Source organism: Coregonus clupeaformis, chromosome 16, assembly GCF_020615455.1.
Source record: "Coregonus clupeaformis isolate EN_2021a chromosome 16, ASM2061545v1, whole genome shotgun sequence".
NCBI lineage: Eukaryota > Metazoa > Chordata > Actinopteri > Salmoniformes > Salmonidae > Coregonus > Coregonus clupeaformis.
In genome coordinates, this window is record NC_059207.1 from 24,361,624 (window position 1) to 24,483,519 (window position 121,896).

A 121,896-nucleotide genomic window follows, 5' to 3' on the forward strand; every position below is an offset into this window, starting at 1 on the left:
TGCTACCAAAAACTAATTGAGTGTATGTAAACTTCTGACCCACTGGTGTGATGAAAGAAATAAAAGCTGAAATTAATCATTCTCTATTATTATTCTGACATTTCACATTATTAAAATATAGTGGTGATCCTAACTGACCTAAAACAGGGAAGTTATTCTAGGATTAAATGTCAGGAATTGTGAAAATCTGAGTTTAAATGTATTTGGCTAAGGTGTATGTAAACCTCCGACTTCAACTTTACTTGGATGTGTTGTGTCATAATTGTTGCTGGCATGTCATGCCTAAGTTTGCTAATCTTGCCAATTAAAAAATAATTAAAGTAGTTGGCAATATCAGTGGGTTTTGTGATGAATGAGCCATCTGATTCAATGAATGATGGAGCTGAGTTGGACTTTTTTCCCAACATCTCATTTAAGGTGCTCCAAATCTTTTCACTATCATTCTTTATGTCATTTAGCTTTGTTTTATTGTGTAGTTTCTTCTTCTTTTTATTCAGTTTAGTCACAATTTGCAATATGTTTGCCAATCGGTTGTGCAGCCAGACCTATTTGCCATCTCTTTTGCCTCATCCCTCTCAACCATACAATTTTTCAATTCCTCATCAATCCACAAGGATTTAACAGTTTTTACAGTTATTTTCTTAATGGATGCATGCTTATTAGTAACTGGAATAAGCAATTTCATAAATGTGTCAAGTGCAGTGTATGTTTGCTCCTCATTACACACAACGGACCAACATATATTCTTTACATCAACAACATAGGAATCACTACAAAACTTTTTTGACCTCTTATACACAATATTAGGCCCAGCCTTTGGAACTTTGGTTTTCCTAGATATGGCTACTATATTGTGATCACTACGTCCAATGGATTTGGATACTTCTTTCAAACAAATCTCTGCAGCATTAGTAAAGATATGATCAATACATGTTGATGATTTCATTCCTGTACTGTTTGTAACTACCCTGGTAGGTTGACTGATAACCTGAACCAGGTTGCAGGCACTGGTTACAGTTTGAAGCTTTCTCTTGACTGGGCAGCGTGATGAAAGCCAGTCAATATTTAAATCACCTAGAAAGTGTACCTCTCTATTGATATCACATACATTATCAAGCATTTCACACATGTTATCCAAATACTGACTGTTAGCACTTGGTGGTCTATAGCAGCTTCCTTTATTAGGACCATCATGTCATAATGTCAATCTGTAACTTTATGAGACCATTGTAGGAATATTCCCTGCTTGCTGTTATGTGTTTGAATAACATATCCATCAACATTAGTAGAATGTTCCTGTAATGTTTCCTCAGAACCACTTCTATTGCTCCTAAATTTTATTGCGGCAGTATGTTCTAAGAACATTAACGGATCATTTTGTTATTACATTCCCTGGCAACCTAATGAGATCCTTAGTGTAATGTTCTGTGATAGTTGTTAGAACATTCCAAGGATTCTTATATTTTATTCGTAGAAAATTATATTTGATGATCAAAAACATGCTTTGAATGTTTGTGGGACTTTATCATTCTAATGTTTTCAAACTCTAACTAGAACTTAATAAGAATGTTAGCTAATGTTCTGGGAATGCTCCCGGTTTGCTGGACTGTTTGTTGTTATAAATACACATCATTGGTTGTTAGACCTATACAGGATCTTAATTTGACCACCCTGTTGTAGGATAATTTTTCTTCCACCATAGGAAATTAAAACTTGTATTGTATTTAAGGTTAAAAAAAATGCTTTTAAAGTTCATAATTTCCACTTTAAAATGTCAGACTTGATTTGCCCTAATGAAAATGTATCAACCTATACAAAATGTACCATTAATTATAATCCACATAGTAATTCACCTTTCCTGTTGCTGCAGGATTATTTTACTGTTGTGAGAAACTGGTCAAATTAAGATCCTATACCTAGGTAGGTGTCTCGGATGACATCTCAATTAACGTTCTATTAATGTTCTAGTAATGTTCTCTCATAACCAATTTAATTGAATCCAGACATGACCGCTGAAGAATGTTTAGGGAGCGTTATTGGAACAATCATATCATAACGTCACACTATAACATTATGACAGCATTGTGGGAATATTCCCTTCTTGTTGTTATGGGTGTTTTTAATAACATATCCATCAACATTAAGAGAACATTCCTGTAATGTTTCCTCAGAACAATTTTCTATTGCTCTCACATTTTGTTGCTGCAGTATGTTCTAAAAATATTACTGGTACATTGTGTTCTTATATTACCTGGAAACCTAATGAGAACGTTTGGAGAATGTTCTGTGGTAGTAGTTAAAGGTGTTATGCACAACATTTTAACATTAGGAGAACATTCCAAGGACATTTCATTGAAAATATTTACAACCTTTTTTTCATTTTAATCAAAAACATTATTTGAATGTTTTTGGGATGTTATCATCCTAATGTTAGTTAATGGGAATCTTAGCTAATGTTCTGAAAATGTTCCCGGTTTGCTGGGCAGTTTTTTGTATTTTTAAAATTAATTAATTATATTGGGGGAAATTCTAAGATCAATTTCAGTTCAAACCCTTTATTTTCCTATGATTGGATTCAGGTCAATGCTGTGTCTGATTTAGCGCCTAGTTTTATTCTTCTAAACATTGACAGTCACTCATATGTAAACAGTTAAACTGCTAGTAGACAATCTACTCTCACCTAGACGTGAGTATAGCTACTTTTATTGGTAATATTTTGTTTAAGTTGTTCCTAGTGACTTTTTGTATATTTTGTACTGAACACACTTTTAAATGGTTTTTAAGGGATGAGAAAAATACTGAAGATGATGATTTGTGTCCCTGCGTATTTCATTAGAATGAAATGTTAACCCATTGTGACTGAGGCTGATACCTCTTGGTTCCCAGACCCTTCTGGCAGCGCACACATTGTTAGTTTTTCTCTCTGTGTTTTTGATTCCTAATTACGTTAGTTTTACGACCACTGCATAGTGTTGGCATGAGGAGGGATATGGTGTCAGTCAGACATAGCTTTGTGTGTGTGTATGTTTGTTCACGCCTGTGCTACAGGGGGTACAGTGCCTATATTTAACCCAGCCCCGAAGAATCTAGTCTTAAAGGGATAGTGCAAGATTTTGTCAATTAGCCCTTTACACTCGAAAATGGCAGATTTGGGCTCTGCGCTTCACAGCGCTGTCTGGGTTTTGACTGACAGCCGCTTTGAACTTCATCACCACACGCGACAAGAAGTAGCCCCATCCTTCCCGCTAATTGGGCAACTATTAAAATGTTTGTGTTGTCCGAGTGAGGGAAATGCTGTAAATTAGGAGGACTCGATGTACACTGAACAAAAATATAAACGCAACATTTTACATTTTAGTCATTTAGCAGACGCGCTTATCCAGAGCGACTTACAGTTAGTGAGTGCATACATTTTCATACTGAACATGCAACAATTTTAAAGATTTTACTGACTTACAGTTCATATAAGGAAATCGGTCAATTGAAATAAAATCATTAGGCCGTAATCTATGGATTTCCAATGACTGCGAATACAGATATGCATCTGTTGGTCACAGATACCTTAAAAAATATATAGGGGCGTGGATCAGAAAACCAGTCAGTATCTGGTGTGACCACCATTTGTCTCATGCAGCACGACACATCTCCTTCGCATAGAGTTGATCAGGCTGTTGATTGTGGCCTGTGGAATGTTGACCCAATCCTCTTCAATCGCTGTACAAAGTTGATGGATATTGGCGGGAACTGGAACAAGCAGTCATTCACAGCAACCCAGAGCATCCCAAACATGCTCAATGGATGACATGTCTGGTGAGTATGCAGGCCATTGAAGAACTGGGACATTTTCAGCTTCTAGGAATTGTGTACAGATCCTTGCGACATGGGGCCGTGCATTATCATGCTGAAACATGAGGTGATGGTGGCGGATGAATGACACGACAATGGGCCTCCTGTTCTCGTCACGGTGTCTCTGCATTCAAATGGCCATCGATAAAATGTGTTCGTTGTCCATAGCTTATGCCTGCCCATACCATAACCCCACTGCCACCATGGGGCACTCTGTTCACAACGTTGACATCAGCAAACCGCTCGCCCACACAACTCCATACATGCTGTCTGTCATCTGCACAGTACAGTTGAAACCGGGATTCATCCATGAAGAGCACACTTCTCTAGCGTGCCAGTGGCCATCGAAGGTGAGCATTTTCCCACTGAAGTTGGTTAATACGCCAAACTGCAGTCAGGTCAAGACCCTGGTGAGGATGACTAGCACCAGATGAGCTTCCCTGAGACGGTTTCTGACAGTTTGTGCAAAAATTCTTCAGTTGTGCAAAACCACAGTTTCATCAGCTGTCAGGGTGGCTGGTTTCAGATGATCCCGCAGGTGAAGAAGCCAGATGTGAAGGTCCTGGGCTGGTGTGGTTACACGTGGTCTGCGGTTGTGAGGCGGGTTGATGGACTGCCAAATTCTCTAAAACGACGTTGGAGGTGGCTTATGGTAGAGAAATTAACATTACATTCTCTGGAAACAGCTCTGGTGGACATTCCTGCAGTCAGCATGCCAAATGTACGCTCCCTAAAAACTTGAGACATCTGTGGCATTGTGTTTTGTGACACATTTTAGAGTGGCCTTGTCAAGGCGTGCTGAAGGTGGGTGTGGTGTATGAATCATGCGCAGGACGCTCAGTCCAAAGGCTTTAGTGCAATATATATAAAAGACAGAAGCACAATAAGCCCGAAGGCGAATACACGGCGCACACAGGCGACAAAACAAACGGCGCACAAACATGTGCAAAATAACCTCTCCAAAACACTGGAGGGAAAATGTAGCTCCAAACACGAAACAGAAGCGCAATCACACACAACGACAAGCACACACAACGAGAACTAAATAGGACACTAACGAGGACTAACAAGACACAGGTGTACAACATCCAGACAAAACCAAACGAACATGAAACATAGATCGGTGGCAGCTAGTACTCCGGGGATGACGACCGCCGAAGCCTGCCCGAACCAGGAGGAGGAGCAGCCTCGGCCGATACCGTGACAGGCCTTTTATTGTCCCCAGCACAAGGTACACCTGTATAATGTTTATGCTGTTTAATCAGCTTCTTGATATCATAAAACTCATGTCATATGCAGTCAACATTTATGATCACTATGTTTGATGTACAGTTACTAGATGACATGGCGTCATAGCCTGGGTTGTTCTGAACAGAATGTCTATGTTTCTCTTGTGAAGAAAATGTGCCTCGGAACACGCACCTGAATGCATGCATGACCCCTTTCTATGCACACCAAAATGATGATCTGTTTCTCGGAATTGCCCTGTGATAGTCTAACATTGTATTTTATAGCTTAGATAGTCATGTTGGTAATAGAACAAGCTTTCAAATGTGTATTTATTATGGATCCCAAGGCAGCAGCTACTCTTCCTGGGGTCCAGCAAAATTAAGGCAGTTATACAATTTTAAAAACATTACAATACATTCACAACAGATTTCACAACACATTAAGTGTGTGCCCTCAGGCCCCTACTCTACCAACACAAAATCCATGTGTACGTGTGTATATAGTGCGTATGTTATCGTGTGTGTGTGTGTGTATGTATGATTCTCAACACTATACTAGCTTATTTTGTCACATAAACTGAAATTAGGCGAACTATTAAAGTTTTAGCAACCAGGAAATGGCGGAGTGATTTCTACAGACAAAAAAAAGTCACCTAATTTCACCTTATTATTTTCGGCCGGGAAGGCTAACACGTTTTGGCACTTATTTCTTCATCAGAGATACCATTTGTACGTCTCTGAGTGCAGTTTGAAGGAAGTTAAAAGATAGTTTCGCGCGCCGTTGCTCACAAGCGTTAGCGCAATGCCTGGAAGTCTAGCAGAACAGCTAGCATGCTTGCACTACCCCTTTAAACTCATACTGACCATGATCCATGTTGCCACTAGAACACTGTGGCACTGTGACCCACCTAAAGTTATTTTAGTGTTATGACCATGTCATGTTTCTAACCAGGACCCACCATTTGGTGGACATTGATTTATAATTCCCAGCACAGCTTTAGATACTGTAGGCGCTGTATCTTAGGGAACAGTTGTTGTATTGAGTGACATGTCTCTGTCTGAGGGTGTTGTTGTAGGCCCACAGACTGAAACGCAGGGGGCAGAAAGACACAGTGCCGTGTCTCACACTCCTCACCCCTCTGTCCCTCTCTTTCAGCTTCTCTCTATCTCTCTCTCCCCTCCCCTCTCTCTCCCTTTCCCTTAGCCCTCTCCCGTCTCGCTCTGTCCCTCTCTGTCAGTCTATTTCCAGTGCTAGCTGTGTCAGGCGAATAGCTCCCAGCTTGGAATGACACAAATAGGAAGACAGACTCCAATGCTCTAAGAGGGTCAGACACCAACAGACAAAGAACAAGACACTTCAGAAAACATCAGGAACTACGGAAAAATACTGAAAACTGCTAAAGGAACCTGCTATTAACTACAAAAATGGACTCTGACATGGTGTTGACGGAGTTACAGGAGCTTCAGCATGAGTCGCCAGAGGCCGTCGCTCAGGAGGATGACGACGAGGTGGAGGAACTCAGAAACAGGTGCTTGAATTTCAGCTAAGTGCTTCACTGTCTTACTGTGCTCTGGAGCGCGCACACACACACACACAGACACACTCTACAACACTAGGACAATTAGTGCTCTATTAAATCAGATCCGCTTTAGCCGACATCCGCATAGCTGTTGTTTTGGTTGTTTTTCCGGTGTCGGAGGTGGAACTGTGTTAGAGCTGTCAAATCCACAAGCGACTCCTGTCAGTATACCTAAAGCGGACATTGCCAGTGGCTGCACGGAGTCACATTACGAGAAGGCTTGTTTACAAGTTCGAACACTGGAAAGCGATTAGGCTGATAGAAAACCTTAATTATTTTGTTTAATGATTTTCAATTTAAGCATCATTATTTCTATATAGCCTACACTTTCTCGTTCTGAACTTGGGACGGGTGTGGCTTCGTGACAATGATCAAGAGCAGCTGCTCACCAGTTTGACAGCTCCCACGCAGTTACAACTCAGACACCGCCAAAACATCAGTATGCGGGTGTCGGCTATCACCGGTTAACGCTTGATCTGATTGAATCTAGGACTTACATTATCACACAGTTTAGTGCTTTACTCTGTAATTAGGTTACCCTAACACAATTTGAACACAATACACACTCTCTTAATGCATAGTCCACCCCATAGCTCTGTACTCTATAAGTCTAACTCTACCACAGCTCATTGGTTTACTTTCGCACACTGTTTCCCATAACCTGAAATTGCTAGTCTCCACCATACCAGGATTCCCACCATACCATGGAGGCTAGCTAGCCTATATCAGGGGTACGGATTTCCGAAATGGAGTCAGGTTCACTAATACAGCTCAGTGCAACACAGTTGTCTTATACATCTCAGTGCCAAAGAGGAGTACAGGTACACCAACTACACATTTCAGTGGGGCTGAATATTGCTACTGTAGCAAAACAGATAGTTGTCCCTCAGCCCCAGACACCTCCTCTCTAATATTAACCCCATGACATTCAGGGATACTAGCCTTCCCAGTTTTTTATGCCTTGGGCATATCTACCATTGGGTAGAGCGAGTGCTCAGTGCATGTTTAATTTTTATTTTATTTCACCTTTATTTAACCAGGTAAGCCAGTTGAGAACAAGTTCTTATTTACAACTGCGACCTGGCCAAGATAAAGCAAAGCATATGGGGTAAAACAAAACATAAAGTCAAAAATACAACAGAAAATATATATACAGTGTGTGCAAATGAAGCAAGTTATGGAGGTAAGGCAATAAATAGGCCATAGTGCAAAATAATTACAATTAGTGTTAACACTGGAATGATAGATGTGCAAGAGATGATGGGCAAATAGAGATACTGGGGTGCAAATGAGCAAAATAAATAACAATATGGGGATGAGGTAGTTGGGTGGGCTAATTTCAGATGGGCTGTGTACAGGTGCAGTGATCGGTAAGGTGCTCTGACAACTGATGCTTAAAGTCAGTGAGAGAGATAAGAGTCTCCAGCTTCAGAGATTTTTGCAGTTCGTTCCAGTCATTGGCAGCAGAGAACTGGAAGGAATGGCGGCCAAAGGAGGTGTTGGCTTTGGGGATGACCAGTGAGATATTCCTGCTGGAGCGCATACTACAGGTGGGTGTTGCTATGGTGACCAATGAGCTAAGATAAGGCGAGGATTTGCCTAGCAGTGATTTATAGATGGCCTGGAGCCAGTGGGTTTGGCGACGAATATGTAGTGAGGACCAGCCAACAAGAGCGTACAGGTCACAGTGGTGGGTAGTATATGGGGCTTTGGTGACAAAACGGATGGCACTGTGATAGACTACATCCAATTTGCTGAGTAGAGTGTTGGAGGCCATTTTGTAAATTACATCGCCGAAGTAAAGGATCGGTAGGATAGTTAGTTTTACAAGGGCATTTTTGGCAGCATGAGTGAAGGAGGCTTTGTTGCGAAATAGGAAGCCGATTCTAGATTTAACTTTGGATTGGAGATGCTTAATGTGAGTCTGGAAGGAGAGTTTACAGTCTAACCAGACACCTAGGTATTTGTAGTTGTCCACGTACTCTAGGTCAGACCCGTCGAGAGTAGTGATTCTAGTCGGGTGGGCGGGTGCCAGCAGCGTTCGATTGAAGAGCATGCATTTAGTTTTACATATGTTCAAGAGCAGTTGGAGGCTACGGAAGGAGTGTTGTATGGCATTGAAGCTCGTTTGGAGGTTTGTTAACACAGTGTCCAATGAAGGGCCAGATGTATACAAAATGGTGTTGTCTGCGTAGAGGTGGACCTGAGAATCACCAGCAGCAAGAGCGACATCATTGATATACACTGAGAAAAGAGTCAGCCCAAGAATTGAACCCTGTGGCACCCCCATAGAGACTGCCATAGGTCCAGACAACAGGGTAGCAACATGTATTGCAATTGTGTTCACTGTTTCTGGCTATCAGTAAATACTACTTCATGAAATTATAAATCATTCCATCAGTGTCATACCATTTGAGTCGTTTCATGTCATTTCAGCAAGCCATGACACCCACCATTGTTCTGAAATCGTTTCTGTGATTAGAAACTGGTAAGATTGGCATTCCCGAAATCTTATTTTGTTGAAATTGTATTTGATCTCAGAAAAATTAAGCAAATTGATTGCACCCAAATTGGCCATTTTAGTTTAAAGGATATATTCAATAGATATAGTACACAACATCCGATTTGGACCAAACTTCTTCCTACCAATGAGTAAGATATGAGGAATCCAATAATATAATCAAAAGCCACCCACGAACCCCCCACACCAATCCCACCCCAACAACCAGTATACAATGTAAGTTCTCTATGTCTGACAAGTAGTATGAATATGCGGTTTGGAGTATTGTTTTGTTCATACTATGTAATGTATTCCTTGTGAATTTGGTGATGGTTATTTTCCCCTTTGCTGAGAAATATGTAATGAAGTCTCTTGCATTATTTACCATAAATTAGTGTAAAAATACCAGGTTTTGACTACTAGATGCTGCTGTTCCTGTTATACTGCCAGACTCTTTTATCGATTTTGCTGGTCTCTTGTTTTTATTAAATAGATCACAACATTTCCTTTGCAACTTCAGCTACAAAACCAATCGATTTTGTTCATGATAAATAAATTGTGTGGTCATCCTCACAATTCAAGCCAGTCCTTCATGAAAGCGATTCAGTTTGTCCTTCTCTTAGCAAACTAATGCTTCAACCCAACTGTCCTTGAATAGACCAACAAGGCAGCCTTCTGAGAGGGCTATCCCTATGGTGAAATGAATACTTTTTCTAGAAGACTAAAACTTTGTTGGAGAAATGGGCTAGGGACTAAAAGGTTCTAACAACCCTAATAAAATATTACAATTGTAAACCATTGCATGGCAGTCTTATATTTCCAATAACGTTATTAGAAAACAGCTCTATATGTAGTGTGATTAGTGACATTTACCATTAAACTCAACTCAATACCATTACCATTGCAAAAGACTATACAGTGTGTGTTTGGGGACTTTCACCATTGAAGACCACTAGCACCCTCTACCGAAGAACATTTGAATGATGCTTGACAAGGCCAATTAACACTGTGCCTCACCGGAAGCCCTGCCTTCCACAGGTGATAAACCTGAGGCACAGATTCATTACCTTGAGTTGAGCAGAACAATTTGGAACGTGAAAACTATCAGGCTTTACTCCAACTTAACTATCCCACTTAAGGTTTCTACTCACAATGTGCTTAGATCTATGTGTGTGCGTGCACTGGGTGGAGTCCGATTTTTTGGGTAACATCATAACCCACTGATTCAGACTCCCAAATAGCAACATTCACAAGGGCATGACAGAGGTTTTCTTGTTGTCTTCTCATTTGTTGTGAAAGGAAAAGAAGAGTCTCTCTTGTCTTGTTGTCTTCCCTTGCTAGCAAGTTGGCTAAACACTGCAAGCTAGCTAGCCTTTTAGCTTCCCACATCGCTATGTGAAATAATCAGATTCATAATAAAATAATATGCTCTGGCATATATTCTTATACTTGCCAGTGTAACCTACAACATTATCCCAACTTGATATGCTGCTTCAATGTATTCGCTCCCATATCAGCTAAAAATAGAATGTCATCATGTTTTGGTCACAGAGAAAAAACACATAACTCGCAGCTGTTTTTACCAATAGCCTGGAATCAATAGTTATTACTTCTAAACAAAATACATTTTGTGGGGATTCTAATAAAGCTACAATGTTGTTTGGTTTATTGTTTGAACAGATTATATTTACTTATCAATGCAAAATAGGTTACTTTGATGCATAGCCTTTAGATCAGGGCCCGGTTTTCATTTCAAGCATGTTTTTATACGTCGCTTGTTTGTATCAATTGCAAAGACATTGGCAACTTTGTATTGTAGTCAACCTTTTTTCTGAAGTTATCGGTGGTCACAAAGAAACTGCTAAACCATGTGATTCTATGTTTAGGTGAGATCTTCTGAGGTTAAAAAAGCATCTAACGATGCACCTCTGGTCTGGAGGAGGTGTAAGATTACGAGCGTTTTCAAGGTCAACGTTAATAATGATGGTTTTGGGAAACAGCTTGTAAATTTAACGATGCTCTTACAAAAGTTCTAACGATGAACTTAGCCTTAAAATTATTTTTGGAAACTGGGCCCTGATCAAGGAACCAAGTGAGCTTCATTGCCTACACAACACTGCCCCCAAGGCTACACAAGGATTGATATGGTGCATTAAAATTTTCATGTGGCATGGGAGTACGTAGAATGACGGAGCACACTACAAGGAGCTGGCCCTTTTGTGACTAAAGATGTCATTGCGACGCTGTGCTACGCTCTGTAGGGTCCATAGTATAATATGCCATTTAGCAGACGCTTTTATCCAAAGCGACTTACAGTCATGCGTGCATACATATTTTCTTTGTGTGTGTATGGGTGGTCCCGGGGATCGAACCCACTACCTTGGCGTTACATGCGCCATGCTCTACCAGCTGAGCTACAGAGGACAAATAATAATTTGGCATCTCCGTAGGGTATAAATAGCCCTTTAAGGAGGGCGTGCTCATCCTTCTGGACGTTGTTTGTTAAAGCTTGGTAACTGGTTTTGTGAGTTTCCTGCTGAATCTGTTAGTTATTCTTCTGCCTGTTTAGCCTGGCTAACTGACTGAGTAAGATGGCTAACATGACCAAAACGACGAAGACTAACAAGTCGGGTTCAGATTCAAGACCATGCCCAAATAAATTAAAAGATACTCATGTTTTGTTGTCTGGTATGTCTCGGCACGTTGCATGTTCCGGCTGCCCCCGCTCGGGTCAGCTTGTGTGCAGGATGAAGGGACCGTGTAAGTAACAGTGGCTGGCACTGTTCCCCTAGTCCATGGTGCTCGCCGGTTCTCGTGGGAAACGTGTAACATTTGTATGGCTTCCTCTCACAGGTGCCCGCACCTCGGCTGGGTCTGAGTTACGGGACCCGGGGATAAATTTGAGCATTGGTCAGATCAAATATCTTGTCTGCCTGGGCTGAGGCATGCTAAAGCTGCACTAGCTCAACCCGGTTGCTGTGCACCCTTTTGCAGGCTAATGGAGGCGACTTGTAGGGAGAGGGCGGCCTGGTGGCTGGGTACTCCCTGCCACCTGTGCCTGCCTCAGTCAAGCACCGTTTACCTCTCTTCCCAGACTTGGTCGATACTCCGGTCTTATGTGGACAGGATCAGGCTAGCTAAACAGTGCTGCATAGTGTGCTAGCCAGGTTAGCTGACTCGTCAAGACAAGCTAGCTAGCGTACTGCCACTGGAGATTGCTGCCTCCCATGGTCGATGTTTGTGTAGGTCTCTTGTTTAGCATATGTAGCGTTCAGTCGCTTGGTTATTCTAAACGGACCGTGCTGCGGTCAGAGAGATCTTGGAGAATAAAGGAAGACCGCATGCGGTTTCTTTTGCTAGTTCTGTGCTGGCAGAGGGCTTGGAAAGTGCTAGCCCGCGGGGATAATGCCAGGTAGCTGGCTACTGGCTTAGCAAGACTGAGAAGTTGCATGGCTGACATCAGCTAGCATACGGTAACAGTGCCTCTGTGTTTGGCTACGTTGGCCATTGCTGGAGATCCTGTGCCCATAAAAGGGCCGGGCTACAGTGAATAGCGATACAGGTTATGGACTCTGTAGTCGATTGGCAATCATGCTATTATCCCACAAACAGTCTCTGTGGTTCATATGAACTCCAAGATGAGCTGTCTGTCTCTTGCTCATCGCGTTTCATTCCTGGGAATTTGATTAAATTACGAATCGCCCTGTCTGTTATCACAGATGGGGTCTGTTTTTCAGAGTTATCTGTCCTTTTATTCAATTGTTTTATCGCTTGAGCCAGGGGAGGCGTAGCTCTGCACATTTTGTTCGCATGGAACCTATTATTTGGCAGGGAATACTATTTGTAGATCAGTGATTCTACATCTCACTTTGCTCAAGCTGATCCTCTCCAAATAACTTGAAGGTTGTAGCTAAAGATTGGTAATTTAACAGTTAAAAGGGAGAGTCAGTGAAACCAACCATGGAAGTATATAGCAAATAATAGGAAATCTAAGATCTGAATATAACTTGAAAGATTAGTGTGTCAATACCCCGCTGGGACGCTTGCTGCAATGATAATAATAATATTGTAGCGAATTCAGGGGCAACTAAATTTTATTCAGTAGAGTCGACTACAGTAGAGTACAGTACAGTACAGGAAGACGTCTATGTTTGGGCCAAATAAAGGCCAGTCTGGACCAGACCATATCTGAACCAAACATAGATGGTGAAATCAAGGCTGGTCCGGATTGCACCAATAAAAGGCATCACTGTCGTTAAATGCTTAGGGATGGATCGAAATTTACAGAATGGTTACCTGGAGGAAAATGGGGGAGGGTAATGCTTTTTCAATTTCAGTCAAGGGGAGCGTTTAGTATTTATAAATCTAGTCCATGGGAGGGTCATGTAATTTGTAAATGATGAAATGGCAATGTATCTAAGTGTTTAAGAATTAGTTGCTTTTTAGGATATTTACCGATGTCTGCCCGATGCCGCCCCTCATCTCTGATTCTCCACTGGGCGCAATATCAAGTGCTCCTATAGGCTATTTACAGTAGTGTGGTCTCAATCAAATTAAGTGCATGCTCGGAAAAGCACAGAGCAAAGTTATTTTTCAAAGATACCTGCTGGGATGGTGTAAATAAAACTAGGCTACATTCCACACTGCAATGGATATTCCAACCCTAAGCCCCGGCCTGTTCTGCTCTTGCTGACCCCCCCCAAAAAAAATGCTGTGCTGCCTAACCAATGGCTGTACAGGCCTACGGTGGTAGTTCAGGAGGAGAGTCAAAGGCTTCTTCCAACAACAAAAAAAGTATTGCGTGCCGGACTAGCCTATATCTGTTCAGTTTGAGAAGGAGAGCGCAAAGATGAGGACCGGAGGTCAACTTTGATAGCTTTCTACTACTATAATTTATTCTTGAGTTGCTCATGATGTATTTATCAGTGTTATTGACCTCACAATAAGCCAGATTCTAGTAACTTACATTGTGGTGCTGAAACCTGAAGCAGTAGCCGCTGCGGAAATGGACAGCTCATAGTGCTGAAAGTAGGCAAATTCAAGATCTTTCCACCCCTACTCTTGTCCACGGTGGTCTGCAAAGCCACAACCTTCTGGCCCGCAACCCTATCAAAATTCCTACATTGCCATGTAATTCTTACAAGACGAAGAACAGTTCCTAAAACTTCATGCAGTGCATTCGGAAAGAATTCAGACCCCTTTACTTTTTCCACATTTTGTTACGTTACAGCCTTATTCTAAAATGGATTAAATAGTTTTTTCCCCTCATCAATCTATACACAATACCCCATAATGACAAAGCAAAAACAGGTTTTAAGAAAATATTTTTTTCTGATCTTGGATTTCCTATTCTTTTCTATATACTTCCATGGCTGGCTTCATTAACTATGTTTCCATCAGACGCTATGTTTTCCATCTGATCTGAAATCCTGCAGCTGTATTGATTCATGCCAGAAGTTTGATTTTGAAAATAGATTTTATTATAACTCTGGTTTCTCAAACCAACACTGACTTCTGACTATTAATGAATCTTCGTTAATAAAGTCTATATCGAATACTGATGTGTCTCTGACTGGTTATAATGTATATAGATTTGGCAGAGGTGGGCGTGTTGTCATATTCGTAAAGAGCAGTTTAAATGTTTCCCTACGCAATTTGAATGTCTAATCTTGAATGTAGGCCTTGGTAATAAAGCCCAGCTGACACTAGTAGGAATTTATCTCCCTCCCTCGGCTCCGCCTTGTGCTCTAAGGGGGGAATTACGACCATAGTTAAGCACACATAAGTGGAACGTAATTCCCTTTTTATGCACTTTTCTCTCTTTCTGATCTTGAAGTATGGCGGCAGTTTTGTCATAAGTATATTGCCAATGGAATCTCTGCTAATGAGCCCAGTGAACATTGTCCCATTGCCTGCATAAGAGATGAAAAGCTACCTAATATCCCACCCACGCATTATTACAAAGAGACATTTGGGGAATTTCAATTAGCAACATTTCATGTCTGATCTGGGGTTGTGTGACTGGGGGACTCGGATCATGCCCTAAATTGGTTTGCTTCTCTGTTTAACACTGTTGCAGATACAGTGAGGGAAAAAAGTATTTGATCCCCTGCTGATTTTGTACGTTTGCCCACTGACAAAGAAATGATTAGTCTATAATTTTAATGGTAGGTTTATTTGAACAGTGAGATACAGAATACCAACAAAAAAATCCAGAAAAACAGATGTCAAAAATGTTATAAATTGATTTGCATTTTAATAAGGGAAATAGGTATTTGACCCCCTCTCAATCAGAAAGAGATCTGGCTCCCAGGTGTCTTTTATACAGGTAACGAGCTGAGATTAGGAGCACACTCTTAAAGGGAGTGCTCCTAATCTCAGCTTGTTACCTGTAAAAAGGACACCTGTCCACAGAAGCAATCAATCAATCAGATTCCAGACTCTCCACCATGGCCAAGACCAAAGAGCTCTCCAAGGATCTCAGGGACAAGATTGTAGACCTACACAAGGCTGGAATGGGCTACAAGACCATCGCCAAGCAGCTTGGTGAGAAGGTGACAACAGTTGGTGCGATTATTCGCAAATGGTAGAAACATAAAATAACTGTCAATCTCCCTCGACCTGGGGCTCCATGCAAGATCTCACCTCGTGGAGTTGCAATGATCATGAGAATGGTGAGGAATCAGCCCAGAACTACACGGGAGGATCTTGTCAATGATTTCAAGGCAGCTGGGACCATAGTCACCAAGAAAACAATTGGTAACACACTACGCCGTGAAGGACTGAAATCCTGCAGCGCCCGCAAGGTCCCCCTGCTCAAGAAAGCACATATACATAACTGTCTGAAGTTTGCCGATTAACATCTGAATGATTCAGAGGAGAACTGTGTGAAAGTGTTGTGGTCAGATGAGACCAAAATGAAGCTCTTTGGCATCAACTCAACTCGCCGTGTTTGGAGGAGGAGGAATGCTGCCTATGACCCCAAGAACACCATCCCCACCGTCAAACATGGAGGTGGAAACATTATGCTTTGGGGGTGTTTTTCTGCTAAGGAGACAGGAAAACTTCACCACATCAAAGGGACGATGGATAGGCCATGTACCGTCATATCTTGGGTGAGAACCTCCTTCCCTCAGCCATGGCATTGAAAATGGGTCGTGGATGGGTATTCCAGCATGACAATGACCCAAAACACACAGCCAAGGCAACAAAGGAGTGGCTCAAGAAGAAGCACATTAAGGTCCTGGAGTGGCCTAGCCAGTCTCCAGACCTTAATCCCATAAAAAATCTGTGGAGGGAGTTGAAGGTTTGAGTTGCCAAACGTCAGCCTCTAAACCCTAATGACTTGGAGAAGATCTGCAAAGAGGAGTGGAACAAAATCCTTCCTGAGATGTGTGCAAACCTGGTGGCCAACTACAAGAAACGTCTGACCTCTGTGATTGCCAACAAGGGTTTTGCCACCAAGTACTAAGTCATTTTTGGAGAGGGGTCAAATACTTATTTCACTCATTAAAATGCAAATCAATTTATAACATTTTTTACATGCGTTTTTCTGGATGTTGTTATTCTGTCTCTCACTGTTCAAATAAACCTACCATTAAAATTATAGACTGATCATGTCTTTGTCAGTGGGCAAACGTACAAAATCAGCAGGGGATCAAATACTTTTTTCCCTCACTGTAGGTACGCATAAATTGTCCGAAAAAATTACAGGAAATACATTTTGCTTGGGCTAATGCTAAATTGACTAATACCATGTCTGACTGGCAGTCCTATAGACATTTGAGAAATAAAGTGCCTTCAGATAGTATTCATACCGCTTGACTTGTTCCTGAATTCAAAATGGATTAAATATTTTTCACCCGTCTACACACAATACCCCATAATGACCAAAATTAAAGCATGTTTTTAGAAAAGTTTGCAAATTGATGAAAAATGAAATACAAAAATATGTAATTTACATAAGTATTCACACCCCTGAGTCAAAACTTTGTAGAAGCACCTTTGGCAGCGATTACAGCTATGAGTCTTTCTGGGTAAGTCTCTAAGAGTTTTCCCCACCTGGATTGTGCAACATTTACCCATTTATTCTTTAACAAATTCTTCAAGCTCTGTCAAATTGATTGTTGATCATTGCTAGACAACCATAGATTTTCAAGCAGATTTAAGTCAAAACTGTAACTCGGCCACTCAGGAACATTCACTGTCTTCTTGGTAAGCAACCAGTGTAGATTTGGCCTTGTGTTTTCGGTTATTTATCCTAAAAAAACCTTAACGATTACGATTACAAGCATACCAATAACATGGAGCAGCCACCACTATGCTTGAAAATATGGAGAGTGGTACTCAGTAATATGTATTCAGGACAAAAAGTTAATTGCTTTGCCACATTTATTGCAGTATTACTTTAGTGCCTTGTTGCAAACTGGATGCATGTTTTGGAAAAATTGTTATTCTGTACAAGCTTTCTTCTTTTCACTCTGTCAATTAGGTTAGTATTGTGGAGTAACTACAATGTTGTTGATCCATCCTCAGTTTTCTCCTATCACAGCCATTAAACTCTGTAACTGTTTTAAAGTCACTATTGGCCTCATGGTAAAATCCCTGAGCGGTTTCCTTCCTCTCTGGCAACTGAGTTAGGAAGGACGCCTGTATCTTTGTAGTGACTGGGTGTATTGAGGCGGCAGGTAGCTTAGTGGGTAAGAGCGTTGTGCCAGTAACCGAAAGGTCGCTGGTTCTAATCCCTGAGCCGACTAGGTGAAAAATCTGTCGATGTGCCCTTAAGCAAGGCACTTAACCCTAATTGCTCCTGTAAGTCGCTCTGGATAAGAGCGTCTGCTAAATGACTAAAATGTAAATGTATTGATACACCATCCAAAGTGTAATTAATAATGTCACCATGCTCAAAGGGATATTCAATGTCTGCTTTTTTATTTTTACCAATCTACTAATAGGTGCTGTTCTTTGTGAGGCATTGAAAAACCTCCCTGGTCTTTGTGGTTGAATCTGTGTTTGAAATTCACTGCTTGATTGAGGGCTTACAGATAATTGTACGTGTGGGGTACAAAGATGAGGTAGTCATTAAAAAAACATGTTAAACACAATTATTGCAGACTGAGTGAGTCTATGCAACTTATTATGTGACTTGTTAAGCACAGTTTTACTCCTAAACTTATTTAGGCTTGCCATAACAAAGGGGTTGAATACTTATTGGCTCAAGACATTTCAGCTTTTTATTAATTTGTAAAACTTTTGAAAAACATAATTCCACTTTGACATTTTGGGTTATTGTGTGTAGGCCAGTGACAAAATATATCAATGTAATCAATTTTAAGTTCAGACTAACACAACAGAAAAAGTCATGGGGTGTGAATACTTTCTGAAGGCACTGTAGCAGGGGCGGCCTGTTCAATAGGGCGATATGGGCGACGCACTGCCAAACGGGAAAAGGAAGGGATTTTTTTTCTAATCAATTATATCACGGCAACAGTAGTTATCAGTGTTGTAATCTATACGTCTGATCTGCCACAGTGCCACACTGCCACTAAATGTCGAATCAGGCTAAAGTCGTGCTTCAAATGGCTCCCCCCCCTTTTGGGGCGATTTCAGTCAGGTTGAAAATCGCCCAGAAGTCTGTCATAGACTCCCATGTAAAATCTATTTTTTCAAATTTCAGAGCCTTCAATACAATCTCAATGGGTGTCTGTGGGCTTGCACTTACGGCGCTTTCATCATACGTTACGTAACCATGAACGTAACTGAGAAAAGAGTGGATTGTTTGAAAGAAGTTCCTTTTTGTCGGCGAACAAATGAAGATAAATTGGCAACGAAACAATTAGGACCTCCCAGACCAAATTTAATAATTCAACAGGTTTCTACTAAAGGCGGAAAGTCCTACACCCGAGGATTTTCCAAAAATTGGTACGAACGAAAAAAAGACATTGCCACTCACTCAACTGGATGACGAGGGATACAGGCTAGCTGTCCGCCGCCACAACGATGAGGTTAGTGTTGATAATCACAAGTTTACTGGATGTGGATATGGTGTAATAAAGGCAGTTTATTCAGAGGTAAATATATCTGGAATCGCGTTCACGGACCCGTTCGTCAAACTCTTAGGGAGCTATAAATTAAGCCCCATTACTTACCATATCAGATAAGAGAAATTGCTGCAGCTACATATATTTTACATCCTGGCCCTACATAGTTCACTATTTGCATCACTTACCAAAATATTACATGTGGTCATATATGCTTGGAAAGTGGAGATGCCATAGAACGTCAAAAAAGTAAACATTGCTGGAGACACATTGCCGTTTTGGAGAAGACATCGCGTTTGCTAGCGAAGAGATTTGTTGTGGCAAATGAACTTGGGCTGGGAATTGCCAGGAACCTCACGATAAGATATATGCATCAGCATTGCGAGTCTCATGATTCTATACGTATTGCGATTCGATACTGTGATTTTATTGCGCACCATATGTCTGTTGCAGAGGGATCAGAAAGCCATGAGAACGAGTTTTGATCAGTCATGGAAATAAAAGTGCTGAAAACAAATTGGCTCCCAATGTGAAAAGATTGAGAACAAGCTATGAAGGAACAATAATGGTGTTTTGGTGCAGGTACAGCCAACTAGCGCTAAAATATTGCGATATTGTCAATACAGTATATCGTAAAGTATCACTATGTAACTCGATTTCTTTCACCCCAATCCCTCAAATTAACGGTAAATAACTGAATTGTTTGCCCCACATTTAGCTAAGATGATTAGCTAGCCAGCTAAAATGTTTTAGTTAGTTAGCAGTCGCATCTACAATAGTTTACTGTCAATAACATGTCTCCAAAAATGACGTGGTGTCTCCAATTGTGTTGACATTTTACAATTGCAATGCGCATCCATGAGTATCCACTTTCTGTAGCTCAGCTGGTAGAGCATGGTGCTTGTAACGCCAAGGTAGTGGGTTCGATCCCCGGGACCACCCATACACAAAAATGTATGCACGCATGACTGTAAGTCGCTTTGGATAAAAGCGTCTGCTAAATGGCATATTATTATTATTATTATTATTATTATCTGAAGAGAGCCCCGAAACATTGTGTGCAGACATTTTATGCAATAAATGAAGTAGGTTCAATCTAGTAGTTCTGATCTTCTGATTGGTCCTGATGAGTTGGGCGAGGTCCCCTGCAGGCTACTGTCACTGTTGCATTGGCTCTGAGTCGGGTTCTCTGTCTTCAAATGTTCAGCCTAAGAGAGGGGATTTGTGTGTGTGTGTGTGTGTTTAACAGTGATGATGTGTATGTGTGTGTGTGTGTGTTTAACAGTGATGATGTGTGTGTGTGTGTGTTTGTGTGTGTGTGTGTCCTCAGAGCAAGAACTCGTGAGTTGGAAGAACTGAGAGGCCTATGGCGTGGGTGTTGTCCTTGGCCACCTGCTGACAAGGCTGACAAGATAGGACCCTTTTGTCCATTGTTATTGGATAGGAACAGAACGTATAACCAGCTCCTGACCTAAATAGATCTTAGCACAACATTTTACTCAACATATCATATTCCATATTCACTATAACAAATATATTTACTACGACATTAGCAAGAACCGCCACATCCTCAGCCGGCTAATCCAGTGTGTGAAGTTTTGCGGAGTGTTTGAGTTAGCTTTGCGAGGCAAAGATGAAACTGAGGGCTCCACCAACCCTGGTAAGCCAACACTTTTGAGATCAGTCAATAAATGCTTCTGGTATTGACTTATATGCTGCCCCTGTCTTCATGTTGTTGCTGGACATATCTTTTTTTAAATGTGTGTAGGTCACCTAAATCATCAGAAAAATTGCCCCTCCTGAGAATTTTTTCAGGAGCCGCCACTGCACTGTAGATGTCTATCTTTGGTTTGAAAATCTAAGTCAACTTACTGTACTTCTTGAACTGTGCATCTGAGAATAGTAGGAATCCAGCAAACTTCTGGAAAGTACTTAAATCTCTGAAAACCTAGCTAAAAAACATTAGCTGACATGGGCTAGTTGATCTGGACATTTCTGACAAGTTATAAATAGCTCTCTAAGGTATGCAATGACTGACATGACAAGAGGAAAACTGATGACCAATTTCTAAATTGCATCTTGTGCATTCTACTATTACAACTTTCAAGAGTAAGTTGAAAGCCCAACTGAGTTCAGCTCAGAGAACATATCGTCTGATGGAAACATAGTTAATGAACCTCGTGCCCCACTTCCTGCCCCACGGGCATGCCCCACAGTTTGGGAACCACTGCCTTAATAGACTAAATTGACATTTGTGGTTCTTTTAATAACCATTTTGCCTCAGCTGGCCATCTATTTGAAAGAATAGTTTCTAGAAATTCTTCTAATTCCTAATTAGAGGGAGTCCTTTATTCCCCTCGAAACAGACTTTAGAGAATGATGCACTCCCAAATACACATTCTATATTTTCATTTCATTTTATACATATGATGTACTAAGTGCCTTGCTAAAAAATCCACAGGGGCTGATTTTCTTGATCCCTTCTTACTGCAGCTCTCTGCCCCACACCTCCCGAGTGGCGCAGTGGTCTAAGGCACTGCATCGCAGTGCTAGCTGTGCCACTAGAGATCCTGGTTCGAATCCAGGCTCTGTCGTAGCTGGCCGTGACCGGGAGACCCATGGGGCGGCGCACAATTGGCCCAGTGTTGTCCAGGGTAGGGGAGGGAATGGCCGGCAGGGATGTAGCTCAGTTGGTAGAGCATGGCGTTTGCAACGCCAGGGTTGTGGGTTTGATTCCCACGGGGGGCCAGTATAAAAAAATAATGTATGCACTCACTAACTGTAAGTCGCTCTGGATAAGAGCGTCTGCTAAATGACGTAAATGTAAATTGCAGAATCATTAGCCTATATGTTTTACATGACAATTGTTTCTGGTGTTATCCCTAAGATCTGGAAAGCGGCACATGTCCTCCCCCTACACAACGGAGGAGATCATTTTGACTTAGATAAGTTATCGTGCATTTCCAAAGTTTTAGAATCTGGCCAACTCTCAGCTAAGAACATTTTTAACTTCTCATTCAATTCTAAATGTGCATCAGTCTGGTTTTAGACCCGGACATAGCACCGCTTCAGCTGCTACGCTTGTTCTATATTATGTGTTAAATTGCTTAGATCATAAAAAACATTGTGCTGCCTTATTTATAGACCTTTCCAAGGCCGTCGACACTGTTAACCATTACGTTCTCATTCAAAGACTGACTTGACTGAAATAGGCCTGTGTAACCCTCTCACCAGGCTCGAATTTGACACTCACGATATTACCTTACTTAGAATATCTGAACTGCATGGGATTTTAAGTGAGATGGACATCTCCAATAAGAATCCCTATTGTAAACTCACTAGGGTGAATGACAAATAGGGTATTAACTTCAGATAAAATGATTATAGACTTGGTTATTATTATAAGGATATGCTTTCCCATGCATTCAATGAAACTGAAACAGTAAATGACTCCACCAATACAACAGACATAATGTTCAAGATCTATATTATCACATTTTCAATGTACCACATCAAAATAAATACAAATAATAAACACCAATGATTTTTCCACAAACCATGTCCAAATTATTTGCAAGCTTGCTTAAACCCTGGGTGCGAGTTGGAGCTAAGAAAAATTACGACATACATAAAGTCCCGAAGTCCACCCCACATTTGTAGTTACTCACTACTTGTAGATAATACCTCAGCAAAGTATAGCAGTTCCGTGCAGGTGTCCTCACAAAAGATCCACAACTCCGTAGAAGCAACAGACATCCCGTGGAAACCCGAACTCGTTGATCGTCACAAGCAATTCTCTACAAGTCTCACACGATGCTAGGCTAACCTCTAGGATGTCGAATGTCTCCACAATGCAACGGCAGCTTCAGTCTCCACTAAGTCTTTCTTAATGAAATAATAACACTCTCTTATAGAAATAAAATCAGGATTTCCCTTCAAAACTCTGTAGGTATGGTTATATGCAGACACTTATGTATGCCATTGCTCCATCTCCTGACCAGGCTATGTTAGAGCTGCACTATGTTAGAGCTGCAATCTGACCTTGTTTCCTTACAGAAAGCTGGTTGGTTTAAAACTTGTACTTAATGCGGACAAGACTAAATTCATGCTACTCCCATCAATCCGGTTCCCGCATATACATATCTTGTAATTTGGATTGACAAAGATTGAATGACAAAACATATGGATGAGCTAGTTAGTTAGTTATTTAAAGTGGGCTTCTCTTTTCTTAAATATATATTGCTTCTCCCTAAATAGCAGAAAGCAGATTGTACAGTCAACTTTCCTGCCAGTTCTTGACTATGGTGACACCATTTACCAGATTGCAGCAGCCACTACTCTTAAAGCTTCGGATGCCGTCTACCATAGTACCCTTCTCTTTATCACAGGTGACAGTTTTAATACATCTTCGCTGTTAAAATATAAAAACATGAGATACCAAACCCGTTCACAAGGTTGGTTAACGTTTGACGTTCCTCGGCTCTCCACCGAACTAGGTAAAATCCACTTTTAGCTTTAAAGCACCTCATTGCTGGAACCATATGCAAAATAAATTACAATTGGATGTTCTGGTCCAGCTCGGGAAAATTTAAATATTGATTAGGGACTTCTTACTGAGGAATATAATTGTCTTTCTTGAATATTTGTGTTGTGCTGTATTTTACTTGTTTTATATTGTATTTGATTTTTAAGTTTGTCTTATAAATTTGTACATGCAGGGCTCCCTTGTGAAAGAGACCCTGGTCTTAATGGTGACTCCCTGCTTAAATAAAGGTCAAATATATAAAATTAACTTGTCCAGTGATCTTTTTATTGTCATTTAGAAAGTTCGCATAGAAAATAGATGTGACAATTGTCTGCTACGGTGCGATTCCATTGAACTGTTTTGTGTCAATAAAAACAGCTGGATGTAATGACGTCCCACCAAAAAAAAAAAAAAAAAAAAAGAATGTCTAATAACAACGAAATGGTTGAAGTGTTTCCATTATCCATTTAGGCACACTGCACATTAATACATTTGTGACAGCCTGTATGCCCTTCCACCTATCTGTTTAATGTCTGAGGTAGCCCACAAAAGTCAACATGGATAGAATGCAAGAAGTGACTAATATTTTAATAATTATCCTGTGCCAATGTATCGCCACGGTCCGTGCCATGGTTAAACGTGCACTCCTGTAGACTTGAAATAATTGGATGGTGAAACTTGATTCCAGCCAACCAGAGAAGCAATTCAGACATCTTGAAAGTCAAGATAATCCTTGTACTGCAAATAAATATTATTTTTATAGTTGAAAAAATAGATATATTTTTTTCCTTTTTATTATTGTTATTATTATTAATATATAGATATTTTTTGTTACCCCCTTTTTCTCCCCAATTTAGTGGTATCCAATTGGTAGTTACAGTCTTGTCCCATCGCTGCATTAAGCATTTATAAAGTGGAGGGGAGCTTTATAGTTAGATCCGTTATGACATCACGTACCTTAAAAATTATTCGGCAATCATCATTTATTTGAAAAACAGTTTCCATCATCATTTGTCACAATAAAGGGTAACACTTTATTTGGATACATCTGTAGATGCTCTACATAATATCTACAGACTATCAGTAACATTTCAACTAACTATCTACTAACCCTTACCTTAACCCTTACCCTAACCCTAAACTTAACCCTTACCCTTATTCTAAACCTTACCCTAATCCTAATCATAACCTTAGCAAGCATTTACCTATCAACAGATAGTCAGTTTCTTATCAACAGATAGTTTATTGATAGTATGTAGAGCATCTACTATCCAAGTGTGACCCAATAAAGAAAGTTTGACAAAAGAAAAATCAAACCCTGTTGAACAGATAAAAATGTTGTTGATCTTTAGAACATTTATCCTATAGCTGCCATTTCCATTACACATCCAACTGGGCACAGACATCAATTCAACGTATATTCTACGTTGGTTCAACAATGTGGAAACAACGTTGATTCAACCAGTGTGTGCCCAGTGGGATGTTGCTTTTGTTGAATAAACCTGGGTCAATGGAAACCTGCCTATTGACTCTCCCCTTTGCATGTGCCTAATTTACCAATTTTTAGCTACAACTTCTGAGTCTGTTGGAGAGGATCAGCTTGAGCAAAGTGAGGTGTAGAATCATAGATCTAGAAATATTATTCCCTACCAAATAATAGGTTTTGTGTAATCAAGATTCGCAGAGCTACGCCTCCTTTGGGTCAGGCGATACCCCCGCCAAACACACGCACACAACCAGACATTAATTGATTTATTGGAGTCAGCTTGTGTCAATTACAGAACATTTCTTAAGATTTTCTACCTGCAGCGCCACTAGCAGGATAAAGCTGGAAATACTGGTAAAAGCACAGTGCCTCATTATATGGACCAAAAAGCAGGGCCCTAGTTATAAACTGATCACCTATCTGCGCAAATGACACACACACACCCATGCGCTCATTGACTTTATACACACTTCTCAAGTTCTCAATCTTCCTCAGTTCTAAACTCATTACTCCCACACTCATCACTCATCACACACACATACATGCACGCACACACACTACAGGTTGATGCACACTTCTCCAGTTATCAAGCTGTGAAGCGGTTGAGGTAATCAATGTGAGTTTTTTTTTCTCACAGTTTGCTCTGCCCGGAGTACCCCTGAAGTACCCCCACATGTGCATTTCACTTGTAGGCCTATGTTATTATGTGTTCCCAAGTACCCCCTGTGAGAACCACTGATCTAATTCATCTCACTGCCTGTTCCTTTCTTCAGTCTGCTGGAGGTGGTCCAGGACCAGTCTGTGAAGCCCAAGCTGCAGTGTCTGATAGTGGACCCGTCCTTCTCCATGGTGACAGTTCAGCGTGAGGACAGCGGCATAGTCTGGGAGACGGCCTCCAGCCGATGCTCCACCCCCTGGGCGTCGGAGGCCAGCTACAGCTCTGACACCTACAGTTTGGACGGCTCTGCTACTGGCGGTGGCGGTGCGCAGGGCAAAATCACCATTGTCTTCGATGAGGACAAGATAGTTCGGAGGAGGAAGAGGACGAGAGGGAAGGGCAGGCTGGGGGAGAGGCTAAGGAGACCCGGGAGCTCCAGGTCTGGCTCGACACTGGGGGTGGAGAGGCCCGAGATGGCTGAGGTGTCTGTGCCCAACATCCGAGTGGAGAGTGTAGAGTCAGACACCGAGTCAGGGGAAGTGAAAGACAAAGAGCAGGAGCTGTTTAGTCTGATCTCAGAGGGTTATGAGATCCTCAACATCAAAGTCCCGTCCAAACTGCCCACGGTGGACGAGGAGGAGAGCACTGAGCTGCAGGATAACCTGTCCTACTTGGAGGAGACACCCAGGATCAGGTCCAAATCCAGACGGGGCTCTGAGGCCTTGCCTGCCCAGGACCACCCAGAAATGGAGGAGGTACAGGAGGGCACAGAAGGAGAAGAAGTAGGAGAGTCTAAGCCCTCAGAACCCACAGAGCAACAGGGGCCTCGCAGCCGCAAGGACGGCACCAGCGACATGGACTACTTTGAGGCGTTTACCCTGCTGGATGAGGAGGTGCCTGGGCAGCAGGCTCCGGAGCCAGTGGGAGACGAGGCACACACAAAGCCACAACGAGAGGAGCCTAATCTGGGGCAGAAGACAGCCACAGACAGCCTCTCTGCAGCTCCGGACGATGACTTTGTGTTTGTCACAGACATGGAGATTGCCAGCGAGCGTCTGGATGAGGTGTTCTACGGGAACAAACACCATGCACCCCCAGAGGACCTGACGAAACGGGGAGAAGAGGATGACGAGGAGAGAGGGAAGGAAGGTAGAAGGGAGAGTCTGAGGTCTCTGAAGGAGAGTGGGTCAGCACTGTTCAGCAGAGAGGAGAGCATCCTCACCCCCATCTTCCTCTCCCCGGGACCCCCTAAGATCATTGATCCCATCCTGCTAGAGGAACCCACAGCCATGTCCTTCCTCTACTCCGACCTGTACGAGGATGCCATGGGGGAGAAGGGGAGGAGCGACGAGGAAGGCTCAGAGGCAGAGTGCGTAGCGTCGGACAGATCGTTCCAGAGGCGACTGTCTGATTCAGAGGAAACAGACGGATATCTGGAGAAGTTTATCCTGAAAGATGAGACTCCCAATGTGGAGGACCAATCAGCAGAAGCGGATCGTCAAGGGGAGGGGCTAATGATGTGGTCGCAGAGTAAGTTTGAGCTGACCGGATTCCTAACGAGAGTGGTGGAAGAAGAAGAAGAGGAGAAGGAGGAGGTCAAAGCTGCAGAGATTAATGGGTACCTGCAACCAGCAGGATATAAAGAGATGGACGAATCAACAGAGATGGAGGAATCAACAGAGATGGAGGAATCAACAGAGATGGAAGAATCAACAGAGAAATCTTTGCTGCAGATCAAGGGAACTGGTCCTGTTAAAGACTCTGAGTCTGTAAATACAGACAGCAAAGTGTCTCAGGTTGAGAAGGACCATCTAGTCACAGGAAAGAAACCTGAGAAGGTTGATGTGGTAGAGGAAGCTAAAAGTGAGACAACACCTGGGGCACATGAGTCAGAGGTTGACAGACAGGAGGAGGTAGTGTCAGATAATGTATCCCATGAAACAGAGCTACTAGCTCAGGCACAGGAGGTGGAAAATTTAGAGGAAGTAGAAGAGTCTAGAGTGGTGAAACCAGCTGTAATTCAGGAGCCTGTGGTTGTACAGGTGAACCAGGTTACAACTGAAAGTAAAACAGAGACTGTAGTTAAAGCATCTGAACCTGTAAGAGCAGAGGATGCTATTAAATATCCAACTGAAGCCATAGCAGGAGCACAGGAGCTACACAGGGTGTCTCAAAAGGCACTTACTGATTCATCAAAAGTAGTTATGGCGAAAGTATCAGATGATACTAAAACGGCATCTGAAATTGCAGCTGAAGCAATCAATAGAATGGAAATGCTAGCTCAAGCACACAAAGTTGAAAAAGTAGAGAATAGATCTGAGGAGCCTGTGAGTGTAGCGGAGGAGGCCTTCCCCAGTGTCACACACAATCTTGAAGCAGAAGTAGTTCCAACTGCCCCTCCTGCAGAAGCTGCGGAGCGGTGGTCATCACCTCTAGCCCCTGCTGAGGGAGATGAGGGACAGGAGGAAGAGCCAATGAGGAAGCAGGACTTGGAAGGTGAGGATGAGTGGGTGTTCACTCCCCTCAGGAGCTTCGCTCCACAGGAAGACCTCTCTGAGCTGCACAGAGAAACTGTGGTTTCAGAGATGGAGCTGCACACTGAGGCTGGGGTCCCAGAGAGAGAGCTGCACAGGGAGACTGCAGTGGAGCTGGAATATGAGATGATCTCGCAGCAGGAGGCAAGAGAGATGCTGGTGTCTGAGACAGAGAGAAAACAGCTGTGCCCAGGCCCTTACTCTGATCTAGAGAGAGAGAGGGAGCTGGAGCAAGAAAAGGAGAGAGAGATGGAGTTGGAGAGGGAGAGAAAGAAGCAGAGGCTGAAGGAGGAGGAGAGACAGGAGAGGGAGGAGAAGGAGAGACAGGAGAAAGAGAAACAGATGGGGTTGGAGAGAGAAAGAGAAATGGAGAGGCTAAGGCTGAAGGAGGCAAAGGAGAGACAGGAGATGGAGAGGAAGGAAAAGGAGAGACAGGAGAAGGAGAGACAGATGGAGTTGGAGAGGGAGAGAGAAAGGGAGAGGCAGAGGCTGAAGGAAGAGAAAGAAAGACAGGAGATGGAGAGACAGATGGAGTTGGAGAGGGAAAGAGAAAGAGAAAAGGAGAGGCAGAGGCTGAAGGAGGAGAGGGAGAGACAGATAGAAAAGGAGAGGCAGAGACTGAAGGAAGAGAAAGAGAGGGAGGAGAGGGAGGAGAAGAAGAGACAGGAGAATGAGAGACTGGAGAGGGAAGAGAAGGAGAGACAGGGGAGAGAAAGGAAGAGGGAGAAGGAGAGAGAAAGACAGATAGAATTAGAAAGGGAGAGAGAAAGGGAGAGGCAGAGGCTGATGGAGGAGAAGGAGACACAGGAGAAGGAGAGGAAGGAAAATGAAAGACAGGAGAAGGAGAGGAAGGAAAATGAGAGACAGGAGAAGGAGAGGAAGGAAAAGGAGAGACAGGAGAGGGAGAGACAGATAGAATTGGAAAGGGAGAGAGAAAGGGAGAGGCAGAGGCTGAATGAGGAGAAGGAGAGACAGGTGAGGGAGAGACAGGAGAGGGAGAGACAGATGGAGTTGGAGAGGGAGAGAGAAAGGGAGAGGCAGAGGCTGAAGGAGGAGAGGGAGAGACAGATAGAAAAGGAGAGGCAGAGACTGAAGGAAGAGAAAGAGAGACAGGAGAGGGCGGAGAAGGAGAGGAAGGAGAGAGATGAGAAGGAGAGACAGGAGAGAGAGAGACAGATAGAATTGGAAAGGGAGAGAGAAAGGGAGAGGCAGAGCCTGAAGGAGGAGACGGAGGAGAGGGAGAGACAGATAGAAAAGGAGAGGCAGAGACTGAAGGAAGAGAAAGAGAGACAGGAGAGGGTGGAGAAGGAGAGACAGGAGAATGAGAGAGAAAGGGAGAAAGAAATGGAGAGGCTGAGGTTGAATGAAGTGAAGGAGAGACAGGAGAGGGAGAGACAGGTGAGGGAAGAGAAGGAGAGACAGGAGAGAGAAGAGAATGAGAGAGAAAGACAGATAGAATTAGTAAGGGAGAGAGAAAGGGAGAGGCAGAGGCTGATGGAGGAGAAGGAGACACGGGAGAAGGAGAGGAAGGAAAAGGAAAGACAGGAGAAGGAGAGGAAGGAAAAGGAGAGACAGGAGAAGGAGAGGAAGGAAAGGGAGAGACAGGAGATGGAGAGACAGATTGAATTGGAAAGGGAGATAGAAAGGGAGAGGCAGAGGCTGAATGAGGAGAAGGAGAGACAGGAGAGGGAGAGACAGATTGAATTGGAAAGGGAGAGAGAAAGGGAGAGGCAGAGGCTGAAGGAGGAGAGGGAGGAGAGGGAGAGACAGAAAGAAAAGGAGACGCAGAGACTGAAGGAAGAGAAAGAGAGACAGGAGAGGGCGGAGAAGGAGAGGGAGGAGAGAGAGGAGAAGGAGAGACAGGAGAGAGAGAGACAGATAGAATTGGAAAGGGAGAGAGAAAAGGAGAGGCAGAGGCTGAAGGAGGAGACGGAGGAGAGGGAGAGACAGATAGAAAAGGAGAGGCAGAGACTGAAGGAAGAGAAAGAGAGACAGGAGAGGGCGGAGAAGGAGAGGGAGGAGAGAGAGGAGAAGGAAAGACAGGAGAGAGAGAGACAGATAGAATTGGAAAGGGAGAGAGAAAAGGAGAGGCAGAGGCTGAAGGAGGAGACGGAGGAGAGGGAGAGACAGATAGAAAAGGAGAGGCAGAGACTGAAGGAAGAGAAAGAGAGACAGGAGAGGGCGGAGAAGGAGAGGGAGGAGAGAGAGGAGAAGGAAAGACAGGAGAGAGAGAGACAGATAGAATTGGAAAGGGAGAGAGAAAAGGAGAGGCAGAGGCTGAAGGAGGAGACGGAGGAGAGGGAGAGACAGATAGAAAAGGAGAGGCAGAGACTGAAGGAAGAGAAAGAGAGACAGGAGAGGGCGGAGAAGGAAAGGAAGGAGAGACAGGAGACAGAGAGACAGATAGAATTGGAAAGGGAGAGAGAAAAGGAGAGGCAGAGGCTGAAGGAGGAGAGGGAGGAGAGGGAGAGACAGATAGAAAAGGAGCGGCAGAGACTGAAGGAAGAGAAAGAGAGACAGGAGAGGGCGGAGAAGGAGAGGGAGGAGAGAGATGAGAAGGAGAGACAGGAGAGAGAGAGACAGATAGAATTGGAGAGGGAGAAAGAAAGGGAGATGCAGAGGCTGAAGAAGAAGACGGAGGAGAGGGAGAGACAGGATATGGAGAGACAGATGGAGAGGGAGAGAGAAAAGGACAGGCAGAGGCTGAAGGAAGAGAAAGAAAAACAGGAGAGGGAGAAGGAGAGACTGGAGAGGGAGGAGAGGGAGGAGAGAGAGAGAGAAAGGGAGAAAGAGATTGAGAGGCTGAAGGAAGTGAAGGAGAGGGAGGAGAAGGAGAGGGTGGAGAGGGAGAGGGAGGAGAGGGAGGAGAATGAGAGAGCGAGAGAAAGGGAAAGGGAGAGGCAGATGCTGAAGGAGGTGAAGGAGAGACAGGAGAGGGAGGAAAAGGAGAGAGTGAGGGAGAGGCAGGAGGAGAAGGAGAGGCATGAGAGGGAGAGGCAGAAGGAGGAGAAGGAGAGGCATGAGCAGGAGCGACAGATGGAGTTGGAGAGGGAAAGAGAAAGGAAGAGGCTGAAGGATGAGAAGGAGAGGGAGGAGAAGGAGAGTCAGAAGAGAGAATGGAAGGAAATACAGGAGAACGAGAGAGAAAGAGACATGCAGGGGGGTGAGAAGGAAAGACAGGCGAGGGAGATGGAGTTGGAGAGGGAGGGAGAACATCAGAAGGAAGGGGTGAGAGAAAACATCTTGAGGGATATGGAGAGGCAGAAGGAGCGAGAGATGGAGGACAGGGTAAGAGAAGAGAGAGGGCTGGATCTGCCCGCTTACGAGGAGCCCATTGAGGCTGACTATGAGATATTTGATGCGGAGGAGGAGAGCCAGGCCAGAGCAGCTGCTGCCCTACAGGGGATGGATTGCTTCTGTCTGGGCTGTGGTTGTCTGCTCTCTAAGACTGACATACTGTCTGGAGGACATCAGGATCATGAGGTCACCAGCGTGGAAACAGCCTACGAAGACATGAGGGTGAGTGACAAAGTTAGATGTTAGTGGATAGTATACACTATTCATACCACCCCATGTCACAATTCAGGTAATTCTTTATTGTGTGTCCCTTCCTGGACATTTTTCTTGCATCTTAAACTCAACAGCACAGCATCACCACATATAGTGCATTAATACATAAATGCATACAACAGTGTAAATCACGAGCAATATACAACTAGAAACAACACTTGTGGATCAGACCTGGGTTCAAATACTATTTCAGGTATTTCATTACTTTTCAATAAAATAAAGTATTAACATAACCTTTATTTGAAAGAACAAGTACAGTGGGTATCACAAGTATTCACCCCCTTGGATTTTTTCACATTTTGTTGTGTGACAAAGTGGGACTGAAATGGATTTAGTTGTGATTTTTTTTTGTCAACTACAAAGACCAGGGAGCTTTTCGAAAGCTTCATAAAGAAGGGCAGTGATTGATAAATGGGTAACAATAACAAATCAGACATTGATTAATCGTGGAGGGGTACGGTCCTGAAGAGCGGTGCTGGGTTCCGGCGCGGAACGTCCTGGATCGTTCTCTCATTCAGGACATCCACAGGCATCGTCCCCCACCGAGGCGCTGCTCCAGCAGTGGGCGCCACCGACCTTGGGGATGACCCCGGAGATGCGGTGCGGGTCGGTCGGGACGATGCCTGTGGATGTCCTGAATGAGAGAACGATCCAGGACATTCCGCGCCGGAACCCAGCACCGCTCTTCAGGACCGTACCCCTCCCAGTCGACCAGGTACTGGAGAAGCCCCCCACGATTCCGTGAGTCCAACAGCCTGCGAACGGAGTACGCCAGGGCCCTCTCAACGTCCAAGGGAGGGGGAGGTGCATCGTGGGATCCAGCACTAGCCAAGGGACCAGCTGCCACCGGCCTGAGGAGAGATACATGAATTGAGGGTGAGATACAGTAATTGACAGGGAGCTGTAATCTTTACGTCACCTCATTGACTCTCATCAGGACTTTGAACGGTCCCACAAACGGCAAGCTCAGCTTCCGGCAGGGCAGGCGGAGGGGCAGGTCCTGATTTACCCTTTCCACCTGCCCATTAGATTGGGGACGGTACCCGGAGGTGAGGCTGACCGTGACTCCCAGTCGTTCCAAGAAGGCCTTCCAGACACGGGAGGTGAATTGAGGACCACGGTCAGACACGATGTCTTCCGGCATCCCGTAGTGCCGGAAGACGTGAGAGAAGAGAGCCTCCGCATTCTGCAGGGCCATAGGGACACCAGGCAGATTAATCAAACGACAGGCTTTGGAAAACCGGTCCACAACGACCAGCATGGTGGTGTGCCCCTCCGAGGGGGAAGGTCTGTGACAAAGACTGCGGAGAGATGGGACCAGGGTCATTGTGGAACCGACAGCGGGTGGAGTTTGCCATAGGGGACGTGTCTAGGTTTCTTGCTCTGTGCGCAGGAGGAGCAGTAGGAAACGTAAACTAAGACGTCCCGGGCCAAGGTGGGTCACCAGACAGTCGATAGTACGAGCTATAACTGTGTGCACCGACACAGGTGCTGTGTGTTCCTAGGCGAGGAGACGGTCCCGCACATCAGAGGGCACATAGATACGTCCCTCTGGACAGTGGGCAGGTGAGGGCTTGTCACGAATTCTGCCGAGACTGCTCCTCCTCCTTGCTCGGGCAGGCTTCGGCGTTCGTCGTCCCAGGAGTACTAGCTGCCACCGTTGAATGTTTCGATGTTCGTTTGGTTTGGTCTGTCTGTTACACCTGTGTCTGTTTGTGTCTGATTATGTGCCCTATAAGTTTCCTGTGTTGTTTTCGTTAGTTTGTGTGTTATTGTCCGCCTGTCCGTTGGTGTCACCTGTGCTGTACTCTGGACTTTGTTTATTGTGACGCACTGTGTTGCGTTGTCGTTCGCCTCCTAGTTTTGAGGTCCTTTATTTTCTATTGTCAATACAGTTAGTAAAGTCTTGTTTGACTCAGCCTATGCGTCCTGCGTCTGACTCCTCAACCGCATCCACATCAACACTGACAGGGCTCCTGTCATAGGGCTCGACGGATGTCCGCGTCCACATTCCTCCAGCCAGTGTCACTATGCTTTCAGTACCTTCTTGACAGCCAATAACTCACGATTCCCCACGTCGTAGTTCCGCTCCGCGGGAGACAGCTTCCGTAAGTAGAAGGATGGAGTGCATTGGGAGAGAACAGCCCCTACTCCAACCTCGGAGGCGTCCACCTCCACGATGAAGGGCAGAGACGGGTCAGGGTGAGCCAGAACTGGTGCGTTCGTAAACCGTTCCTTGAGCACACGAAAGGCTTCATTGGCCTCCCCAGTCCAGTGCAGCTGCCGAGGACCTCCCTTCAGGAGGTGAATGAGTAGGTGTGTCCAAACTTTTGACTGGTACTGTATGTTAAATTACTATCATAGTTGGTTTAGCCACAGAAAAAGACAGGAACCTTCCCATCAGCCATGATTGGCTGAGATAATGGGTGGGCTGGACATGCCGGGAGATGAGTTTAGATTGGTCTGCCATGTAGCATGCTTCTGTCTATAATGTGAGCTGCTCAGTATGTGTTGATAGTCCTTTCTACCATGCCATTTTTGAAAGATATAACGTTAGCCATCGAGAACTACAAAGGTTTTGCTACTTTTCTCAACAACATTGATGTTGGAAAATGTGATGGGCTACTTTCTGCACCTGCCACGGTCAGTGTGAACCGGAGTGACTTGACACAACGCTGGCCAAACAAGATGTAGATACAAACAAAACGTTAAATGGTTCCAGTCTGCTGTGAAGCGTTCATCCATGTATATGGGTAAGAATCTAGCTACATTTTCAGATATTATATGTTTCTAATTTTGTCAGAAAGTTGTTTTCATTGCAAGTTAAAGTGTACTGTTAGCTAGCTAGCGAACGTTATCTAGCTTGCTGGCTCGCTAGCTAACATTACGTGTATGATCTGTGTAGTAATATTATTCGAAACAGCAATCCATTTGCATTAATAGTTATAGCCTAATGTTAGCTAGCTAACTTTTAACCAAGATGGTTAGCTTTAGCTACCTGCAGATTCATACTGTTTGTATTGGTAGTAGTATGAGTTGGGATTATGCCAGTTCATTGTTTAGCTAGCTAGCTAGCTACATGTCAATCAATTCAATCAATTTTATTTTATATAGCCCTTCGTACATCAGCTAATATCTCGAAGTGCTGTACAGAAACCCAGCCTAAAACCCCAAACAGCTAGTAATGCAGGTGTAGAAGCACGGTGGCTAGGAAAAACTCCCTAGAAAGGCCAAAACCTAGGAAGAAACCTAGAGAGGAACCAGGCTATGAGGGGTGGCCAGTCCTCTTCTGGCTGTGCCGGGTGGAGATTATAACAGAACCATGCCAAGATGTTCAAAAATGTTCATAAGTGACAAGCATGGTCAAATAATAATCAGGAATAAATCTCAGTTGGCTTTTCATAGCCGATCATTAAGAGTTGAAAACAGCAGGTCTGGGACAGGTAGGGGTTTCGTAACCGCAGGCAGAACAGTTGAAACTGGAATAGCAGCAAGGCCAGGCGGACTGGGGACAGCAAGGTGTCAGCATGCCCGGTAGTCCTGACGTATGGTCCTAGGGCTCAGGTTCTCAGAGAGAAAGAGAGAACGAGAGAATTAGAGAGAGCATACTTAAATTCACACAGGACACTGGATAAGACAGGAGAAGTACTCCAGGTATAACCAACTAACCCCAGCCCCCCGACACATAAACTACTGCAGCATAAATACTGGAGGCTGAGACAGGAGCGGTCCGGAGACACTGTGGCCCCATCCGAAGAAACCCCCGGACAGGGCCAAACAGGAAGGATATAACCCCACCCACTCTGCCAAAGCACAGCCCCCGCACCACTAGAGGGATATCCTCAACCACCAACTTACAATCCTGAGACAAGGCCGAGTATAGCCCACAGAGGTCTCCACCACAGCACAAACCAAGGGGGGCGCCAACCCAGACAGGAAGATCACGTCAGTAACTCAACCCACTCAAGTGACGCACCCCTCCTAGGGACGGCATGAAAGAGCACCAGCAAGCCAGTGACTCAGCCCCTGTAACAGGGTTAGAGGCAGAGAACCCCAGTGGAGAGAGGGGAACCGGCCTGGCAGAGACAGCAAGGGCTGTTCGTTGCTCCAGAGCCTTTCCGTTCACCTTCACACTCCTGGGCCAGACTACACTCAATCATATGACCTACTGAAGAGATACGTCTTCATTAAAGACTTAAAGGTTGAGACCGAGTCTGCGTCTCTCACATGGGTAGGCAGACTGTTCCATAAAAATGGAGATCTATAGGAGAAAGCCCTGCCTCCCGCTGTTTGCTTAGAAATTCTAGGGACAATTAGGAGGCCTGCGTCTTGTGACCGTAGCGTACGTATTGGTATGTACGGCAGGACCAACTCGGAAAGATAGGTAGGAGCAAGCCCATGTAACGCTTTATAGGTTAACAGTAAAACCTTGAAATCAGCCCTTGCCTTAACAGGAAGCCAGTGTAGGGAAGCTAGCACTGGAGTAATATGATCAAATTTCTTGGTTCTAGTCAGGATTCTAGCAGCCGTATTTAGCACTAACTGAAGTTTATTTAGTGCTTTATCCGGGTAGCCGGAAAGTAGAGCATTGCAGTAGTCTAACCTAGAAGTAACAAATGCATGGATTAATTTTTCTGCATCATTTTTGGACAGAAAATTTCTGATTTTTGCAATGTTACGTAGATGGAAAAAAGCTGTCCTTGAAACAGTCTTGATATGTTCGTCAAAAGAGAGATCAGGGTCAATGTCAGCTTCCTGCCTCCTGTTTGTCTCCGGGCCTCTAGAGGTCATCTGTGTTCCCCTCTGCCTTAGTTCTTCCTCGTGTGTCCTAATTAGCTTGATCCAGGTCACCTGTGCCTTGTTTCCCCTTGTGTATTTTAGCTGTGTGTTTTCCCCTTGTTTCTCACTTGGTTATTGAGTCCTGGCTATGTGTCTCCTGCTTTGTTCCACCGTGTCTTTCCAAGTAAGGTTTTCTAAGTTATCTTTAGTTTGTTTTTCTCCCCTCGTGGAGTTATTTTGTTTTGCCTCCTGTTTTGTTAACATTCCTCTTTCTGAGAAGAACTTTTGTTGGACTATTTGTGAATGGCGAAGAACCTTTGTTTTTACATTAAATCTACTGGCCTGGAGTATTGCCTTGGGTGTTTCATTTGGGTCCTACTACACCTCCTCTGTGGCTAAGGGGTATTACCCCCAGCTCTCCACATCTGAGACCGGAGTTCTAGCACGGCTTGTGAAAGAATAACCAAGTCAATCATGGACCCAGAAACACTCAGTTCCCAGGACCTGTTGGCGGTGATCACTCGACATGAGGCTTCTTTCCAGCGCCATGAAGCCGTTCTCAGCCGACAAGAGGAGCTGATGGCTAGACATTCTCAACTCCTGGCCGAAATGATGAGTTCCCTTCACCAGCTCTTTGAACGCCTCCTTGGTCCTCTCCCTTCCCCCAGGTCACCTCCCAGTGACGACAGGCCTTCTCGGTTGGCGGAGCCCCGACTACCACCTCCCAAAGCCCTTTTCTGGGGATCCAAGCTCTTGCCAGGGTTTCCTCACCTTCGAGCTCCAATCCTCAAGTTTTCCCACAGACCGTTCCAAGATTGCCTACATCATTACCCTTCTTTCAGACAAGGCGCTCGCCTGGGCCTCTGCGGTGTGGCAGTCCCAGGAGGCCTGTTGTGATTCCCACGCTGCATTTGTAGAAGAGTTCAAGCGGGTGTTCGATCATCCTGTCAGTGGGCGGGAGGCTTCCAAGCGCCTACTGTCTCTCCGTCAGGGCTCCCGAAGCACGGCAGATTTCGCCATTGATTTTCGGACCATAGCAGCAAGGAGCGGATGGAATGATGAAGCGCTGAGGGTCTGCTTTCAGGGAGGGTTATCTGAGCCCCTTCAAGGTGAGTTAGCCACCCGAGAACCAGCTGGAGATCTCGAGTCCCTCATAGCCTTGGCCATCCGCCTGGACAATCGTCTAAGAGAGCGGAGAACGGCTCGCCGCCAGGTGTCTCAGTCCCAAGTTCCTCGGAGCAGCTCTGTTTCTCCTGTTTGGACTCCGTCATTCAGAGCTTCCCCGGCTCCTGAACTGCTCCAGGATTCCCCGGAGAGCATGCAGTTAGGCCGTTCCAGGCTTTCTCCCAATGAAAGGGAACGTCGCATGAGGGAGCGTCGGTGCCTCTACTGCGGGGTTGCCGGCCACTTCCGATCCACTTGCCCCGAGCTGGGAAACGCCAGTCCCCGCCCAGCTACAGGAGGGCTGTGATGGGGAGAATTAGAGCTCCTCCTACTAACGCTGTCCTGGCTATTCCAGCCACTCTGTCCTGGGAGGGCCACCAGCATCGGGTCCAGGCTATGATCGATTCCGGTGCCGCAGGTGATTTCCTGGATGTAACCTTGGCTAAGGAACTTAAGATCCCTACCCAACTACTTCCTCATCCCCAGGCAGTTACAGCCTTAGATGGCAGACCTCTGGAACCAGGAAAGGTTACCGAGGCGACTCAGTCCCTGCGACTTACCATCTCTCAACACCAGCAGGAGGAAACCTTCTATCTCATTGACTCTCCCGAGTATCCTATTATCCTGGGTCACCCTTGGCTATGCAGACATAATCCCCAGATCGACTGGCCTACTGGCACCATTCTAAGCTGGGGTCCCACTTGCCAACTCACCTGCATGCTTCAGAGTCCCTCAGCCCCTAGTACCCAGTTTCAAGAGTCTGTTGACGTCTCCCTAGTCCCCAGTGTTTACCATCGGTTCAAGGCTGTGTTCAGCAAGGCCCGGGCTACTTCCTTACCGCCTCATCGCACGTATGACTGTGCCATTGATCTACTCCCTGGGTGCTGCCCTCCTAGAGGTCGGATCTTTTCCTTGTCCTCCCCCGAGCACGCAGCTATGGACACCTACATTAAGGAGTCCTTGGCAGCCGGCCTCATCCATGCCTCTACTTCCCCGGCTGGGGCGGGCTTCTTTTTGTTGAAAAGAAGGACGGGGGTCTTAGGCCTTGTATTGATTACCGGGGACTCAACAAGATCACGGTTCGGAATCGATATCCTCTTCCTCTCATGGCCACTGCTTTTGAGCTGCTTCAAGGGGCTTCCATTTTTTCTAAACTGGATCTCCGCAATGCTTACCATCTCGTGCGGATCCGGCAAGGTGACGAATGGAAGACGGCGTTCAACACGCCCACGGGGCACTATGAATACCGGGTGATGCCGTTCGGGCTCACCAATGCCCCCGCAGTATTCCAAGCCCTGATTAATGATGTTCTCCGGGATATGCTTAATCTGTTCGTCTTCGTGTACCTGGACGATATCCTCATCTTCTCGAGGTCACTGAAGGAGCATGAGGGGCATGTTAGCCGGGTTCTCCAGAGGCTCCTTGACAATCACCTCTATGTTAAACCTGAGAAGTGTGAATTTCATGTTTCTCAGACTCAGTTTCTCGGGGTTTATTGTCACTCCCGGGCACCTAGAGATGGATCCCAAGAAGGTCGAAGCGGTCCGCAGCTGGCCCACACCTGCCACGGTCAAGGAGGTTCAATGGTTCATTGGCTTTTCTAACTTCTATCGGAAGTTCATCAAGAATTTCAGCTCAGTGGTAGCCCCCTTGACGACGCTTACCAAGGGAGGAGGGACCAAGGTTCACTGGGGTCCGGAAGCAGCAGGGGCCTTCGAGGATCTCAAGCGCCGCTTCACGTCTGCTCCGATTCTGGTGACTCCTGACCCAGAAAGACCTTTCGTGGTGGAGGTGGACGCCTCAGAGGTGGGGGTGGGAGCCGTCCTGTCACAGAGGGGTGAGGATGGGAGATTACACCCTTGTGCCTTCATGTCTCGCCGCCTGTCTGAGGCCGAGCGCAACTACCACGTGGGGGATCTAGAGTTGCTTGCAGTAAAACTGGCCTTGGAAGAGTGGCGCCATTGGCTTGAGGGGGCTCAGCACCCGTTCCAGGTTCTCACAGACCACAAGAACCTGGAATATCTCCAACAGGCTAAGCGGATGAACCCTCGGCAAGCACGATGGTCCCTTTTCTTTAATCGATTCCAGTTCCTCCTGTCTTACCGACCTGGCACCAAGAACGTCAAGCCGGATGCCCTGTCTCGAGCCTATTCTCCCGAGGTACAAGAGAAGCCCTTGGCATCGATTATTCCGAGGTCTAGGATCGTCGCACCTCTTCAGTGGGAACTAGAAAGAGGGGTACGAGAAGCCCTTGTCCATGAGCCCGATCCAGGCGGTGGTCCTGCCGGTCGCCTGTACGTTCCTCTCTCTGTTCGGGCCCGCGTCTTGCAGTGGGGTCATGAGTCGCCCTTGACATGCCATCCAGGCAGTGCTCGCACACTGGAATTCCTCCGACGGGCGGTTTTGGTGGCCGTCCATCAAGAAGGACGTGCAGGTCTATGTTGAGGCCTGCCCGGTGTGCAACCAGGGGAAAGTCGACGCGCCAGCGACCCCAGGGACTGCTCCATCCCTTACCTATTCCTCGAAGGCCATGGTCACACCTTTCTCTGGACTTTGTTACGGGACTTCCTCCATCCCAGGGCAACACCGTCATCCTAGTGATCGTTGACCGGTTCTCTAAGGCTGCCCGGTTTATTCCCCTGCCCAAGCTGCCCTCGGCTAAGGAGACTGCTGAGCTCCTCATGAACCATGTCTTCCGGATATTTGGCATTCCCCTGGACGTGGTCTCTGACCGAGGTCCCCAATTCTCGTCCCGGTTTTGGGGGCCTTCTGCAGGCTTATTGGGGCCACAGCCAGCCTATCGTCAGGGTTCCATCCAGAGTCTAATGGCCAAACGGAACGGATTAATCAGGATCTGGAGACCACCCTGCGGTGTATGGCGGCCAGTAATCCCACGTCTTGGGCCACCTATATCATTTGGGCTGAATATGCCCACAACACCCTCCAGTCTTCAGCCACCGGATTGTCCCCCTTCGAATGCCAGTTCGGTTACAACCCCTCCATTATTTCCAGAGGAAGAGGCGCAAGTTGGTGTTCCCTCGGCCCAGCGCTTTGTCCAACGCTGTAGGCGGACCTGGAAGAAGGCCAGGTGTATCCTCCTTCGGACCTCCCAGAGATACCAAAGTCAGGCTAATCGACACCGCCGGACGGCCCTAGTTTCCGAGCTGGTCAGAGAGTTTGGTTGGCCACTAAGAACCTGCCCCTCCGGGTCGAATCCAAGAAGCTTTCCCAGAGATACATCGGCTCTTTCCGCATTGCTAGAAAGGTTAACCCTGTTTCGTATCGTTTGGTTCTGCCTCGCTCCCTTAGAGTTAACCCCACTTTCCATGTTTCACTCCTTAAACCTGTCTTGTCTTCTCCTTTTGCCCCCCCACGCAGACCCCCGCCACCTCCCAGGATCATTGACGGCCAGCCAGCCTACACAGTCCGCCGGATACTGGACTCCCGGAGGGTCCAGAACTCTCTGCAGTATCTGGTGGACTGGGAGGGCTACGGGCCAGAGGAGCGCTCCTGGGTTCCAGCCAGGGACATCCTGGACCCAGGTTTGATCCGAGATTTTCGCACCCTGGGGCCGGGGTGTTCTGGAAGGAACGTCAGGAGTCGTTCCTAGAGGAGGGGGTCCTGTCAGCTTCCTGCCTCCTGTTTGTCTCCGGGCCTCTAGAGGTCATCTGTGTTCCCCTCTGCCTTAGTTCTTCCTCGTGTGTCCTAATTAGCTTGATCCAGGTCACCTGTGCCTTGTTTCCCCTTGTGTATTTTAGCTGTGTGTTTTCCCCTTGTTTCTCACTTGGTTATTGAGTCCTGGCTATGTGTCTCCTGCTTTGTTCCACCGTGTCTTTCCAAGTAAGGTTTTCTAAGTTATCTTTAGTTTGTTTTTCTCCCCTCGTGGAGTTATTTTGTTTTGCCTCCTGTTTTGTTAACATACCTCTTTCTGAGAAGAACTTTTGTTGGACTATTTGTGAATGGCGAAGAACCTTTGTTTTTACATTAAATCTACTGGCCTGGAGTATTGCCTTGGGTGTTTCATTTGGGTCCTACTACACCTCCTCTGTGGCTAAGGGGTATTACCCCCAGCTCTCCACATCTGAGACCGGAGTTCTAGCACGGCTTGTGACAGTCAAGAGTAACGCCGAGGTCCTTCACAGTTTTATTTGAGACGACTTTACAACCATCAAGATGAATTGTCAGATTTAACAGAAGATCTCTTTGTTTCTTGGGACCTAGAACAAGCATCTCTGTTTTGTCCGAGTTTAAAAGTAGAACGTTTTCAGCCATCCACTTCCTTATGTCTGAAACACAGGCTTCTAGCGAGGGCAATTTTGGGGCTTCACCATGTTTCATTGAAATGTACAGCTGTGTGTCATCCGCATAGCAGTGAAAGTTAACATTATGTTTTCGAATAACATCCCCAAGAGGTAAAATATATAGTGAAAACAATAGTGGTCCTAAAACGGAACCTTGAGGAACACCGAAATGTACAGTTGATTTGTCGGAGGACAGACCATTCACAGAGACAAACTGATATCTTTCCATGTCTAAACAAAAGACACTTCGCCAGATGAATAGATGACCCATCAAGTTAGCCAGGTGTGTCTGGGGTTGATTACAGCCATCTATTGTATTCATGAACATGTGTATATGTCTAGACAATAGTGACCCATCCACTTAGCTAAATGTGGCTGGGAGGTGGTTATACCATTTCCTTCACATGACCCATCAATTTAGACAAGTGTGTCGGGTAAGCGTAATTTAATAATTATAAAATATTTATAAAGTATTTTTATCTGGACACTTTCTATTTTTGATATTACTACTACGCAAGTAACCATTTCACTGTACTATTTACACCTTCTGTATTCTGTGCATGTGACAAATAAACGTAGATTTTATTTGATATAGTGTCTGTTTACCAGAGATGGTAATGTGAAGAACAACATGACCTGCACCAAAGTCAGACTACGATATAGGCCAAGGACTAGATAGTGTATTTTTACCTGAAGTTTTTCCTTATTGTAGGCCACTTCTTTTACTACTTTTAGTCTTGAAATCATTGGTTGTTTACTAAACTATTCACTCTGTTTAGCACATGGTGTCACATCCTGGCCTTAGTTATCTTTGTTTCATTTATATTTTAGTTAGGTCAGGGTGTGACATGGTGAAGTATGTGTTTTGGTTTGTCTAGGGGTTTGTAGGTTTAATGGGGTTATGTCTTGTCTAGGTGTTTGCATGTTGATGGCTGCCTGGATTGGTTCTCAATTGGAGACAGCTGTGGTTTATTGTCTCTAATTGGGAGCCATATTTAAGGCAGCCATGGGCATCATGTGTTTGTGGGTAATTGTCTATGTTGAACGTTTGTTGCTTGTCAGTGCACTTACGTTGTTTAGCTTCACGGTCGTTTGTTGTTTTGTAAAGTTTTGGATAGTGTTTCTGTTTAGTGTTTTTCTCTCTTCCTAATAAAGAGATGTATTTTGCAAACGCTGCGCCTTGGTCCGCTATGCTTGACGATCGTGACAGAATTACCCACCAATCTAGGACCAAGCGGCGTGTCAAGCGGCAACAGGACCCACCTACACAGGATTCATGGACATGGGAGGAGATACTGGATGGAAAGGGTCCTTGGGCACAACCGGGAGAAGTTCGCCTCCCTCGTGAAGAGCTGGAGGCAGCTAAAGCCGAGAGGAGGCGATATAAGGAGCAGCGTCGGAGGGACGAGAGGCACCCCCAAGAATTTTTTAGGGGGGGGCACAGGGCATGGACGACGGGGCTGACGGAGGCAGAAAAGGGGCGAATACAAAAGGCCACCAGGTTACGGGGGCTACTGGTTAAAGAAGGGAAAGGAGGTTTGGAGGCACGGCGAGAGGTACTGGGGAGTGTTGCCAGTCCGGTCCGGCCCGTTCCAGTTCCCGGGGTAGAGCCAGTGGTGTGTGTCCCCAGTACGGTCCGGCCTGTTACGGCCCCTCGCACCAAATGGACGGTGCGCGTCTCCAGCCCGGTCCGACCTGTTCCTGCCTCTCGCACAAGGCCTACGGTGTGCTTCGCCAGCTCAGCCCAGCCTGTTCCTGCGCCACGTAAGAAGCCTACGGTGTGCGTCGCCAGCCCAGCCCGGCCTGTTCCTGCGCCACGTACGAAGCCTACGGTGTGCGTCGCCAGCCCAGCCCGGCCTGTTGCTGCTCCCCGCACTAGCCCTGAGATGCGTGTCCTCAGCCCGGGACCACCAGTTCCGGCACCACGCACTAGGCCTTATGTGCGTCCCCAGGGTCCAGCATGCCCTGTTCCTTCTCCCCGCACTAGACCTGAGATGCGTGTCCTCAGCCCGGTACCTCCAGTTCCGGCACCACGCACTAGGCCTTATGTGCGTCCCCAGGGTCCAGCATGCCCTGTTCCTTCTCCCCGCACTAGACCTGAGATGCGTGTCCTCAGCCCGGTACCTCCAGTTCCGGCACCACGCACTAGGCCTTATGTGCGTCCCCAGGGTCCAGCATGCCCTGTTCCTTCTCCCCGCACTAGACCTGAGATGCGTGTCCTCAGCCCGGTACCTCCAGTTCCGGCACCACGCACTAGGCCTTATGTGCGTCTCGGCCGGCCAGAGTCTGCCGTCTGCCTAACGGCGCCTGCACTGCCCGTCTGCCATGAGCCTTTAGAGCCGTCCGCCAGACAGGAGCCGCTAGAGCCTTCCGCCAGACAGGATCAGCCAGAGCCTTCCGCCAGACAGGATCAGCCAGAGCCTTCCGCCAGACAGGATCAGCCAGAGCCTTCCGCCAGACAGGATCAGCCAGAGCCTTCCGCCAGACAGGATCAGCCAGAGCCTTCCGCCAGCCATGAGCAGCCAGATCCGTCAGCCAGCCATGAGCAGCCAGATCCGTCAGCCAGCCATGAGCAGCCAGATCCTTCAGCCAGCCATGAGCAGCCAGATCCGTCGGCCAGCCATGAGCAGCCAGATCCGTCAGCCAGCCATGAGCAGCCAGATCCGTCAGCCAGCCATGAGCAGCCAGATCCGTCAGCCAGCCATGAGCCGTCCAGCCAGGATCCGCCAGAGCCGTCCAGCCAGGATCCGCCATTGAGTCCGGTGCTGCCCCTTAGTCCGGTGCTGCCCCTTAGTCCGGTGCTGCCCCTTCGCCCGGTGCTGCCCCTTATCCTGGTGCTGCCCCTTAGTCCGGTGCTGCCCCTTAGTCCGGTGCTGCCTCTTAGTCCGGTGCTGCCCCTTAATCCAGGTGGGTTAAGTTGGAGGGTGGTCATTTGGAGGAGGCTACGTAAGCGGGTAGTGACTATGGTGGGGTGGGGACCACGACCAGTGCCAGAGCCGCCACCGTGGACAGACGCCCACCCAGACCCTCCCCTAGACTTTATGCTGGTGCGCCCGGAGTTCGCACCTTAAGGGGGGGGTTATGTCACATCCTGGCCTTAGTTATCTTTGTTTCATTTATATTTTAGTTAGGTCAGGGTGTGACATGGTGAAGTATGTGTTTTGGTTTGTCTAGGGGTTTGTAGGTTTAATGGGGTTATGTCTTGTCTAGGTGTTTGCATGTTGATGGCTGCCTGGATTGGTTCTCAATTGGAGACAGCTGTGGTTTATTGTCTCTAATTGGGAGCCATATTTAAGGCAGCCATGGGCATCATGTGTTTGTGGGTAATTGTCTATGTTGAACGTTTGTTGCTTGTCAGTGCACTTACGTTGTTTAGCTTCACGGTCGTTTGTTGTTTTGTAAAGTTTTGGATAGTGTTTCGGTTTAGTGTTTTTCTCTCTTCCTAATAAAGAGATGTATTTTGCAAACGCTGCGCCTTGGTCCGCTATGCTTGACGATCGTGACACATGGCCTCACATGGGAATCCTTAAAGAGATGGGTGGGGATAGGCTTAAGAGGGTGTGAACAATGCTGAGGTGTACCAAAACATTCAAGGGCCATTTTCTCAAAAGTACGGTTACAAGGTCTATTTTCTAGGTGATTTAAATATTGACTGGCTTTCATCAAGCTGCCCACTCAAGAAAAAGTTTCAAACTGTAACTTGTGCCTGCAACCTGGTTCAGGTTATCAGTCAACCTACCACGGTAGTTACAAACAGCACAGGAATGACATCATCAACATGTATTGATCACATCTTTCCTAATGCTGCAGAAATTAGCTTTTTAGCAGTACCCAAATCCATCAGATGTAGTGATCACAATATATTAGCCATATCTAGGAAAACCAAAGTTCCAAAAGCTGGGCCTAATATAGTTTATAAGAGGTCATACAATACGTTCTGTAATGATTCCTATGTTGTTGATGTAAATAATATTTGTTGGTCTGTGGTGTGAAATGTGGAGCAACCAGACACTGCACTTGACACATTTATGAAATTGCTTATTCCACTTACTAATAAGCATGCACCCATTAAGAAAATGAAAGTAAAAACTGAAATCCCTTTGGATTGATGAGGAATTGAAAAATTGTAGAGTTGAGAGGTACAGTGGGGAAAAAAAGTATTTAGTCAGCCACCAATTGTGCAAGTTCTCCCACTTAAAAAGATGAGAGAGGCCTGTAATTGTCATCATAGGTACACGTCAACTATGACAGACAAATTGAGAAAAAAAAATCCAGAGAATCACATTGTAGGATCTTTAATGAATTTATTTGCAAATTATGGTGGAAAATAAGTATTTGGTCACCTACAAACAAGCAAGATTTCTGGCTCTCACAGACATGTAACTTCTTCTTTAAGAGGCTCCTCTGTCCTCCACTCGTTACCTGTATTAATGGCACCTGTTTGAACTTGTTATCAGTATAAAAGACACCTGTCCACAACCTCAAACAGTCACACTCCAAACAAAATTGTAGACCTGCACCAGGCTGGGAAAACTGAATCTGCAATAGGTAAGCTGTAACGATCCCGGCAGTCTGAGTCGGGTCCTGTCTGGTGACTAGTTTTTCTGTTCGTGATCTCCAGTTTCCCGAGGGTTCGGGAACGCTCCGGGGAGCTCTCTTGATTTCCGCACCTGCATCCCATCAGCAATCTGCACACCTGGTCCTGATCATCACCCTTCTTAGGCTCTGGCCTAACATCCAGTCCCTGCCGGATCGTTAGCCATGAACAGTAGGTTTACCAGAGTATCAGTCTTAGAGCCTAGCGTTAGTTTTGTTGTTTTTGCACCTTGTTGGTTGGTTGCTTACTTACCCCCGTTTTGTTCCATCTGCAGTCACCCGTCCGGAACCTTCATCCAACCTCTGCCTGGTGGTCGGGCGGCTGCCGACCCAGGATGGGATCAACCACTGCACCCCCAACAACTAATCAACGCCGCCCGCTCTGTTCCCTGGATTATTCAGCATCACTCTTGAATTTGTAATAAACACTCACCTTCGTTTCAACTTACCTTGTCCTGGTCTGCTTCTGGGTTCTGGCTTAGCAACTCGTGACAGAACGATCCGGCCAGTAATGAACCCAGCGGACCTGGACTCTGTTCGCCATGCCATTACCCATCAGGAGAAGATGTTGGGCCATCATAGCACGGTACTACAGGAGATCGCGTTGTCAGTTCGGAACCTTTCTACCGGTCTGACGGAGGTCCAGAACCAACGCAAGTTTCCGGTGGAGGATCCACTACCGGTTTCACCCATCTCGCCTGCCGCTTCTGGAGCTGTGTCCTTCCGTGAGCCCAAGGTTCCGACGCCGGATAGATATGAGGGGGAGCTGGGAAGATGCCGTTCCTTCCTTATGCAGTGTGGATTAGTGTTCGATCTACAGCCCTACTCTTATGCCACAGACAAGGCTAGGATAGCCTTTGTGATTGCGTTGCTGCGTGGTCGAGCGCTGGAGTGGGCTTCAGCCGTTTGGGAACGACAAGACCCCTGCATGGCTTCATACCAGGGGTTCACGGCCGAGATGAGGAAGCTCTTCGACCATTCCGTCCGAGGGAGGGACGCAGCTAGGCGCCTGTTTTCGCTTCACCAAGGAACTCGCAGCGTGGCCGACTTCGTGATCGAGTTCAAGACGTTGGCTGTGGAGAGTGGGTGGAACGAGGAGTCTCTGCAAGCGGCCTTTTACCAGGGTCTGTCGGAGCAGCTCAAGGATGAGTTGATCTCCTATCCGGAGCCTAGTGACCTGGACAGCTTGGTAGCCTTGTCTATTCGGGTGGATAATCGAGTCCGAGAGCCGAAGGAGGGAGAAGCAATGGGGTCCGTCCAATCGATCAGCTTCTCAGTTCCCAGTCGGGTCGGGTGGTGGACCAGAACACGTCGATCATTCTCCACCACAAAGGATTAGTGGAGAGGTCCTCTCTCCCGATTCTGAACCCATGCAAGTGGGGCGGCACGGGTTAACCAAGGAGGAGCGTCAACATAGACGTAAGACCAACTGCTGCCTCTACTGTGGTAGCTCGGGACATTACATCTCCACTTGTTCCCGGCGGTCGTCAAACTGCCCGGCTCGCTAAAGTTGGGAGGACTTTTAGCGAGCCAGTTTCAACCTCTCAGTACCTCTGTCAGACCCCGTTTCCGGCTACCCTTGTGAACAGGAATCAGAGCTTAGCGATTAACGCTTTTATCGATTCAGGTGCCGATGGAAGCTTTCTTGATGCCGAGTTGGTGGAACAGCTGGGGCTTTCCAAGGAGCAATTGCCGGAAGCCATTGAAGCGACCACTCTGAACGGCAGTAGTCTGGCACGTATCACGATGAGGACTGAACCGGTTAAGATGCGGTTGTCGGGGAATCATTCTGAGATGATTTCATTCTTCATTCTGCCGTCTTCCCATGTTCCTCTGGTCCTTGGATACCCCTGGCTGAAGGAACACAATCCCACGTTCGATTGGGTGACGGGCAAGGTAACGAGTTGGAGCCTTGATTGTCATGCTAACTGTCTCAAGACTGCCTGCCCCCATTCGGTTCCCAGTCAGGTGATTGAGGCTAAACCCCCCAGATTTGTCCCTGGTTCCCGAGACATATCACGATTTGGGGGAAGTTTTCAGTAAGCAGAAGGCTCTGTCACTCCCTCCCACCGACCATATGATTGTGCCATCAACCTGTTCCCTGGAGCTGTCTACCCCAAGGGAAGGTTATACAGTATCTCCCGACCTGAACGTGAGGCTTTGGAGACCTACATCAAGGAGTCCCTAGCTGCTGGTCTCGTTCGTCCCTCGTCATCACCCCTGGGGGCAGGATTCTTCTTTGTGGGTAAGAAGGATGGCTCTCTTCGACCGTGTATTGATTATCGGGGGTTGAATGACATCACGGTCAAGAACAAGTATCCCCTGCCCTTGATGAGTTCTGCCTTCGACTCCTTACAGGGTGCTACGGTGTTCACCAAGCTAGACCTACGCAATGCGTATCACATGGTCCGGATCAGAGAGGGGGACGAGTGGTTGACGGGTTTCAATACACCGATGGGTCACTTCGAGTATCAGGTGATGCCGTTTGGACTGACCAATGCTCCAGCGGTATTCCAGAGTATGGTGAACGACGTCCTGAGAGATATGATCGGTCTCTTTGTGTTTGTTTACCTGGATGACATTCTGATCTTCTCGAAGGAACCTTCCGACCACGTCCAGCATGTCCGGCAGGTTCTGCAGCGATTGTTGGAGAATCGCCTGTTCGTGAAGGCCGAGAAGTGCGAGTTTCACGCCCACACGACATCCTTTCTCGGGTACATCATCTCCAGGGGAGAGATTAGGATGGACCAGGAGAAGGTTAGAGCGGTTCTGGAATGGGCCCAGCCCGGTACGAGATTGCAGCTCCAGAGATTTTTGGGGTTTGCGAATTTCTACCGCAGATTCATCCGGGATTACAGCCGTGTGGCCGCTCCGTTAACTGCCTTGACTTCCAGTATCAGGACCTTCAAGTGGAATCCGGAGGCGGATCGAGCGTTTCTGGATTTGAAGAGGCGATTCACCAACGCACCGATTCTCTCTCAACCGGACACGGCCCGTCAGTTCGTCGTTGAAGTGGACGCGTCTGATGTGGGAGTTGGCGCCATCCTGTCGCAGCGATGCTCCACGGACAGTAAACTCCATCCCTGCGCCTACTACTCGTCGCCTTTCGCCTGCGGAGAGGAATTACGATGTGGGTAACCGGGAGCTTCTCGCGGTGAAACTTGCCTTGGAGGAGTGGCGCCACTGGTTGGAGGGGGCGGAGCAACCGTTTATTGTCTGGACGGACCACAAGAATCTTGCTTACGTGCAATCGGCTAAACGTCTCAACTCCCGTCAGGCCAGGTGGGCGTTGTTTTTCGGACGATTCAAGTTTTCCCTGACGTTCCGACCTGGATCTAAGAACGGCAAGGCGGACGCCTTGTCCCGGATGTTCTCCAAGACGGAGGAGAGTGGGTCCAAGACCGAGACAATTCTCCCCCGGAACTGCGTCGTGGGAGCAGTTATGTGGAAGATTGAGGAGGAGGTGCTGGCGGCCCTTCGGACTCAGCCCGGTCCCGGTAACGGTCCACCCGGTCGGTTGTTTGTGCCTGAGTCGGTTCGTCCCTGCTGTCCTCAAATGGTCCCACGCCAGCAAGATGGCTTGTCACCCTGGCGTGGCTCGGACAATGGCGTTTCTTCGCAGACGTTTTTGGTGGCCTGCCATGGCCGAGGATACTCGGGGTTTTGTTGCTGCCTGTCCAGTGTGTGCACAGAATAAGAGTACCAATCGGCCCAGCTCTGGACTACTTCACCCCCTTCCTATTCCCCGGCGACCATGGTCGCATCTGGCCCTGGACTTCGTCACTGGGTTGCCCGCTTCTGAGGGGAACACGGTCGTTCTGACTATCGTGGACAGATTCAGCAAGTTCGCCCACTTTGTGCCAATTGCCAAGCTTCCCTCTGCCTCGGAGACGTCCGAGATCCTGGTTAGGAGGTTTTCAGGGTCCACGGTTTGCCCAGTGATATCGTTTCCGACCGTGGCCCTCAGTTTACCTCTGCTGTCTGGAAGTCCTTCTGTTTGGCCATTGGAGCTACAGTCAGTCTCACATCTGGTTTTCACCCCCAATCCAATGGTCAGGCGGAGAGAGCCAACCAGAAGATGGAATCCACGCTACGCTGTCTGGTCTCTTCCAACCCCACCTCCTGGGTCTCTCAGTTGCCTTGGGTTGAGTATGCCCACAATACTCTCCCTACATCTGCCACTGGGATGTCTCCCTTCCAGTGCCTGTATGGCTACCAACCTCCCCTGTTCCCTTCTCAGGAGAGGGAGCTCTCAGTGCCTTCTGTTCAGGCCCATATTCGTGTTGCCACCGGACCTGGCATCGGGCCAGAAAGGCACTCCTTAGAGTTTCGGACCGGTATCAGCTCCAGGCGAATCGTCGCCGGATCCCCGCTCCCACCTATACCATCGGAGATAGGGTTTGGTTGGCCACACGGGATCTTCCGTTACGGACTGAGTCTAGGAAGTTGTTACCGAAGTTCATTGGTCCGTTTGTGGTGGAGAAGGTGATCAATCCAGTGGCAGTTCGACTCAAACTACCGAGGACGCTCAGAGTCCATCCCACCTTTCATGTCTCCTGCCTCAAGCCTGTCTTCCTCAGTCCTCTGTTGCCTCCTCCGCCTCCTCCTCCTCCTCCTCGGATGATCGGAGGTGGTCCTGCCTACACGGTGCGTCGCATCATGGATTCCAGACGGCGGGGCCGGGGTTTCCAGTATCTCGTGGACTGGGAGGGGTATGGTCCTGAAGAGAGGAGTTGGATTCCGCGGCGACAGGTCCTAGATGCTGACCTCATCAGTGACTTCTACCGCCTCCATCCTGGCGCTCCGGGGAGTCCGCCCGGTGGCGTTCGTCCGGAGGGGGGTACTGTAACGATCCCGGCAGTCTGAGTCGGGTCCTGTCTGGTGACTAGTTTTTCTGTTCGTGATCTCCAGTTTCCCGAGGGTTCGGGAACGCTCCGGGAGCTCTCTTGATTTCCGCACCTGCATCCCATCAGCAATCTGCACACCTGGTCCTGATCATCACCCTTCTTAGGCTCTGGCCTAACATCCAGTCCCTGCCGGATCGTTAGCCATGAACAGTAGGTTTACCAGAGTATCAGTCTTAGAGCCTAGCGTTAGTTTTGTTGTTTTTGCACCTTGTTGGTTGGTTGCTTACTTACCCCCCGTTTTGTTCCATCTGCAGTCACCCGTCCGGAACCTTCATCCAACCTCTGCCTGGTGGTCGGCGGCTGCCGACCCAGGATGGGATCAACCACTGCACCCCCAACAACTAATCAACGCCGCCCGCTCTGTTCCCTGGATTATTCAGCATCACTCTTGAATTTGTAATAAACACTCACCTTCGTTTCAACTTACCTTGTCCTGGTCTGCTTCTGGGTTCTGGCTTAGCAACTCGTGACATAAGCAGCTTGGATTGAAGAAATCAACTGTGGGAGCAATTATTAGGAAATGGAAGACATACAAGACCACTGATAATATCCCTCAATCTGGGGCTCTACGCAAGATCTCACCCTGTGGGGTCAAAATGATCACAAGAACGGTGAGCAAAAATCCCAGAACCACACGGGGGGACCTAGTGAATGACCTGCAGAGAGCTGGGACCAAAGTAACAAAGCCTACCATCAGTAACACACTACGCCACCAGGGACTCAAATCCTGCAGTGCAAGATGTGTCCCCCTGCTTAAGCCAGTACATGTCCAGGCCTGTCTGAAGATTGCTAGAGTGCATTTGGATGATCCAGAAGAGGATTGGGAGAATGTCATATGGTCAGATGAAACCAAAATATAACTTTTTGGTAAAAACTCAACTCGTCGTGTTTGGAGGACAAAGAATGCCGAGTTGCATCCAAAGAACACCATACCTACAGTGAAGCATGGGGGTGGAAACATCATGCTTTGGGGCTGTTTTTCTGCAAAGGGACCAGGACGACTGATCCGTGTAAAGGAAAGAATGAATGGGGCCATGTATCGTGAGATTTTGAGTGAAAACCTCCTTCCATCAGCAAGGGCATTGAAGATGAAACGTGGCTAGGTCTTTCAGCATGACAATGATCCCAAACACACCGCCCGGGCAACGAAGGAGTGGCTTCGTAAGAAGCATTTTAAGGTCCTGGAGTGGCCTAGCCAGTCTCCAGATCTCAACCCCATAGAAAATCTTTGGAGGGAGTTGAATGTCTGTGTTGCCCAGCGACAGCCCCAAAACATCACTGCTCTAGAGGAGATTTGCATGGAGGAATGGGCCAAAATACCAGCAACAGTGTGTGAAAACCTTGTGAAGCCTTACAGAAAACGTTTGACCTGTGTCATTGCCAACAAAGGGTATATAACAAAGTATTGAGAAACATTTGTTATTGACCAAATACTTATTTTCCACCATAATTTGCAAATAAATTCATTAAAAATCCTACAATGTGACTTTCTGGAATTTTTTTTCTCATTTTCTCTGTCATAGTTGAAGATGAAAATTACAGGCGTCTCTCATCTTTTTAAGTGGGAGAACTTGCACAATTGGTGGCTGACTAAATACTTTTTTCCCCCACTGTATATGTATTTCTTGCACATTGACATTACAGAGTATTTTGTGTAGATCAAAGACAGAAAAAAAATCACATTAAATTAATTTAAATCCCACTTTGTAATGCAACAACATGTGAAGAAATCCAGGAGGGGGTGAATTCTTGTGATACCCACTGTAGTTGAATATTGGAATGTATTTGAAAATGCTATTTGGAAAGTTCTGACCTGTATTTACAATGACTTCAAGTATTTGAAAGACCAGAGTTTTCAAATAAACATTAAAATTATTTGGTATGTATTTACAAATAGTTGTGAATGTTCTATACTTAGTAGTTACGTTTGAATTAACAAACAATTTAACATTAAAAAGAGCAACCCGTATACGTATTTGCTGACCTGTGAGCCACTGACACTGCCCCTGGTTAGAGGGTAATAAAGCAGCCCAAGAGTTAACACACTAAGGGAACTTTATTGACACACACAAAGATGACAATGACAAAGATGAGCATGGGGATGGTTCTGTAATACAGAAATTAAAGGAATAATGAAGATACACATGGAATGCAATGAATAGAGCAGGATGAATGTACGCATATCAAATGCGCTACAACAGTGAAAAGAAAAGGAACAGAACTGCAATAGCACAATAGATAAGGACTATCTAATAACCAGGTATTACATAGTAACAAAGAATAACAACTAGCATGATTGCTAAGAATAATAACGTCAGCAGCGTTTCTGTAAACATGTTACCTAATACCATACATCTTCATTCCAAGATAGCGTAGCAGTGCGGTCGTGTTCTCTTGTGTGTCCATGTAAATAGCCAGTTCTTTGCATTTTTTTTTGTATTTTACGTATATATTTCCCTATCACACTTTTCATCCAACCCGCCTCACTCAATGTGGAACGGATTCTATTATTTACTCACCTTTATCTAGAATCTCCAGTTGAAACTAGCCAGCCAGCTAACTAGCTAACTAGCTACTTGCTATTAGCCACCGTTAGCGGTTTTCACCCAGAACATCGGATTTTCTGCCGGAATAACTAAATCACTGGACCTTAACACCGGATCAAGCTAGCCGCAACCGAATAGATGTCGAATGGATGTTGCTGTAGGCTAATCACCACTGTCCCCGTATCACCAGCTAGCCTTGAGCTAGCCCCGGCTATCTACCTCTCTGTCTACCGGACGGGAGTAGCAAGTTAACCAGCTAACTAGCTACTTGCTATTAGCCACTGTTAGCGGCTTTTCTCCATTGTCTGTGGCCTGCACTACCTACCAGCCAGCTCTAGCCTGGACTATTATTGGACAGTCTGCACTGTCTGCACAGCGAGTTATCGACAAAGAACCTATCGGATTTTCTGCCAGAATCACTGAATCACTGGACCTTTAACACTGGATAATTGCAACTAGCTAGCTGCAACCAAATGAATGTTGCTGTTGGCTAATCAGCCTTGAGTCAGGCACATCTCCCAGCCATCTACCTCTCTGTCAACCGGATGGGACCTCCTAGAGTCGACACGGAGCCCTGCCGATCCATCACATTTTACATTTACATTTTAGTCATTTAGCAGACGCTCTTATCCAGAGCGACTTACAGTTAGTGAGTGCATTCATAATTGTATTTTATTTTATTTTTTTCATACTGGCCCCCCGTGGGAATCGAACCCACAACCCTGGCGTTGCAAACGCCATGCTCTACCAACTGAGCTACATCCCTGCCGGCCATTCCCTCCCCTACCCTGGACGACGCTGGGCCAATTGAGCGCCGTCGCATGGGTCTCACCGTCGCGGCCAGCTACGACAGAGCCTGGATACGAACCAGGATCTCTAGTGGCACAGCTAGCACTGCGATGCAGTGCCTTAGACCACTGCGCCACTCGGGAGACTCCTCACGACTGGTCTGCCGATATAATCGTCTGTGGTTTCAACAGGCTTCCCGTTGCGACGACCACGAAGATCCATCTGCTAGCCCCGGCCCGCTAACACACGCAAACTACAACCGTGCTTCCTGCTCGCTGTGCTGAAGCACCAATTTGAACTGCTTTCGGACTCACATATTGCTGTTCACTGGACCTTATGATCACTCAGCTGCACAGCTGATGCCTGCTGGACTGTTCCTTTACACGGTACCCTGTCCTGTTTATTCTGTTTAGCCTCAGCCCAAACTTTATCGCAATGACCAGTTGTTGTCTTAGCTCTCACTAATAACACCTGTGATTGCTTTATGCCTCTCTCCCATGTCAATATGCCTTGCCTATTGCTGTTCCAGTTAGTTCTTATTATACAATTTCACTGTAGAACCCCAAGTCCCTCTCAAACTGCCTCAAATTGTTCCTTTGTTCCACCCCCCATACACGCCGGGACCGGCTCAATCGGTGCCTCGGTTAAGAGCGTTGTGCCAGTAACCGAAAGGTTGCTGGTTCTAATCCCCGAGCCGACTAGGTGAAAAATCTGTCGATGTGCCCTTGAGCAAGGCACTTAACCCTAATTGCTCCTGTAAGTCGCTCTGGATAAAAGCGTCTGCTAAATGACTAAAATGTAAATGTAAATGCCTCCAGTGATGCTATCTCTTACATTGTTACCCAACGCTTAGGTTTACCTCCACTGTACTCATATCCTTCCATATCCTTGTCTGTACATAATGCCCTGAATCTTTTCTACAACGCCCGGAAATCTGCCCCCTTTATTCTCTGTACCCAACGCACTAGAAGACCAGTTCTTAAAGCCTTTAGCCGTATCCTTATTCTAGTCCTCCTCTGTTCCTCTGGTGATGTAGAGGCTAACCCAGGCCCTGCAGCCCCCAGTATCACTCCTTCTCCCCAGGAGCTATCATTTGTTGACTTCTGAAACCGTAAAAGCCTTAGTTTTCTGCACGTTAACATCAGAAGCCTCCTTCCTAAGTTTGAGGTATTCACTGCGTTAGCACACTCCGCCAACCCTGATGTTCTAGCAGTGTCTGAATCCTGGCTTAGGAAGGCCATCCAAAATTCAGAAATTTCCATCCCCAACTACAACATTTTCCGTCTAGATAGAACTGCCAAAGGGGGTGGAGTCGCAATCTACTGTAGAGATAGCCTGCAGAGCTCTATCATACTATCCAGGTCTGTGCCCAAACAGTTTGAGCTTCTACTTCTAAAAATCCACCTTTCCAGAAATAAGTCTCTCACTGTTGCCGCTTGCTACAGACCCCCCTCAGCCCCCAGCTGTGCCCTGGTCACCATATGTGAATTGATTGCCCCCCATTTATCCTCAGAGTTTGTACTGCTTGGTGACCTAAATTGGGATATGCTTAACACCTTGACAGACTTGACTGCCCTTGACCAGCACAAAAACATCCTGTGGCGTACTGCATTAGCATCAAATAGCCCCAGCGATATGCAACTTTTCAGGGAAGTTAGGAACCAATATACACAAGCAGTTAGGAAAGCAAAGGCTAACTTTTTCAAACAGAGATGTGCATCCTGTAGCACTAACTCCAAAAAGTTTTGGGACACTGTAAAGTCCATGGAGAATAAGAGCACCTCCTCCCAGCTGCCCACTGCACTGAGGCTAGGAAACACTATCACCATCGATAAATCTACAATCATCGAGAATTTCAACAAGCATTTTGCTACGGCTGGCCATGCTTTCCACCTGGCTACCACTACCCCGCCACCAGCTCTGCACCCTCCACTGCAACTTGCCCATGCCCCCCCCCCACATCTCATTCACACAAATTCAGACAGCTGATGTTCTGAAAGAGATGCATAATCTCAACCCCTACAAATCATCTGGGCTAGACAATCTGGACCCTTTCTTTCTACAACTAGCCGCCGAAATTGTAGCAACCCCAATTACTAGCCTGTTCAACCTCTCTTTCGTAACGTCTGAGATCCCCAGAGATTGGAAAGCTGCCGCGGTCATCCCCCTCTTCAAAGAGGGTGACACTCTAGATCCAAACTGTTACAGACCTATATCCATCCTGCCCTGCCTTTCGAAAGTTTCTGAAAGCCAAGTTAACCCACCGTACCTTCTCCGCTATGCAATCCGGTTTCCGAGCTGGTCATGGGTGCACCTCAGCCACGCTCAAGGTCCTAAACGATATTATAACCGCGATCGATAATAGACAGTACTGTGCAGCCGTCTTCATCGACCTGGCCAAGGCTTTCGAACACCGCATTCTTATTGGCAGACTAAATAGCCTGGTTCACCAACTACTTCTCAGATAGAGTTCAATGTGTCAAATCGGAGGGCCTGTTGTCTGGACCTATGGCAGTCTATATGGTGGTGGCACAGGGTTCAATTCTTGGGCCGACTCTTTTCTCCGTGTATATCAATGATGTCGCTCTTGCTGCTGGTGACTCTCAGATCCACCTCTACGCAGATGACACCATTTTGTATACATCTGGCCTTTCATTGGACACTGTGTTAACAAACCTCCAAACGAGCTTCAATGCCATACAACTCTCCTTCAGTAGCCTCCAACTGCTCTTAAACACTAGTAAAACTAAATGCATGCTCTTCAATCGAACGCTGCTGGCACCCGCCCACCCGACTAGAATCACTACTCTCGACGGGTCTGACCTAGAGTATGTGGACAACTACAAATACCTAGGTGTCTGGTTAGACTGTAAACTCTCCTTCCAGACTCACATTAAGAATCTCCAATCCAAAATTAAATCTAGAATCGGCTTCCTATTTTGCAACAAAGCCTCCTTCACTCATGCTGCCAAACATGCCCTCGTAAAACTGACTATCCTACCGATCCTTGACTTCGGCGATGTCATTTACAAAATAGCCTCCAACACTCTACTCAGCAAATTGGATGTAGTCTATCACAGTGCCATCCATTTTGTCACCAAAGCCCCATATACTACCCACCATTGTGACCTGTACGCTCTTGTTGGCTGGTCCTCACTACATATTCGTCGCCAAACCCACTGGCTCCAGGTCATCTATAAATCACTGCTAGACAAATCCCCGCATTATCTTAGCTCATTGGTCACCATAGCAACACCCACCCACAGTATGCGCTCCAGCAGGTATATCTCACTGGTCATCCCCAAAGCCAACACCTCCTTTGGCCGCCATTCCTTCCAGTTCTCTGCTGCCAATGACTGGAACGAATTGCAAAAATCTCTGAAGCTGGAGACTCATCTCCCTCATTAACTTTAAGCATCAGTTGTCAAAGCACCTTACCGATCACTGCACCTGTACACAGCCCATCTGAAATTAGCCCATCCAACGACCTCATCCCCATTTTGCTCATTTGCACCCCAGTATCTCTATTTGCACATCATCTCTTGCACATTTATCATTCCAGTGTTAATACTAATTGTAATTATTTTGCACTATAGCCTATTTATTGCCTTACCTCCATAACTTGCTACATTTGCACACACTGTATATATATTTTCTGTTGTATTTTTGACTTTATGTTTTGTTTTACCCCATATGTAACTCTGTGTTGTTGTTTTTTATCGCATTGCTTTGCTTTATCTTGGCCAGGTCACAGTTGTAAATGAGAACTTGTTCTCAACTGGCTTACCTGCTTAAATAAAGGTAAAAAAAACTAAAAAATTAAAAAAAACTATGAGGCTATACAAATGGGCAAGTATTTGAGGGTATTTAAAAGATGTTTAATGAAAATATATTTGAAAAGGGTTTCAAATAGTGTTCCAGGAAAGTATTTGAAAATACTTTGAAATACAATTTGGTAGACTATTTTTTAAACATTTTTATAAATAACCATCAAAATACTCAAATAAAAGTAATTGTTTTGTGTTGTGTATTTGGAAAAAAAGTATTATAAATAAATAACAGATGCTCAATGTATTTGAACTCAGGTGTGATATGGATAAAGTTCATGGGATAAGGTACAGTTCAGATTCATGGTGGCTGATGGTAGGAGCTGGTACTCCTGGTTGAGTGGCAATCCTTACTCTCACCCGCGCCACTCTCTCCAAGAACAGTGCTTTCATGCTCACTAAACTAACACCACTAGTTTTACTATTTTGTGTAATTGTTTTTTCTTTGAGATGGAAAGTTAATTGTACCAGGCTTGGAAACAGAACGTAAGAACACTCTGCATGAAGGATGTGTGTCCCGTTATATATTGATAGAAGACAGGCGCAAGAATACGTAATCGTTTTTTTATTACTCAACCCAACATAAGGTACAGTGGGGGAAAAAAAGTATTTAGTCAGCCACCAATTGTGCAAGTTCTCCCACTTAAAAAGATGAGAGAGGCCTGTAATTTTCATCATAGGTAAACGTAAACTATGACAGACAAATTGAGAAAAGAAAATCCAGATAATCACATTGTAGGATTTTTTATGAATTTATTTGCAAATTATGGTGGAAAACAAGTATTTGGTCACCTACAAACAAGCAAGATTTCTGGCTCTCACAGACCTGTAACTTCTTCTTTAAGAGGCTCCTCTGTCCTCCACTCGTTATCTGTATTAATGGCACCTGTTTGAACTTGTTATCAGTATAAAAGACACCTGTCCACAACCTCAAACAGTCACACTCCAAACTCCACTATGGCCAAGACCAAAGAGCTGTCAAAGGACACCAGAAACAAAATTGTAGACCTGCACCAGGCTGGGAAGACTGAATCTGCAATAGGTAAGCAGCTTGGTTTGAAGAAATCAACTGTGGGAGCAATTATTAGGAAATGGAAGACATACAAGACCACTGATAATCTCCCTCGCAAGATCTCACCCCGTGGGGTCAAAATGATCACAAGAACGGTGAGCAAAAATCCCAGAACCACATGGGGGGACCTAGTGAATGACCTGCAGAGAGCTGGGACCAAAGTAACAAAGCCTACCATCAGTAACACACTACGCCGCCAGGGACTCAAATCCTGCAGTGCCAGACGTGTCCCCCTGCTTAAGCCAGTACATGTCCAGGCCCGTCTGAAGTTTGCTAGAATGCATTTGGATGATCCAGAAGAGGATTGGGAGAATGTCATATGGTCAGATGAAACCAAAATAGAACTTTTTTGGTAAAAACTCAACTCGTCGTGTTTGGAGGACAAAGAATGCTGAGTTGCATCCAAAGAACACCATACCTACTGTGAAGCATGGGGGTGGAAACATCATGCTTTGGGGCTGTTTTTCTGCAAAGGGACAGGACGACTGATCCGTGTAAAGGAAAGAATGAATGGGGCCATGTATCGTGAGATTTTGAGTGAAAACCTCCTTCCATCAGCAAGGGCATTGAAGATGAAACGTGGCTAGGTCTTTCAGCATGACAATGATCCCAAACACACCGCCTGGGCAATGAAGGAGTGGCTTCGTAAGAAGCATTTCAAGGTCCTGGAGTGGCCTAGCCAGTCTCCAGATCTCAACCCCATAGAAAATCTTTGGAGGGAGTTGAAAGTCTGTGTTGCCCAGCGACAGCCCCAAAACATCACTGCTCTAGAGGAGATCTGCATGGAGGAATGGGCCAAAATACCAGCAAGACTTACAGAAAACGTTTGACCTGTGTCAATGCCAACAAAGTGTATATAACAAAGTATTGAGAAACTTTTGTTATTGACCAAATAATTATTTTCCACCATAATTTGCAAATAAATTCATTAAAAATCGTACAATGTGATTTTCTGGAATTTATTTCTCATTTTGTCTGTCATAGTTGACGTGTACCTATGATGAAAATTACAGGCCTCTCTCATCTTTTTAAGTGAGAGAACTTGCACAATTGGTGGCTGACTAAATACTTTTTTCCCCCACTGTATGTCATGGAAAACGACGTGGACGAAGCCCAAAACAAACACGCATATATATATATAACACAGGGCTGTAACCCGAACAAAAGAGTGAGGTGTAAACCTCTAAATAATACACGGGATGAGACCAGTAAAACAAGTGCACAATTATTCGGCATGTAAACTGTAATACAATGTACTCACGAGACCAACGGACATGCGACAATAATCGACAAGGACAATGGGGAACAGAAGGCACATATACAGTATACACATACTAATCAGGGGGATTTGGGAACCAAGTGTGCATAATGAGACAAGACAGTCCGGGGTTGGTGGTAATGAACCAGGTCAGTGACGCCTAGAAGGCCGGTGACGTAGACCTCCAGAGTTGGTGAACGGAATTTTTTATTTTATTTTATTTAACCTTTATTTAACCAGGTAAGCCAGTTGAGAGCACAAGTTCTCATTTACAACTGCGACCTTGGCAAGATAAGCAAAGCAGTGCGATAAAAACAACAACTACACAGAGTTACACATGGGATAAAACAAAACATACAGTCAATAACACAATAGAAAATCTATATACAGTGTGTGCAAATGTAGTAAGTTATGGAGGTAAGGCAATAAATACGCCATAGTGCAAAATAATTACAATTTAGTATTAACACTGGAGTGATAGATGTGCTGAAGAAGATGTGCACATAGAGATACTGGGGTGCAAAATAGCAAAATAAATAACAATATGGGGATGAGGTAGTTGGGTGGGCTAATTACAGATGGGCTGTTTACAGGTGCAGTGATCGGTAAGCTTCTCTGACAACTGATGCTTAAAGTTAGTGAGGGAGATAAGAGTCTCCAGCTTCAGAGATTTTTGCAGTTCGTTCCAGTCATTAGCAGCAGAGAACTGGAAGGAATGGCGGCCAAAGGAGGTGTTGACTTTGGGGATGACCAGTGAGATATACCTGCTGGAGCGCATACTATGGGTGGGTGTTGCTATGGTGACCAATGAGCTAAGATAAGGCGGGGATTTGTCTAGCAGTGATTTATAGATGACCTGGAGCCAGTGGGTTTGGCGATGAATATGTAGTGAGGACCAGCCAACAAGAGCGTACAGGTCACAATGGTGGGTAGTACAAAACGGATGGCACTGTGATAGACTACATCCAATTTGCTGAGTAGAGTGTTGGAGGCTATTTTGTAAATGACATCGCCGAAGTCAAGGATCGGTAGGATAGTCAGTTTTACGAGGGCATGTTTGGCAGCATGAGTGAAGGAGGCTTTGTTGCGAAATAGGAAGCCGATTCTAGATTTTACTTTGGATTGGAGATGCTTAATGTGAGTCTGGAAGGAGAGTTTACGGTCTAACCAGACACCTAGGTATTTGTAGTTGTCCACATATTCTAAGTCAGACCCACAGAGAGGTTTGTTAACACAGTGTCCAATGAAGGGCCAGATGTATACAAAATGGTGTCGTCTGCATAGAGCTGGATCTGAGAGTCACCAGCAGCAAGAGCGACATCATTGAAATACACAGAGAATAGAGTCGGCCCGAGAATTGAACCATGTGGCACCGCCATAGAGACTGCCATAGGTCCAGACAACAGCCCCCCCGATTTGACACATTGAACTCTATCTGAGAAGTAGTTGGTGAACCAGGTGAGGCAGTCATTTGAGAAACCAAGGCTATTTAGTCTGCCAATAAGAATGCGGTGATTGACAGAGTCGAAGGCCTTGGCCAGGTTGATGAAGACAGCTGCACAGTACTGTCTTTTATCGATCACGGTTATAATATCGTTTATGACCTTTAGCGTGGCTGAGGTGTACCCATGACCAGCTCGGAAACCAGATTGCATAGCGGAGAAGGTAAGGTGGGATTCGAAATGGACAGTGATCTGTTTGTTAACTTGGCTTTCAAATACTTTCGAAAGGCAGGGCAGGATAGATATAGGTCTGTAACAGTTTGGATCTAGAGTGTCACCCCCTTTGAAGAGGGGGATGACCGCGGCTGCTCTCCAATCTCTGGGGATCTCAGATGATACGAAAGAGAGGTTGAACAGGCTAGTATTAGGGGTTGCTACAATTTTGGCTGCTAATTTTAGAAAGAAAGGGTCCAGATTGTCTAGCCCAGCTGATTTGTAGGGGTCCAGATTTTGCAGCTCTTTCATAAGAGTGTTTCCTAGCCTCAGTGCAGTGGGCAGCTGGGAGGAAGTGTTCTTATTCTCCATGGACATTACAGTGTCCCAAAACTTTTTTAAATTTTTATTTCACCTTTATTTAACCAGGTAAGCCAGTTGAGAACAAGTTCTCAAAACGTTTTGGAGTTAGTGCTACAGGATGCAGATTTCTGTTTGAAAAAGCTAGCCTTTGCTTTCCTAACTGATTGTGTATATTGGTTCCTGACTTCCCTGAAAAGTTGCATATCGCGGGGGCAGTTCAATGCTAATGCAGTACGCCACAGGATGTTTTTGTGCTGGTCAAGGGCAGTCAAGTCTGGGGTGAACCAGGAGCTATATCTGTTCTTAGTTCAGCATTTTTTGAATAGGGCATGCTTATTTAAGATGGAGAGGAAAGCACATTTAAAGAACAACCAGGCATCCTCTACTGACGGAATGAGGTCAATATCCATCCAGGATATCTGGGCCAGGTCAATTAGAAAGGCCTGCTTGCTGAAGTGTTTTAGGGAGCGTTTGACATTGATATGGGGTGGTCGTTTGACGGCGGACCCATTACGGACGCAGGCAATGAGGCAGTGATCGCTGAGATCCTGGTTGAAGACAGCAGAGGTGTTTTTAGAGGGAAAATTAGTCAGGATGATATCTATGAGGGTGCCCATGTTTATGGATTTAGGGTTGTACCTGGTAGGTTCCTTGATAATTTGTGTAAGATTGAGGGCATCTAGTTTAAATTGTAGGATGGCCGGGGTGTTAAACATATCCCAGTTTAGGTCACCAAGCAGTACGAACTCTGAGGATAGATGGGGGGGCAATCAATTCACATATGGTGTCCAGGGCACAGCTGGGGGCTGTGGGAGGTCTGTAGCAAGAGGCAACAGTGATAGACTTATTTCTGGAGAGGTGGATTTTTAGAAGTAGAAGATCAAACTGTTTGGGCACAGACCTGGATAGTATGATAGAGCTCTGCAGGCTATCTCTACAGTAGATTGCAACTCCGTCCCTTTGGCAGTTCTATCTAGACGGAAAATGTTGTAGTTGGGGATGGAAATGTCAGAGTTTTTGGTGGTCTTCCTAAGCCAGGATTCAGACAATGCTAGAACATCAGGGTTGGCGGAGTGTGCTAACGCAGTGAGTAACTCAAACTTAGGGAAGAGGCTTCTGATGTTAACATGCAAAAAAACAAGGCTTTTACGGTTACAGAAGTCAACAAATGATACCGCCTGGGGAGAAGGAGTGATACTGGGGGCTACAGAGCCTGGGTTAACCTCTACATCACCAGAGGAACAGAGGAAGAGTAGAATAAGGATACGGCTAAAGGCTTTAAGAACTGGTCTTCTAGTGCGTTGGGTACAGAGAATAAAAGGGGCAGATTTCCAGGCGTTGTAGAAAAGATTCAGGGCATTATGTACAGACAAGGATATGGAAGGATATGATTACATTGGAGGTAAACCTAAGCGTTGGGTAATGATGAAAGAGATAGCATCACATGTATGGGGGGGACAAAGGGAGCTCTCTGAGGCTGGTTGAGCAGGACTGGGGCTCTACAGTGAAATTGTATAATAAGAACTTACCGGAACAGCAATAGGCAAGGCATATTGACATGGGAGAGAGGCATAAAGCAATCACAGGTGTTATTCGAGAGAGCTAAGACAACAACTGGTAATGGCGACGAAGGTTTGGGCTTAGGCTAAACAGATAAACAGGACAGATAAACAGGATGGGGGTACCGTGTAAAGGAACAGTCCAGCAGGCATCAGCTCTGCAGCTGAGTGATCATAAGGTCCAGTGAACAGTAATAGGTGAGTCCGGGAGCAGATCGAATGGCTGCTACAGCACAGGCGAGCAGGAAGCACGGCTGTTGATTGCGTGTACTAGGGTGCTGGGGCTAGCAGATGGATCTTCGTGGTCGTCGCAACGGGAAGCCTGTTGAAACCACATCAGACGATTACGTCGGCAGACCAGTCGTGATGGATCGGCGGGGCTCCGTGTCGACACTAGGAGGTCCCGTCCGGTTGACAGAGAGGTAGATAGCCGGTAGATGGGCCTGGCTCGAGGCTAGCTCAAGGCTAACTGGTGCTTGCTTCAGGGGGGCGGTGGTGATTAGCCAACAACATCCATTCGGTTGCAGCTAGCTAGTTGCGATGATCCGGTGTTAAGGTCCAGTGATTCAGTGATTCCGGGAAGAACATCCGATATGTTCTTGGTCGATAGCGCGCTGTGCAGACAGTGCAGACTGGCCGATAATAGTCCAGGCTAGAGCTGGCTGGTAGCATACCTGCCAACTTTTCAAAAAACCTTGGAGTGAGATTTTGTCCTGGGTCCTGCAGTCGGTAAAAAGCAATTGCACTGCCTGCGTCTCAGAACATTTTTACATTTTTAGTCATTTAGCAGACGCTCTTATCCAGAGCGACTTACAGTTAGTGAATACATATATATATATATATATATTTATACTGGCCCCCCGTGGGAATCGAACCCACAACCCTGGCGTTGCAAACGCCATGCTCTATCAACTGAGCTACATCCCTGCCGGCCATTCCCTCCCCTACCCTGGACGACGCTGGGCCAATTGTGCACCGCCCATGAGTCTCCCGGTCGCGGCCGGCTGCGACAGAGCCTGGATTCGAACCAGGATCTCTAGTGGCACAGTTAGCACTGCGATGCGGCGCCTTAGACCACTGCGCCACTCAGGAGCTGCGGCCGCCTTGATCTCATGAGGTTATCGTTGCCCACGTGTGCATGACGTCAGAGAAAGTCGGGATCAAGTCGGACACAAATCTAACCAGCATGCATTGGGCGGTGATCGCCGGTGATCGATTCTGCGCAGACCTGGCTCATCTCAAATTAGCCTCTTGTCTATGATCTGTCGGCATGGTTATACTGGCCTGTGGCCTTCTTGGAGGCCTTGATGATATCGGAGGGGGGCTCCCATTTGAAGCAGGGCTCCAGATTGGCCATCTTTATGGTCATTATTGAGGACAGGGTGCCATCCAATGCTAGGCTGTTTCTTCTCTTGGTTTTGTTCAGTCCCACAACTGAAAACACCCTCTCAGCATCTGCGTTTGCATGGGGCAACACCAGGACAAGCTTGGCGATGGCAGCAAGCCTCTCGAATTCTTTGGCTCCTGTCACCTATGGAAAATGCACCAAAACACAATGGAAAAACATACCTTGATTTTTGATTGATTAATACTGTAAGTATACTGTAGGTTGATCCATTAACAGAGTTCAGATAAAAACATGCATAATTTGCAACATGCATGACACATATATGCATGCAACAATTTTAAGCAACAGATGTAGCCAAGCCACACCTGCCAAAAGGAAAGACAAAAAATGTTTACCTTATGCTTCCGGGTTGCCATTTCAGCCCAGAAGCTTTCCATTTCAGTTTCGTCCTGCAGGGATATCATTGGCATGGTCTGATCATTTAGAAACTCCTCACCCAGAAGGTCATGCTCCTCTGGCCCATGGTATGGGAGGAGATGGGGAAACCTATTTATGAAAGTAGAGTTACAAGTTGTTACGTTTTAGGTATATAGTCATCAACCAGCAGCAGTTCATACACATCTTTGAGGAGAAGCCACATAAGAATATCTCATGTGCAGTTTAGGAGTGAACACACTTCATCATAAAACACAGGGTATTTTAGCTAAGATAACAGACAATAATTAGAGAAAAAAATGTCACTTTCAGCCCTCTGCCGTACATCTACAAATTGTGCGTGCTTGATCAGTGGCTCTTCCAGTGGCAGCTTCTTAAGTGCATAGTCCACAGCACTTGTCAGGAAACACAACACAGCTTCATGGAATGAATCCACCTGCTGTGGTGTGATGTCACCCTCGTCGAGTAATCTGTTAAGTTTAGCCTGGTTGTGAAACTAATGTTCAACTTTCTTCCTGTCACAGATACAGCATATCGGTATAAGGTACAAGGCTAAATATCACATATCACAGTGTTTGATCATAATAATAGTCAAATACTAACCTGGTAAATGGTTTGCCTTTTCTTTCAAGGCAATTTCACAAGGCTCCTCATGGCACTGCAGAGCTGCTGGAACCATAAACTTGGAACATAGCTTGCGTACGAATTTCACCATCTATAACAGACATTTACAAAAATAGTAGGTGAAACCTGTTTTAGAGGATCCCTGCAGATATCAGCAAGAAACACAGAATGGAAAAAAACAGCAAAATCCAATCCCACCTCATCATGTAACAAAAATATTGATGACTGCTCTCTCTGAAGCAGCAAGTTGAAAGAAGTGAAAGTTGGTACGGTGGCTTGGAAAAACAGCAGGTACACTTCTGTCATGGGGTCAGTGAATGTCTGCACATGTCTACTTCTATTGCACACATTTCCTGTATTTATGTTAAATTCTTTGGAATACATCTTACCTGTTCGAAATCAGCTGAGTTTACATTCACCACACTAAATCATGTTCACACGCACGAACAAATAATTTATTTCAAGATTTAAAGAGAGTGAGTACTCAATTGGACGACATTTCATTGTTACATACCTAGTCTCAGCTCAGCTTCCTATCAGACTTCTTGAGGTAGTGACCGTTTCTTCTCCTGTTGTCTTTAGCGGCAATAGTATCTCTTCTTCTGTCGCTAACTTCGGGGTGCAGCGCATATGGTTCAGTGGCGTTCATCAGCGCCATCTACCGTCGGGGAGTTTGAATAAAGGAACGAACGAGTCTCGGCCAATAGGCCCTTTTCACGATGACGTCATCTAACTTCCGCCTTTCCGCGTAGCAGGTTAACTTCACTTCCGTTCGCCCGTAACCTGAGACTTCTCAACGAAAATACAACTGTTGACCACTAACTAGCAAGCTAGCTACTTGAAGAAATTCCAAAAGGTACGTTTAAGTTAAATTAGTAAAGTTAAGAGTAATAATGTTTACGTATATGCAATGGTTTGTAACTTGCTAACGTTATTGTTAATTCATAATTGTTCACTGCCTTAGTTACTTAAAAGTGGGCTAACGTTAGCTAACAACAACTTAGTACCAGATACCGATAACGTTAAAGGTAGCGTTACATTGCTGCCTGGCTGTAATGTAACAAGTTTACTTAGCTAGCTATCTAACCCTTTGTTAGGCAGTTAGTTTATTCATGAATGTATAGTAACTCACCTATTCAAATACTGTTGTGCATGATAGCTAGATAAATATTGATTCCTGGTCAAAGCTGAATGTTCATTTAGCTGTTTCTTTTCTCTCGGTGTCTGTATCGCAACAGTATCCCATCCAACACCGAAGCATGGCACAATCTTCGAGAAGATGCTATTGCAGTGTACCATTTTGTTCAAACAACAAACAGAAATTCCCGTATCTGAGTTTTCACGATTTCCCTGTTGATGGAGAAATACGTGCCCGTTGGGTGAGGGCGATCAGGAGAGATGAGGGACCAAGTTTTAAGATTCTTCGTGGGAGCACCTTTGTTTGCAGTCAGCACTTTCCCCCTGAGGATAGATACACATCGGCCAGTGGACGGATCCGTATTAAACAGGGATCAGTGCCGTCTAGATTCCACTGGAATGATTGGGGTAAGGATAGGTAGACAGCGTTAAACGTAATACTACTGTAATCCAATAATATATTACTTGTACAAAATGTTTAATAATTTAATCCTGATGCAATATAGCTGCTACATTTTGTCATTTTAGGGACTGAAAAGTGATTACCAAAATGTATCATGACAAGCATATGGTTAATTTCACACATATAGGAGGCGGCTCACAAGCTCGGGAGTCAGTTTACCAGCGAGCAAGAAAGCGTCTTGGTGTTGCTGTCCTGGATGATTCTGATCATGAGATGCCTGACAGCACAGAGGGTGCTTTGCCTGCAGTGACAAACGATCACGACTATGCCTGCCGTCCTTCTCCTGGTTAGTATTACAAATAAGAGTAACCATGTATCTGTTTGGCAAAAAAAGTAAAAGTATATGGCAGTTAAGTAAAAATACTATTTTATACTACGATTTGGAGTAACTGGTCTCTCTGTGAAAAGACTTGGCGTTTTAAACCTCATCCATCTTAGAAGCTTCTTCAGTTTTATTTATTGAAAATGGGATGGGATAGATGAGTAATAACTAACCTACCAACATGTATGCTTTTTCTTCCCCTTAAGGTAAACTGGACAGTGCTACTCAAAGAATTCGAGAGTTGGAGCTGCAAGTGTTGTCCCTAGAAATTGAGATCCAGCACCTGACAGTTAAGAAGCAGCATCCACTCCTTTTTAATTTTTGTGTCACAGATGAGGACTATCGCTACTACACACGATTCAGCTCAAAGGAGGTCTTCACTGTGTTTTGGGATTCTGTTTATCCCTCTGCTTCACGGCTTGTATACTGGTCTAAGGCACAGCAAACGGCACATGTGACACCTAGCCCTCACCGAAAACTTCCACTTATTGATGAACTATTTATGTTTCTGTGTCGTGTTGCAGCTGGGCTTCAGGAGAAAACCTTGTCTACCATCTTTGAGGTCAGCCTGTCCACAGTTAGCCGCATCATTTTAACATGGACTAGCTACCTTTACCAGGTTCTTGGCTCACTGCCGGTGTGGATGACAAGAGAGCAGGTGCAGGCCACAATGCCTGATAAGTTCAAGCTCTACTGCCCTCAGGTGAGAGTTATAGTAGACTGCACCGAGATCCGCTGTGAAACACCATCCTCCCTCTCACTACAGTCAGAAACCTTTTCGAGCTACAAAAATCACACCACCTTTAAAGGGCTGATTGGTGTAGCTCCATGTGGTGTTATCACATTTGTATCAAAGCTCTACACAGGCTCCATCTCCGACATGGAAATAACACGGAAATGTCAGATCTTGCATTTACTTCAGCCCGGAGATGAATTAATGGCGGACAAGGGTTTCCTGATCGAGAGGATGTTGTCAGAAGTGGGGGCAACACTCGTTATCCCTCCACTGAAAAAAATCTCCTCAGCTCAGCAGGGAGGACACTCTTAAGACCCAGGCCATCGCCCCGGCTGAGGATTTTAGTCGAGAGGGCCATACGGAGGGTGAAGGAGTACCATATCTGGGATGGGCTTGTTCCTCTTTCCACAGTGGGTTCAGTGAATCAGCTGTGGGCCATCTGCTGCCTCATGTCGAACTATCAGGGACCTCTTGACATTAAAGGAGACAAACCAGTCTGATGTTTTTGTCAACTGGAAGTTGTATATTTCCTGAGTAAGCTAGATGGGCTGTAAATAGAAGTACTTTTATATTACTGTATTGTATGTACAAAAAAATGTAAATATGAATTAACTTTGTTGGTAATTTAATTGATCTAATGTTATACTGTATGTTTTTGTTAAGGGTAATAACTTTTTCATAGCTATTAATGAACCTAATGTGATATATTGTAAAAATATCCAACTATTAACCATGTTATGTGCTTATGTGTCATGGCACTGATGGAACTATTAAATATATGTTTGCAAGCAACTGCTTCCAATCCTTTTTGATTTTGGTAAGAGCATTTACAACATCGCAATCCTTTTCAAAATTTGTATTTCAATACATAGATATACAGTATATAACACAATTAAGTTCATTTGCAGTTAAAGAAAAACATGTCGACATTTACATCACAATCCTTTTCAAAATGTGTGTTTCAGTACATAGGAGATATACAGTATATGACAAGTTAATTTGCAGTTAAAGAAAAAAATGTCAAAGGTTCACCTTCCACATTTACCTTAACACTATTTACACATAAAATTCTGCCTTATGTTTTATAACTTAAGAAGACATCCATGTAGATGTTATAATAGAAATGATCAAGCTTCTGTCGCATTGAGTGGATAATCTCCTCATCCCTAAAGATTCTCTCAACTGTGAAGTCAGTGCGGGTATCTGTAATGAAGTCACACCACTGAAGTCCGCTTAAGGCGAGTTGGCCTTGAACCTGATAGTAGTATTTGTGGCTCTTCTTAAGGCAGGCCTGGCCTTTAACTGTGATCAGGTGTTTAACTTGGGTAACATTTTCAACATCGCAACTCTTAACCTCAGCAAGACCAAATGGTGGTGCTTCTGTTGGGCAGAAGACTTTAGCATCCGGGCTGGCTGCAAGGTGAGGTGAATCAGGGTGGATGATGACCCCGCATTGTTTCAGAGAGACATCACAAAAATCAGAATATTGCCTCAGTATCTCAGGTTCCAGATCCAACCCTCTTCTCATAGCAGCTGTCTGAGGAGTTCCTCTCAGAATGCGGGTTGCCAAAGCCTTGGCAGACAACTCCCCCACGAACATGGCATATTTCACGGAATCTGCTGGCTGTCAGTCGGGGGTTTGTGTACCTGGCTCCACAGCTGGCATTCTGACTGCATTCTTGTTTCTGCTTCAATAGCAGCAGACATCTCCTCTGACACAATCAGGCTGTCCAAATGACATTGTTGTATGTAGTTGGGCTCAAAATCAATGGGAAATTTAAAGTTGTAACCTTCAATAGGCAACTGAGGAAACTCACTGGCACCAGGGTGTTTAATAATATCTCTACTTAATTCTAGAGGGCACTGGTAAGAAAGCACAGACCCAAATGGCACAGGGCCAAATTTAGAGTCCACCAAATTAAGGCCCTCAAGCCCGTGCAGCAATTTGCAAATCCCTGGTTGTGGACGGATGTCTTTCAGTTTCTCAGCACTGGCCATGACGTGAGGATCCGGAATAGGCCCTGGCATGAAAGTGAGATATGTCAAGTTTAGATTTCATTAAATGCCACCTTATCTTTTTCACTAAAAAAGACAACCACACTCATCCAGTCCCGTACATGCTTCTAATACAAATAAAAAAATATCCACTGAAAGTCTATATAAAAAGTAACAAATAATAATCACTTTTATGTTTGTATTATTTTAGAAATGCACTAAAGTCTTTGTGCTCTAGTACAGGCGGGGGCTCATTCAGACTCACCATCATAGGCTCGGTACAGTGTGCACTTCACACCAGCTCTGACACTTGTTTTTTTCTTAGCCGCTGGTTTACACACCGCCATATCATTGGTGGCCTCTGGTACAATTCCCTGTGATATAATAATGATGCACAATACATTGTCAAAAGTCAATACAAACTGCAAAGTTCTGCATCAGTGTAACAAATAATGTCTGACCTGTGTCCTAGGCCGGTGCCAGGTCTGCAGTGCGCTGGTGCATGACAGAGGCAATGGCACTGTCTTAAAGCCCATGGTAACATAGTGAGCACTTTGAAAAAGAAGTGCTACTATGTGATTACATAGTGCTTTCCCAGCAGAGCAGGAACATGACATGTGATTGAGTACCACAGGAACCTCTGCAGAGTCTAGTGTAACCTGTTCATAGAGACATAACAATTAGTGCTGTACTTACAAAACATTTTTTCTGCGTTTCATTATAAACTACTGTACACAATTTTCAAAACCCAATTTCTTTTTTTAATTAAGAAAAATTGGCTGTTCTGAAACCTTTGACAAGTAGTGCCAACACTTATCGAAAATTTGAACATTTTGAGTTATCACAGAATCTTTCCCAGTCTTTATTGCCGTCAACAACCCACATCGGTTTGTAAGAATTTCGTTGTGTATTAAGTTTAATGATACAAAATCAGAGCTCAGACTGAGAAACAAACTGATCCACAGTGGAACTTTGTGGAATCATTCTTATTAAATCTGCAACCGCAGCAAAACACAACAAAAAGAAAACTTATCTATCTTAACCTATCTTATCATAATGTTAGAGAACTGTTTATCTGAGAAACCTGAAGCCGATGAGCCTCCTCATTTTTCTTCATGGACCTGTAACATCGCCCTCTCACTGTCACCTCACCGTTAACTACACTTGAGACTGTTTCAATACAGTGATTGGGAGAAAGGGCGCAGCATTAGCCATTAATACATTACTGACTCTTATCTTACGGTCGATACAAACAGCAGTAATATTAAAAAGAGGCTGCAAAACAGAAACTCGTCAGCTCATAACCTTCGCTAGCATAGGGCTAATTTAAGCTAAATAAAGATAAACACGTACCTTCATAATCAAACAGGTAACCTTCAACGAAGAACTTGTAGCCTTTATCAAGCTTCGATCTTGAAGTAAGGGACCACTTGTCAGCAAGTCGTTCTACGTCGTTAAGTCGTATTGGTGGCAGATGTGAAAGGGACTGGGTGAACTCCATAATGATGTGCTACTAGCTAAGCGTTCCTAAGCGACACCGGATGTAAACATAACCTGCATCGCGGCAGAACGGAAGTTGTCTGACGTCACGTGAAAAGGGCCTATTATTTTTGCGTGAGTAATTGGATGTGTGGCGTGAGTGCGTGTGAAAACAGGCAAAAACGTGTGTCACACGGCGAAAGCGTGAGAGTTGGCAGCTCTGTGGTAGGTAGTGCAGGCCACAGACAATGGTGAAAACCGCTAATGGTGGCTAATAGCAAGTAGCTAGTTAGCTAGTTAGCTGGCTAGCTGGCTAGTTTCAAACGGAGGTTCTGGATAAAAAGGTAAAATAAATAATAGAATCCGTTCCACATTGGGTGAGGAGGGTTGCAGGAAAGTATATTTAGTTAAAAGATGAAAAGTGTGATTGAGAAATATATACGAAAGAGACAAAAAACAAAAACCAGGCTATTTACACAGACACACTACAGAGTACACGACCGCACTGCTATGCCATCTTGGTATTTAATTTAGTCTCCTCATGAAATATAGTCGTTAGTGAGTAGCCAGCTAATATTTATATTTCAAGTTTAGCCAACTTGGATCTAGGTATAATTTCACAAGCTCTGAATTTAGCTAACAAGGCAAAACAGTTGAATTGTTATGAACACAAGCTTCTGTTCGTCTCCAACTGTTTGAACAGCATGCTAGCCTGTCCACGTTGTTCAGATGTTGAAATCAAGTGGCCTACCTTATTTCTCAGAATGAGAATGAGTTGCCAATTCCTAATAGAATTGTTTTATGCTTATTGCACATTTATAAAACAGAGACTAAACAGCTAGTATAACAATCTTTATTTGACTGAAATGCTGCTAGGGATACGTGGTACCGTAATGCATGCGCAATAAACTTAATTATTGCCCAGAATGAATGTGCATTGATACATCCATTTTAGTAGTGTCTGCTCTGCTCGAAATTTGAGGAGTTGAAACATAAACTGGGTATGGTTCGAAAGCTTAACTTCTCCGCTATTACAGTAAAATAATGTCTCCATGTGTTTTTGTGTCCATTTGAGCGATTCTGTTGGACCAAACCTCAAATGCAAATAGCGAGTTGAAACCGTTTGTAAGACAGGAAGAAGTGATCTCTCATCTGTGTTGTTGTTAGTGGTAGGGGGAGGGGCTTGGGAGAAAGAGGCAAAGTGAGAGGAATCACTCTCGCCAAAATCTGTACAAAATAAGCCCAAACATTGCTATGCGCTTATTTTGAACGTAAGCTTTGTCGCCTGCCTTCCCGCCTTTGGGACAACGACTTCCATTGTCAGAGCGGAGACATGAGCATCTCGTCATTATATACAGATCTCTGGTGTAAATGGGAAGGTACACAGCACAGAAGGAGCGAACGAGATGAGATCAAAAAGACAAGAACATGAGCACAAGCGGACATACAGTTGAAGTCAGAAGTTTACATACACTTAGGTTGGAGTCATTAAAACTCGTTTTTCAACCACTCCACACATTTCTTGTTTTGGCAAGTCGGTTAGGACATCTACTTTCTGCATGACACAAGTAATTTTTCTAACAATTGTTTACAAACAGATGATTTCACTTATAATTCACTGTATCACAACTCCAGTGGGTCAGAAGTTTATAGAGTTTACTGTGCCTTTAAACAGCTTGGAAAATTCCAGCAAATTATGTCATGGCTTTAGAAGCTTCTGATAGGCTAATTGACACAATTTGAGTCAATTGGAGGTGTACCTGTGGATGTATTTCAAGGCCTACCTTCAAACTCAGTGCCTCTTTGCTTGACATCATGGGAAAATCAAAAGAAATCAGCCAAGACCTCAGAAAAAAAATTGTAGACCTCCACAAGTCTGGTTCATCCTTGGTAGCAATTTCCAAACACCTGAAGTTACCACGTTCATCTGTACAAACAATAGTACGCAAGTATAAACACCATGGGACCACGCAGCCATCATATCGCTCAGGAAGGAGACGCATTCTGTCTCCTAGAGATGAACGTACTTTGGTGCGAAAAGTGCAAATCAATCCCAGAACAACAGCAAAGGGCCTTGTGAAGATGCTGGAGGAAACAGGTACAAAAGTATCTATATCCACAGTAAAACAAGTCCTATGTCGACATAACCTGAAAGGCTGCTCAGCAAGGAAGAAGCCACTGCTCCAAAACCACCATAAAAAAGCCAGACTACGGTTTGCAACTGCACATGGGGACAAAGATCATACTTTTTGGAGATATGTCCTCTGGTCTGATGAAACAAAAATAGAACTGTTTGGCCATAATGACCATTGTTATGTTTGGAGGAAGGGGGGGGGCAGAATCATGCTGTGGGGGTGCTTTGCTGCAAGATGGACTGGTGCACTTCACAAAATAGATGGCATCATGAGGAAGGAAAATTATGTGGATATATTGAAGCAACATCTCAAGACATCAGTCAGGAAGTTAAAGCTTGGTCACAAATGGGTCTTCCAAATGGACAATGACCCCAAGCATACTTCCAAAGTTAGGGCAAAATGGCTTAAGGACAACAAAGTCAAGGTATTGGAGTGGCCATCACAAAGCCCTGACCTCAAACGTATAGATAATGTGTGAGCAGAACTGAAAAAGCATGTGCGAGCATGGAGGCCTACAAACTTGACTCAGTTACACCAGCTCTGTCAGGAGGAATGGGCCAAAATTCAGCCAACTTATTGTGGGAAGCTTGCGGTAGGGTACCCGAAACGTTTGACCCAAGTTAAACAATTTAAAGGCAATGCTACCAAATACTAATTGAGTGTATGTAAACTTCTGACCCACTGGGAATGCGATGAAAGCTGAATTAAATAATTCTCTCTACTATTATTCTGACATTTCACATTCTTAAAATAAAGTGGTGATCCTAACTGACCTAAGACAGGGAATTTTTACTAGGATTAAATGTCAGGAATTAAAAAAAAAACGGAGTTTAAATGTCTTTGGCTAAGGTGTATGTAAACTTCCGACTTCAACTGTAAACGCTCATAAGAACGAAAAATAAAATAAAAACTTGATTCTGCGATACAGATATATCACCCAGCCCTAAGCAGGTGGTCTGTTTCAGTGGGAGCAGAAGAGGGATAGAGGGACCATAACATGATCTACATCAGTGTCACGATCGTCATAAGGAGTGGACCAATGCGCAGCGTGATAAGCGAACATACTTTTATTTAGATTCACCACACGAACAAAAACAACAAAACGATACGTGAAGTCCTTGGGTACATACACAAACCATACACGGAACAAGATACCACACCACACAAATGCCATACGACTACCTAAGTATGGTTCCCAATCAGAGACAACAAGCAACAGCTGATTCACGTTGCCTTTGATTGAGAACCACCCCGGCCAACATAGAAACACAAAACATAGAAACTAACACCCTGGCTCAACATTAAGAGTCCCCAGAGCCAGGGCGTGACAGTACCCCCCCCCCCCCAAAGGCGCGGACTGCGACATCGCCAACCAAACACCACAGGGGAGGGACCGGGTGGGCATTCCACCTCGGCGGCGGATCCGGCTCCAGGCGTGACCCTCACCCTCTAACAACCCCCCCGTAGTGCCCCTGGTCAAGTCTGGCCCCGCTGGCTGGAGCTGGACTGGACATCGGTGGAGTGGATTGCTTAGGCTCTGGTGTTGAGCAGCTGACCGGTACCTGACCAGGCACCTGTGAAACGGGCACAGGCTGTGCCGGACTGACGACGCGCACCACAGGCTTGGTGCGGGAAGCAGGGACGGGCCGGACCGGGCTGACGACGCGCACCATTGGCTTGGTGCAGGGAGCAGGGACGGGCCGAACCGGGCTGACGAAGCGCACCACTGGCTTGGTGCGGGGAGCAGGAACAGGCCGGACCGGGCTGACGAGGCGCACCACAGGCTTGGTGCGGGGAGCAGGAACAGGCCGGGCCGGGCTGGCGACGCGCACCATAGGCTTGGTGCGGGGAGCAGGAACAGGCCGGGCCGGGCTGGCGACGCGCACCATAGGCTTGGTGCGGGGAGCAGGAACAGGCCGGGCCGGGCTGGCGACGCGCAACATAGGCTTGGTGCGGGGAGCAGGAACAGGCCGGGCCGGGCTGGCGACGCGCACCATAGGCTTGGTGCGGGGAGCAGGAACAGGTTGGGCCGGGCTGGCGACGCGCACCATAGGCTTGGTGCGTGGAGCAGGAACAGGCCGGGCCGGGCTGGCGACATGCATCACAGGCTTGTTGCGAGGGACAGGAACAGGCCGGACCGCACTGGGAAACACACCACTGGCCTTATACGGGGATCAGGAACGGGCCGGACCGGACTGGCAACACACTTCAGTACCTCTCGCCGTGCCTCTACACTTTCCTTCCCTCTAATCACCAATGGCTCCCGTAACCCGGTGGCCTTCTCTCCTTGTCCACAAACTCGCCCCTTATCTGCCTCCAGCAGCCCCGTCGTCCACGGTGTGAGCCCCCCTAAAAATGTATTGGGCTTGTCTCTCCCCCGTGGATATGGCCTCCATGGCTCTCGCCAGACTCTCCATCCTCTGCTCCCAAGTCCCTCTCTCCTCTTCACGCTGCTTGACCCAGTCGAGGTGGGATCTTCTGTCACGATCGTCAAAAGGAGTGGACCAATGCGCAGCGTGATAAGCGAACATACTTTTATTTAGATTCACCACACGAACAAAAACAACAAAACGATACGTGAAGTCCTTGGGTACATACACAAACCATACCAAGATACCACACCACACCACACAAATGCCAAACGACTACCTAAGTATGGTTCCCAATCAGAGACAACAAGCAACAGCTGATTCACGTTACCTTTGATTGAGAACCACCCCGGCCAACATAGAAACACAAAACATAGAAACTAACACCCTGGCTCAAAATTAAAGAGTCCCCAGAGCCAGGGCGTGACAATCAGTCTCTGTCCAGTGCCGTCCAATAATCACACAGGATTTGTACTCATCATACAACATCAAAGGTCATTCTGTTTGTCATCCAACAAGATTGCCATCAAATAAGCATGTGAGAGTGTTCATCCAATGAGCATTTGGGATTTCTTCCTGAAGGCATGGATCATCAGTGATTTATGTTCATGCTGGTCCAGTGTAGACCGATGAGCCAGCTGCCCAAGCTACGCCAACCTAATGTAGAGACTAAAGGAGAGCAGTCTTTCAGCAGGGGCTTGAACCAGCAACTACTGTTTTGTGTCCCAAGTACACTTACATAGTCCTTACATATGGAGAGTTGAGTGAAAAAATGGTTGACTGAGATGTTTTTTTGTTTGTTTTTTACAGAAGAGCAAAACCAACACTTTTATTGTGTTCACTGCATCTAAAACAGTTCATCCTTACAGTAGCCTGTTTTGTATTTTCCTAGTTCAAGTTTTCATTCATTGTGTTTCTGTGCTCTGTTCGTATTCCAGGAGAGGCTGAGTGAGTGGATCTCAGAGCTGCAGGAGAGATCAGAGAACGTTGAGGTTCTGGTGTCAGAACTAGAGCTGGGATACAACACTGTAGAGGTAGGAGGAAAGAGAGAATTTGCTATCTTCTCAAACTGAAGTAACTGTCTACTTGTGTGTTATTGAATGCGTAGAATAATGCATGTTCTAATGCAAGGTGTTTTTCTGGCCTAACCCTTCTCTTTCAGTTCCTCTTCACATGGACCAGTTTAGACTCCGTATATCTATGGCCCTTCTTTAGTTTGACTTGTCCTCCCTGTCCCTCTCTGTCTTTTGTCCCTCTGTCTTTCTCTATCACTCTGTTCCTTGTCCCTCTCTCTGTCCCCTGTCCCTCTCTCTGTCCCCTGTCCTTCCCTCTGTCTCCTGTCCCTCTCTCTTTCCCCTTTAACTCTCTCTGTCCCCTGTACCTCCTCATCTCTATGTTCCCAGGACCGTTGCAGGGACAGTGAGGAGGTGATGGAGGCTCAGAATGAGGAGATGATGGCTCTGGTGATGGAGCAGTACAACACCATGTCTCTGAGCATGGAGGAGGAGAAGAAGGCAAAGCTGGAGCAGCTTTACGACCAAATCGTTTCCTTCCAGGAGAGTATAGACCAGGCCAAGGTCACACTGGACACCACCGCTAGAGAGGCAGAGATAGACCCAGACACACAGGTGACACACACACACACACACAAAAAAATACAGTGTACTGCTAAATAGACTGCTAAATAGCTAAATAAATAGCTTACTGCTAAATAGACTGCTAAATTGCTAACTAAATAGCTAACAAAATGGCTACACAGACTATCTGAGTTTAACCTTTGTATATTATTTTGAATTTTTGCACTGTCTCTATGCACACTCACAGGGCCCTACACACTACACACACTGATACTCCAACACACATACAAACACCGCTCCATCATTTGCTCACACACACATTATATGCACATACATTTATACTGACTACACACACCCACTCACATACAATCATCATATACGCTGCTGCTACTCTGTTTATCATATATCCTGATGCCTAGTCACCTTAGCCTTATACATACTGTATCTACTGTACCTCTATCAATCCTGTATCCCTGCACATTGTAAATATGGTACTGGAAGTGACGCTGTATATATTATGCTTACTTACTTTATCATGTCCTTTTTATTTCTTATTTCTATATCTCATGTGTTTTTGTTCTACCTTGTTATTTTTAGTATTACATTGTTATTGATTACTGTATTGTTGGGGTTAGAGCTTGCAAGAAAGGCATTTCACTGTACTTGTGTATGTGACATAGAAACTTGAAACTTGAAACTACTGACAAATGCATCCTTCGTTAAGATAATCAGTTCTCAGATGGTTGGATTAGATTTCTCAGCCCGGACCAGGCTCCAGTGTGTATTGCGCTGTCCGGGGTGCTGAAGCTACTTTCAAATTACAGTAATTAACTTGTTTCTAATGTGTTGTTTCTCTGACTGAAAAGTCATGTTACCAAAATCCCTCATTTGTTGAGACTGCAAAAAACATTCCTTCCCTGCCTGCCATGCTCTTTTCACGTGACAGATTCATACACCTGTGACTGACCAATAGGGTAGGGTCTGAATGTATGATAGCCAATCATATATCACATCAATACATTACAACAACTCTGCTATACCGTTATAATACATTTTACAGCGAAATGGATGCCAATCAGACGGTTGGAAGTCATTTGACTTGGTTGTTGAAACAGCGGGAGAATCAACTGGCCATGACAAGCGCAGAGGATGCGAGGCCGTTCTACGTTATGACAGCAAGACGACAGGTACTTCTTCCCTGCAGCGCCATTTTGCACAATGCCGTGGCACGACAGAATCCTCAGGCCAAGCTTTTATGTCAGCTTCCGTCAAACAAAACGGTAACTCTCAAAGAAAACAAAACAGGCAGTGACTGACACATTTTTCAGTTTTTCTTTCAAAGATGCCAGGAGCTTATATATGTGGGAGCCACTTATGGGAGAGGCTGTTCTACCCAGCCACAATACCGTCTCTGCCAGGTGCCAGAGTATGACAGAGGACAAAAGAGAAGAACTTACAGGATATCCTGAAAGAGGGCACAGTGGGGATGATGACAGACATGTGAACTGATGACTATCGGAAGCTTAGTTATCTGACAATAACATGGCATTTCATAACTGAAGAGTTCCAGTTAATCGGAAGAAACCTGACCACAGCGGTTCCCAGCTGAAGACTAAAAAACGATGGAGAATATATGGTGGGAAGCTGCTCATGACAAAGTTTGGCCTCAACGTTACGCCACTCAGTAGAATTGTTTGGGTGACTGGCCAGGACCCCAACATTGTTCTTGCCCTTCAGCCACATCAGAGGCTGGACTGTCATGACCACGTTGTAAACACGGTGCTACGTCATGGCCTTGACGGAGCAGCACTGGACATTGAGGATATCACTGAAACCCTCACTGCAGCAAAGTCCCTGTTCAGGTAGGCTATATGATATGATAAGTATATTTTTTTAAATCCTAATTATTGTGCTCAACCATGTCATACCAACAATGCATTTAGGAATATAATTAAGATCATAGAGCCTTACTATGTGGGCATTTCCATGTGGGCAATCTTATTTAGCCTTGCACCAGTTTTGAAAGTTTGTGTTTATTGTGCCTCTACCAGGTATGTCATGTAGTCTGGACTGGCTACCCAACTCTCGAAGACCCTGCTTCAGATGGGGGACACAAGATTTAGCACAGTCTACAAGACCCTGCACTCTGTCCAGGACGTGTACAACGAAGTACACGAAAAGCTGGAGGCCTGTAGAGAAAGTGAGAGTGGAGAAAATCGCAGCTGATGACCTGCAGTTTCTTCTGGAGTCCTCAAGCCATTTTACGATGCACTGAAGGAACTGGAGGGGGACAAATACCCCACACTGAATCTTGTGTGTCTATTGACGGGTTGTAAGCAACAAAACCGACGCATGAGCAACTAGACAGGGTTGACAGACAGGGTTGGCTTAAATTGTTGATAACATGTAAACTATATTTAGCTTCCAATGGTTATTGAAAACATAAATAAAGTTGCACAATGAGCAGTTGTTTCTCAAATACATCATTACAGTTGTTGGTTAGATTTTAGCCATATTAGCAAAACACATCAAAACAAGAACAAGATCAAATGAGCTGAAACAAGCCACTTACGATTCACCACATAGCATTCCTTGTAACTGTTGCTAGCTATCTGGCCTTCCAGAACCATAACAAGACATGGCCTTCTGCCCCATTTGAAGCGCGTGCATCGTTTTCGTGATGTTGTCAGCTAACCCGTCTATGGTCAGAGAGACTCAAGCGTCACTGCCAGCCCAATGCACAGTGAATGGTTGGAGAGGAAGGTGGAACAAGGTGGCAACGTTTCTCTGGCCCAAGTTTAACCATCTGAGGATGCTTCCCCCCCAAGACAGGCAAGATGTGATCATATGAGCACACTTCCACAGGCCACAGAGGACGACGTTTCAGTCCCCCCGCCAAGAGAGCAGAGCTTGACGTTTCAGAGTGGGAAAATGTCACAGCAGGGAATGAAGAAGAGGATGACGAGGTGACAAGATACACCGTAAAGAGGCCTGTGATGACGGATGACAGAGACATGTTGGGCTGGTGGAAGTCCAACAGCACAACATATCCATCCACTGCTAGCCAAGTTAGCGAGATGGGTGCTTTGCGTCCCAGCCAGCAGCAGCGAAAGGGTATTTAGCGTGGCAGGCTGGACCATCGACCCGAGGAGAACAATACTGTAACACTCCGCTGTGGACGCGATGCTATTTGTAGCAGATAATATGCAGAAAATCCTGCTTTAGGTAAGTAAACAATTAAATTGAAGTTAAATTAAATGTATAGGCCTACATGTCCTATATTAGTAGCCTAATTCTTCTGACAATTGTAATGTTTTCAATAAGTTGGTTAATGTAGTTTTATATAAAAATAATACTATCAGTTATTCAATTTCTATTTGATTTCAGCTTGCCAGCAGCAAGAGATGACCACCAGCTATCCTCGGGGCACGGGGCATGGGCCTCCTTGCTGGACCTCTCCTAAAATACATGTTCTTCTGTTGTGTTCTGTTGTCTTAATATTTAGGCCATAGGTCTATAGCTAATAATATCCAGAACATTTATTTATTATTTAATTATTGAAGACTACATTTAAATTTTTTATTGATGCGTTCTTCTGTTGTGTTGTGTTCTGTTGCCTTAATACTTAGACCATAGTATCCTCACGGAATCAAACAAACACTTAAAAACAGGCAACAGAAGCAGCATCTGTCTAATTTCTGAAGATACTGTATATATGGATGTTTTACACACCTCGAGTCCACATATAACAGTTGTTGATTATACTCAAGTTGGGTTTTCTCCCTCTCCTCACTTTACTTAGACAAGGCAAGGGCTTTTCCCTCTCCTCTCCTCACTCTGCTCGCTGCCGTCTCTGCCGCGTTGTTGTCAACACCAGTATAAATTGATAGCCTACTGGTTAACTTTCGCAAAATAGCAACATGGTCTAGGGAAAGGTGCGGCTGTTTTCTAGAAATCAGGCTTTTTTTTCGAGTTCGGGCTCATTACATTTTTGTGATGTAGGACCGGATCTCGGGCTTCAGCTCATCGTTCTTGGGTCGGACCGGGCTCGAAGTTTCAGGCCCGATGAGAACTCTAGGTTGAATTGTTGGAAGCAGTTGGATGGAAACCTTGCATAGTTATTATTGTAGGTAATGTACCTAATGAATCCTCCTCTCCTATCCACAGACATCCAAAGACATCTATATGAGGTAACTGCACTGTGTCAGCTGTACTTACCATATTAGATGAAAGCTATACCAGCATGATTATACTGAGCATAGGGAAAAATTGTTTAGGTGTGTGTCGTCGTTGTGTTGACTGATGGGGTTGGTCACATTTAGAGTGTAGTGACCACAAGGGTTGGGATCAATTCCATTTAAATTGCAGTCAATTTAGGAAGTACACTGAAATTCCAATACTCGTCAATGCTTTTCAATGAGGAAAATGTGGAATTGGAATTTGGTTTACTTTCTGAATTGACTGGATTTTAAATGGAATTGACCTCAACCCTAGTGACCATGTTGAATGATTTAACATTCCAACCAGCTGGTTCTGTTGATGGCATGTGACTGTGAGGTTTTGTTGCTAAGCTAACATCAAGCGCTGCAGGCAGGTACAGGTAACTGCCAAAATAATGGAAACACTTGAGTAAATGAGGGATACAAATTATATTGAAAGCAGGTGCTTCCACACAGGTGTGGTTCCGGAGTTAATTAAGTAATTAACATCCCATCATGCTTAGGGTCATGTATATATTGAAGCTGTTCTGGTGGCTCGTGGTGGCCCAACGCCCTATTAGGATACTTTATGTTGGTGTTTACTTTATTTTGGCAGTTACCTGTATGTCTCTGGCAATGGGTCTCTCACACATACACACACACACACACACACACACACACACACACACACTAGCAATGTGCATGCCCTGCCCACCTGAGGTCTTTGGCAGCCATCTATTTGCTGTGTTTGAGGGGTGCAAAATCCATTTGTCACTTAAATCTCGCTGGATTGATTGCTTTCATTTTACTCCTGTGACTCTTTCAAACTCTTGCTTGTGCCTGTCTTATTTTCCTGTTAATGTTACGACCGCGGAAATGTTTGTAATGACCTGTCAATCACCTTAACAACAATGCATTTCTTTTTAAATAAAAAAGTAAAATGAAACAACAACAACAAAAAAGTGTTGAGAAAAAAAGAGCAGAAGTAAAATAAAATAACAGTAGGGAGGCTATATATACAGGGGGGTACCGGTGCAGAGTCAATGTGCGGTAGCACCAGCCAGTTGAGGTAATTGTGGTAATATGTACATGTAGATAGAGTTAAAGTGACCATGCATCAATAATTAACAGAGTAGCAGCAGGGTAAAAAGATGGGGTGGGGGTGGGGGGGCAGTGCAAATAGTCCGGGTAGCCATGATTAGCTGTTGTATGTGCTATAATTCAGTCAATATCTGATGGAATATAAAAATGCAAAAAGTTTTGAGTATCTTCATCCATTGTCCAACTGTTGCATTTATTATAATTGTTTTTAAAAAAATTTAAGAACAACAACACATAATTGTTGTTTGCCTCTCCCAGGTTAACAGAAGCACTACAGTCAACCATGTCTCTGGAGCTGGGTCCTCGGGGACTACTGGTGTTTGAAGACTACGCCAAGGGCAATGCAGCCAATACACACACACGACGCAAGGGAATCCCAGGTGGGTCTCTCTCGCATTCACACACAAACACTCTATCTCACTCTTTCTCCCTAACTCTGTCTATCTCTCTGCACCCCTCTCTCTCTCCCTCTCTGTGTCTCTCTGTGTGTCTCAGTTCCTCAGAAGCCATCTCTGCAGCCTCAGGAGTGTGCTTCAGCCAGCAGCACTAGTGTGACTGTATACTGGAGGGTCAACCCTGGAGACATCATAGACTGCTTCCAGGTCTACTGTATGGAGGACCCACAAGGAGGTAGCCTACACACACACACACAGGCTGCATTTAGGCAGGCAGCCCAATTCTGATATTTTCTTTCACAAATGTGTCTTTTTTTACCAATCCGATCTGAAAAAAGATCTAATGTGAAAAGATCTGATGTGATTGGTCAAAAGACCAATGAATAGAAAAAACATCAGAATTGAACTGTCAAAACGCAGCCTAACAAAACTGTGTGTGTTCTCTGCCCAGCGGTGTCTGAGGAGTACCGCGTGACAGTGAAGGAGAGTTACTGTGTTCTAGAGGAGCTGGAGCCTGACAAGGTTTATAAAGTGTGGGTGATGGCTGTCAACTACACTGGCTGCTCCCTGCCCAGTGAGAGACTACCCTTCAGAACTGGTGAGTCTAGTCGGTAAAGCAGAAGCGTTGTCTGAGGTAATTCTGTGGTCATATGGACCAATGCATGGTTCTCTTGAAGTGATTTATTGATTCATTGATTAATTGGTTGACAGCCCCGTCGGTGCCAGTGATTGATACGGGGCGGTGTACGATACTGTGGGACTCGGCCACGTTGCGTTGGAGTGCGGACAACCAAACACCCACACAGAGTTACACCCTGGAGTACTGCAGACAGTACGCCCTTGAGGGAGAAGGGCTTAGGTGGGTCTCACACAGGCACAAATGCATGGCATGCACACCCCCCCCACACACACACACACACACACACACACACACACACACACACACAACAAACTACACCTATATCCTCCATCACCTCAAGCATACACACAAAAATGCCACTGAAAACAAGATTTGTGTCTTGGAGGCGTGGTTTGATGTGGGTGTTTCCAAGTTGCCAAGAGTAAATTAACTTTGGCAGTGTGGAATAATTAATAAATTTACAGACGACCTACACCCGGTTGTTACGACAGTTTTCAGAAATATTTTTTTTGTGGAAATTCTTGCCATTAACAGTAACATTTACTATCTTTCTTGATAACATGAAAACAGTCTAACAAGCTCTGTTAGGGTGAGTGAAATAGATGCCACATAGGCCGTTTTCAACCGGAAAAGTTCTTTTTTCGTGACAGCTCTTCTTTAATGACGGTTTCCATTTACAAACTGCTATCATGTCGTCATTCAAAGATCATGTCAAGCAATCATATAATAATAATAATATGCCATTTAGCAGACGCTTTTATCCAAAGCGACTTACAGTCATGTGTGCATAAATTTTTACGGATGGGTGGTCCCGGGGATCGAACCCACTACCCTGGCGTTACAAGCGCCATGCTCTACCAATTGAGCTACAGAGGACCTCAATCATTATCCCTCTTGTGTGTGTGGTGGGTGCATGGATGTGTGTAGGTCTATCTCAGGTATCCAGGGCAGACAACAGAGGGTACTACTGCATCCCAATGAGAACTACCTGTTCTACATCAAAGCTGTCAACAAGGCTGGAGCCAGCGAGCAAAGGGAGGCTGCTCTCATATCTACCAGGGGTGAGAGTGAGACACGCACACATACACAAACACATACACATACACATACACATACACATACACATACACATACACACACACACACACACACACACACATTGACCTCTGTACTCTGTATCCAGGAACTAGGTTCCACCTGTTGAAGGCTTCGGCTCACCCTGTCCTGAAACTGTCCGAGGACCAGACCACCCTGTACTACCCCCAGGACACATACACAGAGAGAGAGGATGTGGCTAACGAGTGAGTTTTGTCTTGCTCAGGTATCTTCTGTGTGTGTATGTGCGTGTGATGTGTGTGCTGCTCCGTAATATAATGTTCGATGCACATTTTTTATGCTTTTACTTGGCTGATATCTTCCCAGGTCTCTGGATAAATGAGATGGTAATATTTTTTTTTTACATTTTAGTCATTACATTTTAGTCATCATAATATGGTACGGTGTGTTGTGTTTTACCCCTAGATGTCCATCTGTCCTGGGTGAGTTGTTACCCATGAGGGGGCATCACTACTGGGAGACCAATGTTACCAGAAGTCCTGCATACCGGGTGGGAGTGGCATATGAGACAACCAATAGGGACAGCCTACTGGGGGAGAACAGCACGTCCTGGTGTCTGCACTGTGTCCCTACACCCTACAGGTAATCTATTCCTTTATCTATATCCTCTTTCTTATCTATCCTCTTTCCCAACAGCGAAGCTGCGAGAAATCCTATTGTATTTGTTGGCGTTAATTCTTCTTCTTCCGTAAGGGCACATTCAAATGCAAATTCCTGTGAGATGGTAAGACCGACAAGGTTAAGACTTTGCAAGACGGTAAAGGGCCCAGGGCTACACCCTCTCAAGCGATGCCGTGTCGATTGGCCACATGGTGGCGCTATAACAAGCAATTGAAGATGCAAAGTTTGAAAGCTCACCCAAGTGCTATGTTTACATTCAGATCTTTTTTTCCGCTAATTGGCCTAATCACATCAGATCTTTTGCAGACAGTGTGTTCCCACCAATATCCAGCAACTTCGCACAGCTGTTGAAGATAAAGTGGGACAGCGTTCCACAGGCCACAGCCTGATCAACTCTATGAGAAGGAGATGTGTCACACTGCATGACGCAAATGGTGGTCACACCAGACACTGCCTGGTTTTCTGATCCACACCCCTACCTCTTTTGTTAAGGTATCTGTGACCAACAGATGCATATCTGCATTCCCAGTCATGTGAAATCCATAGATTAGGGACTAATTGACTGATTTCCTTATATGAACTGTAACTCAGTCAAATCTTTGAAATTGCTGCATGTTGCGTTTATATTTTTGTTCAGTATAGATTAGGGTTGGAGAAAACCTACAAGACGGTAACTCTCCAGAAGAGCCCTGTATCAGATCATGCTAGATCTTGCATAGAGTGTTGATTCCATCTCGATCTGGTCATTCTCATCGTGTTACTTCAGCCCTCAGAGGCCTGATTGGTGTCACACTTTTTCCCCAGCCCCAGCTACACCTGATTAAACTAATTGCATTCTGAGGTCTAGAGTTGCCCATCTCTATGATAAACAGCAACCATGATCACCTGAAAACATCAATAGTGTCACACGTTTTTAATAACCGGCATGCTTGTGGTCTGCAAAGAAAGCAAACAGGTAAACATAAAACATTCATTGAAGTATAGTCAATGTGTTCACAGAGTTGGGTCATGTCTGCATACGGAAGCCATGGAGAGATGAGGTGGGGAATGTGATTAGTGTGTTTAGTCTAGATAGAACAGAATTTCTTAATCCTGGTCTTGGGGATCCAAACGGGTGCATTTAAGTTTTGCCCTAGCATTACTCAGCCGATTCAAATGATCAACTTATCATCGAGTGTTGATGATTTGAATCAGGTGTGTAGTGCTAATGCAAAAACAGTATCTTCCACAATCCCTGTCCCACACTGGGCTCAAATCAGTGATCCTCTGCTCGCAAACACACGAGACCATCCTCCTTAACAACGTACCAACGGTTTGAGCCACCTAAAAAGGTACCACATGGATGGCTCCATCCGCAACATTTCAATCTAGCTGTGGAGTGAGCTTGCGGCATGTTTTTAACTCTGTTACAAGTTTGTATGTGATCATGTATTAGTGTATGTCTGTGATTCCTCTCGTGACCCACCTGCCCTCGGCACTACTCATTCATGTCACCTCTCTCTCTTAGCCCTTGGTACTGTACTTGTACTCCTCAGTCTTGCCTTCATTGTTCTTCAGTGAGACGAGGTGGTGGTGTTGGGGTGTGGCCCTCGGTCTCATTCATCTGAGGCAGGCCGACGGTGGATATTGCTCACCTGCCTGCCACTAACTCTAACAGGCTTGTAACTGCGCGTGCATGTTACACATGGTTAGTCGAACGCCAAACTTTTCATTGAGACAATGCTGAAATATCAATCCATGGGCGAGTCAGTGCCACATTTTCATTTCTGCCGAAATCAAAATCAAAGAAATGATATCTTGCAAATTCAGCAGGCTATGGTGTGAAATAGGCTTTTAGAAGTGCCGTATTTATCTTAACGTTAATGCCGTCTTTGGTGTGGTTATTAATGCACAAGCACCTTTTTCCAACTCCTATTTCTCCTTCTATCTGTGGAACAGCCTGTTGCGTTGTGGCCATAGACATACAGTATAACCCATAGAAATGTTTTGGAACCTCTAACCCTGACAATTTGACTGTTAAACTCATGGGTATACTAATGGGGACTTCCATCTATGGATTATATGTCTATGGTTGGTTGCGGCTGTCAGTTTGCCTTTCGCAAATTTCTAAATACAATCATGCGAAAAACGTACAGTTTGGAAAGCAAACGCTGTCCTTACTAAATGTGTAATGTGATTAAAAAAAAACATTTGATAAAAATATTGAATCAGTCGTCTTACTCAAATGAAGGGTATGATGACACAATCTTTGCGAGAGGGAGGGAATCTGATTTAATTGGTCCTCAACTCGTGGCTCAGTCACTTCATTTAGGATAAATTGAGTTAGCCCTGAGTTAGCCTGCCCTGGAGCAGTTAGTTCTGAGGGATTCGTTGCCATAGAAATGTACCTGGCTAAAAGGTGAGCCCCTTTCATGGTACCAGGTATTCCGAGTTGAACTCAGAGTTGACCAAAGTTACCTTGCTAACTCCTCAAACCTGATTTGTAGTATAGGGCTCAGGACGAAGCCCTCTCGGATCCCGTCTCCTCTGTCCCACCGCTACAGCACTGTGCTCCCAGTTCACCCGCAACAAGCTGATCACTGTGTCTGTCATTTTATTTATTTATTGTTCTTTATTTATTCAGGGAAAACCCCATTGAGACCATGGTCTCTTTCCTAAGGGTGCCATGATCACAACAGTACAACAACCAATACAATGTAAAACAAAACAGCAATCAACGCACAACACAAAATGTATGAAAAACAGTTACAGTCATCAGCAACTAGGTCCTCAATTAATGCCCTAAACTGCCAGAGTGGCACCAGAATATCTAATTTTAATGAGTTCTGCAAATTGTTCCAGCAGTGAGGCGCACTAAAATTAAAAGTGGATTTACCTAATTCGCGAGGAACCTCAAGCGTTAACCAACCCTGTGAACGGGTTTGGTAACTCGTGTTTTTAGACTTCAACAACAAAGTTAGGTAAGTTGGAAGCTTGTCTAGTAGAGCTTTGTAAAAAAAAAAGGAATAGTGAAGTGATCTACGGGACTTTAATCAGGACCAGCCAAGCTTTTGATACAGGATGCAGTGATGAGAATTAAAACTGTCACCTGTGGTAAAGGGAAGGGTTCTGTGGTAGACGGCACCCAAAGGTTTAAGAGTAGTGGAGGTTTAAGGTTTAAGTTGTCCGTAGAGCTCCGAGACAGGATTGTGTCGAGGCACAGATCTGGGGAAGGGTACCAATAAATGTCTGCAGCATTGAAGGTCCCTAAGAACACAGCGGCCTCCATCATTCTTAAATGGAAGACGTTTGGAACCCCCAAGACTCCTCCTAGAGCTGGCCACCCGGCCAAACTGAGCAATCGGGGGAGAAGGGCCTTGGGTCAGGGACGTGACCAAGAACCTGATGGTCACTCTGACAGAGCTCCAGAGTTCCTCTGTGGAGATGGGAGACCCATTCAGAAGGACAACCATCTCTGCAGCACTCCACCAATCAGGCCTTTATGGTAAAAGGCACATGACAGCCCGCTTGGAGTTTGCCAACAGCACATAAAGGACTCTCAGACCATGAGAAACAAGATTCTCTGATCTGATGAAACCAAGATTTAACTCTTTGGCCTGAATGCCAGGTGTCACGTCTGGAGGAAACCTGGCACCATCCCTACGGTGAAGCATGGTGGTGGCAGCATCATGCTGTGGGGATGTTTTTCAGCGGCAGGGACTGGGAGACTAGTCAGGGTCGAGGGAAATATGAAATGATCAAAGTACAGAGAGATCCTTGATGAAAACCTGCTCCAGATTACTCAGGACCTGACTAGGGCAAAGGTTCACCTTCCAACAGAACAACGACCCTAAACACACAGCCAACACAATGCAGGAGTGGCTTTGGGACAAGTCTCTGAATGTTCTTGAGTGACCCAGCCAGAGCCCAGACTTGAACCCGATCAAACATCTCTGGAGAGACCTGAAAATAGCTGTGCAGCGATGCTCCCTATCCATCCTGACAGAGCTTGAGAGGATCTACAGATAAGAATGGGAGAAACGGATCTCCCGAGTGGCGCAGCGGTCTAAGGCACTGCATCGCAGTGCTTGAGGCGTCACTACAGACCCTGGTTTGTGTCACAGCCGGCCGTGACCAGGAGACCCATGAGGCGGCGCACAATTGGCCCAGCTTCGTCTGGGTTAGGGGAGGGTTTGGCCGGCCGGGATTTCCTTATCCCATCGCGCTCTAGCGACTCCTTGTGGTGGGCCGGGTGCCTGCAAGCTGACCTCGGTCGTCAGTTGAACTGTGTTTCCTCCGACACATTGGTGCTTCCGGGTTAAGCGGGCAAGTGTTAAGAAGCGCTGTCTGGTGGGTCATGATTCGGAGGACGTATGATTTGACCTTCACCTCCCAAGCCCGTTGGGGAGTTTCAGTGATGAGACAAGATCGAAATTGGGGAGGAAAAGGAGGTAAAATACCAAAAGAAAAATAATACAGTATTTGTTGATTTAAAAATAGAAATGCACTGATTTTTGTTTATATAAAAAACAAACATAATATCAGGTAAGGTATGACCGGCAGAAACAAATAACGCTTTGTAAATGATAGACATTTAATCATACGACTGGATGGTTTCAAATACTAACGGTAATTAGCTACCTAGTTATTCTACTCATCAAGGCCTTTTTAAAATAGGAAGTTAACTCTGATGTTTACAGCTAACGTTAGGTCACAGACAATTAACTAGCCAAGTTATCTAGCTGGCTAGCTACAGACTTTCAGCAACACAGCACCATTAACATCTAGCTACTGGCTTGCTAGTTAGCTTTACATTCCTCCTGCTAGTAGCCTCTTTGCTCCGGGGAGGGGTGTATTCATTAAGGAAACCGTTTAAGAACCAAACGGAAGCAAACAAGATAAAATAGCATGAAATGGGGAGGGACCTACCTGAATTTGTCCAATAGAAACTCTTGTCTGCATTTTCTGTTTGGAGTAAACGGTTTCTGTTGCAAGACGTTTTGCAACAGACAAAACTTTTTGCAACAGAATTGGGGTAATGATTACACCCCAGGTCTTCTGGAGTGAATAGGCTATCCTGTTAGCTGACGTTACCAATAATATATTTTCCTGTCAGCAAAGACATCTAGGTCCTAAAAGTTATAATGTTAACTACCTAGCGCGTTATTTCGATAGCTAGCTATTTATGACTATGGCAGAAATACTAATATCTGTCTCTACATTGCATTGACCTAGCTAGTTAACGTTATCAATCAAAGAGACATTCAGGTCTTAGCTATGATTCATAGCTAGTTGTCTAAATTGATAATTTGTTAGCTAACTGTAGTTTCCACTAATATCAGCAATACAATGAGAATGGGGAGGGGAGGGTATATATCTTATGAAATAGTTACCTAGCTATTTAGTTATCAATGTTCAAACATTACCTAACCTGGCTAGTTAGCTATCTAGCTAACGTAGCTAGCTAACGTTAGCTAGCAAAGTGCCTAGCTAGTATCTATGTTCAACGTCTAACGTTGTTTGACACAAACAGAACAATACATAGAATGATCTGCAGAAAAGGGCACATAAGGACGTTTAACCAAGGTGTATTAGCTAACTAGCTATCCCATTTTAGTCTGTTTTAACTAATGTTAGCTAGTTAAAGTTAATGTCACTGCTCAGTGACAGTCTCAACAAACAAAGCAACAACTTTTTACCTTACATAATTCTTACCATAACATAATAGCTAGTTACAATGTCCTAGGTGCAACTGAGCAAACACCATCTCTTCCTTCCTAATCTGACCTTTGAATCTTGGTCCACCGACCTTTCTTTGGAGGGCATATAAATGCTGGCTCTTGGACTCGCTGTCCCACCTCTTCTGCCGCACATCTATCATAATGGCTCTAATCTTACATTTGGCCTCACCTACCTCTCCCAGTCGTACTGTCTTAACTAACTTGACTGTGGATCAGGGTTCCCCAATTGGCAAATTGCAAGCCGTGCACATTATGCCTGCTAACAGTTTCATTGGAATTATCACTGCGCCTTCATAAGAATATAATCATGTTCATGTTGCTGTCTGAATCAGCTCTTGTATTTATCTCAAATCGCACATTATTTCCCCTTGCTTCTAGACTAGCATTTGGTTTGGTACAGCAGGGGACCTCGGAAACAATGCTTCACTTTTTAATTTCGATCTCTGTACCATACATAGAGAGTGAATTGTGCCCAGACGAGATGAGACAACTTTTTCTGAGCAAGGCAAAATCACGCATCAACCTCATTATCATGGATAGATCTAAGTAAATGCCAATAGAAAAAAAGCTAGATGCAATGTTTGACGTGACTGAGTTAGCTGAAGTTGGCTAGCTAGCAAGTGACAAGCACATCATCCAGCCTGCATAGCAACCATTTTGTTTAGAACGGACGACCAGTAATTTTGCATAGACAGGTTGGCTGACAACGTCACGAAAATGATGCGCACGCATCGATGTGGCCTGAAGGTGTGCGTTGTTATGATTCTGAACAGCTAGCAACAATGACAAGAAGCTACCTTGTGGGGAATCATAGGTGGCTTGTTTCAGCTCATTGTATTTTGTTTTTGATACCATGTCTTGGTTTGAGGTGTTTTGGCTGATGTCATGTCTATGGTAATATGGCTTTTGCAAAAATTTTAATAGTTCGCCTAATTTCAGTTTGTGACAAAACAAGCAAGTATAGTGTAGAGAATCATTGTACCATCTAAACCGCTATGAAATATATTTTCAATAACCAAAAATATTGTACATTATTTTCAGCTGTTTGAAACTGGTGTACAAAACCAAAAGTAAAAGCTGCAAAAACAAAACTTAAAAACGGGAAGCAGAGAAATAGCGCACATAGAACAGATGTATCGTTTCTTGGACTTGCTTTCAATGAGAATGACAGCTCTATAACTCACATATCTATATTAATTTTGTTTGGTCTCCCAAAAAGTTACATATTGCATCTTTAACGACTGTAGCAACATGACCAAAAGAACTAACAACCAGTTTTTTGTCCTGACTATATCTTCTGGTGGAAGAATGAAATTGTATGAATTTACTTATCAAAATAACATTTTAATATGCTGTTAATTGTTTTATAAAGCAATAAGGCAAGCGAGGCAGTGCTGTATCACGTCGGGCCGAACAACACCATTTACCTGTGACTGTATTCAGAAAATCCATCATGGACGAAGTTAGGTACTGTGGTAAATGTATGCCTTTGATGCAAATGTATGCACATTTAATAAACTAGTTACGTAATCGGTAGACCTTTTTACAGTTGGTCTAGTGCAGGGCTCTCCAACAGGTCAATTGCTAGCTACCAGTAGCTCGCAGCCCAACTATCAGTAACTCGCCAAACAATTCTGAAAGTACATGCAATTTTAAGTGTTCCACTGCAAACTGTCAAACAAATCTCAGAAAGTAACAGACAACGCAAGCTTCCAGCTACTATCTAATTAAAGGTGCAAAATCAGATAGAAATGTGAGTTATAGATCTGTCATTCTCATTGGAAGCAAGTCTAACAAGCGGTAGAGCTGTATTTTGGATTCTGATGGGGTATGACAATAGGACTAAGCTAATGAGGCATTTATTATATACAGTGCATTCGGAAAGTATTCAGACCCCTTGACGTTTTCCACATTTTGTTACGTTACAGCCTTATTCTAAAATATACACTGCCCTACCAAGCAAAAAGGCAGTAACTGCTCATTTGGTTGAAAATTAGTTAATGTCATTTTGCTACATTAAATACATGCTTAATCATGTGGAAAAGTATCCTGCCTCTATTGTATTGTGTTTTGGAGAAAATGGGGGTCATGTTAGCAGTAACTGTATAAAGTTACTGTGAAACCAAGGTAAATAAAAGCCATTTTTCTCAGTTCAACGCTATGAGCAGTTACAGCCTTTTTGCTTGGTAGGGCAGTACACACAATACCCCATAATGACAAAGCAAAAACAGGTAAAAATAACAAATGAAATAATACATTTACATAAGTGTTCAGAACCTTTACTCGGTTGAAGCACCTTTGGCAGCAATTACAACCTCGAGTCTTCTTGGATACGACGCTACAAGCTTGGCACACCAGTATTTGAGGAGATTCTCCCATTCTTCTCTGCAGATCCTCTCAAGCTCTGTCAGGTTGGATGGGAAGCGTCGCTGCACAGCTATTTTCAGGTCTCTCCAGAGATGCTTGATCGGGTTCAAGTCCAAACTCTGGCTGGGCAACTCAAGGACATTGAGACTTGTCCCGAAGCTACTCCTGTGTTGTCTTGGCTGTGTGCTTAGGGTCGTTGTCCTGTTGGAAGGTGAACCTTCGCCCCAGTCTGAGGTCCTGAGCGATCTGGAGCAGGATTTCATCAAGGATCTCTGTACTTTGCTTCGTTCATCTTTCCCTCGATCCTGACTGGTCTCCCAGTCCCTGCCACTGAAAAACATCCCCACAGCATGATGCTGCCACCACCATGCTTCACCTTAGGGATGGTGCCAGGTTTCCTCCAGACGTGACGCTTGGCATTCAGGCCAAAGAGTTCAATCTTGGTTTCATCAGACCAGAGAATCTTGTTTCTCATGGTTTAAGAGTCCTTTAGGTGCCTTTTGGTAAACTCCAAGCGGGCTGTCATGTGCCTTTTACTGAGGAGTGGCTTCCGTGTGGCCACTATACCATAAAGGCCTGATTGCTGGAGTGCTGCAGGGATGGTTGTCCTTCTGGAAGGTTCTCCCATCTCCACAGAGGAACTCTGGAGCTCAGTCATAGTGACCATCAGGTTCTTGGTCACCTCCCTGACCAAGGCCCTTCTCCCCCGATTGCTCAGTTTGGCCAGGCTGCCAGCTCTAGGAAGAGTCTTGGTGGTTCCAAACTTCTTCCATTTAAGAATGATGGAGGCCACTGTGTTCTAAGGGACCTTCAATGCTGCAGACATTTATTGGTACCCTTCCCCAGATCTGTGCCTCGACACAATCCTGTCTCGGAGCTCTACGGATAATTCCTTCAACCTCATGGCTTGGTTTTTGCTCTGACAGGCACTGTCAACTGTGGGACCTTATATAGACAGGGGTGTGCCTTTCCAAATCATGTCCAATCAATTGAATTTACCACAGGTGGACTCCAATCAAGTTGTAGAAACATCTCAAGGATAATCAATGGAAACAGGATGCACCTGAGCTCAATTTCAAGTCTCATAGCAAAGGGTCTGAATACTTATGTAAATAAAATTTGCTAAAACATCTAAAAACCTGCTTTCGCTTTGTCATTATGGCGTTATGTGTGTAGATTGATGAGGATCTTTTTTTATTTAATCCATTTCAGAACAAAAGCTGTAACGTAACAAAATGTGGAAAACGTCAAGGGGTCTGAATACTTTCCGAATGCACTGTAAGTTATATTCTTCAAGAATCAATGGTTGTGTGTAAACCATTTAAAGTAAAAAAAAAAATGAAGCAATCACAGATTGACCCTTTAATTACTATAATTTATAAATGTCTCAGGAGCATAGCGCAACTGTTATACTCATAACCCAAACTATAAGGTTGCATTACTCCATTGTTTATAACAGGAACATAAACCATGTATCACTTCAAAATATGTTCAAAAACGGCCAACCTTGTCTGAGTAGGCTTATATATTAGGCTAGGTCAAATGAATGGTTAAGGAGCGGTTTTGTGGACACAGACTACACCTAGTTCTGTACTATAAATAATTTTGGCTGGAGATTTTCCATTGATCTTGATTTTTAGCTCAGTACTAGGCTTAATCTGTGTCCGGGAACACTTCCCCATAATGTTTAAATGAGTGGAATGGGATGATGTCTTACATGAAAAAACACGTTTACATTACTATGTACATTAATGGGGTAAACCTACTCTAAGTTTAGGCTGTTTGAGAGAAGGGTTGTATCTTAATCAACCCATCCAATGTGAGTACATCTGTTGAAGTACAGTAGATCAATAAAGCTACAGCACTCTAGCAGTAGTGAAGCTACTCATGCTGAAAAGCCTTGTTAGTGCATTGGTCAAAGCTTTTGAATTTCCTGTCTTTTTTGGCTTCAGACAAAAGCTAATATTTCACTTAAAACATCTTTTTTTGTATTATATAGGCATGGGTAAAGTGACTAGGCAACAGGATAGATACATATTCAGTAGCAGCAGCATATGTGGTGAGTGTGAAAGTGTTTGTGTGTGTGAGCCAACGAGACTGCAACATAGCTTTATAGCTCGTAGACCACAACATAGTCTCACGTTGCCATACCTCCAAAATCACGTCATTGTTACGCCTCCCTTGGAGGTGGAAGTGCTAGTTTCAAGTTATCAAGTGTGGCTGACAGTCTGCAATTTATATTTATTGAAACTGGAATTATGCTGGTAAATTCAAACATCACAAGACGTGCTAAACCGCTCTGGTGACAAACATATTTTTTTCCTTGTTTCCATTCGTCCACATGGCTACTGGCTGCTCTTTGCTACCACTGAAAATACTGTGAAGATTGCCCATTATTTAGTTTTTGTAAGGACCCAAAAAACAGAGCCAGTGGGAGAACCGATTTAAGTAAGTAAATACATTTGTTAAAATGTTTTAAAAACGATGTATTATTAGCTAGCCAGCTGGCTAAAGTAGGCCACTTTGTAGGCTAATTCAACTGAGCTGCTAGCTAGCTAGCTAGCTAACTTTACACACTGTTTAGCTAAGTGTATTAAATGTCATCAGCTAGCTAACTTCCAATTATGATATAATCATTGTAAATTCAAAACTGTCTCCAAATGCATTTGTAGATAACAGCCATGGAAGAGGTTGAAATTGCAGCTCCAGCTGTCAGTAAAGGGAGAGTGTAGGCTACTGGATAGGGCAGATAATTTTGTGGGAGGACATTATGAAACTATTCTCCAGTTCCAGTCCCTAGAGGTGAAAACTTTGACAGAGAGATATTAGCAACAAAATATTCAGTGCTGTCTAATTTAAGTATAATGAATGAAGCCTGTTTCTTTGTGATGTTTTCTGTCCTCAGATATGGAAAGCTGTGAAAGCCTGTTTGCAGATGAAGAGAAAGGTCCCAATGAATGTCCCAAGAGACTAAGGGTATATCCTATATGCCATGGGTTATATGTGTAGGCCTACCTATGTTAGCAAATGTTGTATACCATAATACAGTTAAACATCACTTACTATTGTAGCAGGCCAATCCTGCTAGAGGTCTGCTGGGTGTGCAGGGTTCTGTTTCAGAGATTTGTTTTACCTTAAATGATGCTTTAGTAATAATAGCCTTCTTGTTACTGCTCAATGATCTTTTGTTGTTTAGACTCATATGTCTAATCTTTACATACGAGTTAGCTTATTTGTACATTTTGAAGTGATGAAGTGTTGATTCTTTGTGTTTAAACTTGTTTAAACTTGTTTGACCTATTATTCAAAATTAACTAGTGTCAATGTTGATTAATCACATATCACAATCCTGCAATAGAGAGGGGAAGGGGTTCTGTCTGTAATGTGTCTGTGTTTCTGTGTTGTATTCTCAAATTAACATTTTATTTTAATCTAGTTTTAAGATCTCTACCCTTTTTGTCTAGTAAAACCCCCCTTTTCCCTCAGAACAGCTTCAATTAGTCAGAGCATGGACTCTACAAAGTGTTGAACGCGTACCACAGGGATGCTGGCACATGTTGACTCCATTGCTTCCCACTGTTGTGTCAAGTTGGCTGGATGTCCTTTGGGTGGTGGACCATTGTTGATACACATGGGAAACTGTTGAGTGTGAAAAACCCAGCAGCGTTGCAGTTCTTGACACAAACCAGTGCTCCTGGCACCTACTACCATACCCTGTTGAAAGGCACTTAAATATTTTGTCTTGCCCATTCACCCTGTGAAACATATACAATCTGTCTCAATTGTCTCAAGGCTTACAAATCCTTCTTTAACCTATCTCCTCCATTTCATCTACACTGACTGAAGTGGATTTAGCAAGTGACTTCAATAAGGGATCATAGCTTTCACCTGGTCAGTCTGTCATGGAAAAAATATTTTGTACACTCAGTGTATGTTCCCAATGAAAAATGATACCAGTAGACAACGTATATGAAGTAAACCATATACCAGATTTTGAACATGCCTTTTAAGTGCTGACATATATATATATATGTTTTTTAACATGTTTTGTCATTTAGCAGACGCTCTTATCCAGAGCGACTTACAGTTAGTGAGTGCATACATTATAATTTTTTCATACTGGCCCCCTGTGGGAATCGAACCCACAACCCTGGCGTTGAAAACGCCATTCTCTACCAATTGAGCTACATCCCTGCCGGCCATTCCCTCCCCTACCCTGGACGACGCTGGGCCAATTGTGCGCCGCCCCATGGGTCTCCCGTTCGCGGCCGGCTACAACAGAGCCTGGATTCAAACCAGGATCTCTAGTGGCACAGCTAGCACTGCGATGCAGTGCCTTAGACCACTGCGCCACTCGGGAGACCATAAAATTGTTTAGTGCAAGTCCAACCCTTGTAATTTAGGTACAGTATAAAAATAAGGAGATGAAAATTAGGCTACAGGAGATGAGCATTACAGGGAATATTTTATTAGGTTCATTTAATTTTCTTTAATTAATTTTAGCACTGTTGCTTGCAAAATGATTACAATTGTTTCCATAGATAGACCGTAAATTGTTGCTCTAACAGAGCTAACCTTTTAGCTCAATAATATGCTTTTTTATAAAAAATGTGTTGGCTTTATAATCGTGAGTGAGATGTAACTAGCTAGTAGCTAGCTAGTTTGTTATACCTAGGTAGCTTAAAAGGTTAGCTGACATTTCTAAAAATGATACTCATTGTGGCTAGCTACTTCTTGTCCCTCATGCTAGCCTTTACAGTCAAATATCACTTCAGAAACATAACAAAATAAAAAGATAATATAGAATAATAAAATAAAATTTAGACCATTTCTCCCCTCTTCCTACAGCTTTAGCTAATTTCGAAAAAAAAAAAAAAACAGAGAAATGCTGTGAGAACCAGCGTGCTGCAAACGTTTCTAAATTATTTAGTCATCAGTGCTTGTTTTGTTGAAATGTTTAGTCCTCACGCACTGTTGCTCCTACGGCACTAATCTGGTGAGCATCTTTGGAGCTCCGCCCAAGCAAGGCATTTGAGTGGTTTGACGTGTTGCAAGGTATCACTGACTTACACCGGGTTCCCGAGCCCTTTTTGGCTGATTTCTGCCATGCAACTTGCCCAGGCTTCCAGTTTTAGGGAAGCCTGTTTCGTGACGAGGCTAACCACAACTCAATGTTGGTAATATAGCCTAGCTAGCTACATTCTTCCATAAAGCATAGCTAGCTAGCTAAGTAAAGTTAATAGTCAACACCAAACTTTGGGAAACTGCCACGCTGAAAATGTATAATACATGCAATGGGCATTGCTCCTCTAGCTACTCCAGCATTATACAGTCAAACTGGCTAGCTAGCTATGTGTGCAGCCAGATGCCAGAAGTTTCAGCACAAACAACTGCTAGCTAGCCTACATTTCCTCAACCAACAGCAGCCTCTCACAACACAAACTGTAGCTGATTAAACAAATTGTCTTGCTAGCTATGTTGAATTTCAACATCGGCTGTGAATTGCAGTGAGTGTACACATGCTAGCTAGCTAATTAGCTAGACCAACACACGAGACAGTCATGTCGCTGTTCAAAATCAAATAATGTTTTATTGGTCGCCTACACATATTTACCAGATATTATTGCGGGTGTAGCGAAATGCTTGTGTTCCTGTCTCCAACAGTGCCGTAATATCTAACAATTCACCACACACAAATCTAAAAGTAAAATAATGGAATTAAGAAATATATAAATATTATGATGAGCAATGTCAGAGTCCAGAGTATATATACAGTATATACACTACATGACCAAAATTATATGGACACCTGCTCATCGTACATCTCATTCCAAAATCATGGAGTTGGTCCCCACTTTGCTGCTATAACAGCATCCACTCTTCTGGGAAGGCTTTCCACTAGATGTTGGAACATTGCTGCTTCCATTCAGCTACAAGAGCATTAGTGAGGTTGGGCACTGATGTTGGGCGATTAGGCCTGGCTCGCAGTCAGCATTCCAATTCATCCCAAATATGTTCGATGGGGTTGAGATCAGGGCTCTGTGCAGGCCGATCTCGAGAAATAATTTCTGTATGGACCTTGTTTTGTGCACGGGAGCATTGTCATGCTGAAACAGGAAAGGTCCTTCCCCAAACTGTTGCCACAAAGTTGGAAGCACAGAATCGTCTAGAATGTAATTGTATGCTGTAGTGTTAAGATTTCACTTCACTTGAACTAAGGGGCCTAGCCCGAAACGTGAAAAACAGCCCCAGACCATTATTCCTCCTCCACCAAACGTAACAGTTCGCACTATGCATTCGGGCAGGTAGCATTCTCCTGGCATCAGTCAAGCCCAGATTCGTATGTCGGACTACCAGATTTAGATAGAACAGCGCCGGAGAAGATGGCTGCCGTTTTACAGCCCTCTAACCAATTGTACTATTATGTGTGTTTTACCGCGTTATTTGTAATTTATTTTGTACATAATGTTTCTGCCATCGTCTCTTATAACCAAAAAGAGCTTCTGGATATCAGGACAGCGATTACTCACCTCGTATTGGATGAAGATTTTTTCTTCAACGAGGCGGCCGCAAAGGATATCCTACAGACACCCGACAAGGCCCAAATCCCCGTCATTCGTGTGAGGAAGAGACAGAGATATCGTGGACGTAGGGCGGGGTGCCTTGTAAGGATCCGACGGCGAGCGAGTAAACTGCATCTTCCATCAATCCTATTAGCCAATCTTCAATCATTGGAGAACAAATTGGATTACCTAAAATTACGGTTATCCTACCAACGGGACATTAGAAACTGTAATATCTTATGTTTCACCAAGTCGTGGCTGAACGACGACATGGATAACATACAGCTAGCGGGCTATACGCTACATCGGCAGGATAGAACGGCTGACTCCGGTAAGACAAGGGGTGGCGGTCTGTGTATATTTGTAAACAACAGCTGGTGCACAAAATCAAATACTAAGGAAGTCTCAAGGTTTTGCTCGCCTGAGGTAGAGTATCTTATGATAAGCTGTAGACCACACTATTTACCAAGAGAGTTTTCATCTATATTTTTCATAGCTGTCTATTTACCACCACAAACCAATGCTGGCATTAAGATTGCATTGAATGAGATGTATAAGGCCATAAATCAGCAGGAAAACGCTCATCCAGATGCAGCGCTCCTAGTGGCCGGGAACTTTAATGCAGGGAAACTTAAATCCGTTCTACCTAATTTCTACCAGCATGTTAAATGTGCAACCAGAGGAAAAAAAACTCTAGACCACCTTTACTCCACACACAGAGACGCATACAAAGCTCTCCCTCGCCCTCCATTTGGCAAATCTGACCATAACTCTATCCTCCTGATTCCTGCTTATAAGCAAAAACTAAAGCAGGAAGCACCAGTGACTCGGTTAATAAAAAAGTGGTCAGATGACACAGATGCTAAGCTACAGGACTGTTTTGCTAGCACAGACTGGAACATGTTCCGGGATTCTTCAGATAGCATTGAGGAGTACACCACATCAGTCACTGGCTTCATCAATAAGTGTATCGATGATGTCGTCCCCACAGTGACCGTACGTACATACCCCAACCAGAAGCCATGGATTACAGGAAACATCCGCACTGTGCTAAAGGGTAGAGCTGCCGCTTTCAAGGAGCGGGACTCTAACCCGGACGCTTATAAGAAATCCCGCTATGCCCTCCGACGAACCATCAAACAGGCAAAGAGTCGATACAGGACTAAGATTGAATCGTACTACACTGTCTCTGATGCTCGTCGGATGTGGCAGGGCTTGAAAACTATTACAGACTACAAAGGAAAGCTCAGCCGCGAGCTGCCCAGTGACACAAGACTTCCAGACGAGCTAAACCACTTCTATGCTCGCTTCGAGGCAAGCAACACTGAAGCATGCATGAGAGCACCAGCTGTTCTGGATGAATATGTGATCACGCTCTCCGTAGCCGATGTGAGTAAGACTTTTAAGCAGGTCAACATTCACAAGGCCGCAGGGCCAGACGGATTACCTGGACGTGTACTCCGAGCATGTGCTGACCAACTGGCAAGTGTCTTCACTGACATTTTCAACATGTCCCTGACTGAGTCTGTAATACCAACATGTTTCAAGCAGACCACCATAGTCCCCGTGCCCAAGGACTCTAAGATAACCTGCCTAAATGACTACCGACCCGTTGCACTGACGTCTGTAGCCATGAAGTGCTTCGAAAGGCTGGTCATGGCTCACATCAATAGCATTATCCCAGAAACCCTAGACCCACTCCAATTTGCATACCGCCCCAACAGATCCACAGATGATGCAATCTCTATTACACTCCACACTGCCCTTTCCCAGCTGGACAAGAGGAACACCTACGTGAGAATGCTATTCATTGACTACAGCTCAGCATTCAACACCATAGTGCCCTCAAAGCTCATCACTAAGCTAAGGATCCTGGGACTAAACACCTCCCTCTGCAACTGGATCCTGGACTTCCTGACAGGCCACCCCCAAGTGGTAAGGGTAGGTAACAACACATCTGCCACACTGATCCTCAACACGGGGCCCCTCAGGGGTGCGTGCTCAGTCCCCTCCTGTACTCCCTGTTCACCCATGACTGCATGGCCAGGCACGACTCCAACACCATCATTAAATTTGCCGACGACACAACAGTGGTAGGCATGATCACCGACAACGATGAGACAGCCTATAGGGAGGAGGTCAGAGACCTGGCCGTGTGGTGCCAGGACAACAACCTCTCCCTCAACGTGACCAAGACAAAGGAGATGATTGTGGACTACAGGAAAAAAAAGAGGACTGAGCACACCCCCATTCTCATCGACGGGGCTGTAGTGGAACAGGTTGAGAGCTTCAAGTTCCTTGGTGTCCACATCACCAACGAACTATCATGGTCCAAACACACCAAGACAGTCGTGAAGAGGGCACGACAAAGCCTATTCCCCCTCAGAAGACTGAAAAGATTTGGCATGGGTCCTCAGATACTCAAAAAATTATACAGCTGCACCATCGAGAGCATCCTGACTGGTTGCATCACCGCCTGGTATGGCAACTGCTTGGCCTCCGACCGCAAGGCACTACAGAGGGTAGTGCATACGGCCCAGTACATCACTGGGGCCAAGCTTCCTGCCATCCAGGACCTCTATACCAGGCGGTGTCAGAGGAAAGCCCTCAAAATTGTCAGAGACTCCAGCCACCCTAGTCATAGACTGTTCTCTCTGCTACCGCACGGCAAGCGGTACCGGAGTGCCAAGTCTAGGTCCAAAAGACTCAACAGCTTCTACCCCCAATCCATAAGACTCCTGAACAGCTAATCATGGCTACCCAGACTATTTGCACTGCCCCCCCACCCCATCCTTTTACGCTGCTGCTACTCTGTTAATTATTTATGCATAGTCACTTTAACTCTGCCCACATTTACATATTACTTCAACTACCTCAACTAGCCGGTGCCCCCGCACATTGACTCTGCACCGGCACCCCCCTGTATATATAGCCTCCCTACTGTTATTTTATTTTACTTCTGCTCTTTGTTTCTCAACACTTTTTTTGTTGTTGTTTAATTTTAACTTTTTTGTTAAAAATTAATGCACTGTTGGTTAAGGGCTGTAAGTAAGCATTTCACTGTAATGTCTGCACCTGTTGTATTCGGCGCATGTGGCCAATACAATTTGATTTGATTTGATTTGATTTGAAGCGTGATTCATCACTCCAGATAACTAGTTTCCAGAGTCCAATGGTGGCGAGCTTTACAACACTCCAACCGACGATTGGTTTTGCTTATGGTGATCTTAGGCTTGTGTGCAGTTGCTCGGCCATAGAAACCCATTTCATGAAGCTCCCGACAAACAGTTATTGTGCTGACATTGCTTCCAGAAGCAGTTTGGAACTCTGTAGTGAGTGTTGCAACCGAGGACAGACAATTTTGATGTGCTATGCACTTCAGCACTCAGTGGTCCCGTTCTGTGAGCTTGTGTGGCCTACCACTTCACGACTGAGCCGTTGTTGCTCCTAGATGTTTCCATGTCACAATAACAGCACTTACAGTTGACCGGGGCAGCTTTAGCAGGACAGAAATTTGACGAACTGACTTGTTGAAAAGGTGGCATCCTATGACGGTGCCACGTTGAAATTCAATATTTTCAGTAAGGCCATTCTACTGCCAATGTTTGTCAATGGAGATCGCATGGCTGTGTGCTTGATTTTATACACCTGTTAGCAACGGGTGTGGCTGAAATAGCCGAATCCACTAATTTAAAGGGGTGTCCACATACATTTGTGTATATATAGTGTTTATATGTTATGGGATGTACAGTTGAATTTCGGAAGTTTACATACACTTAGGTTGGAGTCATTAAAACTTGTTTTTCAACCACTCCACAAATTTCTTGTTAACAAACTATAGTTTTGGCAAGTCCGTTAGGACATCTACTTTGCGCATGACACAAGTAATTTTTTGCCTCTTTGCTTGACATCATGGGAAAATCAAAAGAAATCAGCCAAGACCTTTATCCACAGTAAAACGAGTCCTATATCGACATAACCTGAAAGGCCACTCAGCAAGGAAGAAGCCACTGCTCCAAAACCACCATAAAAAAGCCAGACTACGGTTTCTAACTGCACATAGGGACAAAGGAAGTTTATATACACCTTAGCCAAATACCTTTAAACTCAGTTTTTCACAATTCCTGACATTTAATCCTAGTACAAATTCCCTGTTTTAGGTCAGTTAGGATCACCACTTTATTTTAAGAATGTGAAATGTCAGAATAATAGTAGAGAGAATGATTTATTTCAGCATTGCCTTTAAGTTGTTTAACTTGGGTCAAACGTTTCGGGTAGCCTTTCACAAGCTCCCGACAATAAGTTGGGTGAATTTTGGCCCATTCCTCCTGACAGAGCTGGTGCAACTGAATCAGGTTTGCAGGCCTCCTTGCTCGCACACGCTTTTTCAGTTCTGCCCACACATGTTCTATAGGATTGAGGTCAGGGCTTTGTGATGGCCACTCAAAAATCTTGATTTTGTTGTCCTTAAGCCATTTTGCCACAACTTTGGAAGTATGCTTGGGGTCATTGTCCATTTGGAAGACCCATTTGCGACCAAGCTTTAACTTCCTGACTGATGTCTTGAGCCGTTGCTTCAATATATCCACATAATTTTCCTTCCTCATGATGCCATTAATTTTGTGAAGTGCACCAGTCCCTCCTGCAGCAAAGCACCCCCACAGCATGATGCTGCCACCCCCGTTCTTCACGGTTGGGATGGTGTTCTTCGGCTTGCAAGCAACCCCCTTTTTCCTCCAACCATAACGATGGTCATTATGGCCAAACAGTTCCATTTTTGATTTATCAGACCAGAGGACATTTCTCCAAAAAGTACGATCTTTGTCCCCATGTGCAGTTGCAAACCGTAGTCTGGCTTTTTTATGGCAGTTTTGGAGCAGTGGCTTCTTCCTTGCTGAGCGGCCTTTCAGGTTATGTCGATATAGGATTAGTTTTTACTGTGGATATAGATACTTTTGTACCTGTTTCCTCCAGCATCTTCACAAGGTTCTTTGCTGTTGTTCTGGGATTGATATACACTTTTCGCACCAAAGTACGTTCATCTCTAGGAGACAAAACGCATCTTCTTCCTGAGCGGTATGACCGGTGCTTGGTCCCATGGTGTTTGGCTGATTTCTTTTTATTTTCCCATGTTGTCAAGCAAAGAGGCACTGAGTTTGAACGTAGGCCTTGAAATACATCCACAGGTACACAACCAATTAACTCAAATGATGTCAATTAGCCTATCAGAAGCTTCTAAAACCATGACATCATTTTCTGGAATTTTCCAAGCTGTTTAAAGGCACAGTCAACTTAGTGTATTTAAACTTCAGACCCACTGGAATTGTGATACAGTGAATTATAAGACAAATAAAATGTCTGTAAACAATTGTTGGAAAAATTACTTGTGTCATGCACAAAGTAGATGTCCTAAGCGACTTGCCAAAACTATATTTTGTTAACAACAAACTTGTGGAATGGTTGAAAAATGAGTTTTAATGACTCCAACCTAAATGTATGTAAACTTCCGACTTCAACTGTAGGTGAGATTCAAGAGATTGAGGATGAGTTGAAAAGTTTAATCTGGTGTGGAATAGATCAATTACATGGAATGGGGACCGAACCAAATCTAAACCAAACAAAGATTTCTATGTTTGGGCCAAATCAAGGCCAGTCCGGATTGGTTCAGATTTGGTCTGGACCAAAAATCTACGTCTGTGGACGAGATTCCCTAAAAACATGCCACTTCAATACAGCTATGACTTTTTCATAGCAGGCTAGGAGAATTTACACAGCAGGTTAGGAGAATTAACGTAGCAGATTGGAGATTTGGTTAGGAAAAGGGTTAGAAATAGCGAAAATGCTCTCCTAACCTGCTACGGAAAGTAACTTGTGGTGTGTTTTTAGGGAGTCCCGTGCGTGGACGCTGAAATCTAGGCAGGTCTGGACCGCACCAAAAAAAGATAGCCAGATCGGCCTAAAAACACACCACTTCGATACAAGTGACTTATCGTAGCAGGTTAGGAGTGCATTTTCGCTAAAGGACCAAAAAAAGACATCCAAAATACTTCAGCGTAGGTGCCCTTAGTGGGAAGTACCCCAGATTATTATTTGGGGGGGGGGGGTTCTTTCCAAATGCTCACTTACAGTAAATGGTATATGATTAATGGAAAAGTTTCCCAATAGCGATGGAACTTAGCTTATGAGTGTTTTACCGATGCATCGTTTCTATAACGGGCGAAGAACTCACATGCGTTTCCCAAAACACCACGTAGGGAGACCTTTCAATAAGTGCGTCATTAAAACGTGTCGATACTGATAGGATCGAAAGAAAGGCAGCGCTGTTCTCGGATCAGCATTCTCCATTCAAATCTTACCTTAACATTAGATACTGACGACGGATCAGCTCCTAGAGAGAATGTATCACTTATGGCTGCAAATATTGAGGCGGCTTGGTCTAATGCTTAGGCTATGCACTAAATCAAATTTTTGGCACATCACTGCGCACGTTGTTAGGCTACACCATGAAATTGAGACAGAACATACAGACCATAGCTTACAATAAGCGAAATAGAACTCGATTGATTGAACATGAAATTGATTTCAATATGATTTAAATATATAAGAGCACGGCGCTTGTAACGCCAAGGTAGTGGGTTCGATCCCCGGGACCGCCCATACACAAAAAAAAAAATGTATGCACGTATGACTGTAAGTCGCTTTGGATAAAAGCGTCTGCTAAATGGCATATTATTATTATTATTATTATTAGCCTACTGTATCTATCTTTTAATGCAGTCATCTCTGTTTTCATTTGAAGCATCTTTTTAACCCTTTGCTTGTTTATAACAATTGCAAAGACATTGGCAACTTTGTATTGTCGTCAACTTTGTTCTGAAGTTATCGCCAGTCACAGAGAGACAGATAAACATCTTGATTCTATGTTTAGCGGAAATCTTCTGAGTATAAAGTGACACGGAAGGGCAAAAAAGCATCTACCGACCCAGTTCACTGTTCTACGAGTGGTCTGAGTCAGTCGGTAAATAACGAGTGTTTTCAAGTGCAACTTAGGTAGCAATGATTTGGGGAAACAGCTCAAAGATTTAACGCGCCTATGAAGGTTATAACGATGAACTTAGCCCTGAGATGCTTTTTGGAAACCGGGCCCTGGACAATAAAAGACATGCATTTTTTTTTAACATAATTTGAAGCTTAAATTACATTTTCCAAAGAGCCCTTTTGCATGTGGAAATGTTATATCATTAAGCTGTCTGTATTTTTAGATATAGGCCGCTTGTAAATGTGTATTATTGTAAATTCACCATCTTTATTGCATAAAGAAATACAAATACACACATAACTTTAAGCTACATATTCATTTGACAGAGGTACTGCCCATTGATCAGCACAGCAATTGATAAAACAGAACCATGTTTGCAAAACAAGTATTTCTGAGCTTATGTCAATAGTACACAGGTAAGCTAATGGTTACAGAAATTAGGAAGGCAAACAGGCTCTATAGACCTCTACTGTATATATCACTGACTGTGTCCAACACACCACCACCTGTTGTTGTGTTGGGCACCTACTGACCCAATGGCATGTATTGCTAAAATAAAGGTTTAAGGAAATACAGGCAGACACCACATTACCACAAGACTAAACATCTCGCTCAATCAAGCATGATGGTCTTGTAAGTATAAAAGCAAAGCTTGTTTTTTTTTAAAGCTTGAAAATGTAGTGGAATGTGAAGAATCCAATAGAATAACTATAATCGCATTATTGTGGGAGCACTTCCTCTAAGAGTATGAATTAGGCTGTTTGAGGTTTGAATCCTAAGCAACCTGCATACACATTGTTTGAAGTACAATAGACCAACATACAGTAGCTACTGTAGTAGGTCAAAGCTGTGTGCTGGAAAAACTTGGTAGAGCGTAGGGGGAGTTTTCATAGTGCCGTGTAAAAGTATTTAATCCTTTTCTGATTTTCTCTACTGTTGCGTAGTTTTGATACTGAATGTTATCAGATCTTCATCCAAAACCTAATATTACATAAAGGGAACCTTAGTTTACAAATTACAACAAAAATACTTATTTTATTTATTTAATTAACAAAGTTAGGCAAAATCCAATTCCCCGTTTTGAAAAAGTAATTGCCCCATTACACTCAATAACTGGTTGTGCCACCTTTAGCTACAATGACAAGAATCAATGGGTACATACATTAATTTATTAAAAACAAAAAACTATGTTTTAAGTGAGAAGATGTCAATGTCTACTCCACCTACGCTCTACCAAGATTCTCCAGCACACAGATTTGACCTACTACAGTAGCTACTGTATGTTGGTCTATTGTACTTCAAACAATGTGTATGCAGAGTGATAATTTATTGCTAACCAGTGTCAAACAGAGACAAGCTGACAGGGGAGGTCAGTGTGTGGGGCAAAGGCGAATGTAAAGAATCCAATAGAATTACTATAATCGCATTATTGTGGGAGCACTTCCTCTAAGAGTATGAATTAGGCTGTTTGAGGATTGAATCCTAAGCAACCTGCATACACATTGTTTGAAGTACAATAGACCAACACTACCTACTCATTCAAGGATTTTTCTTTATTTGTATTATATTTATTAGTTATTGAGTGCATACATTTACATACATTTTAGTCATTTAGCAGACGCTCTTATCCAGAGCGACTTACAGGAGCAATTAGGGTTAAGTGCCTTGCTCAAGGGCACATTTACATCATTTAGCAGACGCTCTTATCCAGAGCGACTTACAAATTGGTGCATTCACCCTATAGCCAGTGGGAAAACAACTTTACACTTTTTTTTTTTTTTTTTTTTGGGGGTAGAAGGATTACTTTATCCTATCCCAGGTATTCCTTAAAGAGGTGGGGTTTCAAATGTCTCCGGAAGGTGGTGAGTGACTCCGCTGTCCTGGCGTCGTGAGGGAGCTTGTTCCACCATTGGGGTGCCAGAGCAGCGAACAGTTTTGACTGGGCTGAGCGGGAACTATGCTTCCGCAGAGGAAGGGGAGCCAGCAGGCCAGAGGTGGATGAACGCAATGCCCTCGTTTGGGTGTAGAGACTGATCAGAGCCCGAAGGTACGGAGGTGCCGTTCCCCTCACTGCTCCATAGGCAAGCACCATGGTCTTGTAACGGATGCGAGCTTCAACTGGAAGCCAGTGGAGTGTGCGGAGGAGGGGGGTGACGTTAGAGAACTTGGGAAGGTTGAACACCAGACGGGCTGCGGCATTCTGGATGAGTTGTAGGGGTTTAATGGCACAGGCAGGGAGGCCAGCCAACAGCGAGTTGCAGTAATCCAGACGGGAGATGACAAGTGCCTGGATTAGGACCTGTGCCGCTTCCTGTGTAAGGCAGGGTCGTACTCTCCGAATGTTGTAGAGCATGAACCTGCAGGATCGGGTCACCGCCTTGACGTTAGCGGAGAACGACAGGGTGTTGTCCAGGGTCACGCCAAGGCTCTTCGCACTCTGGGAGGAGGACACAACGGAGTTGTCAACCGTGATGGCGAGATCATGGAACGGGCAGTCCTTCCCCGGGAGGAAGAGCAGCTCCGTCTTGCCAGGGTTCAGCTTGAGGTGGTGATCCGTCATCCATACTGATATGTCTGCCAGACATGCAGAGATGCGATTCGCCACCTGGTTATCAGAAGGGGGAAAGGAGAAGATTAGTTGTGTATCGTCAGCGTAGCAATGATAGGAGAGGCCATGTGAGGATATGACAGAGCCAAGTGACTTGGTGTATAGGGAGAATAGGAGAGGGCCTAGAACTGAGCCCTGGGGGACACCAGTGGTGAGAGCACGTGGTGCGGAGACAGCTTCTCGCCATGCCACTTGGTAGGAGCGACCGGTCAGGTAGGACGCAATCCAGGAGTGAGCCGCGCCGGAGATGCCCAGCTCGGAGAGGGTGGAGAGGAGGATCTGATGGTTCACAGTATCAAAGGCAGCAGACAGGTCTAGAAGGACAAGAGCAGAGGAGAGAGAGTTAGCTTTAGCAGTGCGGAGAGCCTCCGTGACACAGAGAAGAGCAGTCTCAGTTGAAACACCAGTCCTGAAACCTGACTGGTTTGGATCAAGAAGGTCATTCTGAGAGAGATAGCAAGAGAGTTGGCTAAAGACGGCACGCTTTAGCCAAAAGAAAGAAGGGGTACTGGTCTGTAGTTGTTGACATCAGTGGGATCGAGTGTTGGTTTTTTGAGAAGGGGTGCAACTCTCGCTCTCTTGAAGACGGAAGGGACATGGCCAGCGGTCAAGGATGAGTTGATCAGCGAGGTGAGGTAGGGGAGAAGGTCACCGGAGATGGTCTGGAGAAGAGAGGAGGGGATGGGGTCAAGTGGGCAGGTTGTTGGGCGGCCTGCAGTCACAAGTCGGAGGATTTTATCTGGAGAGAGAGGGGAGAAAGAAGTCAAAGCATAGGGTAGGGCAGTGTGAGTAGGACCAGCAGTGTCATTAGACTTAACAAAAGAGGATCGGATGTCGTCAACCTTCTTTTCAAAGTGGTTGACGAAGTCATCCACAGAGAGAGAGGGGGAGGGGGGGGGGATTCAGCAGGGAGGAAAATGTGGCAAAGAGCTTCCTAGGGTTAGAGGCAGATGCTTGGAATTTAGAGTGGTAGAAAGTGGCCTTAGCAGCAGAAACAGATGAAGAAAATGTAGAGAGGAGGGAGTGAAAAGATGCCAGGTCGGCAGGGAGTTTAGTTTTCTTCCATTTCCGCTCCGCTGCCCGGAGCTCTGTTCTGTGAGCTCGCAATGAGTCATCAAGCCATGGAGCTGGAGGGGAGGACCGAGCCGACCGGGAGGATAGGGGACACAGAGAGTCAAAGGATGCAGAAAGGGAGGAGAGGAGGGTTGAGGAGGCAGAATCTGGAGATTGGAGGGAGAAGGGTTGAGCAGAGGGAAGAGATGATAGGATGGAAGAGGAGAGAGTAGTGGGAGAGAGAGAGCGAAGGTTGCGGCGGCGCATTACCATCTGTGTAGGGGCAGAGTGAGTAGTGTTGGAGGAGAGCGAGAGAGAAAAGGAAACAAAGTAGTGGTCGGAGACATGGAGGGGAGTTGCAGTGAGATTAGTAGAAGAGCAGCATCTAGTAAAGATGAGGTCAAGCGTATTGCCTGCCTTGTGAGTAGGGGGACGGTGAGAGGGTGAGGTCAAAAGAGGAGAGGAGTGGAAAGAAGGAGGCAGAGAGAAATGAGTCAAATGTGGACGTAGGGAGGTTGAAATCCCCCAAAACTGTGAGGGGTGAGCCATCCTCAGGAAAGGAACTTATCAAGGCGTCAAGCTCATTGATGAACTCTCCAAGGGAACCTGGAGGGCGATAGATGACAAGGATATTAAGCTTAAATGGGCTAGTGACTGTGACAGCATGGAATTCAAATGAGGAGATAGACAGATGGGTTAGGGGAAAAATTGAGAATGTCCACTTGGGAGAGATGAGGATTCCTGTGCCACCACCCCTCTGACCAGATGCTCTCGGGGTATGCGAGAACACATGGTCAGACGAGGAGAGAGCAGTAGGAGTAGCAGTGTTTTCAGTGGTAATCCATGTTTCCGTCAGCGCCAGGAAGTCGAGGGACTGGAGGTTAGCATAGGCTGGGATGAAGTCAGCTTTGTTGGCAGCAGAACGGCAGTTCCAGAGGCTGCCTGAGACCTGGAACTCCAGGTGTGGGGTGCGTGCAGGGACCACCAGGTTAGAGAGGCAGCAGCCACGCGGTGTGAGGCGTTTGTGTAGCCTGTGCAGAGAGGGAGAGAACAGGGATAGGCAGAGGCATAGTTGACAGGCTGTAGCAAATGGCTACAATAATGCAGAGGAGATCGGAATGAAATGAACTAAACATCTGGGAGAGGAGAGAGCAGGGCCTCCCTCACCAAAACTTCCACCTCAGAAACTATAATTGTTTCACTGAACCACCCTAACAAAAACTCTCCCAACTTCCACCTTTAGAAATCAGAATTGTTGTGAACCACAGCGGTTCAATGTTTCAAGGAATAGACTCAACCCACTTTATTCAGCTAGCTAACTATGACACCATAGCTAACTAGCATGCTAGCATCCAATAACACACAGTTTAGCACCAACACTTGGTCACAACAAACCACCAATAGTGTGTTAACACACTAAACAGATAATTCATGTCCGTGTCTAGTTCCTTTCATACAATAATTAAACGTTGGCTAGCTAGCACAAATAAATTGTATTTAGCTGCCACAGTACCGCACACAATGGCTACTGTGTTGACTCTGTTCGAAAAACGGCTAGCTAGCTAGCTTCGTGCTAAACAATGCTAACCTACAATAACTACCCACAACAGCCCACGATGCCTAACTATGACACCATAGCTAACTAGCATGCTAGCATCCAATAACACACAGTTTAGCACCAATACTTGGTTACAACAAACTACCAATAGTGTGTTAACACACTAAACAGATAATTAGTGTCCGTGTCTAGTTCCTTTCATAACGCAGTTCCTAAACAGCGCCGGAAGAAGATGGCTGCCGTTTTACAGCCCTCTAACCAATTGTACTACTATGTGTGTTTTTCCGCGTTATTTGTAATTTATTTTGTACATAATGTTTCTGCCATCGTCTCTTATAACCAAAGAGAGCTTCTGGATATCAGGACAGCGATTACTCACCTCGCGTTGGACGAATACTTTTTCTTCAACGAGGCGTTCGCGAAGGATATTCTACAGACACCCAACAAGGCCCAGATCCCCGTCATTCGCGTGAGGAAGAGACGGAGATATCGTGGGACGCAGATCCGGGTGCCTTGTAAGGATCCGACGGCGAACGAGTAAACTGCCTCTCCCATCAATCCTATTAGCCAATGTTCAATCTTTTGAGAATAAAATTGACGATTTAAGATTACGGTTATCCTACCAACGGGACATTAAAAACTGTAATATCTTATGTTTCACGGAGTCGTGGCTGAACGACAACAATGACAACATTCAGCTAGCAGGCTATACGCTACATCGGCAGGACAGAACGGCAGACTCCGGTAAGACGAGGGGTGGCGGTCTCTGTATATTTGTAAACAACAGCTGGTGCACAAAATCAAATACTAAGGAAGTCTCGAGGTTTTGCTCGCCTGAGGTAGAGTATCTTATGATAAGCTGTAGACCACACTATTTACCAAGAGAGTTTTCATCTATATTTTTCATAGCTGTCTATTTACCACCACAAACCAATGCTGGCATTAAGATTGCACTGAATGAGTTGTACAAGGCCATTAATCAACAGGAAAACGCTCATCCAGATGCAGCGCTCCTAGTAGCCGGGGACTTTAATGCAGGGAAACTTAAATCCGTTCTACCTCATTTCTACCAGCATGTTAAATGTGCAACCAGAGGGGAAAAAACTCTAGACCACCTTTACTCCACACACAGAGAGGCATACAAAGCTCTCCCTCGCCCTCCATTTGGCAAATCTGACCATAACTCTATCCTCCTGATTCCTGCTTATAAGCAAAAACTGAAGCAGGAAGCACCAGTGATTCGGCTAATAAAAAAGTGGTCAGATGACGCAGATGCTAAGCTACAGGACTGTTTTGCTAGCACAGACTGGAACATGTTCCGGGGAGTCTTCAGACAGCATTGAGGAGTACACCACATCAGTCACTGGCTTCATCAATAAGTGCATCGATGATGTCGTCCCCACAGTGACCGTACGTACATACCCCAACCAGAAGCCATGGATTACAGGAAACATCCGCACTGAGCTAAAGGGTAGAGCTGCCGCTTTCAAGGAACGGGACTCTAACCCGGACGCTTATAAGAAATCCCGCTATGACCTCCGACGAACCATCAAACAGGCAAAGAGTCAATACAGGTCTAAGATTGAATCATACTACACTGGCTCTGACGCTCGTCGGATGTGGCAGGGCTTGAAAACTATTACAGACTACAAAGGGAAGCACAGCCGCGAGCTGCCCAGTGACACAAGCCTACCAGACGAGCTAAACCACTTCTATGCTCGCTTCGAGGCAAGCAACACTGAAGCATGCATGAGAGCACCAGCTGTTCCGGACGACTATGTGATCACGCTCTCCGTAGCCGATGTGAGTAAGACTTTTAAGCAGGTCAACATTCACAAGGCCGCAGGGCCAGACGGATTACCAGGACGTGTACTCCGAGCATGTGCTGACCAACTGGCAAGTGTCTTCACTGACATTTTCAACATGTCCCTGACTGAGTCTGTAATACCAACATGTTTCAAGCAGACCACCATAGTCCCCGTGCCCAAGAACTCTAAGATAACCTGCCTAAATGACTACCGACCCGTAGCACTGACGTCTGTAGCCATGAAGTGCTTTGAAAGACTGGTCATGGCTCACATCAACAGCATAATCCCAGAAACCCTAGACCCACTCCAATTTGCATACCGCCCCAACAGATCCACAGATGATGCAATCTCTATCGCACTCCACACTGCCCTTTCCCACCTGGACAAGAGGAACACCTACGTGAGAATGCTATTCATTGACTACAGCTCAGCATTCAACACCATAGTGCCCTCTAAGCTCATCACTAAGCTAAGGATCCTGGGACTAAACACCTCCCTCTGCAACTGGATCCTGGACTTCCTGACGGGCCGCCCCCAGGTGGTAAGGGTAGGTAACAACACATCTGCCACACTGATCCTCAACACGGGGGCCCCTCAGGGGTGCGTGCTCAGTCCCCTCCTGTACTCTCTGTTCACCCATGACTGCATGGCCAGGCACGACTCCAACACCATCATTAAGTTTGCCGACGACACAACAGTGGTAGGCCTGATCACCGACAACGATGAGACAGCCTATAGGGAGGAGGTCAGAGATCTGGCCGTGTGGTGCCAGGACAACAACCTCTCCCTCAACGTGACCAAGACAAAGGAGATGATTGTGGACTACAGGAAAAAAAAGAGGACTGAGCACGCCCCCATTCTCATCGACGGGGCAGTAGTGGAACAGGTTGAGAGCTTCAAGTTCCTTGGTGTCCACATCACCAACGAACTATCATGGTCCAATCACACCAGAGGGTAGTGCGTACGGCCCAGTACATCACTGGGGCAAAGCTCCCTGCCATCCAGGACCTCTATACCAGGCGGTGTCAGAGGAAGGCCCTCAAAATTGTCAAAGACTCCAGCCACCCTAGTCATAGACTGTTCTCTCTGCTACCGCACGGCAAGCGGTACCGGAGTGCCAAGTCTAGGTCCAAAAGACTTCTCAACAGCTTCTACCCCCAAGCCATAAGACTCCTGAACAGCTAATCATGGCTACCCGGACTATTTGCACTGCCCCCCACCCCATCCTTTTTACGCTGCTGCTACTCTGTTAAGTATTTATGCATAGTCACTTTAACTCTACCCACATGTACATATTACCTCAACTACCTCAACTAGCCGGTGCCCCCGCACATTGACTATGCAACGGTACCCCCCTGTATATATAGCCTCCCTACTGTCACTTTATTTTACTGTATATATAGCCTCCCTACTGTTTATTTTACTTCTGCTCTTTTTTTCTCAACACTTTTTTGTTGTTGTTTTATTCTTACTTTTTTGTTTAAAATAAATGCACTGTTGGTTAAGGGCTGTAAGTAAGCATTTCACTGTAATGTCTGCACCTGTTGGATTCGGCGCATGTGACCAATAAAATTTGATTTGATTTGATTTGATTAAACGTTGGCTAGCTAGCACAAGTATATTGTATTTAGCTACTACAGTACAGTTAGCTGGTCGTGTTACTTTGGTCTCCCGTGTTACTGGCCCCCCGTGGGAAACGAACCCACAACCCTGGCGTTGCAAGCGCAATGCTCTACCAACTGAGCTACAGGGGTCTAGTAGTAACCAAAAAAGTGTTAAACACACACATACATAAATACAAATATATATATGCGCAGTGAAAAAAGTATTTAATCCCTTTCTGATTTTCTCTATTTTTCCATAGTTTTGATACTGAATGTTATGAGATCTTCAACCAAAACCTAATATTAGATAAAAGGAACCTGAGTTTACAAATAACAAAAACAATGTGTACTTATTTTATTTATTTAATTAACAAAGTTATGCAAAACCCAATTCCCCTGTGTGAAAAAGTAATTGCCCCCTTACACTCAATAACACATACAGTGGGGAAAAAAAGTATTTAGTCAGCCACCAATTGTCCAAGTTCTCCCACTTAAAAAGATGAGAGAGGCCTGTAATTTTCATCATAGGTGCACGTCAACTATGACAGACAAATTGAGGAAAAAAAATCCAGAAAATCACATTGTAGGATTTTTAATGAATTTATTAGCAAATTATGGTGGAAAATAAGTATTTGGTCACCTACAAACAAGCAAGATTTCTGGCTCTCACAGACCTGTAACTTCTTCTTTAAGAGGCTCCTCTGTCCTCCACTCGTTACCTGTATTAATGGCACCTGTTTGAACTTGTTATCAGTATAAAAGACACCTGTCCACAACCTCAAACAGTCACACTCCAAACTCCACTATGGCCAAGACCAAAGAGCTGTCAAAGGACACCAGAAACAAAATAGTAGACCTGCACCAGGCTGGGAAGACTGAATCTGCAATAGGTAAGCATCTTGGTTTGAAGAAATCAACTGTGGGAGCAATTAGTAGGAAATGGAAGACATACAAGACCACTGATAATCTCCCTTGATCTGGGGCTCCACGCAAGATCTCACCCCGTGGGGTCAAAATGATCACAAGAACGGTGAGCAAAAATCCCAGAACCACACGGGGGGACCTAGTGAATGACCTGCAGAGAGCTGGGACCAAAGTAACAAAGCCTACCATCAGTAACACACTACGCCGCCAGGGACTCAAATCCTGCAGTGCTAGACGTGTCCCCCTGCTTAAGACAGTACATGTCCAGGCCCGTCTGAAGTTTGCTAGAGTGCATTTGGATGATCCAGAAGAGGATTGGGAGAATGTCATATGGTCAGATGAAACCAAAATATAACTTTTTGGTAAAAACTCAACTCGTCGTGTTTGAAGGACAAAGAATGCTGAGTTGCATCCAAAGAACACCATACCTACTATGAAGCATGGGGGGTGGAAACATCATGCTTTGGGGCTGTTTTTCTGCAAAGGGACCAGGACGACTGATCCGTGTAAAGGAAAGAATGAATGGGGCCATGTATCGTGAGATTTTTTGTGAAAACCTCCTTCCATCAGTAAGGGCATTGAAGATGAAACGTGGCTGGGTCTTTCAGCATGACAATGATCCCAAACACACCGCCCGGGCAACAAAGGAGTGGCTTCGTAAGAAGCATTTCAAGGTCCTGGAGTGGCCTAGCCAGTCTCCAGATCTCAACCCCATAGAAAATCTTTGGAGGGAGTTGAAAGTCTGTGTTGCCCAGCGACAGCCCCAAAACATCACTGCTGTAGAGGAGATCTGCATGGAGGAATGGGCCAAAATACCAGCAACAGTGTGTGAAAACCTTGTGAAGACTTACAGAAAACGTTTGACCTGTGTCATTGCCAACAAAGGGTATATAACAAAGTATTGAGAAACTTTTGTTATTGACCAAATACTTATTTTCCACCATCATTTGCAAATAAAATCATTAAAAATCCTTCAATGTGATTTTCTGGATTTTTTTTTCTCATTTTGTCTGTCATAGTTGACGTGTACCTATGATGAAAATTACAGGCCTCTCTCTTCTTTTTAAGTGGGAGAACTTGCACAATTTGTGGCTGACTAAATACTTTTTTTCCCCACTGTATGGACTAATGTAGTAACCAAAAAAGTGTTACTCAATATTTTAGATTAGAGATTCTTCAAATAGCCACCCTTTACCTTGATGACAGCTTTGCACAATCTTGGCATTCTCTCAACAAGCTTCACGAGATAGTCACCTGGAATGCGTTTCAATTAACAGGTGTGCCTTCTTAAAAGTTAATTTGTGGGATTTTTTTCCTTCTTTTCAGCCAATCAGTTGTGTTGTGACAAGGTAGGGGGGGGGTATACAGAAAATAGCCCTATTTGGTAAAAGACAAAGTCCATATTATGGCAAGAACAGCTCAAATAACCAAAGAGAAACGACAGTCCATCATTACTTCAAGACATGAAGGTCACTCAATACTGAACATTTCAGGAACGTAGTGGTGTGGTGAGGAGAAGTGATTAGGTAAAAATGGTGTTCTACGTTTTCAATTGTTTGACGGAAACGTTGTAATTTTGCTGAAGAACAGACAGCGCATCACAAAGACCCTCCCACAACCCACTACCCCCATTGAAAACCATTTAGTTGCTGTGTTTTTTATGCAAACTTTACTGGCAGTAAAATAGTGCTGTGTTAGGCTAATGCTAACTATTCCAAAATGTATTTTCTCACTCACTCTCTCTTATTCCCTCACGTCTCTCTCTAGTTGTCGGTTTGAGCTGCTCCATGGCAGTGTTCAGTCTGATGTGTTCGTGGGGGAGGTGCCGTCTCATATTGGCACACTGCTAGACTACCAGCATGGCCGTCTGTCCTTCTATAACACCCGGAGCGGCCAGCTGCTAGGGACCCTCGCTCACCGCTTCACCCAACCATGCCACCCTGTCCTGGGCATGGAGCAGCCAGGCAGCCTGAAAGTCAGCATGACCCTGGAGGTGGCCGACTTCGCCAAGCACAGCTAGGCAAGCACCAGATCTTCCCTATGCAAGCTATGTGATCAAAAGTACCCATGGATTTAATAGAAATCAACATTTATAAAGCTATAACAGTGAAAGCTACAGTTTTTATGGAATAAATAGCCAGCCTCTGGACTCCTCTCCCCCGCATATTAAGAACTTGTGTAGCTGGTGTTCTTTAGCTGTTCTCTCCCCGATGAGGGTGGTGCCTATACGTAGATGTATCAGGACAATCACTGACTCAGTGATGAGAGAGAGACAGGAGTGAGAGAGGAAGAACTGTAGTTGCTTCAGTAGTATAGCTTTGAAAGAAAGTGCAATTCTTGAAGGTAATAGGAAAAACATAATTGGAGCAAAAGTCAATATCTATCGGTCAATTATTGCTGTTTTATTTCTGTTGTGAATTTGACTGAGTGTGTTCTTGTTGAGGTGAAATGTTTCATCTCTGAGATTGGTATTAATTCATCTTTTGGTTATATTTTTTTTTAAGTTTTGTAAATTGTTTTGCGTGCTTTAGTTTATCCAGTATCTCCTTCTCTCTTTTCTCAGCAGTCTTACTCATTTCTCCTAGTGCCTTTAGTAGAAACAGTAGGCACAGACTACCGAGATGCATATTCAACTGTATGCAACTACCAGGGTATTGAACCCAGGTGGTCTGTGTGACTCAATACTGTGTTAGCCCACTGAGCTACGTAAAAGCAAGTCAAGGTCATTACTTGGAGATGGTGTTGATAAAGACTGAAGTAACTATTTTGTTTAAAGCACTACCTGTGTTTCATGTTGTGAATACTTTTGTATAAATAACCTTGTAAACAGATATGTTGTATCTCTTCTGTGTGTATTTGTTTGGAATCATTTCTGAATGATGAATGTTTGTTTTTTCTCTTTGTTGAATGTCTTCATATTAGAGTCTGATGAAGAGATGGTTATTTTTGTATTTGAGATGGGACTGAACAAACTCCTAAGGTGATCTAGGACGATCTTTTATTTATGAACTGAAAGACAACACATTGTAACACAGGCGATACCTGACAACCACAACAGCTTTAGACTGATGTGACAGCATGCACTAAACCAGAGAATGCAGTTATCAGGAGCAATTACAACAAAGAATGTCATCACTTCCTAAAAGATTAAGGACTCAATTAAATCCGTATCTCTG

At 44.9% G+C, this 121,896-nt stretch overlaps 1 protein-coding gene across 1 annotated transcript; it reads left to right on the forward strand.

Annotated features, from left to right (window-relative positions):
* Nucleotides 1–6,282: 6,282 nt before the first annotated feature.
* Nucleotides 6,283–121,551, forward strand: cmya5 (cardiomyopathy associated 5). Its single transcript, XM_045225964.1, has 14 exons — nt 6,283–6,604; nt 25,980–28,674; nt 31,396–31,917; nt 78,766–78,861; nt 79,231–79,455; nt 83,572–83,594; nt 84,963–85,084; nt 85,200–85,334; nt 85,551–85,697; nt 85,811–85,958; nt 86,667–86,800; nt 86,923–87,040; nt 87,261–87,437; nt 120,488–121,551. Exons 1-14 carry the CDS (start codon nt 6,501–6,503, stop codon nt 120,738–120,740), a joined length of 4,899 nt encoding a protein of 1,632 aa, XP_045081899.1. The 5' UTR covers nt 6,283–6,500; the 3' UTR covers nt 120,741–121,551.
* The last annotated feature ends 345 nt before the right edge of the window (nt 121,552–121,896 follow it).

What these genes read in the sequence shown, in the direction of transcription:
- cmya5 (XM_045225964.1), top strand. Translation starts at nt 6,501, where the DNA reads ATGGACTCTGACATGGTGTTGACGGAGTTACAGGAGCTTCAGCATGAG. An exon ending in TGGAGAGGGAGAGAAAGAAG is followed by an intron (nt 28,675 to 31,395) that starts CAGAGGCTGAAG and finishes GAGAGGGAGAGG; the next exon opens with CAGAAGGAGGAGAAGGAGAG. An exon ending in AGATAGACCCAGACACACAG is followed by an intron (nt 79,456 to 83,571) that starts GTGACACACACA and finishes TCCTATCCACAG; the next exon opens with ACATCCAAAGACATCTATAT.